The sequence below is a fragment of the Nomia melanderi genome, chromosome 13 (assembly GCF_051020985.1).
Source record: "Nomia melanderi isolate GNS246 chromosome 13, iyNomMela1, whole genome shotgun sequence".
NCBI lineage: Eukaryota > Metazoa > Arthropoda > Insecta > Hymenoptera > Halictidae > Nomia > Nomia melanderi.
In genome coordinates this window covers 11,260,993-11,405,171 of record NC_135011.1, presented here as the reverse complement: position 1 = coordinate 11,405,171, position 144,179 = coordinate 11,260,993, and the positions used below count along the sequence as shown (strand labels likewise).

At 34.4% G+C, this 144,179-nt stretch overlaps 3 protein-coding genes across 5 annotated transcripts; 1 reads left to right on the top strand and 2 right to left on the bottom strand.

Annotated features, from left to right (window-relative positions):
• Positions 1 to 6,083: 6,083 nt before the first annotated feature.
• Positions 6,084 to 8,474, bottom strand: LOC116425595 (uncharacterized). Its single transcript, XM_031973542.2, has 2 exons — positions 8,284 to 8,474; positions 6,084 to 8,207 (listed from the first exon to the last, which is right to left on the bottom strand). The coding sequence occupies exon 2, from the start codon at positions 8,169 to 8,171 to the stop codon at positions 6,837 to 6,839; it is 1,335 nt and encodes a 444-aa protein (XP_031829402.1). The 5' UTR covers positions 8,172 to 8,207; positions 8,284 to 8,474; the 3' UTR covers positions 6,084 to 6,836.
• Positions 8,475 to 68,836: 60,362 nt separating this feature from the next.
• m (zona pellucida domain-containing protein miniature) lies at positions 68,837 to 127,717 on the top strand. The gene is made up of 8 exons (XM_031973554.2): positions 68,837 to 69,797; positions 99,623 to 99,702; positions 118,085 to 118,329; positions 119,566 to 119,759; positions 122,191 to 122,313; positions 122,410 to 122,624; positions 122,901 to 123,284; positions 124,769 to 127,717. The coding sequence occupies exons 2-8, from the start codon at positions 99,661 to 99,663 to the stop codon at positions 125,333 to 125,335; spliced, it is 1,770 nt and encodes a 589-aa protein (XP_031829414.1). The 5' UTR covers positions 68,837 to 69,797; positions 99,623 to 99,660; the 3' UTR covers positions 125,336 to 127,717.
• A 942-nt stretch (positions 127,718 to 128,659) lies between these two features.
• On the bottom strand, positions 128,660 to 143,241 carry dy (transmembrane protein dusky). 3 transcript variants are annotated; one of them, XM_031973576.2, is made up of 4 exons: positions 142,686 to 143,241; positions 139,339 to 139,478; positions 139,172 to 139,256; positions 128,660 to 132,429 (listed from the first exon to the last, which is right to left on the bottom strand). In XM_031973576.2, the coding sequence occupies exons 3-4, from the start codon at positions 139,214 to 139,216 to the stop codon at positions 130,726 to 130,728; spliced, it is 1,749 nt and encodes a 582-aa protein (XP_031829436.1). In that variant the 5' UTR covers positions 139,217 to 139,256; positions 139,339 to 139,478; positions 142,686 to 143,241; the 3' UTR covers positions 128,660 to 130,725. The 3 variants fall into 3 exon arrangements, with proteins under 3 accessions (XP_031829436.1, XP_031829438.1, XP_076229226.1); XM_031973578.2 differs by having other exon boundaries at positions 139,343 to 139,478; XM_076373111.1 differs by lacking the exon at positions 142,686 to 143,241 and adding an exon at positions 142,198 to 142,225.
• Between the last annotated feature and the right edge of the window lie 938 nt (positions 143,242 to 144,179).

The following is a 144,179-nucleotide window of genomic DNA, read 5'->3' as shown; positions in this document are numbered from 1 at the left end:
AGGAGAAACAATTGTTGATCAATATTATATTAATATAATATATATTACACCGTAATTATTATAACAATTTATTTTAGTAATATTATAGTAATAATTAATTTATTATAGTAATTAATATAATTTAATTCCTAAAACAAATATATTATTGATGAACTCAAAGACCGTACTCCGTTGCCTATTTAGAATTGATGACTTATTCTCGAGTATATTTTTTTAATCATTTTCATTCAAAATTTCAAAATCAAAACTACTGACTGTTTGAAGACTCCTAAACAGTATTCAGATATTTGAAAATTATTCAAGACACTGTAAAGTTAGAAAGCAGATACAACTATCCCATTATCATAATGTTTTTTATTACGAAAAAAAATTTGATGTTTATTCTATGCCTACGTTTATACCAAAGGTTAACAATTGATAATAGAAAAATAATATTTAATTTATATTTAAAAAAGAATAACTGATACTTTGTTTTTTGAAATTCAGTTTAAAATTTTCTTTATGAGTCTGACGTGATATTATAGACCAAAGGGTTAACCCCTTAACTATGGAATTTAGTTTCAAAAATCTCTCATGTGATCTCTCGTGTACTCATCAAACGCAGGATGAATACACATGGGGTATATTTTAATGAAAATCCAAAGAAAAATAAAGAAGAATTACAAGTTTATCTGAAAAAATAAAGAATTCATCGTTAAAAGAATTAATATCATTTCAAGGTTTAATATGACGTGTATACTCGTCAAACGCAATTTACTGGTTAAAGACGTATGTACGTATTTTATACTAATAAAAGTAAAATAAAAATCAACTTATAATTCATAATGAATAAAGAAAACTCAAACGAAGCGTTCTATATTTTTAAATACAATTAATGTAGTTTCTCGTCAAGCCCCAACGACAACGCTGATCTTCTCGTTTATTTCATTTTTACCGCAACTACAGGAGCCCGTGATTCGCATTCGGATTTTCCATTTCGGCGCAATTTCCGCGTTGAAAGAAACAATGGACAATCGGTCAAAATAAAACAAATATTAAAAGTCTGGCAGAACAATGTGTCCATTGCGTCGAGCTGAGTCCTACCTATACTCCAATCGCGTGGACCCTGTTATCGATAGGCTGCGCAATTTACGTACCACAGTTATGTTATTAGTTCAGCATAGGGACGATTACGGTCGCTTCGAATTGCCGGCCATAAAACGAACTTCTGCTTTAATGTGACATAACCTCGCAAGCCGGCGGACAGAACTAGCCTGTCACTGTTCGGCAAACGAGCCAAATAGTTTTCTTGATTATCACACGAGAATAATTTTCCTAGAAAGCCACTGCGACGCGTTTATTGTTTTCTGCCCAGATCAGGATACTTTTCAGTGGCTTAGATTGATACATCCAAAGCTATAAACAAGTTTCCTCATTAAACGCCATAGAGTGTTGTGACTAACAGGGAAAACAAAATATGACTACGATGATACATGTTGGTTATGAGGTCTTTTACGAGAAGCATCTTCAATTATTGTTTTAATATTTTGAAACTATTAACAGCATAATAAATAATTCTCACTTTTCGTTTTACTTACTTTTTGACACTATTCACTACCGATTTACTTCACGACCAAAAGGCACCTTTGAAATTGTAACTTAAAATTATTTTCCCAGTTTAATCGTTCTTCCTCAATTGAATGTTGGTCATTTTCTATAGTTTGTTTTATAATCCTTACTGGAAAAGTCAATTCAGAATATACAACGGAAAATTACAGAATGTAATTTTAAGTTACAATTTCAAAGGGTGTCTGTTGACATCTCGATAGAAATGGTGTTAAACGCGATTCATTATTTCTAGTTTTTTAAAAGTACTGGAGAAAGAAGATAACGGCGGTTCGTTAATAATGAATTAAGGAAATAAATGCACGATGTTTGATAATTTGAGGAACTGTTAAGCCAAATTATGCAGGTGCCTATATTTTAGCTGTAATAATCTTTGATGAAAACTTTATCTTCATTCTTAAGTTAATAGTTGTCGATTTGTTGTTAAACGCCTATTCTCAAACTTTAAATGGATGACATCTTTGGCTTGCTTGGATCAATGAAGCCGCGAAATTTTCAGATTGAATCAGAGTGCCAAGTGGGCCAGTCTCCAAAGGATTTATAGGTATTTAAAAAGGCAGGAGGAATTGACAAAAGCGATCTAAACTGTTTGAAGAAAAGTTAACGTTTTTAAACGACTGTGTAACTGTACAATAGTTTATTTAGTATCAACATGTCATTTTTCTTTTTAAGTAGAATAAAATTGTATATAAATCTTTACAAAATGTTTATTTCAAAATGTTAGAATTGACTGATAATATTTCCCAAAAACTATTTAATCGATCAAATTTTTAAATATGATCAGTAAATATTTATTTATAATTTAGAACTACGTTAATATTTGTAAAAAATTTGTCATCGAAGCTTTATTTTCTTATTTTTCAACTATTTCTATTCTAGTTAAGATTATATTCTTAACTACTATAGCACCATAATAAATCTGAAAATCTTCAAATTAACACGTTCAACAGTTCGCCTTTGAGAAGTTTGTTAAACGCATCAAATATTATAGATGTACTTTATAATATCATTAATAACACAAAGGAAACTGCTTCCCGAATGTAATTACCAACCGTGCAGAGTATCCATCGAACGTGCCTCGTCCGCTGCAATGAAAGTCACGATGGAAAGTTACGTTAAATATTAAACAATCGTATCTTGCCAGTATTCGCAGAATTTCTGGCAAGTTTATTACGAGCGGTAATCCCTTTGCCTTTTACGGGCAAATTCGTCCAACGCAGGATAAAGACATCGTTTAAGGCTCCAATCACACAATGGTTTTATACGGAAAATTAACTTTCTTGATGATGAAAATGATTTCGCGTTCAATGAAGCTCCGGACATACGCACGTAGTCGCCTGAAATCCACCGAATGAAATAATTACGTTGAAACATTACAGCAGGCTACGAACGGCACCGCAGAGGCGAACAATTCATGAAAGGAACGCTCTTGGAAATAATAAACAGCAATGTCGGCCGCAGGTTGACGTATTCCCCTCGCTCGCATTACCGCCAACAAAATCTGAAGTGGGGAAGAAAGAAAAACGATGAAACAACACGGCAGTATAAAAAAAAAGTTCGGGGGGAACGAAAGTCCTAGCGAAAGGCTCTTGTGCGTTCGTTTCCGTCGAAAGTGCCACCCTCGTCATCAATTACAACGAGCAAGCGCGCGCACTTCAAACCACGCGTTTTGTAGATGTGCACCTGTTAATGGGGAAAAAGTGACTATTACACGATCTTTCTTTTTATTGGGTATACATCTGACCCTTGATTTACACGGAAATCCGTTGCACGTGGCTTTGTTTCATGCGACTGAAAATAGTGTTGATAAAATCTAGGAAGAAAAAATATTGGAAACAAAAGCTAGTACATATAAGTTTTAGGAATACATATTTATTTTAAATAGCTTAAATAGCTAAAAAAATTAGAAATATACTGGGACGAGAGGAATAGGATCTTGATAAACATTGTCAAATAAGCACTGCCATTTTCGCGACTGGACACTCGGATACATTAACTTCACGCGGATTAAATTATTACTAATATCTAATTAAGTATTAAGTTTAGGACGTATGAAGGTCAACACTTTTATATTCAGAATTGGATACTCTATCAATCTATGGTAAAAAAAAGTAGGTCATTCCATTTAAAAAATCAAGGTGACCTTGAAATCTCTGAAATGCAGCCACCTACAATGTGCTCTCTAATGCCATTTAAATCCCATGTTTCAACGTTTTCATAAACGCGTGAACGTTAAGATCGCGCGTAAAAACCATTGCGTAAATAATGTTCTGATTTACCGCATAAAATGAAACTCACCTACAAAAAGTCCGGGTAAATCAAGGTTCAGATGTAGACTGTGCCCGTTACAAATCTGTTTCGTGCGAGTCCGTTTGAGTGCACGATGAAATTATGACACGACTGTCGACAAATGCATTTACAAAACTTGAATACCGCACGGAATTTGCAGAGTACACGTGCTAATATAGATAACACATATCAAACTTATGTAAAACGCATGTAACATATTGCGCAGAATATTTTATGATAAATGTCTGGGAAATTATATAAAATGTGCGTACTCATGAAATATTAATCATTTTGTGCATACTTTATTATTACTTTGTAATGGTTATTTAAATTAGCGTTTCTTATCTTGGTAAATTAATACTTAAACAAAAAAGAAGTATTACGTGGCATGCTTGTCAACAATATTTTCAAATATTCGTACCAATTTTAGACCATATATTGCAATTAACTATTCGTTAACATAGCAGCCCTTATTATTTCCTCTGTAATATTTTTATTTTGTCCTTTGTTCTTTATTACTTGTTTCGTAACCTAATCTTCGACACGGCAGTCAATTTGTTGAGCATACTAGAAAATGAAGTATGTATTTACAAAATGCATTACACAAAATATGCTCGAAGAAAGATATATTTTCACTATCTCCAATGATATTTTAATCAAGATTTCATTATTTAATCTATTTTTTAAAATCGTATGTAATTGTATAAACATTCCTGAAATAGTAATTGATAGATAATGCTGATGTAATACTTAAATACTTAAAAGTTTATGAAAGAAGTAATAAAAATGTAAATTTTCCATTATCAACACCCACATACTTAGAGGCTAACTATTTCAGTAATAACAAATTCCTATAATGACTGTGTAATAACATAAAGACAGTATATTCATATTTTTCGCACTGGTAAAACTTTTAAAAGAGAATTATCACTTATTTAAATAAACTTGAACGTTTTATATAAAATATATTTAGATTTAAGAGTTAATTTAGTTGGTGATAAAGCATATAAGAATGTTTCAAAATGTGTGGGCATAACTTCAGGAATGAATTCAGTACGCTAATATGAGCAAACAGTTCACGTAAATATTTATTCGGCATGATCTTATTTTCATATTACAACCATTTTTTATCTTTCAGTAATTATCATGACTATTATCTACTTCCTATACTATATAAACACCATGCCATGATTACTTTCAATCAATTTAATACATATTATTCGTAGCAACAGTACGTGTGCCAATTTGCTAATACACTTTGTAATAATTTGAACTGATCATCTAATACATTTCACAATAATTTCAGTGACAATTTACATTGATAATGGCAGATTAAACAAATGCTGATACAGCAACCATGCATTTAATGTACGACCTTGTTGAATGCAAATGTTAGCGAGACATTTATATGCAAAATGTTTTATTATCAACTTTACTGACGGGCTTGATAAAATGAGAAAACGTTGCTAATACCGGCGACGTATTACTTCGATTAATTATAGAAGGAAATAATTTCAAAATATTTGATACGCATGAAGTACTTATAATACAAACAACTAATACGTGAAAAATAACACGACAAAAAGTTCCGGTCGATAAGTATTGGCATTGAAAATCCGATTTTTCAGATCCTAGTGAGTAAAGTGTTAAGTAGCAAGCATTGAGTTGATCCAAAAGTTTTGAAATTTTGAAGAAAGAAGTGTTCTTCATACACGTTATAATTGAAAACAAATGTAATTTGTTTCCAAGAAAAATTTGTTTGTTAATCACGCACAAACCACGTCAAAATTTTTGCATCAACCCAATGTCATACTTGAATTTTTTTCTTATATTAACATACTGAATTTATGCTCACCTGTTTCGAAACTTCCTATATTCTAGAGAGTAAGAGAAAATAAGTCAGAAGTGAACTGTCAACCAATGAGACGATTGCGAAATATCTATTGCTGTGCATTATTATGTTGTTAATACTAATCGGTGTAATTATATAGCAAGGAATATTGTTCAACTGTTTGGAAAGATAGGACTACAGCTATAGAATGGTTTATTATGCTTTTAACTTATCGTAAATACCGAAGATATTTACCCAATTTTATTTATACAATTTTATTACACTTATATGCACGAAGCATATAATAGTATACTCAGACTCTCAAAATGACTTGACGAAATAAATTGACACGCATGTATAATGTCGTTAAGATATTTTACTTCTTAATAACTTTACAATCGACGTATCTATAAAATTGATAACAATGTTTACAAAATTATCCGCAGAAATCCTAATAAAGCTTCATCCCGTAAATCACGTGTAATTTTTTCTGTACACATCACTAACCGAAAGGCTGATTCAGAACCAAATTTGTATACACAAGGCTTCAATGATTCACGTTGTTCTATTATACCATATTAATTCGCTAATACATAATAAAGCTTTTAAGCTTATGTTTATGGAATTTATTGTACATTTTATTTCATTGTCATTAAAAACAACAGCTATCCATTTATATATACCTTTGAAATTGGAACTTTGAAAACAGACAATTAAAATACGCATTCGTATACCTAATTACTTTAATCAAAATTAATATAAACTTTCATGAAATAATGTTGGTGAAATTTGAATTTAGTAAATCCTCTACTACAGGAAAAGAAAATAATTTCAAGACAAATTTCTGACACATTGGTGAAATAAACACTACGATTCAAGCTGTTCTACAGCAAAAAGTCAAGACTCGACGCGACTATTGATTGACCTTGGTACGCGTGGCCTTTCTTGCGAACTCTAGCACGTTTCGGAGACTTTACGACACATCCGCAAATCCAGAAACGAGGCCGGCCTTCTTCCTGGCTCGGTTCCAAAGACCTTTATCATAGATCGTAATGCAGGTACAAACGACGACACTCCAAGTGCATTCTGTATCCCTATTCTTTCCCGGCGGCTAACAATTTGCCGGGTTATCGGGCAAGTGCTCTTTGATTTCTTCTAATATGTCGATAAGACGTGTCTGATAAGCTTTCATGCTGCGGCATTGGCTCAGCACGAGTTCCACCCTCCGGTCACCGTACATCACGTCTTCCATTCCATCCATGCTGCCTGCGAAGTACTTGTCGACCGCTTCCTTCGAGAGCAACATTATTTGCAAGTTCATGATACAATAGATCAACGCCATGTTCCTTAGCTGCTGGCACGATTCAACGAATTCCGCGCGAGGTAAGCACTCCTGCATGTCCAAGCCTTCCGAAGCCAATTCGGATTGCATCGTGTCGCAATATACGTCGACGAAAAAATCGAAGTTCTCCTTTCTAACGACGCGACTAGTGTTCAGATAAAGGCTGAGAATGAAATCCGTCGCTGGAGGGGAATATCGAATGAACTGGTAGTCTATTATGTAGCAACCGATTGGTTTCCCAGTGGAGTCCTTCTTGAACAGAATATTGTTCACCCATATGTCACGATGACATATCAGATTCCTGAACTTGGTCGACGACTCCAACAACTTTGGCATCATCTCGATCCACTTGGAAATGCGTTTCTTCAGCACTGATCGTTGATCCTCGGTGATATCTTCGAGGAAATCAACCAACGCGCAAGCAGCAACAGAGCAAGCGTACCGATACTGCCGTGCCAGTGGATCATTCTCCAGGAAGCCCACTTCCACCAGCACGTGTCCGAAGTAATCCATAATCGTTTGACCAGTACTGCGTCGCAGCTTTTCGTCCAGAATCAAGCACCTCGAGTGAAAAATCGCAAGCGACCTTACCGTCAAAATGCAGTGCTCCACGTCGAATGGTACATACTTGTTCAGTGTCTCGTAACCGGACACTATGGCATTCTCCAGCACTATTATAGTGTTATTCTTACCAAGATAATAGTCCGGTACCCACTTAAGCCCTTTCCCTCTGCCTATCATAGGTATTAGGTCATTGTAAACGGTTATCTCCTTGTTGAACGTGTTATGCTGTATAAGAAAGTTGTACTGCGTAGAGCCGATAGGCGGTGGTGTTTTCGCGAAGAACTTCAGCTCTGTTGATTTGTCGTCGGCTTTCACCGTGACGGTGAGGATGTAGTATGACCCTAAGAAACCATTCGTCTCGGCCAAACTATCCAAACTCCAGTTTAAAACACGGAAGTTATTCGAGTGGAGTTTCCGTTCGACGATCTTATCGATGTCGGAATCGGTGAGAGGCGTGGTTGGTTTATCACCCATGAGACAGCCGTGCGACTCCAAATCGACCGAATGGGGAAGAGCCGAATCCGAGCTGATCGACACCATATCGACGGTCAGCGCAGTCTCTGGATAGCCGGTATCCTGAACGCAAAACGAAATTTATATACACGGTACTCGGTCCGTGCGTGTTGTCTCGCGCTATCGTAAATAAGCGTACCGATATGTCTGAAGTGGCAATCGAGAATGATTCCCCGGCAAACACTGCTTACGCTGTCAACGTCTAGACAGACAAACAGACGTCCAAGACTTAGGCGTAACGTCGGCTACGTAGCCGATAGGGGTGTAACGCAACGGGCGGGAGTTGACGAGTCAATAGAGTATCGACCTCGACAAACATCCCGGTTCTGGTAATTTATACATCCTGTAAATCTGTCAGACATACTTTCTAGATGTGACGAGGAAACGAAGTGCGTGATTTACGATGCTCCACTGACAAAACTAGACCACGATTGCGCGCGTGCGTGCGGAGAAAATTTACTGTCGCGCGTGCGCGCGAGCTACGCGTGCATGCTCGACTTCAGAAAAATGTGGCAACAAGCACCTCGAAGTTTTGCGGTCGAAAACCACGCGCCCGGCCAAACCGCGGAGATATTCCGAACGAACTTCTCTGGCATCGATTGTTTGATTTAGAGCGACCACTTCATTTCCCTGGGAAATGGTTTCTCAATTTTTTTGCGGATACGAGGTAGAGCTTGCGTAATTATGGTTGGATCAAATCGTTTGTGATGTGATCGGAGACTTAATTGCGGAATGACTTTGATGCCGGTGTTAGACCTGGAAATTAAAACTGGAATAATATTAGCCTTTAAAGACGAATGTCGACATTTTGTTTGATCTATTTAATAATTTAATTTGATGAATAAAATTAAAATTAATAATAATAAAATGATTAAACGTAAAGTAATAAAATTATAGGGGTATAAATAAATTTCTAAAAATTAATAAATTATTATTTAAGATTGAAAATAATGAAATTTTTAAATTTTTATAAATGTAAATTATAATTAATAATATAGTAAGTAAATTTAAAAGAGTAAATTTGTTATAGAAATTATTTTTATTTTGATAAAAAAAATTATTTATTACGGGATACGAAGTTAGCAACATATAATTTAGTTATTCGAATAACGACACGTCGATTCATAGCTCTCTTTTTCTTTAGCGTGTATCATTTTGATGCATAATTTACTTCTCTCTATTGAAGGTTTTGAATATTTGAAAAGATCCTTGTCCGCAAGAGGTTAACACATTCACGACTGCTGACATGAATTCGCGTCTTTTCAAATTTTATAACTTTTGAAATATTTTATTCTTCTGATCGTTTCCATTTGCGACTTGTTTAACAGAAAGTTCTTCATTTCAAACAAATTATTACAATTAAAACTAATTATTAAAACTAATATTTCAAAATAAATTTTCCATTTTTTGTCCCTGTTGTGACGTCGGACATGTGCAGCAATTAGCTTGAGATTTTTTTCCATTTTCACCAGCAATGAGTGTTAAAAAAGCGAGAAATTCACTGGTTGCGAATGTGTTAGCACCGGTGTACGGCCAAGACGGTTATATCGAAACCCATATAATACCTAAAACCAAAGAAAATAATGGTATGACGTCATACCGGTATTGTACAATAGTATTAGTTCGTCCCATAAGTTCGTGTCGTTTATTTTTTTACTGTATAAAATAATAGCTTATTCAACATAAAATTCTTATAACTTCACGACCTGTCGCTCTCAAAATCCTTCTGACGACTAAACTGAAGCATAAAGGTTTAGTCTCCGAAGTTCTCGTATTGTTACGAAGACATAACATAAAAACACCGGTATTTTAAATTTAGCGTAGACGCCCCTGGATGTAGTTTGTGGACGTTTCAGAAAACAGTTGTATAATTAAGCTTATATTTGATAGTAACACTTATGTTACTAACTTCTATCTATCAGAAGTTACTTGCAAAATATATTTATTGTTTGAAAATGTCCAACTTGAAAAATATTTAACATTCCCATGGTTTTCGACGAATCTCTTTAGAACCAGGAGTAAACATCTTGAGCCTCATGTTTTTCAGCAATTTCGAACAAAATCAGAACTTTGAGTACTCTTCGAGCAAACATCAAGCAAAATTCTTCTAATAATAGCTACTTTCATGTCACGATTATTTATGTATGATCAAGACTTATGTATGATCACTACTGATAATTCTTATTTATCTCCGCGTTACTTATACAATGTATAGAGTAAGGTATTGGTATTTACACGGTTTTTATCGGAACCTATTTGATATTCCACTCTGCATCCAAAGATCACTTAATTCAAATTCTTTTCAGTTAGCGTCTACCTCTTGCAGCATACAACTTGTAACGATAAAAATAAAGTTTGCTGCTTGTGAATGTCAAGATCAACCCATAAAATTAGTATTTGCAAGCTGTGAATCGAAATTGCTTTATTAGATTACATTTGCATGCAATTTATACGCAAAAAACACTCAGTTTGCATAGATAAATATTTTCAATGGAAAATTTTAAAAAGTAAGCATTATTATAATGTTTGCTCAATAGCAATGGAATCATCCATACCGACAGTTTCATTACACAACCTAATAGATATGCAATATGAGTAATACAATGTTCACTTGTATACATTATAACACTGAAACGTAAATTTTACATACAGTGAGTCACAGCCAAAATCGTACATCACATATACGAATACGTTTCGTCTCGTGAAAAAGTTCAGGAAGGATATGGGGGAAAAAATATCATGAATCTATATTGTAAATGTATCTATATTTATTATGTAGTAGTATTAAAAGGAACAAAGTTGTCTAAATATAAAAAAAACAAAGTTACTATAATTCAGCCTGGAAAACGTCTCACAGCTAAAATCGTACAGTATATATATTTTGTAATATTCCCCAAGGGGAATCCCTGAAAACAAATGAAAATTATGGAACAAATGAAAGATTACATTGTTTAGCGTATTCGCAGTTGTCGTTTAGCGTCGTAAGGTTCGTAGTTGAAAAAAAAGAGAAAGATAGTAATAATGAAGCAGACAACGATAGAAGAGCGACAAATAGTTATAAGAAATTTTCAAAGCGGAAAAAGCTATCGTGAAATTGCGAAGATTATTGGTAGAAGGGCCAGTACTGTTCAGTATATTGTAAAACGATACCAAAACGAAAATAGAATAAGTAATGCGTCAAGAAAAGCTCCAAACAAAAAGTTCAACGCGTACGACGAAAGATAGATAGTACGAAAAATTAAAGAGAATCCGAAGATCAATGCATCTAAACTTACTAATGAAGTAGAAACATATTTAGGGAAAAGTGTAAATCCAGAAACAATAAGAAGAATACTCAGAAAACATAATTTTCACGGTCGTACAGCTCGGAATAAGCCTCTTATAAACGAGAAGAATAGAAGAAAGAGACTAGATTTCGCAAGAGAATATATATACAAAGATTTTGATTTTTGGAAAGAAACTATATTTACGGACGAAAGTAAATTTAACATATTTCATTCAGATGGAAAAATTATGGAGTGGCGTCGACCAAATGAGGAGTTTAAAATACAAAATTTAAACAGTACCGTAAAACATGGAGGGCAATCAGTAATGGTCTGGGGCTGCATGTCCGCTGCCGGAGTGGGTAACTTAGCATTTATCGAAGGTAACATGAATAAATATGATTACATAAATATTTTGAAAAACAATTTGAGGGACAGTGCCGAAAAATTAGGGATTTTGAATTTGTTAAGAATACATACAGTTAAGAAATAACCCTCATCGTCCCGTTTGCATAGTCAAGGAACATTTAGTTTTTACGATAGAGAAAAAGGCCCGGACACATTAAATAAAACCCTAACCATTCGAGACACCATAAAACAAACAAATTCAGACATTTTCAATACACAAAGGACGGCTTAGCTTCACGACACCCTAACGGTACTCCACACTCCTACTGACGATACCTGACTTGACCTGTCCGACTTACCCTACAAGGCGTGACCACAAGACAGCAGATTCAACCCCCAACAACTTCATTGGACGAAAATATTTCCCACTTTTTAACATACACACGAAACAGTACACACCCTCATCTCCACAATTAGTATAAGACACGCTCGATTGTACAAATTATCGAGAGTTCATCAAGACAGCAACATCATAGTATTAAGACAAGTATTTTCAACAACAAAATAAAGGGACACACAGTCCGATAAATCAAGCCAAGCCTTGTTAATTATTCAAAACTTATTCAGTACGCCAGTGCAACCAAGTTACAATAAATATCTGGCCTTACAAACCAGATACATAAAATTAACAATTTCTTTGGTCCATTGACCTACATTACACATTAACAGAATTCGTTTAAGTTTTATAGCGTCAATGATCCCAAACACACATCGCATGTAGCCAAAATGTGGGTACTGTATAATTGCCCTAAAGTACTAAACGCACCTCCACAATCACCTGATTTGAACGTGATAGAGCACGTCTGGAATGAATTAGAGATTAGAATCCGGAAACATACTATTAAAAATAAAAATGATTTAAAAAGGGTATTAATGGAGGAATGGAGAAAAATTGAACCCAGTTTTACTGAAAAATTGGTAAAATCTATGCCAAATAGATTGCGTGCGGTAGAATGTAGTCGTGGGCACCCAACAAAATATTAATTTTTAATTTAAACAAATTGTTGGTCACTTTTCTACAAATGTACGATTTTAGCTGTGAGACGTTTTCCAGGCTGAATTATAGTAACTTTGTTTTTTTTATATTTAGACAACTTTGTTCCTTTTGATACTACTACATAATAAATATAGATACATTTACAATATAGATTCATGATATTTTTTCCCCCATATCCTTCCTGAACTTTTTCACGAGACGAAACGTATTCGTATATGTGATGTACGATTTTGGCTGTGACTCATTGTATACAAGGAAATAAAAGGAAGGAGAGGAAATAATAAAGTAAATAAATGAAAGTAAATAAATGAAAGTAAATAAAGGAAAGTAAATAAACTAATAAAGTAAATAAAGTAAAGTAAATTAAACAATATTTAACAAGTGTATTATGTACTATATAATCACGGATTAAGGTGATTCGTGAAAGTATTTACCTGCTTTCAAGTTGTACGAAAGTAACCACTTTACTACCTATCCCTAGCAAATACTAACTTTCAACCATAAGTACAGCTTCATTTTATTACTTTGTATGCAGAACGTATTCAAATTATGCCATTAACAGTTTCCGTGTCAAGAAAAACGACGGAGCTATTTATTAAACCAAGTAGCTTCTTTTACCTGATGCAACCTGTATACTATTCTTATGGTAAGAGGAAAATATTTCGAATAAACATTATTGAATAATGAAGTTGGCATCACTTGGCCATATCAATTTTATTATAAGTGACGTCTCTTTGGAAATGTGAAAGTCACAATTTCTTTCTTTTAATAGCTCTCTCCACTTTGTACTTATCAATATGCGACTAATACATTCGATACAGAGTCAAATAGGTAAATAAAGATCCAAAACATTAAAGTTGGTAAAGTACGTCGTTGCTTGAACGTTTTTCGAAAATATAATTGTAGGATCTAGAATTATTTAGCGTAGGTTAAAGTATTGTAGGATGAATGGTTTGTTGTGCGTGCGTAAGGGCGACCAGGTCGTATTGCGACGGACCGGCGCCGGGATTTTTGGAAAATAGTGTGACTGCGTTTAGAAAATCTCGAGTGGCTGAAAGAATACTAGGAAGAGTGTCTGGAATTGAGCGACTGGACCGTGAGAAAAGCGTGTACGTGACTGCGTGAATTTTGACTATGGACGAAAAATGCGAGTGAGAAGGGTGCAAGGGTGAGAAAGACAGAGCGAATAGGGGTGTGTGTTAAAAACAAGTGGGAATGCGTGCGTGGGGTACATTTTGGTGAGAAACAGCGGAGAAGAACATTTTTGTGTGTGATAGAGAGTCGTGTGTTGGCCTTCGTGGTACTAAGTTGTATTTTTACGTGTTGTCCATATTGTTTCTTTATCTCATTAAATACATATATATTTATTTCTAATTCTCTTTTTACTGAAGATCCACCTTTTCAATATCTATAATAATAGTAGCCCCACTATAAACTTGGGGCTCGTCAGGGATCACTATATAATGATAATTTTGGTAAATCAATAATGTTAAAAATAATATTATTAAGAAGATATACAAATCTATCGTACTTGTACATGTAAAATCTACACTTTATAATCATGTATAAAAATCAAGAAAACTTACCTCGTTGAAGTGGGGTTCCACAACGATTTTACAAATTTTTTATTTTTATAACATTTGAAATCTCACAAAAACAACTTTTTTTCTTTTGACAATCGAATAGTATTGTATACAACTACTATAACTTTCTGTCACGCATATGATTCCCAGAAAAATCTCGTAATACTCAATCAGGAGCTATATTTTAGAGGAATCTGAAATGCACACATGTGCCAGTGAATAAAAACAATTCTTGTCGTCTAGTTCAAATATGATCCATTTATGAATCGGATTGATAAAAAATAAACGACTATAAATTTTCGCCGGAGTTATTGAAAAATCAGGTTTAGTACTAAAAATTCTATATTGCTCTTAAATTAACGAAGCAATTAAATTCAAAATAATGAAACTTTAACGAAAACATTCAACAGCAATTGCTCTAGAAATTAATAACAGTTATTTTGTAGGACACTTGACCAATTTCATTACTTTTTAATTGAGACATTGTGTTCCACCTTTCATTTGTTTAATAATTCTTGCAATAACCACAATTTTTCACGGAGATGTGCTTCTACTTAAATAATACAAATTTAATAATTATTTAACTATTGGCCTACTTTATTTCGTGAATAACTGAACGCAAAATATTCTTTATACAGTAACAATTTTGTTTATATAAACTTGTATGAACGAAATACAACGTAAATTGTAAAATATAATTATTTATTACTTTCGAAAAAATATGTATATATTTTTGTATTAATATAATATATGTATTGTTTTTATTTATGATAATTTTATAAGTTTTTTATTACTTCAAAGCTCTTTTTATTAAAGAGCGGTTAATTAAAGCACAATCTGTTATTGGAAAAGCTAAAGTTAATCTTCAAGTGCTCAACTCAGTAACTTATTTAGTCCATATTTGCTCTCAGAAAGTTAATTTTTCTTAATTCCTTAAGCTACAAAAATTATGAAACTATTAATTTAAATGATTAGTAAAGTGTACCATAAACCATGCACTTGAAAATTTAATCTAAGTAATAAATTTTAAAAACTCATTTCGTTTAGGAACAAAAGTATTAAGAGAATAATAACGGAAAAATTTTTAGGAAGAAGGGATACAACAAAATTCTAGCACAAAATTACATAAAATAAATGATTCTAGACTAGACAAACTATAAAAGACAAGAACATTTAGAACAAAAACCCAAATCTTATGTAAGTAACATTTTCTTAAAATTAGTAATGTTTATTTTCTTCACTGATAAATTATTATTATTTGATCGAATTACTTATCACTAATTAAATTACCTGTTTGACTTAATCTATTAAGATTTAATTGACCTATTTAATAAAATATCAAATTGTTCGAATTCTTCACATTCTCAAACACAGTTAATTACCAGAATTATGTCATTTCACATTTTAATGTCTGTCAAATGATGAATGTAAGCATCAATTTTATTCTGCCATTAGAAATACCGTCAAAATAAGTGGCATTTAAATACAATTTGTAATCTGTATTCATTGAAATTTCTTCTGACACGACAGAAAATAAGGAATAAAAACGAATAACAAAAAATACCTTAGAAAACTATTTCAATAGTATTTAATCATTTAAGTAAGATCCTATGACAACCATTAAAATTTAAAAAGGAATTTCAAATTTCAAAAACAAGAAGCTATTTCAATGTTATTTACTCGTGTAAGTCAACTTCTACCATAACCATTGAAATTTTAAAAACAATTTAAATCAAATCTGTCGTATAATAATTAAAAACATACAAGCACTTCATATTTGCCATGGAAATAAATAAGAAAGGAAAAATGCTATCAAGTTCAGAATATAATGAATAATAGCTGAACCACAAATTGCCGTAGTTATTAATTAAGAGGAGCCACAATTGCCGGACAATTTTCAACGATCAAACTCGATATTCGTTCGTCCAATAAAATCCAATTTACCAGTGATCGATCGGTTGAATTTCCACGGGGCGGAACGTGGCCGCGTATAACTGTAAGTCAAGAAACGGGGAAGCGTAAAGCGAAAGAGCGCAATGAACGCGTAATCCCTGGGAGAGGGAAGAAAAGCGTTAAAGTCCGCGGGGTGCTATAAAACAATTCCAAAGAAACTTCGAGGCCCTCGTAGCTGGTGAAATTTATTTCCGCTCACCAAGAACGCATCTAACTTCTCGGCCAAGCAACGTATTAATGAGGTCACACTCTACATACCCCCTTCGGCTCCGTTACTTCACGGTACCAAAGATAATTCGATTAACTGTGTTCCGAGGCCACGAACGACGGCGAACTTGTTAATATTACTGGACGTACTAGACGGCGTAATTATTGCCGATAGAGCCCTCCCCGGAACGGTTTCTCACACTTGAGCAAACTTATTTCGAACTTTTAATAATTGGTTAAACGGTTTCCTCCGTATTCTTGGGATATACGAACATCTTATGAAATCTTGGGAAATAGATACCTTTCTGAACGTCTTACAGTGCAGCAAATTGATAAAAATTATTTATCTTCCGATTCGTATAACATTTTGAAGCAGTCAAGTCAGAATTTTGGTACGTATTATATGGGTCACCTTTGTTTTCTAACTGAAGATAGCGTTGATCAGTCATTTAGTTATGTCTGGGTTAGTATTTATTTAATTTTATAACATATTAGTAATGTTTTATTACTATTATTATTATCATTATTGGGAGTATTATTATTAATATTTTATTTCCTAAAAACAAAAGGCAGTCCGTTATTATTAATATTTTATTATTATAATAATAATTATTGTTATAATTATCATGAGTGTTATTATTAACATTTTATTTTCTAGAAACAAAGGTAGTCCGTTATTATCAATATTTTATTATTATAATAACAATTATTGTTATCATTATTATGAGTGTTATTATTAATATGTTATTTTCTAGAAACAAAGGTAGTCCATATAATACATAAGTATCAGAATTCCTAAGTCAAAATTTTCTTCCAGTCTTAACTACGTTTGTAGTTCTTGTTTTATTTTTAATAAATACATCATTAGTTTTCTATTATACTGGTCCTTTTTCAAAACTTTAAGAAACAAGGAAATTGTGTTGAACTTATTAAATAAAAAATTTTGTTTTTCTTGAGACAAAATCCGCTTTCTTTCGTTTTAATTGAAAAATAGAGATTCAGAGGGAAAAAGGCGTCGTTAATATATACAGGATTTTATTAGACTTTCTGCAAGAAAAATTTGAAGTGCAATTAGTACTCGATTTCTCGTGCCCACTGCGAAGAAAAGAGTAACTTTTTTAGAAAAAACGTAATTAAAGTTTCAGTTGACCGACAAGCTGTCTAGATCGTTTCATCTCAAAATGTTACACCGTCGTCGATGCTTTGAAATTCTACATATACGGAGTTTGCTTTATAAGAATTTTAAACTAGCAATTTATGAAAATGTGTCAAAGAGAATTAACGCTTTAACATTTTGAAACGGCTATACTCGGTTGAAATTTTAGGAAAACAGCCAAGTTACCTATATTATTTCAATCGAAATTTTATAACTTCGTAAATTCTTCAAATTTTTACTTCGAATTTGATGTGTAATGTCTTCAGAATATTAAACTATACAAATACGTGAAAAAACCTGTTTCTCAATTTCTAAATAGTTGTGACTCTGTAAACTTCTTTTCAACTTGTTAACTGAAACTTGTTAACATTAACGTTTAAGGTATATACTGTAAAAGAAAAATTTAGTGAACCTGTCAATTGCAAACATTATTGTTTAATAACTTCCTTTTATTTATTTACCTAATAATTTTTTATGAAAAATGTTTCAAGTTAGGGAAAGAAGTTGAACTTTCGTATACTATATTTTCCAACATATTATGTTAATGTAAAAACCATACAAATTTAAAAGTATTTTTTGATTGTAGCCTTTGGACTCTCCAAGAATATTTCTTTGAAACGAACTATACCCACAATATTTTCACGGAACTCCTTCAAATAAATATTCTAACAGTAAACCTTCGAGTAATAGTATAAAACATCACTAATATTTTCAAAAAATCTTAACAATCATTTTTAAATCACTTTCATTAATCGAGTAATAACGATGTCCAAGACGGCGAAGCTATCAGTATGATGAAAGTTCGAATATTCTAGGAAAACTTCACTCAACTATCATTATGTAACGAATTTTCTAGCAGAGACGGCTTTTTAATTGCTCGTTTTGTCACGTAGCAGCAACAGGCCACCGCGACTGACAGTTACCCGGCCGAGCACTCCCTTTTTCCGTGTGGCAGAGAATGAGCCGAAACAGAATTCTGATTAATTGACGTGGTTTTAATTAAACTTTAAATTAACGAGACCAAAAGAAACATTGATTCTGGGACTAGGTGTTACCAGCCGTGACCGTGGACGATTAATTATCAACAATAGAGAAGTCTTACGCAATAAGATGGAAACTAGGAGGTAGGGGTGAATTTATGCTCATAAATTTGCACAAAATCTCCTGTGGTTACCAAGTCGCTTGTAGTTTATCACCTCACAATCTTCTTTCGCCACTCTTGCACCTCAATCTACAATACTAACGTACGTGCAAAAATAATTGGAATTGAAAATAGAAATAATAAAAATTGCTATAACACTAAGAATATGAAGACAAAATTATCATTTCCTGGTAATGAAATACGAAGAATAAAATAATAGGAAATCCAGATATGTAAAATATACAATAGTAAAATCGCTGTGTTTAGATGGTATCAACTGATTAAAAAATCTGAATGATAAGATAAATATCATCGTTGTTTGAATTATTGACCTGGCTTCATCAATGTTCTGATTAAATGTTTTAGTTAAAGAGAAGAATTTTTTAACAATAAGAGTACAGAATAGTGATATAAACTTTCAAAATATTTAGCCTACTGACATTTTACATTTTTTAACAAGGTCCCTTTTTAATTTAAATTTGTATATTTGATAAGTAAATGTTTGAGCAATAATTTATGGTATAGAAATAAAATTCGACATTCATTATATTTAAAAATAGTGCACATTACTAAACTAAATTTCAATGTTATTAAGAAATATACTTTATAAGAACACATAGTAGGAGATAAAAGTCAAAATCCAAGAGGAATGAAAACATTAACTATTTGTATTATTTAGTAAACTTACAATTATAGAAAAAAGTCTCTACATCATAATAATCGATGAATTATTTATTAGTATATATATATCTACTAATATATATATATATATCGAATAAACGTTATTGCAAGATAATATTTAAATAAAATATATATGACTTAAATTAATAATTTTCATCCCATATTTATTGATTTTATTATATTTTTCATTTAAAAATACAGGACACGTAATCAAAGACAAACAGAAATGAAAAATAGTAATCCTACAGAAATTTAATCATATCCGGACGTCTCTATACGTTACATATTATTAATTTACTAGGTGCTCGTACATCGCTTATCACAAGCTCGATTGCATCCGCATAACTGACGATCGGAATTCAAGAAGGGCTCTGCTTTGAAGTATTCATAATACGCTCAAATATTCGTGGAATGTTTAAAATAGCAAACCATTTTATGCAACATCGTGCGGTGCGCTCTCCAGCCACCATACTCGCTTTCATTCAAATATGAATACCAAAACGAAAAATATTCTCATCAAGTACATACGTGACTTTATTAAACTTTATTAATGACCAATTTAAAGGCACTTACTTTTTCAATATTCTCAAAAATAATAACTTCTACTTAGCATCAAAGAGATTTCATGGATATTAAAACAGTTTTTAACAATTTCAAACAAAATAATTAAAATAATTTGCACGAATTTCGTGTGAATTTCATTAAATCAAATATTTTAATTTTTTTCTCTGAACTTTATTAAAAAAATTAGGAAACTTTGTGTGCAAGTAAAGTAACTCAAGCCTAATACATTCCGATCTTTTTTCGTGTCGAATTTCACTTTGAAAGGATGAAACCACTATTTGAAAAAAATGCAAATTTTTCTTTCCTGTGGATTATCTTGAGAACGATAAAAGATAACGTAACAGAAAAGTTTAAAGAAAAAGTACATTGTTCTTTCATGTTTATAAAACTACAAAATATAATGTTTCAAAAGGTTCAAATTTTTCGAAATACCTCCACCACCAACCCTTTTCGATTGATTTCAAAGAGAAATTCGACATGAAAAGAAAATTGTAATGTATTAAACTTAATTTAATCTACTTGCACGCAAAGTTTCCTAATTTTTTTAATTTCCGGGTTCGATAACCTTCCTTGTTAGTCTACTTTCAAAATGAATGGAACATCTAAAAGCTTCAAGAGTATACATTCATTCAATCCTTCAAAAAAATCCCCGAAATTGCTCTAGAAAAGAACCTTAAAAGAAAATCTTTGAGGTCAGAAGTTCTTTCAAGATATGTAAGTGTAAGAAGTGAAGTTCGATGCGCAATCATTTAGGTATTAATCAACGAAGTCGATATACGTATGATACATGTGCTCTAGATTACACAAAGTTTGTAGGATTCGCATCGATACTTTCTGCGAGACCTTTGAGTTCCAGCGATCACCCGATATCCCGCGTGGAACTGGAAGCCAACTTACCACACGGTGCAGTGGAAGTCTGCGTATACCGTGTGTACAAGCTACGTACATGTAGAAATACGTTTGGCCTCTCCGTGGTGTTCCCACCCTGGTATTCGGAAGTAGCAATCCCAGCAGCAGCCACCCCACCATGTTCGGTAAATGGCGGCAGAAACAGAAATGCCACGGAGTACGGTTGACAGCAGGAGTATCTTCGAAGATACCGGATGAAATTGTTCAGTATACGTTTGCAAGTAATATTCCCGGCAATTTTTAAAACCGGAATTACAACGACGAAACGAAATCGCGTACGCGCAATATTATCAACTTAATGGAAAATTTGAAAGATGGTGCAAAAGTTCTGAAAGCAATGAGAAATGAATGAAGAACTTCGGACAGTTTTTAATCGGAATTGGAATCATGGGGATCGCTCCTGCTAGTTGTACTTTAATAAATTAAGATTCAGCGTAACCGAGCTGTGGATTTCGTTCCTTTGGAACACGGATGGAGTAAATAAGGATTGAAAATATGTTAGTGTGATAATATTACTGATGTTTAAGGAAGTGTTAATCTTGTATCTTGTATCTCAGATCTTGAATCTTTTATCTTATACATGTATATTTCATATTTGATTAAAAAGTACTTAAAAAATGAAAGGAATACTTATTCAGTTTTTGTTTTCATTAATAAGTATAAGAAAATAAATGGTTGTCTAAAAATTTTCAGTATGACATAAACGAAATCCACTATTACCTATTCAGTTTTAACAAACAAATGACGTTATATAAATTTAAAATATATACTCATCATTGTAATTTTTATTGATGGTTTTAAATGTTAGACAATAAGAAAATTATTAGAGAACAAGCATTGTATGAAGATAAACGAGAATTGTGTACATTGTTTATTGGTATAATTACTATATTAAATCATAATGTATAAAGAACTATGATGGTGTTATCGAAAATAAAGTATAATCTTCACGTAAAAGTAATTTACGAATTTTAACTTACGTTACTTTTTAGTAGAAGAACATTGCAACAATTTAATTAACATTATCCAATGGAATTTTAAAAATTTGAAATTTTAATTATAATAGCAAAGAAGGGAATACCGAGTTCTCTTAATGAAACTTCAAAACTTCGTGCGAAAGTCAATTTTAATTAGCTATGTTGTAACTTGCATCTGAGCTCATGGCATTTGTATAAACACAATCCTGTTTAGTCGAAAGTCGACAGACGTAACGATGCAGCCCTTGTCTTCAACTTTGTATTTGTTTTAGGTACCACTTGTAATAAAGAAGGAAATGTGAAAGGATTAAACAGATACAGCAAACTGCACAGTTTCTGAAGTAGGAAAACTAAATAGACCGATAAATACAATAATTGTTTACTTCACTAAATATGTATAATAAAATAAAAATAAATGTGATATAATGACGATAAATTTACGTACTTCTAACAATTTGTAACTGCAAGTAACACTCAGTCATTTTATAAAATATTAACTTTACATAAAAATATTAACACATTATAATTATAATTTAAAAGTAATGTAAAATAATAAAATTGTGTGGTAAAAATCATTTTAAAAGTTTATTTATAAATACAGAAAGTTTATTCACTGATAAAAGAATATTAATGTAAAACCATGTAAAACATACGTACAATCATAAAAATTATTAGAAACTTATTAAAAATATTCTATATGTAAACAAAACTTACACCTACGACTAAGTACCTACCTGTTGACGTTAACGTGTGGTAAGTGCTGTCGAAGGCAGATGACAGGCCACTCAACCTTCGCAGGATTCATGAGAGACTTAATAGCTTACTTGCTATCTTAAATAAGGACAAGTGAAACTAAACAGACCTGTCACAGATTAATATACCTATATAAGTAGGTATTTCAATACTTCCAACTATTAGTTGTAGCAAAGATGTATATTTAAGACTTCGATAGCCATATCCCCTAAATTAAAAATTCATTTTCCCGGTGTAAAATAATGTTTGTGAGTACCAATTTACAATACAACTACTTTGACATTAAAAATTTATTAAAAAAAGGGAAGAACTCAAAGCATATTCTGTCTTTGTTTGCTTTAAAGTACAGTATAATTATTGGTAACAGAAGAATAGTGTTTAATTTGAATTTAAAAGAATTAATAAGTAATATTTATAGTCGTTAAATTTTATTTTAAATCCTCGTCTATCTGGCACATTGTTATAAAGCAAGGAGATAAAACAATTGAGTAAAACTTGAGAGTAAGAAGTAGCCCAACGTTGCGTTGCTTTAAAAATAAAAACAATATTCCAAAAGATCTGACCACAACATGGAAAAAACGAGGGTGCTTCTCGATAAACAACTGTATTTGACCACACGGTATTTAAGTGTCTATTAATTGAAAATTACTATTCGCTAACACATATAATCTATTAGATGTCATTAGAAAAATTAAGAAGATTTTACATTAATGATTCAGATTATATTAGAATATATATGTAAATTCTAATATTAACGAAAGTGTCAATGTTTGCAGGTAATCACTTCGAACATTCAGTGATCATCATTAAAACCATTAAATAATTTTAATTTTAAACTTATAGTAAATTTTATTTATTACGTCCCCAAAGTTTCAATAATAAAAGATTATTTTTAAACACAAGGTCATAAATACGTACACTGTACCTGCTCCACTACTTTTCTATTGTTAAACTTCCGTAAACTTTTCTTTGCAATGCAGAGCCTGGTATTGTTACGGAGGAGAATAACATCGTGTCTCTTGTTCAAGTCCGTTTATTAAATAAAACAACTTCAATTTACCGCGAATATGACTCATAGTAATTTATGGAGGAAAACATAAACTTCATGTACAGTTGTCTTATCTAAATTAAAGACGAAATGTGTTTTTACACACCAACAGACATATTTTACAAAACTATATTTTTAAAGGTCCACTTTATTTTACACGAAAACTCCCTTTCTAACCCAATTACTCTTCAAATAGAATGAAAACTATAACAAGACTTGTTTATTCTTTAATCCGTCTTAACCCTAAGAAGATCAGGGGAGGTGTTCATCGAACCCACCACATCAAGTACTTGAATGAAATATCATGTATTCATTAAAAAAAATTCGTAACATTATTTATTGTTAACTATTTATTGTTGTTGGTGCTTTGCTTCAGCAAAGACATTGTTAAACATATTTCAGATGCAATGCTGCTACAAATGTGTATTAGAAGCGACAAATAAAAAAATTGAATTTATTTAATTTAAACCAAAATAATTCTGCATCAGCTCTAAGAGACATGTATGTATCAAGTATTCGAATAATATAATAATGTTTAATGCATATAATTACTTATAGCATTAGATATGTCGAACATAATGAATAAAACAATATTAAAAAGATACTGTATATAAATTTCTCTTTTAATAATGTATGTCATTCCTCTCCTTATATATAAAACTGTATTCTTGAAATACTGATATTTAAGAGATATAATTCCATGAAAAAAAAATTATAATACTCCCAAATGTAATTGTCATCATGATATACATGAAGTCAGCAGTATAAAATTGCTGTAGTAATAATCACCTACTTTTTTGACAGTTAGAATAACATTTTTTATAAAAATATATAGTTTTGTTAATCATGATAAGTTAGTTTAACATATATCATGAAAATAAATGTATTTTTCCTACAAGTTTTTATTTAGGACCTAAACGGTTAATCGCGTAGTTTGGCGGTGTCCCTTGTTAAACACACGGAGAGTTGAACTATTGAATGAATTCCGCAAATACAAACTGCATCCACCATTAAATATTAGATCTCTGCTCTACAAGCCTAATATTTAATCATTCACAGGTGTTAACTCAAGTAAGTTACTTGAGCTTCCTTCCTTATTCTTTCACATACCGACTCCAAGCGTGGTCTTCTTAGAGTTCAGTTTATGAAACATTCGGTGAGCAACAGTATTGATAAGTGAGATATAGCGACATGACATTGATCCACCTTTAGACGAATTCGAGGAACGTGCCGCAAACACAGCAGACTAGAATTCCATGTATGGTAGACTGAGCAGAGCACACCGTGGTCTTTTATGAATCGCCACACCATCCCCGAAAAGGCTGAATCCCCACGAAAAGTTATTCCGTCCATGAGCCATCTTATATTTACTCGATCTATCTCTGGTAGTCGACAAGAACTATCGACCGGCTGGTATCGCCCAAGTAGATACTGTTTCAACTGTATACAATCTTTTACAAGAAAAATAGGAGTATAAATATCAACTCCCTTGCTTGACAAGTGAATTAATTTGTGTATGTAACTCACCTCGGAGAAAGTAATTATGTGATCTATATAACTGAAATGAAATTGTGACTTTCATATTTTTAATTTGTGTAATATATGACAGCAAAATATGGTATGTATTATAAGTTTTAAGTGGATTACTATATAAACTCAGATTTTTATAAAGTAAAAAGTATCAAAGAGAATGTAATTTTATTAATATGGGGATTTATATGTACCCATATGAAATGAAATTACTGTTATGTTGAACTTCGCGCATTTGAAACTTCCATACGTGCACAAATGTAATTGGGGTTAATAATATTCACTGTTCAGTTGTTAATTAATATTGTTAATTGATATTGCTGTTGCAGATAATCATTTGGTTAAATAGAAATTAGACTGGTTAAATAGACTGTTGATATTGTTAATAATTTATTTATTACAATTGAAGTCCACGAAAGCTACCGCAAACAATTAAAAAACTAATGATTTATACTGTGTTCGTAAAAACATTACTATGTTCGAGTTTACTAATATACATTCTGAGGTGCAATTTTTAAAATTCTACTTTCCTTCATATAACGAAATTTTTTATTACATTTTTTCCTGTCGCCATTATCTTCTAATGTTTTACAAAATAAAATATATAGATACGATATAAAAACTATAAACCTCACATTTAACAGTAAAACTACCACATGAGCCAAAACGACCCATTCCTGAATTCTTCTTTTACAATTATTGAAATAATAATAGATCTTTCTCTGAGAAATTTCAACAGAAATTGCTTTAGTAATACGCAAACTAAATTATAAATAATCGAAGGCTCGATAGATGTACTCTTAGAGTTCCTATAAAAAAATTTTGAAAAGTCAACTTGACTGTTTGATAATTTTAGTGTTAAAGTAACTATATAAGTGTAATAACTGTATAAGAAGAACTTTAGTGTTAAAGTAACTATATTTTCATCCCATATAAATTCTAAAACTGAATTACTCAAGATAATCCTTAATCTAAAAATTACAAAGAGAGAATTTTTGTTCAATTATTCGTGCTGCAACCATACAAGAATTTAATAATCATCTTCTTTGTTATCATTTCGCACACTGACCAAATCAATATAATACAAAAACATAATATATGAAAATTATAGGAATGTTTTATCACTCTCAAAAATTAATTTTTATTAATGATACTCCTAATATTAGTGTTACTCATACTGCTATAAACAACATATATAAAACAGAGAACAATATTTTCTATCTATTTTTATTAAGCTAAAGATAAAACTCTAATAAAAGTCTGTTCCAGTGTATATTAAATGTTCTCTTGCACTGTAACTTCGTACAATTTATTACTCTATCCAATTCTTCTTTCACATAAATACATTTTGCTTATAAGTGATGTCTATTAACATCAAACGTTTAATATGCTGAGCTTTTTATATGGTTAATAAATAATCCTTATAAAAATTGTGACAGTATATTTTATTCATTTCTTCATATATTCATTATAGTATTAAAGTGCAGCTATTTGTTTCTAAAATTATTTCGCATGTTCAACATTTTTAGAGTATCAATAATTGCAAAATAAGACAAATCCGTCATTTTGGCAGATGGGGTGGTTCTAATATTAATGAAAGATACGAAACAACATTATAAAATCTTTATAAATTTATAATTTATTAATTTCATCTGTAACTCATCCGTGCTATCAACTATTTTAACAAAAGACATTTAGTCGTTTGTTACAGAAGGGCGAAATGGCTCGACTAACAGACTTTGGTTCGCCGTTCATCCCTGTCGCTGATTAGGTCGATACCGCACCGGCTGTAGAACGCCTGCATTTTGCTCGACCGATTGAATTTCTTCTCAGGAACGTCGACTTGGATCCTGTTCGGCCGACCGTACCAGTGATTAGAAGTCATTGGGACGTTGTGACCTTTGTTCTCCTTCGAGATCTCTGACCAATAAAGGCTTGCTTTCGTGCGATCGCACCGTGGCTTGCCGGGGTCGAAATCCTCCGTACTGTGAAGACGTTCGTACGCCGATTTCGTGCTGTCTTCTTTATTATTGTTAAAATACGACATTGAATGCCGCGGAGCGAACGGTTCCAACTGAAATTAATTTTGTCTCTGAATGTATACTTGGTGATAGAGAGCAGCAATATTTAACCTTTTGCTTGCCTTATGCAATATTTAATTACTACGGTATTAGGTTAAATTAGGTAGATACTATTTTATTTCTCTACATTTTGGTTTTGACGATTTTTGTTAGATAGTTGCTTTTCTATTTGGTTTTATATATTTGAACTTTACATAAGTTACAAGGGCCCATTAAGATTTTGAGATTATAATATTAACTGCAATTCCACTGGAGCTGCTTAGATGTCACAGATGTTGAACTTATTCAACATTTATAGAAAAGTGTTCTGATAATGTATTTTATGCTAATGTGTCGGTAATTCTGTAAAGTTTTGTGAGTTAATCCGCTAAACAAAAAAACTACGTAGTTAATCATTTTAAAAGATTAATAAGTTGTCAGAAAATCTTTTTTATTTCTTCAATAACACGGCAAGAAATCTGAAACGCTTCACTTTGATCCATCGGATAATTCTAATATTAAAAATACCAACCAAATCCACATATCGGATTTGGGGTGAAGAATGATATTGTTCCTGTATATTTTTAGACTATACAGAAAGTAAATAGTAAAATATTATTTGTACATTAGTTGTAGAAGTTATAAAAAGTTTCTCATAGAATGATTTTATATAGTACCAAATAAAATGGTACATATTTTTATAAGGTCGTAAACATGCTTACATGTTTAAACTATTGTCACATACGAATTTGTCAGGCAGTTTTAAGATTTTATTGAAAAATCAATGTTTCCTTTAGGTCTGAAACATAAGCTAAATATACTATGCGATACAGTTGTTTCTCGTATGAAAACCATCAAAGAATCTACGACACCAATTTCGTTTTCAATTGAGAAAATAAAGTTGCGCGAGACGTCATTGATCGTCAACGTCAACGACCGTAATGCCTGTTATAAATGGTTTTATAACAGAAACACTAAGTTGAAACACAATATTCCATTATTCTGTTTTTAAAACAGTTTAAAATGTCTTTTTCTCATAAACAATATACTTTAAATAATATAGTAGGTTCCTGATAATTTCACCATGAAGAAAGATCAGCAAATAGAAATATTTTAAAATAAAATGAAGCATCAGAGAATTCTACATCTCATTTAAATAAAATAAATAAACCAATTTATTATAGTGACATTGATAATTATTGCAAAACTGTAATTAAGTTATAAACTTTCTTTTTATTTTGTGTAACTAATACGTTTAGAACTATATGAAAATGTGATCAAACTATCCTGGACTACTCCTAACAATAACCATAATCGGTAAAATAATCTAATTTATAAAATATTGAATAATAATAAAATATTTAATATATTAATACGTATCTAAGTACGCTCTATTCATCAAAATATTAATGACATGAAAAATGGAAAAAATATAATGTTATATAAACACATTTCATTTTATTTGAGAAAGTTTCTACAAATATCTGCCACAAGTAGTAGCATGTATAGTTGCACAAATAATGTTCAAGTTTAAAAATTTACCTTTTTGCACAAAATAAATCTTCTCCAATGTTGAATACGATGAAAAAAGAGACTTTCAGATTTATATTTAAAATATGAACATTTCTAACGTTCATCAATTCAATATGACAACACGTAAAAGAAGTTAAAATTTATTAACAGTATTATTATTTCCATTATTATTATTAAATAATTTTATTATACTAAAATCTATTAAAAGTCGGAAAGAATTCTATATATTGTAACATATAAACCAAAATATCGGTTCTCACGTAGAAGATTAATCTTTCAATTATTAGAATTTAATAATTCAATATTAAAATCTTAATCAAGAATTACTTACGTGGACCTACACATACATATGTATTAACAAATATTGTTCATGCAAAATTAGTGTTCTAATATTTATGATGAGAAGTGTATGTTGATGTAGCTGGTACAATTAATTAAACTAATAGCAAATTGTAGTAGTATCGAGTGACCAAAATAAGCATGTTTTAAATCATACATTCCCGATTGCTCTGACAGCAGAGAATTGTTTTCTGTATCTCGAAACATTTCCGGTTTCCACAAAAGCGAACTTCCAGAATAGAACGTTGAACGAACGTGCACTAGGCATTAATTATTAACGCCCCGAATTCACCTGAAAGTTTCACTTACCACGGGATATTGCTTAGCAGCCTTCAGAGTGTGCTCCATCCTCGCCATCATCTGGACCCAAGGAGTGATATATTCTGTTTCAAACATTGTGCTATCACTTTTAGACTTATAATTGCAAGTATTTTATAATCACAAGGTTTAACTAAAAATTTCCAAATGCGTAATCTCAAAAAGTATTTTTTTTAAATATGCTGGACCAGAATGAAGTTTGCATATTTTAACATTATCGGTACAGTTTCTGACAAAAAATACCGAAACAAATAAGTGAATTCTATATTAAATCTAAATTATCGAAAATATCAAGCACACCTATTATTAATATACTGAAAATGTTTATAATAACTTTTATTCTTATTGAGTAATTTTAAAAGATTAGAAAACTTGTAAATGAATTAATGAGTTTAATCTAATACTTCAAGCTATTTGTTTATCTTGAGGTATCAAGATTAATATAATAATATTCAAAATAAACAAAAGTCAAAATTGTTGCTACATTCTTTGTTCCATGTAAAGTAAAACATTAATATATCTGTTCCTTCCTTAGACTTTAATGGGCTGTATTATGTTTCTACATACATTATGACAATACGACAAGTAAAAATAATGAAGTATTGGCCAGAGAGTTTCTGTAATAGATTTCCAATCATTTAGTTTTTAATGTACACATTATTACATTTATTATTGGTCTTTAACAACTACCATATCGCGCCATCTTACGAAATGTGGAAGAAGTTCTCCTGAGTTAATGATTAGTTCGACGACATTATGCCATGCGGCGCTGCGTGTATAATACCTTCTAATTTCCGCCGTGAAGAAAACAATTAGCAATAAATTAATTGATTAAAATATCACTTATTATAATTACATTTCCAAGTGGCTGGTAAGTTATAGAACGTTATTCCTGTAACTGTTTTAACTGTTAACAAGTAATTAAATAGCAACGTTAATTTCAGTAATGTATTATTTGATTAGTGCATATTCATCTTCGTCGATTTATGATATTCTATTCCCAAATGCATTTTAAACATCCATACAAAAAGCTTCAAACACCATTAAAGATATTTTTTTCAAAAAAAGCCATTTTTTCATGATGACATTAAAATTAAGTAAGATATAATATGTATTTCTAATGAATATACACATATTGCATAAATATAAAAGAGAACATAAAAAACATCTTATTACAACATATAAAATAAATGTATTATAACAGATAGAATGTAATATGTAAAGCATTAGTATTACAAATTATATATCTATAATATTTAATGGTATAATTATAATATCTTTCAAAATGTTTCGAAGTTATTAATTCTTTAAATTTCTTTCAATAATTGTATAAAATTTGAAATTAAACATTTTTTAATTTTTTCGGCTAATTTCATGTACCCAAAAATTAACCGCACAGTTCATTAAATGTACAAAAACACAATACATAATCAACTAATAATATTACTTTTTTAAATTTTTTGTATAAAATAGAAAACACTTTAAAGATTATTAGATGTCTATTCTTCTATTCACTTAGAAATTAGTTGCTAAAGATTATATTAAGAACTGTAAGTATGAACATTTATTACATTAATTAGAAAGCTATACTAAGTTCTTCAATATTCTGGTTAATGAAAATCTCCTCGAATCCACAAACGAATAGTATTTTGAGGATTTATGAAAATTAATTATAGTGCCCTTTGTCATTCTCCTTTAGCACCATTATCAACGGTTTTCCCATTGTTCAACTTTTACGAAGTTTTCTTCTTTGTAATGTCGGATCTCACGTTATTGAATAGACTAATAACGGTATGCCTATTGTTCAACGTTGTTTTTTATGCTCGATATGTTCAGCTTCTTGTGAATACAATCAGCAATAATTTATGAAGTGATAACAGTTATATAAAAATGCTAATGATAGTTATTTTAAAATGAACACATACCTAAAATAAATTAAATTTAATTATTAATGTAAATTAAAATTTAATAGTTCAAATTGATTGGAAAATAAAACTCTCATATCCTACGTACAATAATAATATAAGTACAATGAACTAATAATCTTACAAATTTAATACACTATTTTTTGCTATTAATAACGCGTAATCATTTTTACAGGCGAATTACGTATTAAATACTTTAAGAAACAATAAAATATTGAAAATAATTAAAATTTTTTTCTAATTTTTTCATGTCTTATTTAAATCGAAAACGCAAATAAAATAAATTATTTTTAGAAAGAAATGTTACATTGAACCTGTAGAACGACATTCCTGCCTGCAAGCATTACAAATTACAACTGAGGGCCTCGTGTCCGGCATTTGTGTAATTTTCATTTACATCGGGTGGCGCTTCGTTGAGTTCGTTACGAGATGCGTGGGGTCAGGACGAGTCTAATCAAACTGAATCGAACACGACATACAGTTAATCGTCTAATCAAATTAGTAGAAACGGACGTCGAGGATTTCAGACCTAACCGCGAATCACGTTTTACATTTTATTGGCGGAACTCGTTTATCCGCTTCAACAACAATTTGCAATCTTCTCTTCTTTACTAACAGTTTTCATAAAAACACGCAAACTGTAGGAATAAAAAGAATCGAACAATAAATTAGCATTTCAATTCATAATTCATAAAAATTGGAAGTACACTTAACGAAGTAGTTTTTGTTTCTTACTGTATAAATTGTAAGGCTCCTGAACTAATCAGTTTGCAAAGATTGTTTCTTATGAATACGTTTATTATTTTACCAAAGAGTATTGAAACTGTACAAAAATCAAAGAAGATATTTTTAAAACTATTATTTCCGTTTTCTCACCGTCCGTTTCAGCTCTGTCCGTTACAAGTAAAATCGTTTCGAAAACAGATTGTAAATGATTATACGCTTATAATTCACGTGTATGTCATAAATAAACTAAAACAAATATCATAAAATTTATAAAAGCTTTGTGCTTATTTTACTGATAAAAGCTATAATATAATATTGTACTTGATTAAATATAACATATAAAATATAACTAAGAAATATATTCTTATAACTATGAAATCTTGTCCTTCAAATGTTGTTTCCACGAAGTAACACGCTAAAAAACAGCCTGTAATAAACTCAACTAAAGGCAAAAGATAATGAAGCAAATTATTGTTCTGTTTTATTCTCTTTCATAATTTATAATCACAAATTACTCCAATCCAATCAGTAGAATATAAGCGATTAACTTTTACTTATGCCCCAAACTTTTGAGCAGCAATACATAAATCTCTCAGACTCTTTTAAAATATTATTCTTATTCTACAATAGAGTACAGAGAATAACTTGATAAGAAAATCTACCTGTTCTTCCTCATTCTACATACAATAGAACAGAATAGAAGGAATAAACTCGATGAAAACAGCCACCACATCACCATCAACAATTCCACCAAATCAATTCCCGCAGAAGTGTTACATAACACTTTCATCCTCCGTACTCCCGATCCAATACGAATTCAACACGACCGAGCATGAAAACAAGCGTCGCATAGTCGCCGGGCGACCTCGAACGTTCCGGACGTATGGGCCACGATCAAAGAGCGGAAAAGCTGTCGGCTGGGCGGAGGAGAGCAGAAACCGTGGCCGGGTCTTTTGCAATTCCGCCCGAAAGGCAAGCCTTCTAATCTCGAGCAAGGGATCTCGCGTCGTAACGAATCGGGAAGAAGCATTTGGCGAACTCGGACGTATTTCTATGTCGGCGAAGAAATCGCGAGCAGGTCGGATATGGTATCGGTGATCCTGTAACTCTTCCCCCGTCTCGGTGGACGACACGGGAACGGTCGGAGCGGTCCGAGCGACATCTGAGAGAAAAAGGGAGATCTTGGCGGATAGAGAGAGATAGTTGTGCTCACGACGAAGAAATCAGATGAGGGAAGAGGACGCGAGTAATCGAAGAAGGGAGGTGGATCATAGATCGAATGCTGGGATGGAAGGAGGCTAGCGAGGTGGTAGGGTAGTAGCGATGCCTGTGGGAAGGGGGTTACGGGAAGTGGGAGGTGGAGGTGGAGAAGGTTAAGGCAATGGGGAGTACAGGGGGCATGTCATACGACACACAGGGCAGAGTTTAATCAGGTTCGACTAGTTAGTTGGCAGGTGCGAGCGTCGCGCGCGCAGGAAGGAGAACCGAGCGGCCTCCAAGAAGCAGCGTGGCTCCTGCGCGCTGCTACTCCTAAGCAAGAAACAGCACGGGTTCCGTAGCCACCGGACGCACAATGCCGCAGACAAGAGGTCAACTTCGTCCCTTGCCCCCTCCTCCCCCTTTCCATTCTATCTACCGACTCTTTATCTCCCGATTCAGAGCTCTCGTACACACATCGACATTCTACACCGTGTTCTCACAATCGTTAAGTGGTTATAATTTTAACCGCTGTCTTCGCGGAGAATTTCTTTTCCGTGCTGCCACCGCTGTCCGTTCTTACCAGGAACACCGTGGCGAGGACTATCGCGATCCTGAAACGATACGGCGATCTACATACATGGTAAAACAGTTTCGCGACATTGCTGTACGTACTCGCCGAGGAATATCCCTCGGACCACTTGCGTTCTTAACGCGTTCGAGACCGGTAACGTAGTCCTACGTCATTTTACGTTCTTTAGGTGAATACTGCTAACTTGGTTCTTCGTTGTTGTAAGAGAAAGAAGATTTTGTTTGTATAAACGATAGTTTTACGACTCGCAAGAAAATGATTACTCAAAATCAAATAGCACATTCGTACGATACATTCATTTCACTCGCACACTTACTAGAACATTCTTTCGACGCCATGCGTTAACTTCAGGTACATTTGGAATATTCTAGATTCATTTCCCATGAACGCAGAAATCAATATTACAGAAAGTCAATTAGTCTAGAATATTCCAATGATTTGGATATTTATTCAAAATACACGTACATGCACATTATTTATTCATACACACACACTGGCTTATCAGTACACCTATTTCCACATTATTTTTATTCGCTTTGAACCCTACATTCTATAAATGTTTATGAGGAGTTAAAACAAATATATATGACTGTTATTCTATTTAAATGTTGATGTGGTAATGAAAGAAAATAGGAAGTAATAGTAAACAATGTTATTTATTGCATTTTATTACTGTTCCCATATAGAAATTTTGTACCTATATCGGCACAAAATAAAAAAAAATATTTATTCTGTGTGAGTTCAAGTTTCCAATCGCGAACGGAATGCAATAGAGGGTTACGAACTTAATCCTACGTTATTTTGAAACCTGTAGCTAAGTATAAATGGAAGTTCTATCACATGTGGTTTATACTCGCACACATTTAAGTATATCAACGTTACATACTTGTGGTAGGTATAATTTTGCAATTCGTATGAAGAAATTGAAATTAATGGTACAGGTATCGTTACTGAAACTTATGAGACAGGATGTTATATTTACGAACTCAGTAGTTTTTTGTGTGATGTAATGTATTTTAATCTTCCAGGCTTTAAATGGTAAAATCTCGGTGGTATGAAAATTATTCCAATGTATGTGCATGTGACTTTAAATTATTCGACGTGTTTTCATAGCAATTACTGGTTGGAACGTTCGTATATTTCAAATTTCTATTATAAATTGGCTGTATTAAAAATCTAATTGAGATTCTTGCAGTATATTTCTCAAACGTTTACATATTCTCCCAAATACGTTAAATGACATTTTTACAGAATTATACCTTTTGAAGTTGAACCGACATACTTTTCCATAAATATTTCTCTAATTAAATTTTTTCCGTATTTTTACTAAACGGTTCGGACTGAAATTTATGCAGAGATCATTTCTTCGTAATTTTTATGAAATTAACAATTTATCGTTCCATTTCACGTTACTTCGCATAACTTTGCCTAAAATACAACGCAATCAAATATTTGAGGCTTTCACGGTTTGGTATTATACGCTCCGCACCGTTGAAGCTTTCGGCCAGCAAACCGCGTTCCAACATTTCAGTAACATTGCAATTAACTTCACGAAGGGGCCAAATGACAAACCAATACCGTTATACGTTGGGTGGCGGTTCACTGTTAGTTTACACTCTTCATGTTCCGGATCAATAACTGTTTGATGGAACAGTGAAAAAATTAAGGAAAGTATGCACCTGTTTAATGGCACAGTAAACAAATTAAGGAAACTATGCATTGGATTGACGATGAGATTTTTTAGAATTATTAAGGTGTTTTATAATTTCAGTGTTTCTTATAATTTTTCAGTTATGTGCTTCTATTTCGGCTATGACTTCTGGCTCATCGTAAAGAAATTTATCACTGAATGATTCATAACAATCATTAATTAAACAAATTCGTTTTATTCGAAATAAGTATTTTTATTAAGTAATAAATATAGCAATTTTTTTGAAGCAGTTATTTAAATTGAAACATAACAACAAAAACAATTAAAACAGGCAAGAAGTGTTTTATCAAATTGTTGATTGTTAAGAGAACAGATTTATTTATGGTTGGTGTGTGTAACAAAAATACTTTTAATGTTATGTTTTCTTTGAATTGTTAGTACAGTCGATACATGTATCTTCTATATAGGGTACATAAAACGATAATAAAATAAATCTCTTTATTTTCTGACAAAGTGTTATTAATACAAGGAATTGATTTATTCAAGAAGCCATTTTAATCATTGCGAAATCTGGTTTCTAGGTTAAGTATTAATTTTCATATTAATAGTAACCAATATATATATTGGTCTCGTGAACATCTGATGTTCAAGTTTCCTAATTACCAAAACAATAGGGACAGAAACACTTCACCATATAAATTGTGGATCTTATTTGTGAATAATAAATTAGCTTTATTTAGAACTTTAGCACAAAAAGGATAACGCATCTTCATTCATTTGCTTGTTGACTTTCTCCATAGATCCGAAGATCTGTTTTCATTTTAATTAATTTCTTACAATTTATTTTATTTACAAAATGGCTATAATTACCAATTCCTACTAAAAATAGAAACCCCAAAGCCAATAATGGACTACTAAGCATCATAGCAATATGAGTGAACCATCCACATCCTCCCCTTTAATTAACTTACCTATGATATTACCGAAATCTTCGGATCATTTTTTTACACCAAAAAATGACAATAATAAAAGTAATGTATTTAGAATTTTTATTTAAGTTGTAATATATTTTATATGATTTTTAATAACAAGGATTATTTTTTATTTATCACTTTTGTACATCATGACTCCATTGAATTGTAACGACATAATCACATTTTATAACCTTTCTATCATAATTCCTCAATGCTTCACATTAATTGAGTAAACTTCCTTATGCATACTCAGAAATTTAAATATGCAAATATTAATATAAAACTGTACAACTACTTTTTGCATATAATTTGCATATAGAATTTTCGATGAAAGTAGTGGATCGATCTTCAATAAGAGTGTTAATTGCGTGTATACGTAATCGTGGAAGTAGCTATATCATATAAAATTTCAGACGTAAGCATCCTTCGGACACTATAATTTAGAAAAATTCAGAAACATAAAAAATGTATAATTTTGATTTTAATTATAATAAACATGATAATATATACCATTAATTACACCTTTTAAAAGTAAGGCGTGAATAACTAAAAATAGTGCAACCAATTATCATTTATAACCCATTTGCATTATTAGCGTATATATACTCAATTTTCCTGGTCACTATCATGTTTTCCATACTTCCTTATGATGCAAATGAGTTAATATGTAAATTCGCAATTACATGTTGTTGATGTTTTATGCATTGTTAACACTTAAGGAACATGTTAATTTCAAGTGTTATCAGATAGAATTATACTTTTAATATAAATATTCATTACCCGTGTCACATTTCGATTAAAGAAACACAAAGTTAATAAATTACAGATCCCTCTTTTTGATCATTCATCCATGTATTGCGAAAGGGGTAGCTCCAGGTAACAGGTTATCCGGGTGTGAAATAATTTGAATAAGGTACTATACACGAAGCATTCCAGGAACGAAGACTAGAGAAAGAAACGACCAAGTGCCAATTCAGGGTACAGATTTGCCTACAGTCACTATTTAAGTAGCATATATATGTAAACGGGATCTATTTTTAACTCGGTGACTCTGTAACTTGGCAGAATCGTAGGAACACACTGCAATGTGAATGAACAGGATTTTTCCTGGAAGACATTGTGACTCCTTATAACCTTGAATTCACATATTTATACAATCATATATTTTTAATTAACTACATTCTCAATGCTTACGATAATATGGAAATAATCTCTGTTACAATTAAAATATATTTGCAATTTGAAATGCAAAATATAAAACATTAATGATTTTTATTGTAGATATTTTTATTACATTATATTTTATATGTATACTATTATTTAAATAAATGTGATCATTCATATAAATAATAGATTTTCATCTGTCATTGTCACTTCCTCTCCAATTTTGTATATTTATTGATATTAATATTCATGTTTACTTTTATTTAAACATACAATTAAAAATAATAGAGCACTCGTAGATATTAAATTATTAATAATTAAAATTGATAAAACAAATTAATATTTAAACACATTGAAAATATATGTAAAATAGTAATGATTGAAACTAAAAAAGTACAAAAATTATGGTATAGTCAATAATTGAATTAAATTTAGCATACAATGGAAAATCTTGATAACTTAGAATAATATAATAATTTGTAAAAATATATAAGTTTTCATATTAAGGATAACAAGAAGAAAATTTAATAAATAATGGAAGCAAAAGTCATGTCACGAAAAAGAAATTTAAAAAATGTACCGTTTGCTCATCAATTTATAAACAAGATACAATCGTATTGCGAAGATGATATATGATCTGACAAATCAAGGTTCGAATTAATGAATTACAAGGAAAAAAAAGTATGGTGTAAATCATCGAACCGCCTGAGTAAACAAAATATTCAATCAACCCTTAAAATATGATGGCAGCTCGATAATGCCTTCAGGCTTTCATAAGAAAGGCGTTGGACATTTGGTTAAAACGGATGGAAGAATGCCAGATATTGACTATGCTAACATCTTAACTAGGAACTTATCGCTATCAGTGGAAAAAAGGTGTTTGGGAATATTTATCTTTCAATAAGATAGCAATCCTAAACACTTTTCAAAAGTTGCATCTTCATTTTTAAACAATAAAATTTAAACAAAATCTGAATACTATTAGAATCCTAATTAATTACCTAATCTATTTAAAATAAGCATATTGTCCCAAATTTCCGCGCAAAAATGTAGACAAGTAATTAAACAAAAATGATACATTCCTGAATATACGTATTACAAAATATGATTAATAGCATCTGCATCAAATATATTATAATTTGTAATCAATATCATGCAGGATATATGAGCCGTTTATTTTGAAAGTGGCTTAAATCCATTTTTCAAAAAAAATCAAGTTAATCCTTATAATAGTTATAATTCTACAGAATCTTTTTATTCTTTAATGAATTTTTATCTGTTCTAAGTAGAATTAAGCCACTTTCAAAATAAACGGTTCATATGTATAACATATTAATACTAATGACATGTCAACACATGTCAAAACATGAAAAATGCAATGATAAAAAAACATACCTAATGAAATCGTCTTTCATCTACCCACACGCTTTATTCATTTCCTTACTTCAAACGCAACGCACATTGCCCATTTTTATGCACGATTTGTTCCATTGCTCCATGCGATGTTTATCGCCACATTTCAAAAAAATTCATTGCGAAATTTATTGCATACCTTCCACATCGCGAATTGATAATATTTGCCATTTAAATTAATATTCCTTCCTCCATCCAGCAGTCCATAACACTGTTGAAAGGTGAGCAAGCAAGCAAGCAACAGAGGGTTACCGGGCGTCCAGTTAACAGGTCGAGACGAACGATCGGGCAAACTAGTCACCTGGCAAAAAGTGTCAAAATCATGCGTGCCGCGTCCAATCGTCTTTCGTGGAACGTGTATCGGGCCGCCGACTATAGAAACGAAATGCAAATAAACCGCTCTTTTACTGTTATTCGGAACATGCCCGGCGTGGCGATTTTTGCCGCGTCTACGCCGGGCTGCGCCTATATTTGCCAAAGACCATCCGTCCTTTTTTCCCACGCGTCGAGGCGTGACCGCTCGCGATCGCATAGACATGGGGACCTCTAGCCTCCTTCGGTAACGAGCGATCGGCGTCGAATCGTCGCGTCGCGTCCCGTCGGCCCGTTCGTGTTAATGGCGACGTGTCTCTCTTGTATACCGTTAAAGGCCTCCCCGATGCCCGGCGTACCTAATTAATGGCGCGTCCGTGGCGCGCGGATATCCAACCGGCAGGTATACCAATACGACGGATTCTGGCATCGGGCATGGGTGACACTGTCATGCCCAACATCCGTCTTACTAGTTGCCAGGCTATTTAAGCCCCCTGCACGCGTTGAAACATGTTGCGGTGCATCCATCGGCTCCTAGGTTTTAGAAAACTAGTGCCAGTTTGTCTCTGCATTGGGAATTTTTCTTAGGTTGTTGACGCCTGTGTGGAAACACGTGTTTCAAGCTGTAGGATTATTTTCTAAGCGCAGTACTATTATCTAATAGTATTGTTATTATTTAATAATACTATTGTATAATAGTGTCATTATTATCTAGTAGTATTATCTAATAGTACTATCTAATAGTATTATTTAATTCCTTATTTTTTAAGATGATTACTCCAGAGAATCAAATTTTCCAATAACAAATTGTTAAAAGAGCCAAACACAAACAAACCTACATTATAAAAATTATCTACGTACAGATTATCCTACTTTTTAATACCTATTTCACCAAATTCGCTCAGGACAAATACAGGCTTTACACACGTTCTTTATCAACTAATGCAGGATTCCCAATTCCTGCATCGATGCCAATTACTTCTGATGCCGAACTACACAGATCGCAGCATGTAGCATTAAGCGTAAGAGTCGATCGAATCACAACATGTTTCGACGTGTGCAGGGGGCTTTACCATCAGCGTTTCAGCTGGCCCCGCGTTGAAGTATAGGCAATACCTATGGAGAAAGATCAGCCGTTGATCGGGACAGCCGGCACGTGCTCTCTGGCATCAGCATTACGCGCGTGTGTAGGTACACAGTATCAACGTATAATTAGCTCGCCGCTATCGCCGATCTAAACTCGTTCCCCGTAATCGAGATATCTTTAGCGGGCACCTTCTACGCAGCGGGGCCAATAAATTCACCGACTCAATCCAGAAATCGCTGGGATCGTGACGGCTACGTTTTACTAGTTTATACCAGCCGGGGACATGGTATTTGCGTTGTCGCGTTCCGACACTCGAGGTGTCTAGGCGACGCACGGCGCGCAGCTCTCGGCGTCGATATGTTTTATGGCGATCGACGTGTCGCGACCGGCGACCAATTTTTCTACGCGTGTGAAACCTATGCCAGCGGATTCTACGTGATCGTGAAAGATGATGAAATGCAAAGGCGACGCTTTTATGGGGCGCTGTACTTGCGAGAGCATTGAATACATGTTTATTTATTGTTCCACTGTGTTTGGGAATGTTTCGCGAACTGCACGCCGACATATGAATAGCGTCGACTTATTTGTACCGATAAGCGGATTGTTCCTCGCAATTATAGTAGAACGTTGTTGTAAGGTTCAAGTCGACTTTCGTGGTGTAATTGGTCCTTCATTGTGAAATTTGGGTGAAGGTCTTGCGAAACATGTTTTTGCACGAATAATCGATGTTAGTAGATTTTTAAATGGTTACTCGCTTTTGGTTTCACTGAATCATTAAATATTTAGAACATATTTTAGAAATTTGTAATAATAATAAAAATACCAGTCTTAAATTTTTTTAAAATTTGATTGAAATATTTCGTAAATTTCCATATATAATAAAATAATAAATTTTATGCTTTTAGTATGTTATGATATTTGCAGAATTGTCCCTGTCACTAGTAAAGCTCTCTTTCATTTACTTATGTTACATGGCTAATCATAATAAAAATATTGATGATGTTACATTAAGCATGATAAAAACCAATCACTAAATTAAGTTGATTCGATATTTTGAATTCATATATATACGTAATATAATATAACGTAACTCTTTTTATAAACCGATATAAATTGACGTAAATCATATTACTTTTTAAGTACGAAAATCCTAGTACACAATTAAGATACATTTCTAAAATTGTTTACATCACAGAGTACATTAATAACTTAACCCCTTAACCATTTGAGTGCCACGGATCTTCGCAAAAACCCACTCGAAAAATGCCAAGCAGCGCGATCGCGCTTCTTTCGTTTCAGTTCAGAAACTGAATTACGCTTTTCTATCGTTACATGAGAAAATTGTAAATAGCGCTATCGTTCCGTTTTTCCATTTCTAAGCAGGTATTTAAGAAAATAAAAATAAATAATTAAAAGAAAGACAAAGTAAAATATTTAATAGGGTCACAAAATATTTTTTTGTTCAAAATATTCTCTTTTACCATCAATACATTTCCCATTGTGTCGCGTCCACACTTTCTAAACTTAAAAATATGAAATTTTACGAAAATAACAAAGAACTGCATTGCAGCGTTAAAAATGGCAGTACTTACGTGCAAGTACTGTATGGACCACCTTTGTTTCCTAACTGAATCGATATTATTTCGATGTGTTCTTGTTTCCATACTTCTATAATCTCTATTTATGGTGTATTCATTGATTGTTTCTTCTTTTTTTGCTTTTATGTTTTCATTATTGGAGACTGTTATGTCTATGAAGTATGTGGCTTTTGTTTCTTTGCTCGTGCATATCATATTTGGTCTGTATGTACTGTTGTGATCCAGTATATTCCTGCTGTTTGGTTCTCCAGTATTGTTTCTGATTTGTATTTGAAGTATGGCGTGGTTTGTGTAATTAGGTTGTGTTTCTGTGCTATTTATTAGTGTATTATGTTTCCTATTGTGTTGTGCCCATGTGTATAATCGGTTTCAGTTAGCAGTTTATATCCACGTGTGATATGGTTTATTGTTTCCAATTGTATACAGCATCCTCTGCAGAGGTGTCTTTCGGTATATAACTCTGCCTTGAATTGCTATAGCAAAACCTTCTATTGTTGGATGTACTTGTCCTCCTATTGGTCAGTTGTATGATTGTCTTTTGTCTATGTGTGACTGTTGTATTATTTGTCGATGTCTTCCATGTATTTGTTTTTGTGTTCATTGTGCTAGGTTTTGTGTTTGATCTGTTTGTTTGTTATATTTCGACTATTGAGACTTGTGCATGATTGAGTGGTGTATATTTTTGGCCTGCTTATTATAATTATTATTAGCATCATCGTCATTATTATTACTATAACAATAGTAATATATTAATTATTATTAATATTTTATTTCTTAAAAATTAATATAGTCTATATAATACGTAAGTACTAAAATGGTAGATTCCCGAAACGTTTGCAGCAACCAATGTATACCCCAATATTTCACTTTTATCGATCGAATTAGAATCGGCAGCATCCATTGTATCGTTGCCGAGCGTAGCCTTAAACCGTTTGACATTGATTCCAGCAAAGTATCCTTGAGGTTCTCCACGGCTCACGTGTGCAACCAGAAGAAAAATCTTAATTGCGCTCCTTGCATTTCTCCAGCGGGTTCCACGTATTTCCATTTATCTCCCGCTGCCGCTAAGCAGCCACTACCTGGAAGAAATTGCTTGCCAGGAAGCTACTGTTGAATGCGAGCGCGTGCCACGATCATGTAGGAGATTAAGAGTCCTTCTCGTAAACGAGATCGGTATTTCGAATCGGCTAGCCGGTATTCGTTCTGCATAACCCTGCACCCCCCCTTCCCGCCCCGCTCATCCCGAGGATCGCAGAAACCGCCGCGGCTTGTTGCCCGTAACCGTTTCCGTCGTAAAGTTGAATTAGCCATTTCGAAGCGGCGGTCTGTTATTGAAGTATGCGAGAATGGAGGACCAAACGGGGAGAAAAGAATGAATTGGCGCTCGCAAACACGTCGTTGTCTGAGTGGTAGCCTATTATTTGTGTAGCTCGCGAGTTAGCTTCGTCCATTACATCGCATTAACAGAGTGGTCTGTTTCTTCTTCGTTTCGCTTCTTCACCCCCTTCCACGAGCTCGCCTACATCGCGGTTTCGATGCGCGCGTTCTCTATTGATAAACTTGTCTCGCGAAAAAATAAGCTTACTTGGGTTTCTTTGAGACCTATTTCATTTATCGATTGCTTCGTGGCTTCCGCCGCTATTTTGATCTCTTCTGACTGAATTGAATTTTTGAACAGGTGCAACGGAACGTGGAACATTGAATAAACATATTTGTAATTGAAAATGTGTATGTGAAAATGATTATACAAATGTAGAAAAAGGATCTGACCTCAATTATGTATAAAATACTGTAGTTTTTGGGTTATATTTTTCTGTGAAGTGTATTTTTGTGGAAACTTCTAAGAATTACAAACAGAGAAATTACTATTATGAAAGCATTTATACACTAGTCTCAACACTAAGTTTACGCGACAATTTGACGCATATTCTATAAACACTATTTAATAAATGTTTATGCCGACTTTGATTGATGCGATTGCACCAGTTAAAGGAACTCTAAAAATCAGGTAACATTGTTTTGAAAAGGAGTTAGACTCTATTTGTATTATTTATTCATATATTTTACATTAATGTATTAACATTCTTATTTTACACTACTTCGAACGTTTATGTTGTTGAAACTTATATAACTTTTAATAGTGATCTGCTTTGACTTTTAAATCAAATTTACTTTAATTAAATTTACTTTTTTCTAAGTTAGTGTATCGGCTAATAATTTTTTATATTATTTATCTCCGAGTATTTTGCTAACCATAATAAAATGTTTATCTTCTCAGTCTCTAAATAATCTTATCATCATCTTATTGATACATTGTATGTATTCGTAATGATTTTAGGAAAATATACCTCATTTGTTTTTCCGTGTCTTATTGCCACCAATATTATCATACTATCCTCAAAAATTCTCCTTTGTATTACAATTTCAGTTTTACACAGATCATGAAAATAATAATTTTGTTCATCCATATTAAAATGTGCCTTACTAAAAAATTACTTATTTTTTCATTCTTACGTCAGTGCACGTTTTTCTGTAATCCTTAATCTCACGTTATTATGTTGATTGCTGTTGTACGATTACTGTTTAATCATAAATATTTCTTTAGTATTTTACGCCTTTTTGAATTATTAAAACTCTCATTATCATTTCGAACGGTTTTAACACTTATGTTTTTATGTGCTGTATTGTTAATATAAAATCTCATGCATGTTTTAAGCAATAGTTTTTTTCTTAAGTTTTATGTAGCGTAAAATATTGTATGTAATACTGTATATAATATCAAAAACTGTAATGTTTTAAGTCTTATTTATTAGGTTTGTTAATTTGAGAATGTTTATTATCAATTTATAATCTCTTCATGTAGTTAATAGTTATTTTATGCCAATGTTTTCTCTTAATATAATTCCCTAATTTTTGTACTTCTAAAAATGAATAGTAGTACATGTGATTATAAATAATTAATTATATCAGTAGAAATTGGTATCGTTTGTAAACATACCGCTTTTCTTAAATTATACAGAATTATTAAAAATTGACAATATTTTTTTTCAAAACGTCACCTAAAACTTGTATAAAATCTCATCTGTATTCATTAATAAATATTTGTATAAATGAAATGTAATGTTCGAATGTATATAAAACTCATATTTCAATAAAAAACCATAAATGTTAAAACATATTTTTCATACATTACATACGTGAAGGTTGTCAGCTTTTATTCCGCGTAAATAAAGCTAAAATTTATCTCTCATTATCCTTATTACGCATATTTTACGACACGATTATACGCTCGAAGTATTTAATGTTTCTTACTTATTCAAATGATGGGAACTGCCAAATATAATCGATTTATCAATACAGAATACAGACATTCAATTATAAAGTAGAAGTTTAAATGCTGCGTAATTCATTCGTCAATCGTTTCCTATATTTCCAATTAATGAAAAATGTATTCACTCCGTAATGAAGGAATCGCGCGGATTACATTAACGATTTTAAATAAATGCGGCAGTATACTGTGAAGTTACGTAAAATAAGAAGCACCTGCCGTGATAACCGAATAAAACGGAGCGGATTGTATCTCTTTTTAACGTGTAATTGCGGAAATAAATAAAATCAAATTGAGCGTAAAATCAAATCAGGCACTTATTCACAGTTTTGTCGCTCTTTTCTGCGGCGTTTCTTCTCGAACTCGTCAAGAAGACGAAAATCCGAGTATCCGGCTTCGCGCTATAATCGTAAATTTCCTAGGCATTACTATGTACCGAAGAGAGTGGGTCAAGAGCAATTCCGCGAATGTAAAAGAACGTTTTAAAAGCGCGAATCGCGTTAATACAGGCCACGGGCATGGACACGCTACGCTCGCAAACGCTTTTTCATATAATTTTAAATCTCGACCGTTGTTCAGACGGGTCTTTCATTCGCTGGATAAAGCCATTAATATTTTTATCAAACATTTCTCCCTTAATTTTCGAAAATCTACACTTGAAACGCCGTGTTAATATTCTGCGAAATAACGGAAGTATAAAGGTTTTAATGAATTATTAACTAAAGAACACAGTTTTAAAAATTTGGAAAGAATATTGGGTATGTTTTATGTAAACCAACTGATTAATATTATATTAATTTTAGCACAGAACCAAAATAATCAGGGGAGTTGGCTGATAAATTGTTTTGAAATATTTCCGAATCTATTTTCTGATTCAATGCAATTTTTGTTATTTTCATATCTAGGGATCACATTATTTCATAAATAAAATCCGCATATAGTGGAAGCTGTTATAGATTTGCCAACAGATTGTAATTTTCCAATGATTTACAATTATTATGTAATATTATTTCTATTATTGTTATTATTGTATATAGTAGTATTATATTATTATTTATAAACGGAAAAATTACAAAATCAAAATTAAGCCCTGTGTTAATGTATAAATAGTTTTATTATTCGTTATTACAAAAATGTTATTCCTAAAACATAAGTTTGATTTGAACATTTGGGGGAATATTGTTTTTTAAGGAGGATTAAAATATTGAAAAAGAAAAATGAATAATCCTTTTTTAAATTTCCTTTTTCTTTAATTTGAAACGAATAAATCATATCATTTTTAGATATTTGGATAAAATGACTGGAAGTTAAACCCGTGGACTTTGAGTGGTTTTTCTTGTAATTATTTCCCTATAATATAAATATTGAAATACATGATGAGTAAGCTACGAATGGTTTGCAAACATACTATGTCAAAATATGTAAATTGTATGCAGAGTACATGCGAAACGCAATACAATATAATATAATACTTGTGCATATTTTACATTATAAATGCGTTTTGATTTAATATCACGTTATTCTATTGCACTTCTCGTAGTTACTGTGAGATTCAATGTGAGTGAAAGTCTTAGTTAACATATACACTTTTTTATACCCTCTTCATATTTATAATAAATATATTTTTATACATTTTGTTGTATATATTACATTAACTGTATACAACAATAATTATTTAACATTTTTTAATGTATTATATACACAATGGTTATAAAACGTATTTGTACATTCTAAAAGAAATTTTCAATACTTTAAACTGTTATAATTTTGTAAAAAAAGGTCGTATAATAATTGTCTTAGACTCATTTTTAAACGAGCAGTTTCTACTCCTACAGTTTTGAAATCGTCATTTTTAACGATATTTTACATTATGTAATAAACAGAAAAGTGAGTATACTTTATATCTGTTGAATTATAAAAATGCATAAGCCTTTAAAAATGATGATCTTAGAGATCGTTGTCTCCTCTTTGAGATTATGGTGAATTTGATCAGGCAAAAATGCCCTGAAACTTATTGAACTTTAAATATACTTAAAATTGACAGAAGCTCGACAAAATCTTAGAATTTCTTGAATCTTCATCGTTTAATCTGAACATTCGTAGAAACTTCTTCCGATGTTACATTCTGTGTAAAACCGTTCATTTCCAAATCAAATTAAAACCAGCACAAAATTTCTATTTAACAAACATCTTGCTCCCTCCAAAAATTATTCAAGATACATTTAACACAAAACTATCGGTCGGGTTAAACTGACCCACTTCGCAATGTTTATTTTTCAAGTACTTAAATTTTGAAGATGTTTTTGCGAAAAATTTTGAATGAAATTAGTGCATTTGTACATATACAAGGCTAACAAATCCTTCGGAACTTAAGAAAGGTATTGTTCCAATTCTTATAAAAAACTGGAAATAAGTCATTCTAATTGCTCAGTAGTATTAGTATTAGTATCAAGTATACATAATTTATACTATAATATCACTTTTCTCAAGAAACATCCGAAAGACTTTCAGAGTGGACCCTCAAACAACTCCCAAACTGAAAACTGTGATTTTCTGTCAAGAACATATTTCTCTGAAACCAAGACCAGTAGAACAGTTCTGCTTACGAAGTTGCGTTCGGGTCGAGGAACTCCACAATAATCAGCCAACGGACATTTCAAATGAAAAAATTCACATTCGACCGTATCCCGTGTTCCCTATAACTCGCCAATTAACGAGAAAACAAATAACCCGTGCACGCACACGGAAGTCCGAAAAATCGCGGCGAATTGTGACGCGGAGTTAGGGTCACGTTACTCGTGGCAATGCGCCCGGTTTACTGCACTTCGTTCTACATACATGCTTGCCAAGTGCACGACACGTATAAAATTCTTCCACGTCCGGTTGTTCCTGATTCCTGATTTCGGTCGCGCGACTACGATCACCGGTGCGTAGAGATCGTAGAATTCTAGATGCGCGCGATGAAAAAGATTATGGCCGCTAACTAATGGGAAGTGTTAAGTAAAATCGTCCGCTCGAAACGAGAGTCGAGCAGTAAAATCAACCGGAGAAAAATCGTTCATTCTCGTACCGCTTTGACCGCCGGTGAATTTATTTTCTCGCGGCACGTTGCGGTACGCGGAACACATTTGCCATTCCACGCCGGTCCATTTTTAGTTATGCGAATCTACGTTATGTAGGGTAGACCGAGGCGAATCGAATCGTTTTCTGTTTGACATTGGAGGACTAAAAATACTTGAACGCTAATGATGAAAAACAGAAAAGAATTTTTGAATCTTCCTTTAGCAAGGACAAACAACAAATGGGAAATATAATGTGGGACGCGACAAATATGGACTGGATTCTTCTGTCGATCCAATTTATCGTGTGATCTGATTCGCCTCGGTCTACCCTATGTATTCTACGCGCGCGTACTAAAGACACGATTTCAAATATTCTGCGCAAAAACTGTTGTTAATTACAATGAAGTATGGCGTGTAATTTAGATATCCTATCTGAATAGGTTGCCAGACCTGAGGGTTGTCTTAATGGCACTAGCTCTTCGAGTGGGTACTACGTTGTGAGAGTTTATTTGTTTGCGGTATTCAGAGGTAATGTTTATTTTTCTGTTTATTGCCTGTAACGATATCAAGTATTTACGTGTATAATAAATATTTATTGCGGTGTTTTGGTAATTGAAGGGTTATATGTTTATATGGAAGGCATTATTTAGTAGGCAACTCTAGTTTACTGTCAATTGACGTATGTATGTAGTAAGTATGTAGCACATCATTCGCTGTGGAAGACTGTGAGGCTTTACTGGAACATTTGTTCACGACACATATAAAACATGATAAACTGATTGAGCTCTGTGAAATTATGATTTTATATTTCATTATTATTTTGATGTTTAAATCTGATACTGTTTTGAGTAAATTATCATCGAAATTAATAGATTTCTGATATTTATTCGTCAAATTTTTGAAAATGAGAGAGTTCGTGTTGGGATTTAATTATGCTAGTGTAATAATAGGGTACGTTATAATACTAAAAATGCTTTCTAAAATATTTGAAATACTTCAACCTTAATATCGAAAAACCTTAAGCTTTAAGTATAAATATGAATTTAATCTTTAATTCTCGTTTATAGCAACTAATACAAAAATGTATTGTTTATTTGTTTTTGCTTATTTAAATATCTCTACGTAGTAATAGTATCAGCTATATAACGAAAATTTCACTGGTTTCAGAATTCACGATATTTTACATGTATAGAGGTCTGTGAGACCCCACGTGCATACTTATATGTAGGTTAAGCATACCATTTATGAAAATAGTAAGCTATTTCTAACAGTTACTGCTTTTGCAATAATTTTTTGATATCTATTTAATGTGTATTTTCACATTTACGTACATCTTCGAATTACTAATTAAGTTATAAAAGTATCCTCGTACAATTTTCTAATTACCTTCTTAATTATAGTTAAACCTAGTCATATAAAATTAATGATTCATATTATAGACGAATAAATAAATGCTTTCAAGTGGAATGTATTAACAAATTGAAGCTACACAATTTATATAGCTGCATCCATAATATAACCAGTAAAGTAATGGTAATAATAATTCATCTTTATTTAATCAAATAACAGTATAAATATTTTTGAATTATAATACTTTGAGAATCTACATATGTATTGTATATATATGTATGTAGGTATAATGAACATACATAGAACAATCAATATAAATACTTTGAAAAACATGTATTAATAATTATCACATATATTATAGTTATTATCACCTTTCATCCGAATAAAATTTTCAAATAATAATGATCGCCACTGACAAATGATAATAATCATTTAGAAAATAGTATAAAATATTTCTTAGTATTCCTTGAAAATCTATTTCTTAATAGTAATTACATAATTCCATTTTAATTATCTTCTAATATAACAATTGTAATAATTATGTGAATAACACTTAGAATGTAATTTTAGTTGACTCATTTAAGTTTATCACAGTTTTTGATGCAGTGGAAAGTTAAGAAAGAGAAAGAAAAAATATAATGGAATTTTCGTATAATTCGAATAATCCATAAAATTATCTTTGGTTTAATTAACCTTCGAACTTTAAGAGATTCGTCATGATCTGAAATGTGTATTGTATGAATAACAGCGAAACCAGCAACCATATTTTCCGCATTTCTCACAACTCTCTGTCGTTTGCGTTCCATGTTGATATTGCCAATTTCTCTAAATTTTTTTCTATGTTTCTAAAATAAACACCGTGATGGTTGATTTCGGTCAGCATATTTTTCCATGCACAAACGTTTTGCTTCCACGGAATTTTCCTCGCACACACCATAAACGAGGATCGTATCTCGCTTTTCACTATTACTAAACGTCATCGTTAGGCATGCTTGCCATGTTCACCGATGATTGCAGTCGTATAATTGTAAATAACTCCTATGGATTTTAGTTAACGTAGCAATAACACCGCTGGCATCTATGCATGTTTATAAACACTTCGCGTTTAGATTCTGAAATCACTTGAACAAGTGTTTCATGAATGTTTCGGTATCAGTAATTCGATACCCCCCATTTATTCATATTGAAAAGTATTTAAAGAAAATTTCGATGATTACTGGCTTTTGAACCCGTACACACTGATAGGTATTTAAATGTATTATTTAAATGCAATAGAAAAATATTTATTGAATGAATGTGCATTCTTGACATTTTTATCTATGTTTTTTATATACCTTGATAATTACGAAAGTATTTTTGGAATGTCAATTATATATCGTTATGAATTGAAGCTGCCATAAAGTTCTTCACCATTAGAAATGTATCGGAGACTTGTCCCACTATTATAGTTTTATTCGCTATAAATAATGACTATCCTTAGAATTACAATCATCGTTCAATAAAAATGTTTGGATTTACAAGCAATCAAAGGAAAATGACACAAATATTTTAGTATCATATCTTTGTTTTAAATAATCGTAGAAAATAAAAATTGCTGTTATATTGAGATTATTGTACGTAGTTCCGAGCACAGCGAGAGATATAGATGTTAAATATGTACAGCAGGATGCGCAGATTGAATCAGTAGTTTCTGTTAGAATGACGAGAGAAAATAAGAAAAAATGTGTTCCGCAAAAAAAATGTGTTCCGATTAAAGCTAGGTAATTAATTTTGCGCTAGTTTTAATTGGGTAATTTTCTTTCCGTAGAAAAAATGTTTTTTATAATAATTACGATTGACAAAATCTTCTGCACATTTTTCAGCCTATATTCCGATTACCTGTATTGTTTTCATTATTAAAATACATTCTTCATTAACACAATTTATTAGTGACGTGTATATCGAATATGACACAGTGAATCTCATTTCCGCACCAAGTGAAGTTATTGCTTAAGAAATTAAGTTAATTATAACATAGAACAAGAAAGCAATTACTAGTATCATTATTAAATAGAAAAAAATTATGTTTTACATTTTTACATTGTATTCTCTATTTTCATCTTATATTGTAATAATAAATAAATTTTCAAACAACAGACAATTAAAAAATATATCATTTTTACATATTTATTAAAGTCTTCATCGTGTTCTATTTTTGGTGGAAGCAGTGTTTTAAGACAATTTACTTAAAACTGAACACTGATACGGTTAAATATAAATGCTTCTAAATTTTTCAACATATAAATATTTTTAAAAATTCGATATCGAACAGATTAACGTTCTATTGTTACTTACAATTAGATAAACGTAGCAAGTCATCCACTCAACAATGTATCAAATGTCAACTCCTTATAAATTGTCTTCATTATTCCAGTACCTTGTCATTTAGTGCTGACATTCTATGCGTAAAACAATCATAGTATCAATTTCCACTGTATATTGATTACTCTTGACACTTTGTTTGATAGCTTTTGTGAAATACATAAGCACTTTCCTGTTATATCAGGTTGCTTAAAAATTATTACAAAATTCAAGAATATTTGAAATATCTTCGTACAAATACATACTCGATTGTTCTGTTCAAGAGACAAGTATAAACAAATTGCAGGTGTTTACCAAAAAAATTGAGTTTCGCTTTTGATTGAAAAATGAGCATAAATTTTAAAGAGTAAACGGATAAACAGCAGTTATCCAAAGGCACGATGATAAAAATAGCATTTTATGTTAATTGGTGCACTGGCGTACTATGCGTCACGCCTCACCAATAACGCGATGTCATTGAAACTCGTATACGTTTCATAATTTTGCATATTATATAAAACCGTTTTGATGGTACATTCTAAACAGCATATAAATTCATAACTACAAAAAACTGATGTTTATACTCCTTATATCAGAAAAGTTGTTTATAAAAACTGAATATGATCGTAATATTTTGACAAAAGAGTAGGATAGTAAAGAACTGGTTGGTACACTGCACGTCTGTCATAATTCTATGCCACTGGTATTTAAAATTATACGTCATATAAGAAAGAATTTATTGGTACTTTGAAATGGCTAACTTAGACGGTTCACAGCGTATGTTCCTCACATTTTGTTTAGGAGTATCAATCTTATCGTGGTTTATGTATTATCGAAAATATGCCCATGCAAAGAATAGTTTATTGGTACTTCAACTGTTACCTTAATAATCAAAATATTTGAGGTTGATGAAACTTCGAATATTATGATATTTTCATATATATATTTCATTTTCAAGGTATAAAATCGAGGTAAAAATGTTCAAACCATGCAGATTCGAAGCAAAAGTTTCAACGCTCTTTTTTATAAGAAATAAAAAGAAGAGTTTTTCAAATATTTTTATTAACTTAATCTATTATACAGTTTCCATTGTTAGCTATTACCCTCTCCGATCAGTCTATAAACTTATTCATTCCATCGTTCTAAAAATATTGTTGTTTCAAAAAGAAAATAAATAAATAAAATAAAGTAAACCACACACAACTCAAAATGTTTACATCAATCCAATAGATGTTTCACATTGTACGCTCGCCGTGTTTCATCTCCCGAGACCAACCCCATCGCAATAAAAAAAAACGAAGTATAACAATCGTAGAAAGAAAAATGCTGATCCCCGAAAATGGCGACGAGGGAAGACCCAAAGAAAGCAAGAGTGATCAGCGAGCAGTGTTTCTCGATGAATTATCGTAAAAGTACGTTCGCCGTGGCTCCGTCGCTCCATGTAAGAACGGAGCCGCGGAGAGTTTATTCCAGTGAGCATCCCGCGATTGCCTTATTCGTTGCGCCGATGGGTGTCTTCTTCCACTTGGCACAAGATTCGCGAGTGTACGACCTTGACATCGTTCGTCCTTGGTCCCGAGGGGAAATTGTGCGAAAGTAATTTTCAACCTGCTCCTCTTTTTTTCTTTCTCTCTCTTTCTCTGTCTCATCGACGGCGTCCATCTAAAAAATGCTTCGATCCGTGCCAATAAACAGCGAGTTCCGTGCTAAAACCGCAGGAGCAACGACGTCACGGTTTCACCGGCCCGCTTAGAAACTGGCTCGAGACGTGATTCTCGACGAGCATAACTGGCCGGCGAATTTATCGGTGTCCGATACGCAGCCGAACGTCCGGAGACCGGTCGCCGGTGAACTCGTGCGCCGAATGGACACATCGGCGTCGGCGTCTCGTCTGGTCTCACGTCAGTCGGTGAATCCGCGACGTGTGCACCCACTTTCGAACTTTTAACCTAAAAACGAAGACTACGGTCGCATGGGGATCACGTAGCCATAGGTAAGTTACCGACGCGATGGCGGGGTCTCGGCCAGAGACGCTCTTCAATCCTGACCCGAAGTTTACTTGTAACCCACGTATCTGTATGTCACCCGAGGCGCAAAGGATATCCACTAGAGCAACCCGCGAGATATACGATATCTACACCCCCGCGTGTTTCCCTCTGGTCGATAGTCTTCGCCGCACCGAAGAAATCCACTCGGCGAGCTTGGAATTGAAAATCGAGCAAGTTTACGCGACGTTGCTTCCAGAGATACGTGATTTACATTCTGACACTCGCGGTCGGACTAATTCCTCGGGATCCTGAGGTGTCTAGCCCCGGGATACTTGATAAGATCATTTGGAACAGTAGACACTCGCCGAGAGTTCTGCGCTCTCTGTAACCAGATAAAACAGAGTAACTCGGTATTCGTATTCAACTGGGACTTTTGGAAATTCAAACATTTTATTGTTGCGTGTGGGTACCTTTCCTCTGATGTTGCTGGGATATTTTTATATTATAACTGGATCGAAGTTACGGTTATAACGATAGGAATCATGTGAAATTGATTGTATTCATTTTTAACTCTGTCGATATGAATATTCGTTGTTTAAAGATTATCGGTTTAATATACAATGGTGGATTGTTCGTATTACAAATGGAAAGGTTTGTGAATGGATTAAAACGAATCGAAAGGGTAGAATGGAAATTTTTTATTATGTTTGGTTTCCTTTTTTTGGATATCGAGGTTGATAATTCGTTAGGGTCATTTACAATTCAATATATATTGGTTATCATACAATTTCTTTAATAATAATTTGTAATTTTTCTAATAATTGTAGACGTTAGCGACATTTTGATACTATCTATTTTCTAAAATTTAATATAAATTAATAAGTGGGATGGTAAAATTAATAAATCGTTAAAAATAATTTATATTATCGTCCTATAGTAATTATCGATGGAAACAGTAATTGAGGAATAACTGTATTAACTACGTAGTCGTACTCAGAACACTGATATTTTATGTACTTTTAAATCAACTAAAATTAAGAAATACATAAATCAGTATTCAATTATTTTATAGTATTTCTTGTAATGTATTTATAATAATCTCAAATTAAAGACAATTTTTCCAAGTCCGATCATTATGTTTCCCTTTTCCATTTTGTCTAGAAAAGTTTCACATTTGTCTACATGAATTATTAAAATCTACTGTTGTAAATTGGAACAGCAAGGAAACATAAAACAATGAGCGTAACGAAATTGTTCATGCTTCTGAAGAATATAATTAACTTTAAACATTCATAAAACAGCAAGCCTAAGATTACTTCTTTTTCCTATTCTAACTATTCATCTTTTGGTAGGCGTTATTGTTAATAAATTATCAAGTAGAAAAAGTACTACTATGATTAAGTATCAAATTAAATTATATACCAACTATTTTAATAATATAAATACTTATTCGTAGAAATCCTATTTTATTTAAAATAGCAGTTTACTTTAAATCTTTGAATAGCAGATATGGAAATAAATAGAAATCACTTACCAATCATTAGTAAAACAATCTTTGATCTCACAATTGTTCTATCGTTTATTATTAACAATGAAACACATCTTACATATTCATAGAACATAATATGTGAATATATAAAATAACAAAAACACTCTGGTAAAAATGTAAGGAATTTTGAATAATCATAAATATTTATTTCATTTATCACATTAGAAAATTCTTTATATTCTAACAATTTTAACAATTATCAGTGCACGACCATCGATCGTAGAAAAGGCAATCTGTTTAAAACTTCAAGTTGTACGTTACGATGAAATATTGTACCGCTCATTTTTCTGCTCCTCCGATAGAGTAAGACAATATACAAAATGATCCTGACTGATCAATTTGATCGAGTCCCCGCCCGCATAGTATAGAACTCAATTTTTTATGCATCGGTAGATGCGTTTTGTTGAACCGCCCGAAGCTTCAATTTCGAGAGATCTATACATATAACTTCCGTGACACAGATGAATGAGTTGCAGTTGACTCTGTATGGTTTTCATATCTGTTAGTATCTGTTCTACATTTATAATATCCCTGAACCGTGACGACAATAATGTCTGTGTAAGTGAAGTGAACTCCACACAAAGGGACATAGAACTATCGCCTTTGCTGATACGCATATGGGCGTTCTGAGATAGAAGATAAAATAATCGATTTCTACCTCACTTTTTCATTCTCCTTACTGCTAACAACTTGACTACAAATTCTCCTTATTACTGTAACAAAACAGACTACAGTAAATGTTTGTCTATCTATCTTGAAATCGTTTGCAAAACATTAATCATATGTTTCCGGAACGTAGTTCTCTGATTTATTATTGACTGGATCAGATTGTATCTGTAGAAATATATTTTATCTACCCTTCGCTATGATTGGAACTGGATCTATGTTAACATAATACAAATTTTTATTTTTTTTGATTAGTTAAAGTAAAAAAAGAACAGTGAAAATCACATCAATTGTTTTCAGTTGCTTGTGGTTTCATTAAATTTGCTTTAAAGGGATGACCCTAGTTTCAACTATAATTAGAAATTGTGAAACGAATTTCAGATACTTTTCTTATGACTACGAAATCGATAGCTACTGCAACTAACAACGACGAGTCATTTGAAATTGTAAACAATTGATTAATTGTGAATATTAATTAGAAAAAATTATAATAAATGTTTGTAACATACAACACTTAATAAACATATTTATTTAGTTCTTTAAAAGAAAAATCCAAAGACTGGAATATAGGAAAAGATTTTGTGTAACATCTTACATTACGATATCTAACCGATTAAATTAAGCTTGACTGCAACTCTCGATTCTATTACTTACATAAATTATATTATCAAAAATTTACAATTCTATTTACCATGTCTTATATGGAGAACACTAGGGTGATCTGAGTATCTATTATAATGCGTAATTTATTACTTATATTCATTAAGTCATTAAATTTACGCTAATGAAAGCGGTAATGCTTAATATATTCCGCGCATTTCACCGTAAATATTTGTGGTAAAGTAAATTCCGTTAGTAACAATTCAATGGACATTAATTAAACAATGAAGATAATGAAATATTTATATATATGAAAATTTATATTAAAATCATTATTAATTTATGTTTATATTGAAAATCATATAAGAGTTATATGTAAATGTATATATGCAAATGTATATTTTAATGAAGCAATTCATAGAAACTGAAATCCAGAATACTATGATATAAAGATTGAAATTATGTAAGACCGTGTGTGAACTTTATTATACAGTTTACAGTAATATAACATTGCATATAGTTCCACCCAATAAATAGTGCAAGGAAGGCTAATGAAGATAAATGATAGCTTCCTTGCATGACTGCAACCCAATGTAATTAAAATTCGTACTTAAAATAAATATTTTCCATGAAAATATGATCAAGTAAGTTAAATACACATTTGCAGATAAGTACATTTAGTCACTTTCTGCTAGTTTCCTCGCGTTCTCGCCACTTCTCCATTTACCGTCTGTATTTGCTTTCGCTCTATCTTTTTTCCACGTCCAATTCATATTACCATCATAAGAAATACAAACATAGAAAAGCAGGGCAATATTATGAAAAGTGAGGGAAATTCTTTTTAAAAATTCTTCGAGCAATAACATTCTAACAAAACTGTAATTGAAATTATGCCAAATTTCCAATTTAAAATACGCTACAGTTTATTCCAAGTAAATCAATTTTACGATAAGAATGAATAATTTTGCTTTTAAATCACATTCCAATTAATATTTCCAATTAGTAATACTGATTCCTAAAGATATTATCAACTACACTAATTTGCTATTACTTAGTACATACTATATACTTGCAATAACTTGATAGAAATACCAGTTCAAGATCTTGTTAGACAATGCTAGATCCTATCCATATCACGTCGATAATAACTTCTCTATCACCTTTTATGATATGTTAGTCATGAAATGCTTCAAGATACATTAGTAATTACTATCGAATCAGGATGCTTTACTTAACGTTGCTTATACCAGAATTCCAAAGGACATAAACTTATATTCAATAATCTATATGCAGATGTTAACTACACTGAGCGATGCAATAAAAGCCATCAATGCATGTACTGTCGGATAGACTTTTTATGGCAGGCACTCATAAATCATCCGGATTCTTCCGAATACCTTAGATTATTCAGGAATATGGAAATTAAGAATCGGTTTAGAGTGCAAGAAACGTTATGGACTTCCTGCAGTGTATTTTCTCCGAGTAATAGTTCGAACAATAGCTCATCGTACATTTCTTGCGCGCATAGAAAGTGTCAAAAGAAATTCTGGTAGCAGTAGTCGAGCACGAAAATAGGAAAAACGTTCTGACAGCTCTATGTCGCCTTTAATCATACTAATAATTAGAAATATAAAATATTTTTATAATTCTATTATATTATAATTTATTAATTTTTATAATATTATCATATTATAACTTATATATTTTTACTATTTGCAAATTTATATATTTTCATAGATTTCAATTTGTTATGAGTTTGTTCTTTCTAGTTTTTTGAAAATATTTCGGCTATTGTAAAGAGTAAAGGTCGATGAAGAATCATAAAGGCATTGTCAAGTTATATTGCTATTAAGTAAGAGTTTATTAACTTTCTTTAGGTACTCTTTCAAGGTATAGGATGCTTTTTACCACAATAATGATATCTCAACTACGTTCTTTTATTGCAAATTGTATGGGTAAGTATGTTTTCGAGATTTATAGATAGTCGCCATAGGTTATGAAACCAGTTTGTATGGAGTCAATATATTGCACGCATAATCAAGAAGGCACTATTTCTTATGAACAGACTACAAAAGTTTATGTAGATATGAAGTCTCGAGGTATGTCTAGTATGTGCAACATACATGCAATAATATACAACAAATATATCTATGGAAAGTATGGAGTATTGTAAGAATTCTTATGGTTCTTAATACGTACACTCTTTAAAACATTGCCTACTAACATTGATTGTTACATTAGAATTAAATATTTCATCCTCATCTTTTTACTTTTTATTGTGAAATATACAGTAAATTTTAATATATAATAATATACAATAATTTTAAAATATTTTAATATTTTAATATTATACAAAATATTAAATATAGAAATTAATTCAATGTTTTTTTAATATAATTTTATTGTCTATTATAAAAAATCATACACGTCTCAACACGTAAAAAACTCACCACTATTTTCAACGAAATAAACGTTCTCTGCTTTGAATATCCACCGTTCAAATCCACTGTAATTGCATTTGTACAATAATATACATGTTTATACTCGTACGATAACCAAATACCTATTATTAATCCACCTTTAAAGTAAAAATTGAAACTCTCACAATGCTGCAGAAATATTTATATTTAAAGAGAATATTTATTGCTTCAATAAAAACGTAAATACCTCATATATTTTAAAAACCCTCTACACACCAAACAGATTTTTAACAAAATCTCACTTCACTTGAACTCTTCTAGCAACTTCCAGACAAATTTCCATAAATACCCGCAGTTTACTTCTAAATATTGGGTTCATGCAAAAATTGTCAAGTTTTTTGTACGTAATTAACCAACGTTTGACGAGTATACACGTCATCGTAAAACTTGAATTATACTAATTCTTTCAACGATGAATTCTTTACTTTTACAGATGAACGTATAATTCTTCTTCATTTCACTGTAGTTTTTTGTTAGAATATATCCTAGATGCATTCGTCCTGCGTTCGACGAGTATATACTTTATTTTGTTATTTTACTGCGCGCAGAACCAGAAATTTTGGAAACTAAATTCCGCAGTTTACAGGTTAATAAGAAATATCTTTTCTTACATATATTCAACAAATATCATCTGTTTTGAACCTAGCATAACATATACGGTAAAAGCACCAATAGTTGACCGATTAAGAAAACCTTTCTACATCCTTAATGGTAAACGCTTGTTTCTTTATTAAATAAGAAGACTCTATGCGTGAAAATGCAGTTTGAACTTCTTACATTATGTAACGAAGCAAACTTCTTTGAAATAGTTTTATTATCCAAATGTTATCGACATTTTTTAAAATTCAACACGTGTCAAGAGCTGGCCCATTCATTAAAATGAGGAAACTAGTAATTGACTATATGTTAGTTAGTAGTTGACCACTAGAAAACCAAAAACACTAGAAATGATTACTTTAATACCGTTTATTTGCAACGACTATGAGAAATTACAAGTAAAAGAACAAATACAAACAAAAAGAAGTTAATTCCATGTTGGAAATTGGAGGCATACAACTAATGTCAACAAAATAAATTGTTAATTCTTACAATAAACATTTTAATTCAAGTAAAAGTGTTCCAGAGTTGGGTCAGTAGATACTGTAACATATCCATCACGTCTTTATCGAAAGATTATTACTTTTGAAAACCTTATTTTTTACGTTTTCTTGAAAAATGGTCAACTATTGATACCAAGTCACTTTCTGGTGCCTATACTTTATAAAGACACTTCTTTCTTCGTTTTTACTTAGCGTTGATTTATCCAGCGAACGGTTGAGAACTCTTTTTACTTTTGCCGAAAAAAACGTGAAAACTTTTACATCAGCCCAATAATACTCGAAACCCGTGTAACGAAACGTGGCTATTGGAATTGGCTCGGATTCCTGAGTGGATACGTATCGAACTCGATCCCATCCCTAATGGTAACACGATCGCGCCACTACGACACGGGCGAATCTAATGGTTTAAATGGAGCGGACGCGGTTTGTTGGAACGGACAGGCGTAAACATGCGAGGCAGTTTGCAAGTAAGTCGCTCATTACCGTGAAGTCATTAGCGTACGCAACGTGACACCGTTTAAACGACGATTGCGGCGCGACTACGGGCGCCTTTTTTGCCGATTCATTGATATGCGGCCGGCGACTTAAGAGGATTCATCGGTACAAGGGAACAAGACAATGGCCAGCGGCGTCTGTGGCCCTGTTCCACGACGCCTGCCCGAAAATGCGCCTCACGTGCGACCAAACGTGCTCCCCGACTACCGACACGTCCGAAGGATCAACGGGGAAGGATCGATCGCGGCTTGTCGCCAGAGAACACATCGCCGTGAGAACTTTTCCGAAAAGTGCAGGGAACGAACGGACACTCGGAGACGCCATTCCTTTTATTTCAGGAATGTTTGGTCGAATTGATTTGTTGACCACCTCATTACTCGATTTCCGCTCGGTGATCAGTGATACTGCTAGGCGATCACTCGATGCTAGGTTAGGCTGAGGAATCCGATCGATCAGTTTTCATTTCTTCTCGCTCAAGTCTCTGTTCGTTTTATCTCTTAGTTCCTGATATTCTCGATGTAATTGAGCAGCTGTGGCGATCTACCATATTTTAATCGATTGTTGATTTTATGAATTGAACGATCGTCGTGAGCAATTCTTCACTTTGACTGGTTAACTGCGTTTTACGAGAATATACGTCATCTTAACATTAAACGTACTGCGACCGCTAAATGACCGGTTTTAAAATTTGATTGAAAATTTTGTATTTTCTTCCATCCATTTAACTTTCTTATATTGTCCGATTAATTAATTTAGCAGTTTTTATCTTTTCTTTTGTTTAAGTTTCTATTACAAAGATTGTTCGTCTTATTTGTTTACCTCTATTTTATAACTAATTATTTAGCTGGTTAGAGTGGAAATAGTTACATATAAAGTGCTGATACGTTTACTGTTAAAGCTTGAAATGATACTAATTATTCCAACGATGAATTCTTCATTTTTTCAGATGAACTAAGAGTACACACTGCATTTTTTTATTTTATTACGCGCAAAACGAGAGATTTTTCAAACTAAATTTCACAGTTAACAGGTTAATAAAATCCATCATGGAAATCAGACATAATGTTAAACAGTTCGTTTAATACGAATCATAATTGGCATAATAGCCATTATGGTAACACATTTACCATAATTGGGGACTATTCGTCGATACGGTGACATCTAACCAATCAAACTATAAAACTGTAAAATAGGAAGACATTTCTTGCGCTTATGCGGTTCTGCTAGACATTAACCTTTTGCGGTCGAATGCAGCCGTAATGGCAACTTCGAGTTATGATAGTTAAAATCGAAATCTACAAATGAATAATTTAATTGCTCAAATAACAATAAATTGAAAAATAGTTATCTTCTTTTTTAATACCTGAGACTTAAATGTATAATTTAGTTCTTTCTGGAAAGTGTTTTTACAAGTTTGAAAATGCCTCGTCCAGGTTAAACATTCCGGAACAATAGTTTTATTGCTAATTTTTCTCAATGGCCAGGTATGTTTCTGTTGAATGGGTACGAGAAAAGATTTCACAATAATGTTAAATGTTAATTCTCGTGATTAACCACACGTTTTAGGACAGAAAATATGAGAATTCTCGTAATCTGTCCGCAATGTGTTATGTCATCTCCCAACTGTACTGCGTCCTTCAGAGAATATTCGGTAATACACCGAAACTTGGTTCATGAATTCTATTATTCTTAGTAAAATGTGTTTGGTCGAACAAATGAAATGTTTGACGTAATTGTTATTTAATTATTGGAATTGGAATATGTTTTCATTAACAATAAATGTATTTGCCACACTTTATATATATTTCTATCGTGACGTTATGAAATAAAGGTCACATTTTTCCGAAAGAAATACGAGAAATTATTATTTAAATGTAGGAAACAGCGCACAAAATAACTTTTAGATAATAAGAAAAAGAAATTATGTATTTTAACTGTTTTTTAATGTAAGCAGAAAGAAACAGGTATATTTTTTCATTTTGGAGCTATCGGTCATTTGGCTGAGTGTGGTACGTAAATACAATAGCAATTGTAATTTGTAAATAAGATATTGATATTAAAATGGACATGCTGTTTTTTACAAAGCAAAGGATACTGGAATTGCTCAACGAATGGTGAAAATGATCAATCATTTCGAAGTATTGAGGAAACCTTTTGTGAACTCTAACATTACCTTCTTTGTTTATACTATTAGAAATATCCAATACTTTGTCATACTTTTTAATATTTTATGATGTTTATATGGAGAAGAATACTATGTTAATTCATAACAAGAAAAAACGGAAAGAATGTTTATTAGTTTTGATATTATAAATGTCGTTAAATCATCTACTCAATTTTTTTTATGTATATGAATTGATATTTTCATTATGTGCAAATATTTCCTTTTAAATAAGTTTTTTATAATTTTGATGATGTAATTATTATGTACTTAATGTAATTTATTTCACATAAAACTATAAAAATTAATTTTTAAGTCTTTAAAGAATTGTGTTACCCATATTTGATCATTATTTAGGTATTTAAAGCATTAAAACATCTGAAAACAAATTGTTCGCACATTCCTATGTTATACATGTAAATTTTTCCTTCTTACATTGAATACATCAAAATAATAAAATAAAAAGTGCTGCGACAGTTATATATACAATTATAACAAAATGTTCCATTTTTCTTAGTTCATGAAATTTTAGCGAAATTATTCAATTTTTTAATTATATGATTAAACAAGTATATTATATAACATAAAATACTCGCTACTATAGTATAAAAAAGATTTTAGACCATACGCAACAGGAAATGTACGCGATGGTCACCTTTAAAACTGGATTGTTACACTATCTATCGCATCAATAGCAAATTAGAACAAATTGTAAACATATGTGATATTACTATCGAGTTTTTTTCAAAAATTACAAGTATCCTTCAGTTGCAAATATCAACTCCGTAATTTTCGTACAGGATGTTACCAGCACTTCTATTTGTAATTTATGAAACCATATTATACTACTTAAAAAATGGCTAACGTCGAAACAGGATTAAAATCAACGCCACCAAATGTGCACATATTATTTCCATCGTACAAAATGATATCTTCGTCATCGTCCAAACTGAAAGTGAACAACACTGTCGTACCCACAATGAGCTTCAGTAAAATACTTGGGAGAAGTAAAACATATTTTATGTACTGGTTAATATCCAGGAAGCCTAAGCCCAGTAAAAATAAGAAGACGTTCATATTTAATCTGTAATATGAACGTATGGAATTCAACTGTAGGGAACGGCAGTTAAGACACATATTCAAGAAATGGAAAGTTTACGAGCAAAAATTCTTTGCACAAATATACATGCACTTTGGTACGTTGGAAATGATAATGCCAACGAAATATTAAACATTTTTACGAGAAGAAATGGTACGTACGATTCACGAATGTGCACAAGATCAAAATGGCATTTTAGGTGAATAAACAATAAACATTTCAATTAGAATAACCAAAATACTGTAGCGTCGACATTAGATTTATTAAAAATGTAAACATCATCATATAAATGTCTGTATTTTTTATTATAAAAGAATTTTTGAAAACAATTCTGCATTATTTTAAATATACTTCAAAGGAGAGTTCGTGGATAAAAAGTAATGTAAAAAATGTTCTATACCATTTATATTGAGAATAGAAAAAGTTTTATTTAAAAATACTGAACAACATACATTAGTAGGTATATACTGGTGAATAAAATTAACGTCAAATCACACGAAATAATAGACAGTCCTTTTAACACTTCCTCTTTCGTTTTAATTAATAATAAAGAATAAAAATTGTTAATTTATTACAGTAATACTAGTTCTAAAAGCTTTGATATATTAATTAAATCATCGACTGAGCTAGTGGTTTCTAAACAAAATGTGAGAAGTGATTAAGAAACTATATTTCAAAAAGAACATGTTTAAACTTTTACAAACAATTTTATGGCAAGTATTGAAGAATTTTTATCGTTACTTTTATTATTGAAATAAGTTCTCAATAGTTTTTTTCACCCACAGTTAGAAATTTCCACCAGATACCGATTAGTCTTGAAAGTTCATTTTATGCAGTGAGTCTGGAATACTTCGACCATGGAGAGAAATCTCTCGCTAATATTGATATTTTAAGGCAAATTGGCGCATAAGAGAATTCTATACCTCAACTAAATAAAACAAGTAAATCAGTCTATCACAAATCTTACTGCGACAATTATTACAAGACTGTAATTAAATTATAAGTTACATTTAAAACTTTACACAAAATTTGTCTAACTATTCCACACATGCCGTAATTTTTCTTGCATCTTTAAAAATAAATATAATACATTATTAATTGATAAATTAAAATTTGAAAATATTTGCCATAGCTGCATACAAATACTCAATTGTTTTATTCAACAGAGTAATAAAATCATAGTGAATTAAAAGATCTTCGAAATATAAATATAAATTTTAAGTATAAATTATTAATAAATATAACGATAGAAAACTCAATTTATAACATCTAGTGCACTGATGTGATACATATCCACAAGTCGTTAACAACATCAAATACTTTAAATCTGTCGTTAAATCTGTTTCGTAATTTCACATTTAATACAAAATCGTTTTTACAATATATTCTCAGCATTATAAAAAGCAAGAAATATTTTTAAAAATTCGATCTTCCGCGATGCTTCAGATCAGAAGATTCCTCAAACCCGTTAACCCATTTGCATCGCTAAGCGGAATATTTCGCAAAAGATGACTGCTCCGTATCACGGGACGTGAAATAATTCACGAAGATGAATCAATCAGTATCTCCCCAACGAAATATTCCACAATTTTTATAATACTTTGTTATATTTATTAATCTATATCATACCTTCCTTTCCAAACTTTACCATAATAAATTATCGATAAAGAACACTAGTAACCGTTTAACCAGTTAACTATAGAATTAGTGTCAATACTTTCTCATTGTGCACGCAATAAAGTCAAGCAATGAAGTATATACTCGTTAAACACAGTGCAAATGTACCCATAATATATTCCAACGAAAAACTAAAGCAAAACGAAGAATAATTACACGTGTATCTAACAAAATAACTAATTCATCGTTGAAAATATTAGTATAATTTCGAGTTTTAAGATGACGTGTCGTGAAACATAGTTGACTGGTTAAACTGGAATATATTACAAATAACTCAACATTTCAATTACGAATGATCATACATGCTTCGATTCCCAGTGCCACGCATCCATCGCGAGATCCACAACTACCTAGACGGGACAGATCACACAATTGCAGTCATGATGCAAATAGATTGCTCAAGAATAATAATAAAAATAACGCGAATAACAGTAATAACAGTAATAACGATAATAATACTAATTCGAGGCAATACGGGTGGCGGAGTAGATCTAGATCGATGGAAATTCGAGGCGTCGATAGTAGACGGAAGGCGCGCGATCACGCGATACGCGTTCAGGACACCTCGGCGTACGCGAGGTACTCCTGGAGACAACGGTGACTAGGTAGCAAAGAGAGAAGAACTGCCTTTTAGGGCAGTTAAGCGCACGACGACGACGCCTCGGTTGATCCTCGTCTCGTCTTGTCTCGCCTGGCCTCGCCTCGGATCGGATCGGATCGCCCATCGCGCTCCGCCCCGCCTCGCGTCGCGTCTTCTCGCATCTTCTCACGTAAACGAACGCTTGTGCCGACGGTCCCGCGACCCCGATCCTTCTCAGAACGCGCTAGAGACTGCATCGGGTTTTTAGCGCGATCTTGAAAACGGAAAATGTTTCTTTTTTCGTCGACCTGCTGCCCGTACTCGCCCATCAGCAGCGGCAGCGGCAGCAGCAGCAGCAGGGACGTCCTAGCGGCCGGCTCTTCTCTCGCGCGCGCGGCCGAGTCACCGGTGCTCCGGCCACAGGGGTGAGCATGTATACCCGGCTGACCTATTCGAGCCGCGTGTCATGAATATTTATCGACGACCCGTGACTGAATAACATTCGAAATTAATTTCGATATCGCACCGGCGACATTTTTACGCAACCGTGAGAATGTGTCACGGTGAACAGTTAGCCGAGGAGAGCTACGCGGAAATCAGGGAAGAAGGGAATGATCGATGGCGGACGTCATTCAGATGTTGAACAAACCCGGAATACGATGCGCGGAGAATAAGGAATGCCACAATTGGAGGAATGAGAATGTACCGGGGGTACACGACAGATATCGATAGGGGAAAAGGGAGACCGGTGCGCGGCTCGGCCGGAGGAAAAACGAGGAACGATGAAACTTCGAGGTGGCGGGCTTCTCCGCGACGTTAGTTAGCGAACGCTCCGCCGGGGAGAGAAAAACCAAGGAGGTCGGATATCATTGTCAATCAGATAGTAAAATTGCAAATGAGTGATAGCCGTTGCGAAGCGCAGCGCGCGGCCGTGCACGGGGGGGATGAGGGATCATCCGATCGGCGACATCGGATCGCGGATGATATGCCACCGCGAATAGTCATCGGGACTTCTCCGAGCGTGGAACGCAACAAGGAAAGGGCCACATCGCTGATCGTTCGGAAGATATCGGTCTTCCCGGAGCTGCCCTAGTCGAAGAAAGAGGAAAGGCACGGACGAGAGGAAGAAAAAGGGTGAGGCATGTACGTATAAGACTACGGGAGAAGACGAAGAGGAGAAAGAAGAGAAGGGTAGAGGCGGAGGAGGAAGAGGATGAGGTGGCACGATAGTGGCAAAGACGAGAAGGATGGGAGGTGGAAAACGCGGTCCGGCTACGAAATGGCCGGGCACCGACGAGGCCAACGATCGAGAATGACCACCCGACGTCTCCCTAAATAATGACAAACTCGATACCCTAATTCCTGGCATTCTTCCTCGCGCTTTGCATCATTCGAAATCCGCGTACCTCGAATACAAGCTAACCGTCCTCGTAGTCCACATCCGATCGCATCAGATTATCGACACGTTTCTACGACCTGCCGGGACGTCAGATTAATAACGCCAGAGCTATGCTCTCGGATGATAATCATCCGAAAGGGGTTACGCGAAAAGTAGCCGGCCAAGCGGGGCGTGCGTACGTCGGTCGACTCGCGTGTCGCGATCGGTCAATTATCGAGGGATTCGGAGAATCCAAACGGCTACATCGGTGACAGTTGCGGTGGTGGCGATGTAGTTTTCGGGAAATGTGTCGAAGCCCACCGACCCGCGATGCGGTGTCGTTGCCCTCTTCTCTTCGGTCTGCTCGGTGCTGGTTGCACAGCCTGCCGCCGCTGCCGCCGCCGCCGCTGCCGCCGTCGTCGTCGTCGTCGTTCTACTCTGACCGTCTCGCTCTCTGTCTCATCCCTCTCACTCTTTCTCTCTCGCCGAGCTTCGTCCCTCTCGCTACACCGTAATCTGCTCTCTTTCTTTGGCTCGCTTCCTCTCTTTCTCTCTCATCCACTCCCTCCCTCTCTCTCACTCCGCCGCTCTCACTCCCTCTCACTCTCTGCCTCGCAAATGCGTACACACCGGCGAGAGCCGCCACCGCCGCCGCCGCCGCCGCCGCTGCTACGAGTAGGTTATCCCTGTCCCCTCCGCGAAACCATCCTCTTATTCCCACTCCTCCTTCGGAGCACCTGTCGTGCCAGGGAGTTCGGCGCGTTAGGGGCGTTCGCCGGAGGTAAGTAGACGGCAGGTTATCAGTCCGCAGAACATCTTCGTCGCGAACGGAACAGTAAACCAGTGTGGTTGCTCATTCTTTCGTGGTGAAGAGACGGAGAGAAAGAGAGATAGAGATAGAGGCAGAGACAGAGAGGAAGAGGAAAAAAAGGGAAAGAAGGACGAAGGAGACAGTGACAGTGGAGGAGAGGACAAATTGAACGTAATACGTTATAGACCTTTCGGCGGGTATTATTCGCCGGTACCGCTCTCCGTCACCGATACCCTTGCTAGGATCGAAGGTTCGATCAGCGCTCCTTTGAATCGTGCGAACCCGCGATCTTCTTTTTCGCGCGGCAGCGACTCGCTGGAACAGAGTCCACAAGATCTTTCCCACGAGAAATCGACTACGATCCTGTGATCGTCCTTCCATTGAGTGACCATTAAACGGGTCCCGGCGGATAATCACGAGCCACCGATTCAAATCGGCCGGCCCAGTTTCGCGGCAACGAAATCCATCGATCATCGATCGCCGCTGTCGCGCGACGATCGAATGTAAAACGCCGTCTTCACGGTCGACCCGCCGCCGTCGTCGGTGAATTTGTGTTAAAGTGACGAATCCCTGGCCGCGTCCTGGAACGTTCGTCTCGGAAGAGGAACGCGCGAGAACGATCGTCTCCCCGATAAACGGTGCTCCGCCGATCGGCACGGTGATTTAAACGCGGCACGTCCAACGATCGGTGCGAGCTAAGCCGCAGGAGGCGAGAGAATCGAGGAAGGTACACAGAGCGAGAGCGAGAGAGAGATAGAGAGAAAGAGGGAGAGAGAAAGGGAGTGAAAGAAGCATTCCGAAGGGGTTGAAACGCGAAAGGAAGGAAGGCGGAGCTGATAAGGCGATAACGCGGCTGCCGGGATGCGGCACGAGGAGCCGCTAAGCTGCAGCTAACACGTGGCGACTCCGCACGCACTTCCCGATCGCTAGGTGAGCCTTATTCCTCCTTAAGGGAGCTCATTATCCGTGACTCTTTCAACCGTGATCTTCTCGCCGAACTAAAGTACCTGTTAATTAAATTCACGCCGCACGATTCCTATCGAATCGCGCGAGAGTGTGTTCTGCAATTTAACACCGCGATAAACCGTGTAAACCGGTTAACAACATTCTCGCTCGCCTGTTCCCTTGCTTTCTTGTTTTTCGCGAAATATATGAAATTACCGTTGGGTACTGTTACGTACGGTCCGACTCCTCGCGGGGTCAAGACTGATTGATTCGCGGATGAGAAGTTCCGGTCGGCTTAGTTATCTCGTTTAACGATGGAGGTCCCATTGAAACCGATCGTGAGCCACGGCTTACGACAGTTCATGCAAAACCGGGCCGACGATTCGGCTGTCGATGTTAACGCGCGCGTAGATAGAGCGAACCCCGACGAAACAGCCAGGCGGATAAGGTTCTCGTACGAGGAAATCGGGTGGGGAGGGAATGTGGTCGGTCGGCAGGCAAGGAGGCCTCACCAAATTTTCGTGCCGCTGTTCTGGGCGCAATGTGCCTCGAATCTCCACGTGCTTCGAAATCGTCCCTCTTTCTCTATCCCCTATCCTCCCCTCTGGCTCTTGCTCACGCGCTGTCTTCGTCGATCGCGGGCACAGAGGCTCCGTTCCCGCGGGTCCTCTCTTCCACTTCTCTTTCTCTTGTTCTTCCTCTCTCTTTCTGTATCCTCATCTCTCTCTCTCTTTCTTCCTCTCTTTCTCTCTTTGTCTCTCTCTCTCTCTTTCTCTCTTTCTCTCTTTGTCTCTCTCTCTCTCTCTCTCTTTCTCTCTCTCTTTCTCTCTCTCTCTCTTTGTCTCTCTCTCTCTCTCTCTCTTTCTCTCTCTCTTTCTCTCTCTCTCTCTTTGTCTCTCTCTTTCTCTCTCTCTCTTTCTCTCTCTCTCTTTCTCTCTCTCTCTTTCTCTCTCTCTCTTTCTCTCTCTCTCTTTCTCTCTCTCTCTCTCTCTCTCTCTCTCTCTCTCTCTCTCTCTCTCTCTCTCTCTCTCTCTCTCTCTCTCTCTCTCTATCTCTCCCTCTCTCTCTCTACTCTGACTCTCCTCTTTCTGTCTGTCCCGGGTCTCTTTCCTTCCCGTCGGCTTCTCTTTCTCTTATTCTTCATCGGAGCTGAGTGGAGCACCCAACCGCTCCGCGGTGCCCTGAGACGCCGAAGAGTTAGCACGCGCATTCCGGTTAGCGGTCCGACGAACGCTTAACCGTTGCTGTTCGTCCCTACTCGACATTGCTGGTATCGTATCGCTCGCCGCGCTGTCATTCAGCCGACTCTCCTCGCCGCATTTGGCGACGGGGTACTCGAACGCGATGAAGGTCGGAAACGAACGAAGGGGCCCAGCCGATTAAGATTGCGTGATGCATCCAGGAAGCTGACGGAATCGCGTGAATCTTCCCCTGGCCACCGTGTATCGAGACGGGCTCGAGACGGATTGAGTCACTTTGAATATATGACGTAAGCCGCCGCCGATCGGTTTGAATGGTACTCGAAACCAGAAATTCTTGATTCCCAGAGTTTATTGAGCAAATCCCGTCATCGCGGTGAGAACAAATATTTCCTTGGACACCGCCGATGACGGTAGAACGATTTATGAAACCGTCAATTGGCAACCGGATGATACGTTTGTCGATACGCTATGAAAGCTTGTAGATTCATTTATTTTTATCGTGTCGCTTTCATTGCGCAGTCATTGAACGTAAATATTGTTTATCGTATTGTTTATGTGATATTGCGTGGAAGCGAGTTTTAAAACCGGCTCTCTTGTCCATAAAGAGTTGAGGATCTTGAGGGACGACTTTGCGTATGTGTAGATGTACGATGCATCGATGGGGAACTAATGTTCGTTTTTGGACGCAATAAGATAGACTAAATGGTTAGATGAGTTAAACGCCATAGTAGGATGTATTCGGTTCTTGAAATGAGCAAATTTGTAAATAATTGGAAAGGCTATAAAAGAAATGTGGGTTAAGACGTATTTATTAATTTATATGACCGACGCTATTTCTCATTAACTCGGTAATCCTTTTTTTAATAACACGATTTAGCACAATTTGGTGTTATCACGGATGTGATACACACAGTAAAGCACATTTATATTGTACATGGTATTAGAATGTATATTAATATTCTGGTCGTTAAGTAATACGATTTTTATTTACACATTTAGAAATGAAACAGATAGTTCGAAGATAATATTCATCGGATTGCTCGTAATCTGTCGAAAACTATTAAATCTAATAATATATTTTATACGAATTCATTTTGTAATGACTGTATAAATTAATATGCATTATTTATTCATTTTATATTAAATTGAAGAAATTTATATCATTTTTCAATTTTTTGTCTATTCTATATCTTTTTCATAAATTATATAAACGAGTTATTGATGATGATGTAAGTTAATTGTTTCTAAATTGTTTAGCACTACAAATTGACATTTAAGATTAATTAAATCAATAAGGTCAATAAGGGTTTATTTATCTTTTTAGTTTTGACCACGTAACGTGCTACCATAAATTAATCAAACCGTTAATTCCAATTAATTGTAATCTCCTACAGCTTCTCCACGATGAAACTAAAATTCAACAGCTAAAACGATTCCATTCAAAGATTTCTAAATCAATCCAATAACTCACAATACAAGAAACTCTTACGCTATCTTCGATTCTCCGAAGCTCACGAAATTTGCCAAGATCTTCCACAACTGAGAAACATCGAATAAAATAACCTTTTCTATCTAGGAAATTCGAATCCTCGTCGATCCCAAGATATCTCGTTGAACAGTGTTAAACGATATCTCGTCTCGCAATCGCGATTCTCACGTGCGTTGAAGACCGGCGCAACGCTGCGACGAGCGACTCTCGATGCACTCGGCCTGGAAAGGTTGCTGTTTTAAATGCGCATACGATTTTGTTGCGCGAAATACGCGATGCGACGGTTCCTGAAACGTTCTCCCCTACAGCCACAGCAGTCCATTAAACGATGAAACTTTTGTCGCGGTTTCAGTATGACCCGCAGCAAAATTGTCGCGAACGGAGCCGAATTCTTTTCGACTTCCGTTCGACACGTTTTACGATGTAAACGGAGCTATTATGCGAACCCGCGGAGAGAGGTGGACCGATTCAAGTACTACCGATACATACGTGTCCCGGGTCCGAATATACGCGCGCGCGCGAGCGCACGAGCAAAAGAAGCCCCGGTACACCTGGCTACACCTGCACGCCGCGCGGAGCCGCACCGCCTCGAGAATTCGTTTCGGAGATCCGCTGAGTCATTGATTTCGTAGCATCTCGAGCCCATTTCCGAGAGGCTTTCGAGCCGTCCGCGGTAACCATATTAAATATTTATGTACTTTATTTGCGGGAACGTGTCCAATTATGTACAATGAAGGAAACGAGGAGCATTAAGGATATTCTACTTCTGAATAATGGGCCGTTTCCGGGATTTTATGAATGAAAAACTGTTCTCGGATTGCCTCGGAATTCGTCGCGGCTATTCATTGACTATTAGAAGGTACTTAAAAGTTTGCTCGCGTTATTAAAGAACGTAGGCCTGCCGGTTTTATGCGTTCGCGGCAAAAAAATCCGCCGGAGAGTTGAAATCTTAATAATGTTCGTCGGCGTCCCATCTTTTTTTTTCGCCTCGGACGGGGTCTTATTTTCATCTAATGAAACTAAGAACGTCATTAATGGCTTTTTTTCGATCGAATCCTGTAATTAAGGATGCGAACTCGCGTCTTGCTGTTCGTTTCGTAAATCAATTATCGACGTGTAATTTTGTAAACGCGTCCGCTGTTGCAAGGTGTGCGTGCGTTTCATTGTTACATTGATACCGATTTGTTATTGATACATATTGAGATGGAAATCGTTTCACTCTTTTTTTTTTGATAATATAAGTAGTCGATGTTTAGTGCCTGTTTCATTTTGGTCTTCGGGGTACTGCATTAATGTATGCTTGGGAATTATATGGTGTACGAGGTTTTTGTTTACGCTATTAATAACCAACAAATATTACTGGAATCCTGAGTCGAATAATTATTTTAGATGCTCGAACAGGACTTTATTCATTAAAAACAGCTTATATGGCTGTTGGCATGAGAAAGCTTGTAGGAGACGTCTAATTATAAATTTGTTCCTTTAAAAGATTACAGGTCCATTGATGTGTAGTTATGATCTTCAAAGATCGTTAATAAAATGAATTTTAGTGAACCATTATATAGTATTGGAATTGAAAACAAAGCTGTATAGAGCAAATGTTTTATTAGCTGACAGACAGTAGGTATAAGATATTTCAATTATGACAACACATTGCTCGTTGATGGAGAAAAACTTTCATATTCGAACGTTGTTTCAACAGTTTTTGACTAGATTAAATTAATTGATTTTCATGATTAATAATTACCAATTTTCATATATTTCTTTCCCACTGTGATATTCAGCTATCACGCATTGTTTTAGTAAATTAAGCTATTATTAAAAGCAGTAAATTAAGTTCAGGTAAATTAAGCGCTTCCTTCTCAAATGAAGGCAGCAGCAAAAACAATATCCGGCTATGCAACTCAAACATTATCGAAAGTAGTTAATCAGTAATCTATTAGTGTACTCGACTAACGTTATCGTGTAATTACTTACAAAAGTTAGTCAAGCAAAAGAAATATAATAGTATGTCTTGTTTATCATCGATTAGCTTCTCAACTACTCAATTTGATTGAGAAAGTAGTTAAAATACGATTACCATAAAAATTCCGACGAAATGTATCTATCGTCATTTGTATGCCAATCTTTATTTCGAAAGAGGAATCGATGTCCTGCGTCATGGCGTATTAACATCTGAAACGTTTGATGGGATTCGTCCTTCGACGCACGGTCAGGATATTATCTTCCTAAAAAAAGGAATCTAACACCCAACGGTGGTCCCGAGACGATTCAATGTAAAATCGCGATAGGAGTCCCATAAAAAATGACCGTAACCGAATGAGCTTCACTTATAAATGACGTCCAGGCTTAAGATATCATTGTAAGCCTTATAACGTTTTCGCAAAAATCGTAAATCACGTCGATCGCTTAGACAACGCCTATTAAAATCTCGCTGACTGTCTAATGATTCATAGGAATCTATTCGAGGAAAGTGGTCCTTCTTCTCTAAGAGAGTCTTTGAGGCTAGAAAAAAATCGAACTTTTTATGTTTATTTTGATGAGTTACTGTTATAAATATAACCTCAAAATATTTTCATATAATTGGTGGAATTGTATAAATTGTAGACTTTTAAAAGACTTAGTTGGCAACGTGTAGGTACATAGCATGATAGTGAATTAGATGTATAAATTAAATCTTTTTATCATTATTTTTCTTCACACTTATATTTTGAGCATTGTTAGTGCAAATAATTTAATTTATTTTGGTAATGAGCACTGATTAATTTAATTTCTGAAACTAAACGACCGTTTATTTAAAATTGTGTACAAAATTGTGTTAAATATTCTTGAATTTAATAAAACATCATAATCACTAAAAAAATCATTAAATCGGTTTATAACGAATTGACAATTCGTAAATTGTTGGAACCATAACTTAGGGTAAACTTTTTTGACAGCAGTGGACACTATGCTTCATATAATTGCAACAGTTATATATTAGTGACCTTAAAACAAATAAAAGGTACACGTGTATAGATTTTAATCCATAAGAAGAATTATCTCCAAAAAAAATTTGTCATTTAAAAAATGTCTCAAATGCAGTTTCTTCTGTTCCAAGCTGGTAGTAATTTAGTACACTTAGTTTCTCTTTATATAGTCATGTGTAGGGAATATGAAAGTCACTACTATTTTCTTCAAGTGTAATCATGCAATCTTTTTTGCGCTAATCGACGCAACAAGTCATTCTCTACAAGAAAACGTTAACCTATCCACATCGTAAACTCATCAAAGCAGACAAAATTTAAGATATTTGTTAAATAACGAATAGTTTCCAAATTAATTTTATCTATAAATTAAAATTAGACACCCTGTATGAAGATTAGTTTAAAAACGCACGTCTAGACCAAAAGGTCTCCTTAATGTCATTTTCTACGAGAAAGTGTTAATCTATCAATTCGGAAACTAATTGCATGTGTAAATTAAAATGGGATACCCTATATGATGGTTAGTTTAAAAAAGCACGTCTAGACCAGAAGGTCCCCTTAAAAGCTCGAGGACGTTTTTGCCGGTGGCAGCAGCTTACAATGGCCGCGTAACCGCTTCCTGGAGCTTACCTGCGGCGGGCATTCTTCTTTTAAAATTTGCATCGAAATAAGTCGCCGAACGTCCGTTTGCAATCGCCGCTCCATCGTTGGCGGGCAAAAGGAGTATGCTAACGGTTTTCGAACAGGTGTCATCTCTTTTTTCCGCGCTTCATGAAATATTCACCAGGCATACGATTACGTTAGTAGCAAGCACTAATACGTGCGTTGTATAGGGGCATTCAACCTCTTGGCCGCGACATTGGAATCACGCCCGACATAACTTTACATTTATTTGCCGGTGATGTTTCCCGGGGAATTAACCCCTTGTGCTGAAACCAGGCCCCCCGGACACTGTGAGATACTCCTCAAACGTATTAACATATCGCGTGCTAAGAGAATTCCAGGAAAAATTCCGCGGCTCGGGGCGGTGATATAAATTTTTGAAAAATAGCTTGCGTTTGTGTATATAAATTAGAGTAGCCTGGTGAATTCTTTGTGAATATTTGTACGTATACGTGAGATTCTAGGAAAAAGAGGGACCAGTTAGATTCGAACCTACTAACCAGTTTTAACGACCCCTTTAACTTTTCTTAGTCACTTGAGTATGGAATAAATTATTATTCAACGAATGGTACACCGTATATTGCTATTTATTGAATAAGTTGTATTCATGGTATATGCGTGCAATAAAATTTAAGTTGTTAACTGTGAAATTTAGTTTAAAAAATCTCTCGTTTTGCGCGCAATAAAATTAAGAAACGAAGTGTGTACTTGCCAAACGCAGTGAACTGGTTAAAGAATGTTTAGCAAAACGCAAAATTTATTGTGTCTAAACATATATAACGTTCGAATACTTTTGTTGCTGACTGCATGTCATTTGTTATGTAACAGTGGAAATATTTGTTATATTTATTTTATGTTGACGTTAGAATGTAAAATTTGTATGATATTGTTAGTGAAACGATTCATGTGCAACCTACTTTGATAAAGACAGTAAACTATGCATTCTTTAAATAGGTGAATTCCAGTTTTAATTAATTTACAACTACTTATATCCTCAGTATGTATGATAATACGCTTGATATTCGAGCTATGTACTGAATATTTCCAGTGTCACATATGTTGTAATACATATTACGTATTCAGTGGTATATAAAAAATATAGCTCAGAAGGAAACATTTTTGTAATTCGTACACGAATAATACGGTACAGCATATGTTAAACAATTAGATCTATATTTTTTGTACAAATACTCAAACTGTGGATGTTCGTGCATATTCAGATTTGCAGAAAAAAATTTTGGAAATTCAAATGAAACTAACATTTCTTTATTTATTTATGAATTTTAATACATTGCAGATACATTATAAAGACAGAATATTTCGATAATTTCATTCATCTCAAACATCTCTACTTCATTTAACAACTTACGTTCGGAAACTGTATAATTATAGGAATAATAACATGGTGGCAATAGCTTCCATATTGGTGGAAACTTAAAGAAGTTTTTGGGGCAACTTTCTGTGTCGAGAAATTGAAAATAATTAATACGTCTTGGAATGTTCAAGAGATAAATTTTATGCAAGTTACTTTTGTAACAATACCACACGTGAAATTAATATTAATTGCGAGTAACTTAACAGACTTGATAATACAATGGATAATATCACAAGTGGCATACTTACACATATGAGCACAGGAACAAGGTGTTGTTCTTTGTCTGACTGTGTGGATAGGACGTACACGTTAATAAGTTTCGAAAGAGGTACACAATTGATTTTACCGTTGATAATTTTGAACAAGAAAGGTTATGTCCGGCATCCTTGTATATGCAAATGCGGCCACTGTAAGATTGAGACATCCGTGATACAATTACGATTCAGTATTTTTGATCGTGTTCTCACGCAATGTTTTAAGGAGGAATACTACTTGATTATAATACGTTGATTTCAAACAAGTGTACATTTATGTACGATTCAACTCTCAGAAAAATATTTAGTGTGTACTTTTTGTTGATTATTATTCATATCTACAAGATGAAAACAATTTGCAGCATTAAAGATGAAAAGTATTCTTGTCAGAATATTTCGAAAACTATTTGGTCTGAGATAATGTCACTAGTAAACAAATTAATATTTTGAAAAGCTGTTAATATAACTAAATTTTGTATTAAAAAATTCAATTAAAATTGGCATATTACATTTAAGTAATGTTGTTTATAAATAGAATGGGGTACTGTAAATAAAACTCAATTTTACTTAATTAATTGAAATGAAGTAAATAACTGTCTGATTTCTGATATAGGAAGATCAATTTAACCACGTGTAAAATTAAATTAAACGAATGGATTTTATTTCTTAATTTACATAAATATTATACAATCTAGTTTATATAATCGTAGATACATGTCCAAAATAAGTTCAAGAATATTCAGTTGTATAAATGAAACAACTTTATCGAAAAATTGCCTCATCTTTCTCGGTTAACAAACTGACGACACATACCGTGATAACCGGTTTGACTTTCGTTTAGTCAGATGCTAATCTGGATATTTACTTAATTTCTTGGTAAACTAACTTTTAAGTGTCGCCAATTTTAACTTTTCCACTTTTAACTATTTTCATTGCAAATCTTAATTTTATAATTAAGAACGAATAGTTTTAGTAGAAAAGTATCTGGACAGTGTTCAATGTTATCTGGAATTCCGATAGAGCAGTGCATTTCCGGTACATCCGCAAACATTGCCCGTTGAGCTAATTGTACAACGATGCATGCTTAGTTACCGCTATTATCTTATCTTATTTAATTAATTCCGTCGTAAACGACAACTCCTCAACGACCTAGATAGTGTAATTACTTAGAAATGTTCTTAAAGTGGAGATTCGAATTCGAATTTGCATTTAACCATTTGAGTTGGAATTTAAATGACAACTTTGAGAGTCATGTGCTTTTATTCGATTGATGCAAAACCTTTCACGTCTTTTGTACGTGGTTAACGAGAAACATTTTTTCTTCGAAACAAATAACATCTGTTATAAACAACTATTGTAACGTGTATGAAGGACACTTCTTTCTTTGTTTTTATCTAGTTTTGATTTAGCCATTGTACAATTGAGCTATTAAACTAAATTTAAAAACTAAAAGGTCAAAACTTTTGCTCAACCCAATATTCAATTCTGCAATATTTATTGTTGGTTAATAACAATCTTGTGCACTGTCGTATGCACTTGTACATTTATATGTAATAATGTATACTGTTTTTGCATACACTGTTTTTTTATAGACAAGGTTTGACGGACTAGGTTTTTGACTTTTTCCATTTTTGTTCTATTTAAAAATAATTATTATAGATTACAAGAATTTATACAATATTAAAGATATTAATAGTAAAAAAACGTCATTTTGACAATGTACACTTGTCAACATGAATTTCTTATTGTAAAATTATTATTTTCAACTGCACATTTACGACAGTCAGATGGAAAGTCAAAGTTTTATATAATAATATAATCTTCAGTTTTTGTTGTAAACGAAGTTAGTTCTGATACCTTATAAATTTTGATTGTGGCTGGCTATATTGTCTGTCTAGTGCTTTTTATTTCTACTTGCAGTAGGCATCGATAACGTTAGAATATTATCTGCTTCTCGGACGCATCTCGCTCTTTTTTAAATATCGCTTTATATTACATTGTCACAAAATAAATAATAAGTTCTTTTTAATAACTACATTATTTTCATTTAAAATAGTAAATAACATCGTCTTAATTTTTAGAGCTACTCATAAAAAGTTTATGTGCGAGTCAAATGTCACTCAATTTATATTTTGATCATAGAAATTATAAATTTCAAGTACTACCATCAATATATAATCATATTTATATTTCTACATTTGTAAAGTTTCAAATGTATGTACTGAAATGCATGAAAATTAATTTTTTTCGAATTGTTGTAGTTACAGTGTTAAGAAGATTAGGTCAATTATATGAACATTCTCAAGTGTAACATCATTCATAATCATTTACATATAATATTGAAATACTACTACGTACAGAAGGGTCTCGGTCAATGCGAATAATAAATTTCAGAAATTGAACGTATTATTCAAATTCGCAGTAACCGAATATCTGAAATACTGGAATTGTTTCTAATTTTAAAAAAGTATACAAATAACATTTTTAAATATACCTTTTCATATATATTTCATTAATTTATACGAAACTAAGCATGTTTATTATCTTACAAAATATTTGAATAGTACAGACTGCACTTTCTTTTGTTTCTTCATATTTTCAGACATATCGAGAAAACATGTCTGACGAACCTCACAGTAACTTAACTTTCTCTCGGATTAAATGCAAGTAGTAATATTTCATAATTTGCACTAAATCGCGTATCACATTATCTGAATTCGTATTAATTCAAACCACCCGTATTTAATTTAGTAATTAAATATGATTTATTATCGATCGTCATAAATTACCAAATTATTACACTAACAACATAAAAGTATTCTATAAGTTAACTGTTTACTGTACAAGAAAAACAATACATCATAATAGTGAGCACAAAATTAATTTCAATTGAGGCAATCACGGCGTGGAAATTACGTATCATAAAATGTTACTTACCGTCATTCTGAAACACTAAATAATTTCTATAGTCAAGCCCAATTTCAGTTTGATGGACAAAAATCATATGGAAAAAGAAACCCAAAACATATAACGACATTAATTTCTCTTTATGAGAATAATTTCTCTTCATTTTATTTAGTTATTACGCCGATTGCTGTCGAAGAGTAAGCAATTTTGAGTCCATATTGACGTAGTACCGCAAACAGATAAATGTATTGCCTCAGATTAACTCTCGAAGAACCAAAACTGTCTGAGTCACGTTGAACTGCGAATGATCGGTGCGGTGAATTTCACTACCTTCTGATTACTCTGAGTGCACGCTGTGACAACGGGAATATCGATTATCAATTGCCGATTTCCGCGAACCGTGCAGCTCATATAGTAACTCATAAATTTATTCAAACGTTTTCGATGCACTGTGAAACTTATGTATGAACAAATATATGAGTAATTTATTTATTATGCCCTGTAAAAATTATTTCTATAATTTCGTTTCATTGTCAATAATTCAATTATCTAAATTGCACAATATTTATATTCTTCTCTTAAGAAACAGATTAATATATTCTGGTGTAAATTCATTAATTTTCAAATATACAATGCACTTTTTCTTATTTTCTTTTGTAATGGTTTAAGTCTATTATTTTTTAAACAAGTTTCTAGACTGTAATATATTTATTTTCATACTTTGAATATAACACGATGTTACGTGTATAAGTAGAATAGTAATTGATAATATACTTGTGCTAATTCTTTCTTTCTCGTTTTCCATAAATAATAAAAAGGACTCATTTAGTTCTCTTGAAGGAAGCACGTAAGATGTTTTTGTAAAGCTGTATGCTCGTTAAAGTAAACAAGATTTATTTTTCTCAGAAACATCAGATGATAAAGATCTTGTCCAGTAAACGGTACATACCTACTTTTTGGGTGACCCAATAAATACATATATACAAACATACACTACCAACTAAAAGTATGCATTCATTCGGTTAATATTTACATTTTGTAATGCGATAACTGATGGCAATTACAATGATCGATGATTTAATTTTTTGTCCATCTTGTTAAATTCAAGATACGTTATATGTTTGATTGATATATTTAATTGCAGCGACCTTTTCATTATTAAAACTACAAAACATGACCAAATTGATTTTTTAATTCACAGATAAAACAATTTTTAAGGCAGATAATTATTTAGAAATTCTAGAGAAATAAAATTTTTTATCATTTTTATGATTGCGTTCTGTATCTCAAGTCCAGTGCCAGAGTATCAAGGTACAATAATTTCACACGTCAATTAAGTAAATAATTTGACGTGTCAATAAAGTATTAATCCTACTACCAAGCAAGGTAGCAATTTCTGTTTTAATTGGAAATGGTCCCCGTTAATCGGGGTCAAAGATCTTCCAAAAATTGAAGATAAAATAAACAAGGCCAGATGCAAAAAATTGTATAATGTACGGTACTTTCAGAATCTCTTTTAATTTAATTGGACAGTACACCAAGACAACGATCTCAAACATTTTCGAAGATTCTGCACAGTATACGTGAGAGAAGCAGAAAGAAAAAGAACTGAAATATACGACTTGGCCTCCGCCGCCGCCAACCCTATCTCCCATAGAGCTTTTATCAAAGGAGCTTGATCAAATGTACGAGGACATTGTTCTTAACACATTCGACTCGGTACTTTTCGGTAGTTCACGTCGGGCTGAACACGTTAATCGAAACACCACTTTCGACAAATAAATATCAAATACCAGAAAAGGTTGGTGTAGCTTTTTAAATCAAAATTTAAATACACAGAATATTTTTGTAGAATAATTTTATTTTATATTATACCAACGTAAACATAACTTGCTGCTAATATCAATTTCATTCATTAACATTTTAGCTACTATACACCACTATAGTGGCTTTCGTGTATATCATCTTTTTGATGACTTACAGCGACTCAATTCGTTTACTATCATAAATAGCTGTGTATAATAGCATTATAGTATAATCTAACCTATATTTATGGTACATGGACCGCATCAAACTTTGCCGTAAAAAGATACAACTTCAAGGCTAGTCGCTCCGTAGCTAAGAGGTTAAACTACGTAGTGAAATATCGATTGAAATCGGAGCACAATTCATTGCTACCAAGAAAACCGCACGAACTTTTTCCAGCGGCTAATCCTAATTTCGAAACACTAAACACAGAAACAATAGAGAGATAACCCCACAGAGCGACTAAAATAACAAAAACTAACCAATCCACAGGAGATTACATCGACGAAACCGGCAATTAAGCAATTACACGCGCAAAATATTTACAGAGTATAATTCGCTCGGCACAGCGCGCGTGTTCGCTGCGAATATTCAATGAAACACTCAGGGAAACATGAAACCAAAATGATTTTCACGCGCGTTTTATTAAACGCTCGTAAAATCGTGTGTTACATGCTCGCGCAGTGGTGATTCCATACTTTCAGGCTGCAGTGTATATCGCGAGCGTTATCGCATTCTGGTTCGGTGACAGTGGCGGCGGCGGCGGCGGTGCAGCCTATAATACTTTACGCATCGGGCATCGCAAATACTGGTTAGGGCCGTAATCGGAGCGGGGTTACGCGTTGCGGGTGCGTGTGCGTACACACGCGGTCGCGTATCATTTACAGCGGACTATCGGTCCGAAGGAGCAAGCAGGAGAGTCAGCGAATGCGCTGCCGCACTTGAAAACCGGTATCGTCGTAGATTCGTGCCATTATCCATTAACCACCGCGGTATTACGTTCATTTGACACGCTATCCGCACTTGCAACCGGCACACTGAAACAATTCCGCCGACGACGCTAGGGGGCAGGGGCTGCACGTGTGCGTACCGTCACGCGTATACGATCCTGGCTCGTTACCAGACACACTCCACGCTCGCCGAGGATTCTCATTAATTTCTAACGAAGATGCCGGATGAAAAAAATCCACGTGACTTCGCGCGGAAACGGAGCAACGCGGTTACCGCGTTAACCCAGTTTCCTCCTAGCGCTGTTCAGCGTTCCCGTAGCCAGGCCGAACGAGGATAATGACGATCCGCGACAGCTGTCGGTTTTGCGGTGAACGATTGGGGCCTCGACACGCCGAGCTGCTCCTAGAGTTCCTTGGACCGTGCCACTCTGAATTTCAATAGATTTCACGCGTATCGAGTCCAGCGAAGTCTGATCCTCGATCCGCGCACGACAAGGAACATCGGCGCGTCTGATCACCCCTCGAGGAACTGTTAACGTTGCTCCAACGAACACACCGCTGACGGAATGCGATCGACAGTGATCGGAGCGGCGCGATCAACTTCTGCTTATCACATTAACGCGTCCCAGATGCGCGGATGCTTTCCATCCGCGTGTACTGGATGGAGATGGTAGCCTACATCATCGGCATTATAATACAGGCTCGGTCGTAAATTCTTCGCACAATGAACCTACTTCTTCATACACATGTCGGCGATCTCACCGCGGATCAAATTGATTTCTATGGATTAATAGGGGACGCCGCGCCGCGCCGCCACCATCACCGACGCCGCGCCGCGATCCTCTGGAACACCTGACGGAGTGGCAGTAACGGGTTCCTTGAATAGCCGCGACTTTCTACACATGGTGTCCACGCGTCGGTTATATAGTTTGCCGGGGCTTTAGAATGAAACTCGTTGATCGGAACGCGGCGCATCGGCGCGCTTTCCATTCACGATGCTCTCTTATCGGACGGCTTGGCGTGGCGAGCCCGTGCGCGTGAATATACGTGCAGGTAAATGGACACACAACCGCGGTTGCATTCACACGGTCGAACGAACGCAGCACCACGCCGAGCGTAATACGCGGCTGCCACGCAGACTTCATCCGAGAGGATCGGTACGCGAGATGGACATACCGCACGCGATAATTGCTCATCGTCGCGCAGCACAGCGCCGCGCGAGCCGGCCTGTTGGCCCCTGCGAGCCGGCTACGATCACTGGGTCACATTAACCGTTAATGTTAACATAACCGATCCCGATCGCGGTGAATGGATCGTAAAGTCAATTACGCGCTCGGTTACGGCTCGCGCGAATCTCCCGCTCGTGCTACGGTCACGTTCGTTTCGTTCTCCGTATTCTCCACGATTTACCGAGCAATAAATTCTTGCGCAACTCGCGGAGGCAACAGCTTGCGGCCACGACACATAGACCGAAGGTCAGTCCGGTTAGGGTATTAGGTGATTCGGCTCGTTCGTCGGACGGAATTAATGGTCTATTCCTGTCGACTTAACGTATTTTTTGATAGCGGTGTCTGTGCGCGGCTTTTTTTGCAACTTTTTTTTATCGGTGGCTTGAGATAGACGCCGGTAACGATTATTGTGTTGTGATTGTACGGTTCACTTCGGAACGGTACTTTCAGTTTTAGATGGCTTCTACTAAAAGCGGAGCGGTACGGAGGTCGTATAATTAAATTTTTTGGCGGTTCCGTCGTAGCTGAATTTTAGACGGAGATCGACGTTAGGGTAGTAATTATCTATTACGGTATTCATGATTTGAGAGTTCTGGTTGTCTTGTACGGAAATGTATGTCGTGTTGAATACTACTCTGATCGATAGTTCATTCATTCACTATTACTTACCTGTGAATGAAATCTATGCTTGGAACTGGTTTCAGTGATAAAGTTATATGAAAATTTGGTATCATATGTAAATAATTGCTTTAAAATGTGTCGACGTAAATAATTGAAATATGAAACTATTGAAATAACTTAATATATTTAATTGAAGATAGAATTATTAATACGCTTCCTTGTAACGTTTTTATTCATTCATTCTAAATTATAAATAGTTTCTCATAATTCTAAACGCGAAGTACTTACGTGATCTTCAAATGTACTAACTTTTCTAGTTCTATTTTACATATTTTATTAGATTTTAAGGTACCAAGGCAATTAAAAAGAACTGTTTTTTCTCCATTTTCGTAATCAAATAATCTGAAACGCGTGAACTTATTTTATATCGGATGATATAATATATTTTCTAAAAATAATGGTTTACTTATAGCTATTAGCATAAATTAATTCAAATATAAAACAAAATAAAAATTGACTTAATTGAAATAAAATACAAAATTCTTGACAAACATATTTGTTATTTAAATATAGTTAAAATAGTTATTATACTTCAAATTTTAAGCCTGTGGAACATTTTCTACCTTATGAAAAGTACAGGAAAATGGTTAAGAAAGTTGAAGGAACATGACAAAATTCCTTGTGTCTTTAAATTTCTTTCTACATTTCATTAAATTTATCTGTGAATTTCTATCTTCCGTGAATTGGAACATAAGAATGTGTGTCAGTAAAGGAATTTACTATTCGATAATGATGGGAGATATCGAGGAAGTGAGAACATGTGTATACACGACAATTTAAGCACACAAGAAAATATTGCGGCAAAGCAAAACAGTGGAGGCAATAGAACGACGGAGTATGAAGAAACGTAACCTCGTAAATAGAAAATAGAAAAGCAAAACGATTAGATTAGTAAAATGTAGGAAAATGCATAAACATAAAATGGGCTAGGAGAGTGATGTTTGAAGTAATAGAATAGCAAGATGCGAAAAAGAAGCTGAATAAGAACAAAAAGTATTCGTTGCTATAATAACAATGAAACAACACAACATTTTAAGTAGTAAACTAGTAAACAAATTCGAACCATTTCATTTATATTTAATGAAATATTCGATATTTACCACTTTTGTACATCTAATACACTAGATTTAAAACGCTTAAAGTTTAAATCACAAAAGATTCCCGAAAGATGAAATGGACCAAAGAAAATTATTCGAGCGAGCATCTAATCTTGTAATTACTACGAACGGTTTCTAATCGTAAACATCGAATTTATTATATTTCCTTTTGAATAGCACAGTAATAAAATTATCCACGTATTAATAATTCATGGCCTCGGTATTTACTACACGTGTGAATCATTCCTTTGAATTCGATTTACAATCGAAATTTCAGCAGTTTAATTGAAGGAAGAAATTTATGCGAATAGTGTTCTCATTTTTACTAATTGGTGGCTTGCGTGGAGGAAAATATTTTCATTAATACGCAATCATAGTTAATTGTTCGTATCATCAAATCGAAACGATCCTTGCTCCTAGAACAAGTTTGTTTCGAACCGTTGGTATATCTAATGGCCAGCGATCAAAATCTCCGAGATTTAACGCAACGATAGTTTTAGAATAAGTTACCGTTGACTCTGGTGACACTTACAAATTATGGAGAGACGCGAAAATTAACGACTGCTGCCCGAAGCCGACATCGTCGACTGCGGGAGATCTACGAATATTTCTATGACGATATACATATGTTCATCGTGCGTTCCAAAAGTGATTTGCTCACAACAAGTCCCCAAGAAATTGCCAGAGTACGCATAACATTTACCGGAGAAGCCATAATCGTGATTTATGGTTGTAATCCGAGAGTTTTTATTAATCGTCAAATAAATTATTAATAGTTTCTGCTTGTGATCCGAGGCCGAGCTAAAATGCAGAGAGATGAAACGGAAATTAATTAGAGAGCATAATCTTTCTTCAACGTGTAAACTTACGCGTCTATGAACCGATTAAAAAATAATTAAAGATATTTGGTAGGTTGTTTTACATTAGATTTTATCATATCTTGGATTATTATTAATTTTATTATTACGATTTTGTTCTCGTTAGTATATAACTTATAGCGTAATCTCCGGTTGCAGACGATAAATTAGTGTTAATATACGTTCTGATAATTAAACTGTCTGTTTACTTATTAACAGTAGCAGGTAATGATAATATATATTCTATCACCTTTTCCAATTACAATGTTCTATATCAGAGACATAAAAATTATTCCTATTTATCATAACGTTTTGCAAAACATTATACCATTATTTTTGAGATTCAGTAACAAAAAAATTTTTTAGAGTTAAAATGTATAGTCATTTTATTCACCTTCGAATAAAATATTTTCAAATTAAAAAAATATAATTCTATTCAGGAGAATCTATTGTATCATTTCCTGAAAAAAATATTTACATGACATACACAGTATAAGCAAATAACTATATATTGTTTATAAAACTAAATTTTCCCAAGTAATGAAGAGAAAAAAGTTTTCAGATTCATAGTCACTGTACAGAAATCTACGAACCGTTGATTAGGTATTGAAAAGTTCAAGTTTATTAAACAACCATGGTACATAATGCTATACGACGCCTAAAATCAATGTAATTCAATAATTTCTAAATTATTAGCAATGAAACAGAAAGGAACGAGAAAAGTGTCCAGTTTTTCGGAAAAGTTTTTCGGTAGGTAGAGCAAGCCGATAAAGTCGTTGCTTTACGACGTCTTAACGTACTGGGTATTAATGGACGTCGCATTAAAAACAGCATGAAGCGGCTCCACGTCGTAACTAACGCGATCAAGAGATTTCCAGTGCGTGCCGTCCGCGATTATTCGCGGAGACAAATCACGCGCGGACACGTGCATGCGCTCGTCCGGTTTTGTTGGCGGATGTTAGGATCGATGAAACAGAAATCGTCTGGGAAACAACATAGTCGGTAACCCATGAAAGGATGCCACGGGGAAATTATTAGCGTGGGATCTATTGCCGGTCCCAGAAAGTGGCAAGTAGGAGACACCGTTACAACGATACGCGCAGTCCAACTGGGCCCTTTGAAGCATTCTAGCTTCGAAACATCCCAAGAATGTCTTACTTGCCTACCTTTCAGTCTCCACGGAAATCGCCGCGCGTACTTACTTACGTGCACCGTCATGCACGCAAGATATGTTTCACCGGTCTCGTGTTCGGTGTTCTCGATTTTTCAGCCTCGAAGCGAATAATCATGGCATTCTGTGGGAATTCTGACAGACGAAAACCCGCTCATCCAAAGTAATCGAAAGATCGATGGTATCCTTTAGTTAACACGTTGACTGACACAGAACCTTATTCGTTTTACAGAATATTATTCATTTTTCTGTAGCAAAGATAAATTACATAAGAACTAATGGAAACTTAGGTGTTGTATGGTTTACCTCTGTTTTTAAGATACAGAATTTTTTAAAATAAAAATTATATTTATATTATTTATAGAAAGTTATATAAACACTTTTTATTTTAAAAAATGAAATGAGCGAGACACCTATTGCGCATCATTTTTACGAGTATGTTTTGGTTTATCTTAAAAATGAAGGATCTAATTCAGAACCTAACTACACTATACGACAGAGCAGATCCTTTAACGAAAGATCGATGGCATTCGATTATTATCGGAAGATCAATGGTACTCTTCGGTTAACACGTTGACTGCTACGAGAATCCTGATCGTTTTATAGAATATTATTCATTCTCCTATAGCAAAGTTGGATGACATTAGAAATAATGATACTTACGTATTATACAAACTGCCTTTATCTTTAAGGTATGAAATATTAACCCCTTGCCCTATGATTTATTTCTGAACTATGATACATGTAACTTATCGTTAATGGTTTATTGGGAAAAGAAAACATTTTGATGCTTATCCTATATCTTGCTTATTCTATACGTTTACTTCAAAGGTTAACGATTGATAATAGAAGAATAATATTTGATTTATATGTAGAAAAATAATAACACTTGCATTTTTAAAATTCAGTTTAAAATTTTTGTCTACAATCTGATACGATATTGTAAGTCAAGGGGTTAGTAATAATAATAATAGATTATACGAATAATGTGTTGTAATATTAAATAAATGCTCTGTATTCAATTCTGACGTCTAATTAAAAAATGAACATAAAGATCGGCAGTTTTATTATAAATTGAATGGAATAAATAATAAAAGCATTTTATACGCTTAGTAGTATGTACATCTACATTTTCTATAAATTATAACCATTATTAACCATTTTAATATTTTTATATTGATATTTGTTATACATTGATACTAAACATAATCATGGAACCCATAATTACCAAATTACTATCCCTCAATATCTGCTTCGTGTAAGATTTTGTAATAATTGAAAGTAACATGAACCACAAATAGGTAAACGTTGAACAGCGAAGAATGAAAGGCTCGAGTTTCTCATGTTACGAGTAAGACACGACAAAACCTTGTTACGAATTATAATGCGCGAGAAACACGAGAATAACAGTTATGCGGTAATAATAGTCACGGTAATAACGACAATAGGATTAATAATGATTAGCATTCAAGACAGAATAATGCAAAAGCATATGATAGTAATTTGTGTACACATGGCTACCAGATACAGAACTTAATGAGTATTTCAATTAATACAGGTTATAATATTACAAGAATAGTCTATATGTCAATCAATTCTGTGGTTAATTCACTGCAAAGAAAGACGTAAATGAGACATATGTATGTATATAGGTCATTCTGTTCTTACGCATTCACTATAATTAGTCAATTAAGGTTTCGTGATCGCACGAGAAGGCGCATCAAATCGTGTAAAGTGTTACAATTACCGTGAGATAGATTTTTAATTTCGCTAAAGCCTTGAAAAGTTTTAAATATAATTTACGTGTTGTATTCTTAAGAATTATACAAACGAATTCATACAAATTTTATTATCTTAATTACACAGTACAATATAAATATTTTTATAATTGCAAATTGTTATTAAAAACTAAAAATTGTTTGTAATAAATGTGTTAAACTTAGTATAAGAATAAATTTTAATTAAAAGTAATTTGAAAAGCTGCACGATATAACAAATTCTTTAATAAATAATAATAACCCCTTGGCATACAATATCGAGACAGACTCGTGAGAAAGTTCTCAAACGCAAGTTACAAAAACGAAACGGTACTCAATTATTTCGAGTTCAAGTTAAATACTATTTTTCTATTATTAATTTTTATCTTCTGAAGTAAAGATACGTACAGACGAATTGGAAAATTTTTCTTTGTTTTTTGGTAAATTATTAAGAACAATGTTATCACAGAGCAAAGGGGCTAATATCCTTCTAATTTTTGTGGATTTATGAATATGTGTATAACATATTGGCCACAAAATTCAAAAAACTATATAGAATGCTGCAGAAAATTTCTTAATTTGTACGGCCTCAATTAACCGAGTCGCTATTTTTCGCATTCTCGACTACCCAAAGTCTTGGTTATCCGCAAACTCAATGATTCGAATTTTTAAATTCCACCTCAGAGTATGTACTATCAAATCTTACAAACGAGCTTCGAAGAATTTCTTCTCGAGTTTCCATTCACCTGGTCTGACGAGAGCCCAATTAAATCGGGTAATCGAGCTTCTACTGTATATGTAGGTTCAGCAACTAGTAACTTCTAAAGCGTTTTATAAACGATTTTTAATGTAAGTAGTATTTAAAACGTTTCCTATTACAATCAACACAAATATGCTTTATTATCCTTCATCCATGAATACCTGAGTAATTACTAGTTTCTGAATCTGTACCTATACTTTAATCATCTTTTCCTACCTGTATTCGATACTTTTTCGACCTACAAAATTGAATGTTATACATTACACTAAAAGACTGATGCTAATATTCACATCTCAATACAAAAGCAAAATAATAAGGAACAAATAATTATACTGTATGACTCTTTAATACCACAATTTTTATTTAAAACATTCGTTCAAATAATAAACAGTTAGCAAGTAATTGAAGGTATTAGAATAAAGAATTTCTGCTATAGATTATATACCACATATTATACCTTTACAAGATCACAAGTTAACTCGTGTTTGAAATGCAGGGCAATATATGTATAATATTACAAAAGCAAAATATTCAAAGTTATATAAAAGGTATGTCCACGGTTTCATTTAAATTCATTATCTATAAATGAAGTATGTTGAAGTTTATTTAGATTGTTTCGCGTTCATATTTAATTATAACCGGTAACATTAAATAGCTTCTGCGTAAAACTGCCGGTCAACAATGTATTAAGCTCAAACAATCTTAAATTTGTGCTTCAAATAGAAAGCACCATTCAAGAACAACTTTTCCACTTAACTGCATAAAATTCTGTCTCAATAACAAACAATTCACAGTTTCACAAACTGTTTTTCGTCGCAAATTGCAGACGCAGTTTTTACCTTTCTACCTGAATCTTCGTTCGACTCCCATTCGCGTGATTTTACGGTGCGCTCGTGCCTATTAGGTTTACCCTGGCTGATGGTTCCGGTAGGATAAGCACGGTACGATAGTTCTTCACCGACGGCCACGAGTCATTAACCAATCAGTGGTAATTGTTTGGCATTCGCTAATGTAAATTCAGATCGAAAGCCGGCGGAGGCGTGGTTCACTACAGGCGTCGCGACTGTGTTAATTAGATATGCCCCGCAAACAGAGCATTCGTAGTATCCCGTCATCATGGTACAAACCGCACACGTAGAGTCGTGGGCTTAACTGACGTTCATCGCTCGAAATCCGCAATCATTTATGCGTACAAGATACAGACTCAACTTTAATTAATTCCCGTAACTGTATGCTGTCCTGATTACCATCGTAGGCATGTGCCTTTATTTCGTGGTGACAAATGTTTACAATATTTCAGTAAGGTAATTTACTAAATCAAAATCTTAATCTCTTCTTCTCTTAATTATGTATTTAGCATCATTAAATTGTAAACTTTTGGGTATGTTCATAGATTTTTAAGTTAATTTAAAGAAAATTGAGTAGACATTTATTATATTTCTTTTTTTATCAGGATTTATTTTAAATATTGTGGTACAATTTGTCGTTAAAAATGGTATTTCAGTATTTGGTTAATCTATATGTATTATTAAATATGTCGATATCCGTGGCGTCATTAATAATTACTCAAAGCAGCTGCATTGGACAAGACAATCAATTATCATTCTGATAAATAAAATAATTTTCGGTGAGTTGGTATAATCTATTTGATATAGGAAAATTGTTTTATACGGGGACTTGTCAAGTTCGTCGAAAACAATTTTATTAGAAATGAATTATAAGAATTTCGTTCTTGTAGACAGGATTGATTATAGGAAATTACTTATAGGAAATATCATCTTCAACCTAATTAAACTTTACTTAATCCCTAAAAAATGGATAAACTTATTCTTAAACAATATACTGTAAGGACCTTGTTTAAAACTGTTTATTTATTATTTTTATAAAGAACAAGCTATTTTATGTAGAATTATCAATTTCTATGTGACTTTTAAATTTCCTTTTTTAAAAACAATGTTACTTTTTTACCATTTTAAAGTTGACTTATTTATCAGTTTAATTAAAATTCAAATAACTAAAAAGATCTCGCTCGATGTTGCTTTAACCCATATTTAAAAATGCACGTACCATGAGCAAAATATATAAAATGCCCAAAAAGTAAATACACACTTAAAGAAACACGTGTACAGGATACATTTATTAAATTTTAACAATCATTCTCCGCGCATGGGATTTCACGGAATTGTATAATCGAATCAAAATTTAATGACTTTTATCTCATTGACTTCTGTCAGGACTTCTTAACGGTTGGCTTTATGATACACACATTTGGTACACCGTTACCTTCGAATTCAAGGCAGCGAGCAGAATCGATTAGTCAAATTTGTTTATGATCGTGAAAGTTCGGTGCTCACGTGTGTCCCGTAGCGGCTCTACCAGCTGTCCATTGCACTGGATTCAAGTATCATAAACTCGCGTCGAAGCGAATGTAGTGGCCTTGCCAGGTGCGCAGACAGTAGACCCAAATTCCCGGCACCCTGTACACACCCCCGGATATTTTACTTTTAAATTTCTTGCGATCACAAACAATTAAGTTAAAGATCTGTTAATATCATCAACATTCTTTGAATATTTATGCATGTTCAATCTATAGGCCATTATGGTCCTCGTTTAGGAATCACGCTTATTTAACACATCCCTTTTGTTTTGATATTTTTCATGTTTTCTAACGTACATTGTGCATGTAAGTATTATAGCGTTTCGTTTGATAACAAAGCTCATGTATTTCATATTTTAAGTTTGATTTAAATGGATTAAATTCATTATAATTCCAAGTTCCAAGTAGATAAATAATATACAATATTTTAACTCCTGCCCTGTGATTTCTTTTCTAATTGCGTTCAACAGAGATATTTTATTGTTCATAGTTCATTAGAAAAAGAGGGAAATTCTATACTTATTCTACGTCTAGGTTTCCTCAGAATTATTGCACCTAATAATAGAAAAATAATATTCAATTCGGACTTTGAAATTCTATTTGAAATCTTTACCACGAGTCTGACACGATATTGTAAGACAAAAGATTAATAATTAGTTACTGTATTATATAAACTTTTACTTAAATACGTAAAAAAAGTTTTCGGAAACCTCGTTTCTAAATACATAGCAAACATTCAATTATTGATATTAGCATCTAACATACTTTTAATGTTTACTTTTATCAATAGCGAATATATTTATTATAAAATAATAATACAAATAGAATTAACCTTAAATATGTTTTTGTCCTTTTTCTAATCAAATAAATAAACAAAATATATTTCTCAATAGATACAGTAAAATGTTTCAAAGTTGGCTGACTAAAACAAATTGCATAAACTCGCGTTTACACAAATAATCATAAAACTGAACAATCCAATTAAAACACTGCAAAATTCCAACTACACAGAAACGACATTTCACATGTGTCAACCTAATAAATGTGGATCTGCACGAAGATCTGTTAAACGTTAGTTTCCGATTCCGCACTCCGAGCATTTAACGGAGCCATAACGTCGATTGAAAGAACACCCTACTAAAAAGGCAATCAAAACAACCTTTGCAACAACGTAACCTGGTAATCGGAAATCAAAAAGAACTCCTGTATCGTTCATACGGTTAATGGATCGTACTGAAAGCCGACGAACAAGAAGACGAGAAAAAACTCGAGGAAGTCGAGGTTGCGGTCAGTTCGTTTGGATCGGTGATCGTGTTTCTAAAGAATACAGTCCACTGAATTCTCGGAGTTTGACAAAAACATTGCCCCGGCTAGGATTAAATACTGCCAAAAAAATTGTAATACACGAGAACTTCATTTTGCCTGTAACAAAGAGGAAGGAAATAAGATGTGATAGATTATCAGGTATACTACCTGAAAACCCTTTCTACTATGAAAATAAAAAAAAAATTGAATTCTAGAACTTCTTTAATGCTAAATGTATTGTATCTGTCAATTTGACGATATTAAATTTCGTAAAAGTTTATGTTGGTTTTGATTGATGCAACGATAGTGATATGTATTTTAATACTCTGCTTTCAGAGCTGTCATTGCCAAGAGCTGTGTGGGTAAACATTTATTTTTCTAAGAACAATACAATAAATATGTGAAGCTAGTGTTAGAAAATTATTAAATGTATTAATCCTTAACGGTTGATAATTTTCTATTAACTCTGTGCCAACAAGCCTGTCTTAAACTTCTAACATTTCTTTTCATAAAAAACTAAATTAGGTACCGAAATCTTAAATACTAAAAGTAAAAAGCCACAGGTCAGTCTCTCGTTAGTTGAATAATTATATTATAAATTTACAGTTTTTTGTTTTAGATATCGAAGCTCGAAGTTGCCGTTATGGCGACATTCGACCGGAGATGGTTAATATTTACTTTGGAAAATTCATTCAGGTGTATTTCAAAAATATTTAATATCTTTTTCAGAAGGGTTTTATATATATAAAATTAAAATATCAAAAAGATTTTCTATCTAAAAGAAAACCTGATAAGCCACAAAATTAATATTTTGTAAATATTGACTTAATTATAATACTAACGATGAAAGGATCTCTACTGAAATATACAAAATTCAAATAATTTAAGTGATCAGTCCTTGAGATCTCGTATCGAAAGAATTATAAGAATGTTATTTTGGGAAAAACACGTTTAATACTAAGTATCTACAACTAATCAACTATTGCCGAGACATGCGTGCTTCCTTGTACTCGTAAAGAACGTTTTAAAATGTACTAGTTCTTCTCCTAATAATTCTTGCCTCCTTTCTTGATTATTCCTGTTTTCTTTCTTGGCACTTATTGTTCTTTTAGCGTTTAGTTCGGCGATAAAACTTGAAACAATTGGTCCAATTACTAGTTCTATTGTTTCGAGTATTTTAAGCGTAGCGAAATATCCTCCATTACAAATTGCAATTAGCGAATAATTAACAATTTCAATAGTTTTAACACCGTAATATAAATTTCTTGATGCAAAGTACCGTAATAGGTCATTGACACTTTCATTATAATTTTGTGTACTCATGCTTAAAGATTGTTCCAAATGTTAACTACTGATAAATTTTTACAAATTAGCGTAATAATTTCTTGTTCTTTTTTTGTTACATATCCTTTATAAGTTTCTTGTCACTTTTCAAAATAATTTGTATTATTTATTGTCTTTTCCCACATTTCAAACTCTTCAAAGTATTTTAATCTTGCAATGGTCTCTATAAAATAATAGAATAAAATATTCCTTGTATTTCCTGAGTAACATTATTACCAAGAACAACAAAAATAACTCGATTTCTTCTAAAATTAATTTCCAAAAGTTTCCTCTTTCTCTTCATTTACAACAAATATATAAACAAGTTAAACACACATAAATTACTTACTAAAATAAACAGGTAATACAAGCAACATTCTACACAGAATCCTGTACCTCCGTGAATTTCCTGAATTCACGTAAATCCTTAAAAAACCGTAAAAACGTCGAAAATTTCAAGTCGCCATAAAGGGGATTAAACAGACGTCCACATAAAGCTAGACAAGACTACGCATAAAAGACCGTTCATAGTTCATCGTTAAACGATCAATGGGAATCATCAACTCGAATACCGAATAGAGATGAAAGCAGAATAAATCGCTCAAAGCAATCGCGTCGTCGCGTCAATCCGATCATTACGAAAACAAGGTTGTAAGCGGATTGCTGTCAACCGACAGATCGACCGACCGATTCGGTTAATCCGTCGAAAGATCAAACGTTGTGAATCGAAGAAACTGCGAACATTGGCATCGTGAACCACGCTAGAAGCGATTCCGCGAGGCGATTATTAAAGCGTAATACCGCGATGCTCGCGATAGTCGTAAAACTAATCGTGAATTCATAAACAGCTGTGGCCCATTAGACGCTGACCGATTGATCTTCACCGCCGAATGCGCGTCTGTCGAAGGACCTATCAGCTTAAGTAACTAATAAATACTTAACCGCGAAACGAGCCGTAGCTTTATGAATGGTTACAGGGAACAGGTTTCAATCCAGCCGCGCGATCGTTGCTTTATTTTTATCCGGTTTATCGTTTTACATCCCCCGTTAACGCTGACTATCAATTGCTCGTGATTCATTTTCCTGTATTACGAAATTGAAACTCCGAATCGATCAGCGCAACGGCCAACCGAGCATTCCTGTTACTCGGATACTAGTTCAATGTAGTACGATTGCTTTCGCATATTCGTCGGCGTGTAATAAGATGCGAGCAAAAGCAAACGTTCGGTCTCCCGTGTAATTATACATTCCTATCGTTCGTTTATTCGTGCCTGGTGCCCGATACGGATCGTTGGACCAGATATTGTTGCATCGGTTTACCGGTCTCGATCGTCGCTCGCTGATTTATTCTACGTGAAAATATTGTTACAAAGACGCCTAGAGATACTAGGAACCGAACGGACCAGTAGACCGCTTATCGGTCCATTAGCAACTGCGTTTCGAATATGTTTCAATCAACAAAGTGTCGTTGGCAAGTAGGTTATACTATAAAATGAGTTGCTCGTAATTTTCTCTTCCTTTATAAGGGAAGTCTTGTAATGTAAATCTGCTGTTCCTCGTCAAATGAGGACAACGATCAACGCTCTATGTATCTCGCGAGATAAGTCGACGTAATAGCTGGATGATAATCATCGGTGGGTCAATGATAATCATGGATAGGAATAGCCAGTGCGAAATATGCATGATGGTTGTTGCTCGAAGGTCATTTATCTTATTTATTATATATTGGTTGTCTTGTTTGTTTTTGCGGTTATGTTGTACACGATTTAATAGATTTATTGAAGCTATAAATCATTCTAAACTAATAATAGCATGCGGAAGGACTGCATACGGAGTGCAACGTGTTAAATACAATGAATTGGAGATTTACTACGGAGATGGTTATCACTGAGTGGTATAAGCATATATGAGATGATTGGATATTGATAAGCGCAAAAAGTTCGACGATGAACAATGTTGTAGCAGAAGATTTCATTTGGGCTTTGCAAGTGGCACTCAGTAATTAGATAATGACTGAGTTTCTGAGTGTTTTATATAAAATTTAAGTTGAATATAAGTATGTTTGTCGTGATCATTTTATACTCAACTTTTCTTAAGCCTCTATAGACCCGTGTGGCTTTGAAGTTACACATTAATAAGTTGTTAATGTTAATTGTAAAATTGTTAATTAGTTAAATTGATTTATTTAATTTTGTACAGCAAAATGACGAATGAAATTAAATAATAGATTTAAATTTGTATACACGCAGGCGTAAACGTTCAACGGCATTGAAACTTCAAAATTACAAAATATATTCGTTTTAATAAAATTATTAAGACTATTGAATAAATTGTTCGTTTGTATGCATAGGATGATATTTGTTAATGTCATACTGCATAAATTTTGTTATAGTCACGAAAAAAGATTCAGCCCATACAGGGCTATTATTTTCTGTTTTGGAAATAAGTTTTTTATTTAAATCTCTAGAAATTTCGAAGGATCTCCGATAATAAATATACATTTAATTATTTAATATAGACATTTTTCATTAGCTTTGATCTCATTTATTATTTAACAATTGAAATTTATAAAAATTATCCTGGAAGTTTCGAAGCATTAAACATTATAACGTATAAAATTTTATAGTTATTAGATTATGTCTTAAATTACGAAATTTTTAATTGGTTTTCTTACTTCAAAGTAAATTGAAAAATAGGAGATCAATATAAAGAATTTAATGATTTTTAAAAAATCACAACCACGTATAATATTTAACATAATTATTAGAAATGGCTGAAATTATTTCATCGATTAATTCAATCCAAGTTAACTGCAAATGCTCCGATAATAACAAATAATTAGACTATGGATGTTCATGGACATATAAATGTTTTATAAATGTAACTTACAATATATTACTATAATTTTGTCATATTATTAACCATAATTTGACAACTCTTATATACTGAATAATTTCACAATTAAATTATATACTGGAAAAGATACATCACATAATTCTGTAAAAACCCCTTACTGACCTTGAATATGTGCACTCTTCAAAACATTACTAACTTTGAATAACATTTCATAATTAACATTGTTTAATGAAACCAGCCCATCCTTTATCTTCACTTTTCCATTGCGTATTTCATTGCGTGTCAATCGCTTTCACTACCGCTATAACAGCCAATAGTAGATAGCCAGTTGCCCATATAAGTACACAAATCATACAAGATAAAACATATATTTAAAAAATATTCTAACAATATAAAACATGTTGCTGTCCCTGTCATTTAATAATTTTTTCCAAAACTGCACATTTGTACGTACATTCGTAGCCCGATAATAATCTCGATCGTTCATATTTAACCGATCTCGAGCGCGACCGTCGAGTATCCTGATTCCACGGAATGGATCGGGCACGCGTACACTCGAAACCCCATAACCATGATTTCTCTCAGCAAATCAATTTTGCGCTGAGACCTCCTTGGGATTCGAACCGCGACCTGGCGGACGGTGTTCAGTTAATTTGCTCGCTAGACCATGCTGGTCGGATAAATTAAAATAGATCCGGCTGCGAAGTTCCTGCCAGCAGCTCAGCCGGCTTCTATACACTTAGACAATTCGAACGGATTCTAACGTCGAACGTTTGTCTTTCCAGAGAAGCGTATCTCATCGTGAGAGGCTGGGACCTCCAGGATGCCAGGGGTGTGGAGGTTGCTACGTATGATGATCTATATGGTGAGTGATAAGGCAGTTACCGAACGCAGCGCAACAGTTAGAATAAGCCCAGGAACATACAGGCGTTTTAACTTCTCTTAAATATTGAAATATGCCAAACACATGTTACACTATGCAAAGATGCCTAAAAAATATATACAGTGTATTAATTTTAATTCGAGCACCCTTAATTATTTCCACTTTTATTGAAACTAAAAGAAAATTGACTAAATCTATGTACTACGTACATACTATAATAATAGTATCTAATAGTATGTATTATAATAATAGTATGTAATAGTATGTACTATAATAATAGTATGTAATAGTATGTAACATAGGATGTACATGGTTTTAAGGCGATGGTGATAAGATGATGATAAAAAAATCCTATTTAAACATTCTGTTTATTCAATTTTTTCTTACTTTCAATAATAGTGGAAATAATTCAAGTGCTGGAATTAAAATTAACACATTTACCTCGAATTATGTTTCTATGTGTAATCATAGACTGTAATAACAATGTTTACAGAAATGCTATTGAAATGCATTCTTTTGTTACGTGTCTAGTTTTTTGGCTTCAGATGCTAATTATAGATAACTGTCAATAAATAATCTGCTAAACAATTTACTTACTAACATTGATTTATTTCAGTGTTATTAATTAGCTGTGTACCATCGGTTACTTTTTGCCTTACAATTTATTTAGACTCAAATATTACGCAGTTTAATTTCGTAGCAACTTTATGGACATAATCATTATAAAGAAAGCTGAAGCATTACTGGTTCAACGAAATTTATTTATGAAAATAACAAAATTATTTTGGTTACGATACGGCAGATTTATAAAACAATTTACAAAGTCAAGGTACGCACGAAGACCACGCGTGAGCGAGGCTCGTCATTTTCATTCAAGAGGTTAATCATCTTTTTATTTTATATGTTGCAATATAATTTATTATATACCACTATAATCTTTCCTATATTATTATTCGTAACATGCTGACTCTTATCTATGAAACGATTTTGCAATTAATTTATTTGCTGAAAAGGAACGTTTTACATCATATAACAATGTAAGAACTCCTATTAACACGTTGACCACCTCGAGAATTTAAAATGTTTCGTATTTATCATATCATAACAAACGTAAATGGTATTAAAATTAATTAGCAATGATTTGATATCATAGCTCTGAAGTTACATTATTATTTAGCTATCTATGTGACTAAATAATTTGTTATGACATCAATTTTCGTCTTGTAATTTTTTTCAAGTAATTTGGACGCTTCATCACTGACCACCGCGGCGGTCAACGTATTAATCTTCAGTGTATGCACTCTTCAAAGAATTATCAATTTTGGATAACATTTTATAATTAATTGTATCTTATGTTCTACACGTCACGTGTTTTCCACTGAAATGAAATCTTTACCGAATGGGCGTTTTACGAGCGTTTCATAGGTTGCGTGTTACACGTCGTAAAATTCAATTTATTGTTAGTAAAAATGGGTAACAGTAGAACGTCGATCGTCAGAATACCCGTTATCGAAATATGCAGTCCATAATCAAAAACGTAGAAAAGTAGTGATCGTAGAATTGAAATTATTATTATGTATTGTAACAATTACCATTGTCCGTCTAGCAGAATTCCCGTGCATGACGAGCAGTTGAGAATAGAGTGAATTATGCTAGAGCATTGGGAACAAGAGATAAGTGCTTGAGCTAATGTACTGTTTGAATATTCGAAAATATAGTAAGATTGAATCGTATTGAAACGGTGCAGACGTGCGTGAATCATCAAACAATTCATCTCTTTCATTGGAAAGATGTACCACACACGTCGAAATGTTTTTGCTCCAAAATTGTCAATGACGTCTCATACACATTGATAGTCTTGTTGCATTACACATACGTTCTATATTCTTTTCAAATGTACCTCTCTATACAACATCATTGATAAACAAAATTAGACTACATATCTGCCTAAAATAGATAAAAACAAAATTCTTCGTGCAAAACTTTGTCAAACTGAATTCATTTCCAATACAAGAGGTTAAGACCAAGAGTTCAGCAAAGAAATTAAGCCTGAGTTATAAAAAATTAATATGAGGAAGCAACAAAACATATCAAAGAAGCAAAAAACTTTCATTGCTGATTTTCTCAAACATGTTAACCTTTCCCAATTACAAATTGAGAAATGTGGCTGTTTCAAGGCAAATAGTGTAAAGGATGATACCAATAAGCTAATGATACCATGGAAAGTGTAGTGCTTAAAATGGTGACCCTAATTTTTTGATGAGAAACTGTGCAATGAGTCCATGTATCAAGACTATGTAACAATGTTTATATTTTGGAACAATATTACTTGTTTCATCATATATTTGCACATTCGGTTCTTCTTGTTCAATTATCCAAAAAATGGATTATTAGAACAGATTTGTCTCCTTATCATTTCAGATAATGGATGTTTTACGCGTTGTGCAGTTTAACATACAGGGCTTCCCTGTCCTGTAATGTTAAAAATAAGAAAAAAGTAATTAAATTATTGTCTTGTATTACAATTCTACGCATTAATACAATTTATTTTTCAAAAGTTGTAATCCATCATTATAACCCAACAATAGCTATATAAATTCTACTTCTACGAGACTTTACGATTTAATAGATTGAAATATATATTACAATAATGTAATTATATTAAGAAATCTACATTAACCACATATTATTATCTCAATAAAGATTGCAATTGCTTAAATAAAACAGGAAAGAAAACCAGGAAAAAGTGAAATCCTCGATATGGTCCGCGCTTATATAATCAGTTGCATTGAAATACAACAGTTCTTACTTCAGTCGACGTGTAACACGCCGCATGTAAAACGTCCGTGTAGTGCTGGCCTAACTATCCGGCCTCGGACCAACCACTAAAATGTTATGAGCCTGAAGTGATTTGAAGCGGGGTGGACAACTATTGTGGCCACCGCGCCGGTGTACCAACCCCTACTATAATGTAGACAGGCAGACAGCGATACGAGCGAGGATAGACCCACATGGAAAATGTAATTCAATATTCACCTAACGGTTAGCCTATATAAAGCCTGCATGGGAAACGTCTATATAGAAATTTTAATTACGATTCCAGTGAATGCATATCAGACGCGAAACAAATAAAACCAGTCGAACTTCCTGGCCACCATGTCCATGCTCAAAGAGAAATACTAGATTTCCAATATGCCCACACCGTGCAACGTTCATTTTCGAGTATTTCACAATTGCTCTGTTAACTTCATTCAATGATGGAAATGACTACTTTCTGTATTTTTTATTAATTTCCTAACGTAAATATTCATGTTTTAATGATTGTATTAATGATAGATATTATTGTGTATTAACAAACATAAATAAAGAGAGAAATATGGAAAATATAAGAAAGTAGAAGAATTTGAAGTATTAGTAATCTTTTATGAGAGTACTGTTATTTTACTACGCACTTTGCATTGACAAAAATATACTAAGGTGTCGTTTAATAATAAGAATATAAAACAGTATTTATATTATTAAACGATACAGAGACTATTGGAAAACAAAATAAAGGAAAAATCAGATAAAATATAAAGTATACAGCATGAACATTGAATACTACAAATAATAAAAAAAAAAATAATACTTTGATTAGTCCAGAAAAATCGACCGTTAAATTAATAGATGTTAAAAGAAAAATCTAATTACTTCAAATACTCCAAGAATATTAAAAAAAAATTATCACGGACGAGTAATTCGAAAAAAACATTTATTAAGAAGTAAAAATAAATAAAAATAGAATCAAACTTTTTAAGAAGTAGGTATATAAATTAAAATATTTCAATGATTTTAATACGGCAATATACTTTAGCCAATAATATTATTTAATTTTTGTATAGACGAGAAAATAAATAAATATTAAATTTACGAAGTTTATAGTCCAATAATGTTATGTAAATTCTGCCGCTGCTTTAAATAAGTATGACCATTTGAATATTATAATCCCAGAATAAATAAATCTGAAACGATTACATCTGCCACATAAATTGTCAAGATTTTTTCATTTCACGCAAATTATACACCGCAAAGTGCAAACGTCCTTTACGATCATCACAATGCAGACATTCCCATATTTATCGGGTAATTCGAATAAAATTTATGCACGTCGAAAACAGTTCATATAATCGCCGGAAGCGACAATTAAATTATTAAATCCAACGAGAATCTGTCAGCCAACATGCACGACTGGAACGCCAGAACGCAAATCCGTAGCCATTACACGACCCATTCACACAGCTCACCGCGGGTTCAGTCTCTTATCTCGCAGGCCCTTCCTTTTGTTGGCCAATTAAGCCGTAGATCGTGCAGAGATTCGGCCACCAATTCCGATAATGGGCTATAATTTCAAGTATGTTTGCTGACGCCGCGGCACACATGGATCCCTTAATTAAAGGCTAACGGGCTTAGGAGTCAAACTCTAATAAGTAAAGGTACCGTTCAGAACGAGAAATCACGAGAGAAGGAACAGAGACAGCCTCTGTTAGTTGTCGTGCGGATAGATGGGGACGCCATGTTGCATCGGGACGTTGCTCGTCTCTGAAACAGCTCCCAGCGAGAAATTCGTCATAGTTCGATGACAATGCGATGACGCAGCAGGAGACGCAGCAACTTACAAGCGGATATTGCCTACTCTAGGTACCGTTACGCGTGTCTTATGACCTTCTTTTCATCTCCTCCCCTCTGCACCTGCTTCCTCTGAAAGTTATTCAGGACCCCTGCACACAACCTATTGCCCCCACGACGTTATTGCGACTACGGAGTGAGACCTCTTATTGCGGTCTCGCGCAGGAAACGCGTCGCCCCTCGCGTGCTCGCTCCTTACGAATTTATGCACTTCCGCGTCCATATTGTTCGTGCTGCCGGATTTGTTGTTCGTCCCAGGAAGAATCATACCCTTACCCAACCCACTTCTTTCAACGTATCGTGTTTCGAGCCTTTACGCTCGTACGGGATAATTGAACGGCAGGATAATTGTTTTTTCTGTTGGGTTTACAACTGACTTTATTGACAGCACTATTTTATTTATTTATTTTGTACTTTTATGTGGCCACATTAGCAGCAGAGGCATTAGTGACCACCGACAGTTGTATGCATTATTGCTTATTGAATAATGATACAGTAATTATATTGAGTCGTCCCATAAGTTCGTACCATAGTGTGTTAATACTTCTCACGTTACGTTTTGTAATCATGATACGAGTTTGAACTGCCTCTGTGTATCCAGTAAAAAGTACTCGAGAGCAACAGATCGTAATGTTGGGAACATTTTATATTTAATACTATATTTATTTTATATGGTAGAAAAATAAACGGCACGAATTTATGGAACGAACTAATACTAATAATTAGAATATAGTTGACAATGTATACAAATAGTACTTATAGAAAACAAACTAGTCGTACATTAAGTGCACAATTCATAAAATTTCCAGTTAAAATGAATCCAGTAAATCTGTTTGATTGAAAAACCTTAACGCGTTATGTATACTGACAGAATCAGTAAGGTTAGTCCTCGTGTCTAATTTAATGTCACAGCTAAGTCTTCCAGGAAAGAAATTAGGGCAATCTATTAAAATGGACAACACTATTGTGATAACTCTCAGTAATGTTTTTACTTCGTTAGAAGTGGGTAACTGTTCCCAAGTTTTACATAAATGATTAACTCATAGGTTTTGCACGTTTACAGTGCACTAAATCAAAAAGAAAATGAAGACGCAGTGTGAGCGTTAAAAAAGTTTACAGAAGATGTAAAGAAGAAGGTGGCAAATTACATTTAACATTTTATTTTTCAATATATGTTCTATTTAAGTTAAATAGTAATAACTCACAAAATAAATCTCAACAAGTTTACGTACATGTCAGTTAATTATAAATATAGTACCTACTGTGTTTACGAATAATAACCATTGTTCGGAAACTTTTTGGATACTTCCTATATATACGGACTTTTTATTTGATGAGCGCATTAATCACCAAAACAAGATTTATTTGATATTAAGTTATATTTTACGATAATATAAATGATAATAAAAAAGGTAAACTCACTATAAATAAAAATTTCAATTAATACCCGCGATTTGTTAATTTAAGTATACTCGTTGACTTCTTAACTAAATATGTAGAATTTTTACTGAAACCTTCATATTTTCTGCAGACTCAATGGATATAGTACGTTTCATTAACAACATAGCTAATAGAATGTTATTAGACAGGTGATAGAATTACATATTTTATTTTAAAATCTAGATTTGAATGATTAATATTACTTAGTATTATTTAATACTATATGAATAATTAATATTATTTAACATCACACGAGACCCATACTAAAACCCTGTTTAAATATGCTACAGCTTTATACATACAAATCACTTTAATATTAGTAAACCCAAATAATACATAAAGCGCACAAAATAATTTGTAAACAATAAGTAAACAATAAGTAAGTAAGTGAAACGAGCTAATATAATTGCAAGAAGCATGTGTGTTGTACTGACAGAAACGTCAAGTGATTTTTAACGTGGAGGATCGATGGCGGTAGCTCATGTCTCTCGGGAGTGCCTATTCTATTTCCGCAATGGAAAATAAAATCTGTGTTGTAGCTTTCTTTGATGGTTTTCATGTGGAAAAAGACTGCTTCATCGCATATTGTAGTTACATTTTATCTCAGACGCTTGCTTTCCAATATAAACAGAAGAAATATCTGGAAAAATGAAATATGACGGATATCGTTTTTTTTAAACATCAATTACACATCTTTATATGTTTATAATGTCATAAAAATATATAAACAGTTCAAAAATCAATCAGTAAGCCATATTTTCGTTTTAAACATTTAAAGAATGTTTTCAGTACTAAAACTTCCGACTAATAATGCAATTATGTTATCACTTTCATACTTAAAATTTAATTTCGTAGATAATGCCCCAATTGTTTTATCAGTTCAAAATTTCAGCGATAAAAACTCTCTTAAACTACGTAGATCGAAAACGTGACTTCCCTATACAATTAACACTAGAACTACCGTAGTCTTCAAAATGACGGGTTTTAGTATTTTTATTCTGCAATAATTGATTATCGAATATTAGATTATTATTGATTATAAATATTGAGTAATTAATATCCGAAATAATTTTGAGAATAAATAGTAACAAATATCCGAAGAAATCGAAAAATAAATATATTTTTGCAATCTTTGTAACGATTAGAGATTAGCTTTAATAAATGCTTGGTTGTTCTAGTGTTAACGTTCAAATAATACATGAAATTCGAAATTTGATTTCTTTCACAATTATACCGAAAAACTCGATAAAAATCACCCAGTGACAATTATAAATTACAATTTGTATTTAATAGCGTAACTTCAAATTCAAAGTAAGCGAATATCCGTTTCCTTCTTATTTTATCTCTCCGATATCGGTAGGAAAACACTACCAGCATAAACGTTTATGAAAGTTTTGTCCGATAATGTTATTTCAAATTTCTACAAATGAGTCTATCTACAGAAGTGGAATCCACAAATTACCATCATGCTGGGAAGAGGTTTTTAGTGACTGTGGAAATGATATTGTTCAGTAAATATTTATAAATGAAAATAAAATAAATATTAATATTAAAAATGTAAGAATTTTCGAAATATTATCGTATGCTTTCTATAAAAATCGAGAACATCCTTGATGATCTTCATTGAAAGTACACAATATGCAATTGATCAATATTTAACAAAACACATCTTTCCATATTTCGACGGTTCAGAAACATTCTCCATTTTTATAGAAACCATATGATAACATTTCAAAAATTCTTACAATGTATTAGGTTGATACAAAATTTTTGAAGTTGTTTTGCAAGAAATGAAAAGAAGTGTTCTCAAGTGTTCGCTGGATAAACCAGAAATATGTAAAAACTAAGAAAGAGGTGTCCTTTATACGCGTTATAATACTTTGCAAACAGTTGTTATTTGTTTCTAAGAAAAAAATTTGTTCATTAACGACGTACAAGAAACGTCAACATTTTTGCGGCGACCCAATATTACTTTCTTTCAATTCAAAAACGGAGAGAACTTTCCAGCAGACCTAATAGTAATGCGCAACTTCGAAAGGAAAAGAAGACGAAAATTTGAAATATGAGCAACCGGCGAAGTCTTTATTGGTATCCACTCGATAGTACGTGACACAAAGAAATAGAAGCTCTTGAGCAGAAGACGAGCGCACAAGCGGACACAGTGGAAGCTATTTCCGCGTGTCACGAAGAGTACAATCGGGCACAGAGACGGGCATTAGTATTCGAATGCCAGAGGAGCCGCGATGGGAAACTCACCTACCAGCGTGCCTCACGTTCGAGTAACTCGGAATACTGATACATTCGCCGTTGTAACGAACTGCTGCGAAATCGTAAAGCTTATACCCCGCGAATTGCTCGAGTCTGGCGTATGTAATATTAACTATCGTTTACCATTCGTTTCACATCCGAAAGCATAAGCGTATTGCCTTGCTTTTATAGGCGGCGGAACTAAAATAACGACTGCAGCGATTTCACGAATGCCCTGCATTGTGCGTTCAAGTTTCTTGATTTAAATCGTGCTACTGTGTGTATTCAATCAAATGTTTCGCGGCAAGTAAACTAGTAATTACAAAAAGAAATTTAACAGACGAAATCCAGGCGATTTCAGTAATTTGCACTAGAACTACCGAGCGTTTAATACGATTAATATGTGATCCTTATAAAAATTGTGACAATAGATTTTTTTTCGATTCCTTCATATACTTCTTATAGTAGTCGAGTGAAATCATTTATTTTTTAAATCATTTCGGATATTTAACACTTTTAAGATATCAATATCAATAATATCAATAATATTGATATCTTAAAAGTGTTGATAAGATATCAATAGTTGCGAAAAAGGAACACTGATACTCGCCATTTTGACACATGCGGTAGTTCTAGTGTTAATGATTAAAATTAATTTATTATTATTATATGATGTAAAAAATTATTGATTCATTGCGAAATTTAATGTCGTGCCATGTAATTTAATTTTGTCCAAGATGTATCAAAATAGGAGACGTACAACTGAGTAGAATATAATTTTATAACAAGCAAAGATAATGCTTCTACAGGACTTCGTTTTTTAAACATTTGAAAGAAATTTATTCACCAAAATTAATGAATAGGAATTGGTTAACTCGTTTCTACAGTAATTGCCATTTATAACCTTTAAGATTACCAATATATGGAAACTCGATACATTTTCAAACTCAATTTTCTCGAAAATGAGGTTTCAGAAGAGAAAGTTACATAATACGTATAAAACATTATTCTGATTATACTACCTGTGATAAAACAACTCTGCGATTATTTATAAAACAAATAAAATTTGCTCAAGTTAATATTCTATTGCCACTATTATATTCTTACTTTATTTGCGTTTATGTGTTTGTATCATTATAACTATACGACATAATAACAGCTCGGTTTCAAGTAGGTATCATTACTCGATGATAGGTTTTATGCATTTACAGCAAATATGATTACGATAATCACAGTGGAATGAGTAGTTTAGCACGAAACACACTTTAAACCTCTTAAGTCTTTCACAGTTTGGCGCGGTGAAGTTTCAAACAAACCGTCAGGCATCAAATGGTTTAGTACGTAATGCCTCCGACAAGCCGTCTCCTTACATATGTAAATATTGACTTGTGCCTTTAGCAATAAATACAGAAATCGCATAAATAGGAATATTAAGATATATGATTGAATCTGTGATAAATTTTTATATAAATGAAATAAATTTATAATGCAATATTCTACTTTCTTTTTACATCATTGTGTTGTATCTTCTGAAAAATTTTAAAAAGCTTAAAGTTAGTACTATTTTGTTTGCCACGTCTTTTTGCAGGATACGTTTCTGCTTCCTTGCGAATTTTATTACTAAACGTGATTGCACTTGCATATAGCATAGTGAATCTGATAGCTGCCATAGTGAATTTTGCAAAATAGGAGCGTAAGAAGGAAAAAATATTTACATTTTTTTAAAATATTTATTAGACTTAAAAGATGAAAGAAATTTTCCTTCGCCCGATTCATTGTAGAATAGGCTAATAGAAAATAATAATAAAATGCAACGAGCGTCATAATAAAGTCATCCTCAGCGTTAAATATCTTCACCAATATACGCTCAATAGTTATACGCAAATTCTACAAACAGCTAAACATTGTTCCTTACAGTATAAAAAAGGACGAATCTAATACATAACATCATATTACTACACAACACCTAAGAAAAAAACATAAGGACAAGAACCAAATAGAATCCAAACGGACAAAATATTATTTTCACCATCCATCAATGAATAGCCACTGGCATCGCAACAACCGCCCCAATCAGCAACAAACAAAAACGTTCCTAAATCGAGGATGCTGATAACGATAACAGAATACATAAACACTGATTTGCCTACAAGCTTCGTTTAGTATCGGGAACCGTTGTCCGGCGACTCGTCGATCCTCGATACCGAACACGAAGGCATGAATCGAGTCGTGGCAAGACGATGCCCGAGGAAAAACAAGGCCCGCTCCGCGACAGCACGTACCTAGACGCACACACGCGGCCGCGCCGGCCCGGTGCGTATGTCAGGTGCGTAATCATTTCTAATGAAACGTTGTCATTTAACAGTGCGATTGTAAGAGCGCAGAAACTTGTTTTCACTTGCGCGAAAAACGGCGACCGTTAATGCAGCGGTAAAGACGCCTCTCCCGTTACAGCATTGCGCGAGCACCGCGTACACGCGGGGAACACCTTCCTTCGGCGACGCGCTCGCTAGCGAGCTAACGCGTACGTGTCGCGGATTTTCTGCGGCTCGGCCCGACCATTCTTCGTGCGAGTACGCGGGTTCGAGGTAATACGCCCAAAGACGTACCGAGGAATGCACGCAGAGCAGAGACATTTCTAGAAATACTCAGGACAAACACGCCTAATCTCCCACGGCCTGCGCGGCCCCGGCTCCGCCATCATCCGAGCTTCTGGGCTACTCCACAGCCGTGTATCAGCGGTGACGCTGCGCCGCGCCAGAAAAAAACCCTGAGTGCCACCGTAACGAGAATGTTACACGGACTTCGAAATTCCGGCGTTTCTAGGAATCCCTCGCGCCTTCGGGGCCGCTGTCACGTAGGTGTGACTTCTGGCAGCCAACAGTTACGCTGTCCGGTTCACGGGTTTTTATTTCGACGATCGTGTACGTCATTCTTGTGGAATTTGATGCGTGAACTCTTGGGCTACCGGACATTTCTTTGTTTCACTTTGGGAGAAAATTAACACTGAAACTACTGGACCAGTGGAAATTATCGATTTCGAGATGTTTATTTTAGAATTATTGAAATGATAACGATGCTTTTGTGACAAGTTTCGAAATAAATTCCTGTGTTTGTAGAAATGCAATAATAACAGACGCTTCAAATTTCGAGAAATGTACTAATTTTTATAACGAATTGTATGTAGCCCACTCTTATTGCTCGGTAGTTCTAGTGCTAACCCTTTGCACTGAGATTTATTTGTCAATTAAGATTGATGCAACTACTTCGTCGTTAATCATTTATTGTAGAAAGAAACAAATAATAATAATGCGTAATTCTATTTCATGAAAATTGTGTATATTTACGTCTGTTAAATTCTGTTTAAAATTTTTGCCACGAGTCTGGCACGTTATTAAAAGTCAAAGGGTTAAGTTGAAAGGAGTAACCGGTGTAGATTGTAACAAAACGCTTAAATGATAGAATAATCCTCACTTCTATATCGGACTACTAATTTATTTCGTAAAATAGACATCAGACTATTATTGATACGGCCAAAGATGTAACGCAAAAGGCTTGTGTATTTAATTGAAATTTTGTTTTTCTTCATATTTCTTGTTATTCAGAAATTTAACTTTTAACAAGGAATCAGGCAATTTTGAAAATGATTTCTACATTAACCATGAATGATGCGCAAACGTTTTTAGAGAAAATGATTGTGCTAACTTTTCAAAATAAGTCAAATTATAATTTTGTAATATTATAAACAATGAAATATGTTTGAATAATCTTTAAAGGGAACGAGACAATACGCAATAATAGTTTCAAATAATTTTTATTTTATTTTGAGTACCAAGAATCTGAGACAAATTCAAATTTTATATTACACGATAGAGAAGACCTTTTTGAAAGGAAACACTTTTATAAAAATTATACTTTATACTTTAATACAAATTTCCTTTATTTTTTTTAATTTAAGAAAACAAAATCTTTTTATGTAACGCGAAGAAGTTCTAGCAGTGGTTCTTCTGATTTAGGAGAATTTATGAAATTATTTTCTATATCTAGGTTTAATTAACTTTTATATTTAACATATAATAAATGTTTATTTTTTAAAAATGCACTTTTACTTCAAAATTAGGTTTCTCAAAAATAGGAAGCGATGGAAAAGAATTGTCAATTTTGAGTTCGGCGTATAAAGCTTTACAAAAGTCACACAATAAATGTTAGAACAAGTGAAAAAAATATTTGTTAAACCGTGTTATTACCCGATGTCACGCGCACGTAATTTTTATATTTCCAGACCCATGCCAAATTATAATACTGTTAATAATGAAATTTGTAACACTATCTTTCATCCAGAATATTCCCTAATAATGGAATTAAATGAATATTATACATCATAGATCATACATGTAAATAGATACATTCTGAAAGTAAAATTTTATATAAAACTTTTCTTATCTCTTATTATCTCACATTGAACAGCTTCGTTCCTTTCTAAAACGCATAACCAAATACTTAAATTTTTATCCACACATTGCAAATAACAGTTCAGCGTAAAATTTTTTATACGATACCCTTTTGTATGTTTTTCTTAATTTTTGTTTGCATATTTCTTATAACATACGTACTCTTCTTAATTTCAATATAAAATTTTAAACTGTTCACACAATTCAAAAACGTAAATATAACAATTTACCGAGAATAATCAATATAGAGGGTTCTGACATAAAGTAATATAAAAAAATATAAATATCAATACAAAGAAACAACAATATTCGTATTTCATAAACACTATTGTCAATTTCAGAAATTCGTTTAAATCACTCTGTTACCCATAGAAAGTAGTGGAAATTCTTTTTCTATTTTTTCTGAAGTTAAATTTTTTCTAAAAAAAAATATCCTATACACATTTGCAACAGACGACTGAAAATACCTCAACATTCAAAGTTTATTTCAACACATCGAAAAAAACGTCCACAAAACTAAAGTGACATTTCTATTAAGCACCGGAAAAAGTTCGTATAAGTTCTTAAATCAAAATTTAAACACGAAGAACGTTTGTGTAAAATAATTATATTTCTTTAATGCCAACAGCATAAACATAACTTGTTGCTAATGCCAATTTCATTCATTAAACTAGTGAAATACTGACTGAAATCGTATCGCAATTCATCGCTAACTAGAAAACCTCTCGAGCTTTTTCCAATACCTAATACAATCTTCTTCGAGAAAACTAATCGCGTAATTACTTAGGAGATATGGTTACCATAAGTGTAACGAGGCAGTTATAGTCCCTACTTGAAAATGAAAGTACGTGAAACTGCGGATACCACCAATAGCGTGTCATCATTGAGAATTATTGTCAGAAAATACAACGTGAAAACGTCTTACGTTCAGAGATTTTGTAGCTGTTATTTACATGATTTGCATCTCGTTTGTTTTTTGCTCATCTGCAATGAACCGCTTGAAAGACCGTGATTTTTTTTGTCGGATCGTAACGTGCACGTTGGACGGCTTGCGCCACGGCGCACGACTCATCCGGAATGATCTACATGGTAGTGGCGGCTTGTAGTGGGTGTATACACGATAATAACTTTGAGATTCACGACAGGGAACCTCCTATGCATTGAACGGTACGTGTAATGAACGATACCTCATCTATTACAGCACTTGTCAAGTATCTCTCATGGCGTGCTTAAGATGTCTTGTATCTTTTGGGAAATAAGTACAAAATGCGGGGATCAGGTTCGTGCAATGAAATAGAGACAGACAAATTGCATTCAATACGACATATCATTTTATTCGTTTTGTGATAGCTGTGACTTTCAGGGACTGTAATTAATTTGTATGTAATCGAACCAGTAATTAAGTTAATTTGAATTTTACTGTATTGACTACTTATTACAAATGACATATCATTTTCTACTGGTTTTGTATCATATGAATCATCGCATATAAGATGTCTCAAATGTAATAGATAATAGAATAGAATAGATTTCTCAAACCCAGTTTGTATTTTTATAATCAATTTGTAAAAATCTTCTCCTTAGAATGTTTTAACACTAAAACTACCAAGCAATTAGAGTGACTTATTTCCAGTCTTTTATAAAAATTAAAACAATATGCTTTTCAAGATTCGAAGGGTCTCCTAGCCTTGTATCTGTACAAATGCACGAATGTAATGTAAAATCTCTCTGAAAAATGTCTTCGCAATTTTAATATTTGTAAAATAAAATTCTGAAGTAGGTCAATTTGACCTATCTGGTAGTTTTAGTGTTAAGAGATTACTTAGAATTAACTATTGAGAGAATATTTAGAATAATTAAGAATAGAATAGTTAATAGTTGATAGTTAATCTTAACCTCTAATAAACAAGAAACAACAAAATTTCAGTAAGAAATAAACCATATTCTGAACTTTTCAGACTACAAAAGAACATCGTATGCTACAATAATACAAAGAACTAATCACTGTTATTAAAACTGTATTACAAGTTTACCTTAGTTTCACGTAACGTGCAATTAAATGTGCTACCCGGTAATTATCCAACGTACGTTATTTTCTTAAATATCAATAATTTGCATAATAATACCTGCATGCCTATATGCCCGTTGAAAATATTTGGTCAAAATATACAAGCTGGTAATTCTATGTTCTCATAATGATTTCATCGAACGTAAAGGCGGAGAATGTTATACGGTACAAATGCCTTAGATTCAAAGATTTTATAATCAGGATACTTTTCCTCTATGAACATAGTCTTGATTATCAGAGCGTTACTAACCTCGTAAAATTTTTATAACGATTATACAGATCTAGGTAACTATACCGAAGCCTCCGCCATCCTGTTACATTATCAGATTCGTTTAACACCGGCACGCTATACCGTAAAACTTAGATTGTATCCTCTAAGACCAAGCCGACTATAAACGTGCTTTAATCTTTCGCAATCTCATTCGTCTTAAAGGTTCTATCAAGCTTCACAGTCTATCGATTTATCAAAAAAGATATTAAGATACAGCTATGTAAATTGCATATTACGTTCCGCATTATCTAAATTCTTTATGCAAATAGTGTACCGAGAATCAAGATAAATGGAAATGGCAATATAAAACTTGTTCCTTAATTCAAAAGTAATATTTTACTACTCTAAAATCCAATATCTTTCATTTTATATAAACTCCTTTTGCATCGAACTGTGAGAAATGTTCTAAAATTATAGGTACGTGTGTAAAGTGTATGATAACCATGTTTGGAAATTTAAATACTTAGTAGTTTATATTTTATATAGTACTGAGATTATACACATTCTGTAGATATATATTAGGATGATGTAAACGTTTTGACGTTTTTAATTTTCAGATTTAGTTTAGTAGCTCAACTGTTCATTGACTAAACCAAAATTAAGCAAAGATTAAGAAAGAAGTGTTCTTTATACATGTTGGAATAATTTGAAAACAGATGTTATTTCTTCGAAGAAAATATTTTTTTGTTAATCACGTAAAAAAACGTCAAGACTTTTGCATCAGCTCAATATACATGTATACACATCACCTGAACTTCTATATTTTGGAAGCATGATTTTATTTGAATACTATTTTTACATTTGGAGTTTATTTACAACAGTATTTTTTCTTTCTATATATTTCACATTTATTCAGACATATTAATTCACAAAAAAAAGTTACGAATACTCATATCTAAAGTTGATATATCAATCATTTCAGATCTGTGCGATTATTTTCATTAATTTTTTCCATCTTGCAGCAACTTTATCTGAATTTTATCGTGCATGTCTATAAAACCTCAGAACAACATCTCATTAAAAATGAAACAAGCATAACATTAATAAACATGTTTATGACCAACATTTAAAAGCATACATATAAAATTCAATTATAAACATCTTTCTAGGATGATCTGATTCCATTGCATACCTACAAATTTATAATTTAATTGCACTCATTTCGACCATCCTTTTTTGCAAGGAACAATAAACAATTAAAACACAGAAACATCTTTTACTGCTGATATACATACGTACTTTTTATTTCATGTACACCTGACCGTTTAATGTAGAGATATATACATGAAATCTTAAATCTCTAAAGTTTCATAATCTAAAATTTCATTAATTTAAATGTTTCCGAATTCCTATTATATATCATTCTCGAAGCCAGTTAATTGTTATAATCACGTAAAAAGATCAACCAAAACGAGCAAGGAAATGTCTACATAAGAAGATACTCCGCATATTTCTCATTCTTCATTAATGTATTCTACATGTAGTTCCCGAACCATCAATTTACTAGGTCAGTCGCATAGCGATATCCATCCATCTCACGATTTCACGCTCGATAGTTTAATGAAATCACGAGGGATACAGTATTCCCAGCAGATACAGACATAAACTGCGAAGAATTTCTAAACTCGCAATAAATTTCGGCAAAATGATCTGACGACCGTTAACGATCACTGTATGTGGCACATGATTTATGCCACTACTTTTGGATGATCTGCTGAATGATATTCTCGAACTCTGTTTTGTATTCCGGTAACTAACGACTGTTGTTTGTAAATTTTTTACGCTGAATACGAATTTGAAAATTATTTTACTCTATTACTTGTAGTTTTTAAAAAGTTCAAATTTGATAAAACGAAATTTTCAGATGCAAAAACTTTTGGTGTTTTAAATACATACCTTATAAAAATGTTTTTCAAAAAGTTATTATTTCAAAGGTTAAGATTTCATTTTCAATATTAAATTTCTCGAAAACTAAGGTTAATCGAAACGAGCAATTTTCAAATTCATATTTAATTCGTATTAATTACTGTCTATCCTCAGCCTTTTTCTCTCAAGCCAATATATGGTCGATTCACGTATCACTTTACATGTTTTTGGCTATAAAATATTCCACAAGTACAAAAGGGTATCCACTAACTCTGGACTATCAGTAAAAAATAATTACAAATCAAAAAAATTCAAAAACGTTATATTGTAGTTAACAGACAGACTTTTCGTTTACTTTGCCAATTCTTTTGCATACCTATACAAACCTTTGACACCTTTTGCATGTGGTTAAGAAAAAATTGTTTTCTTTGGCAGAAATTACATCTGTTTTCAAACAACGAAACCTTTTCAGTCAACATACTCCAATATTAATGAAGCTTATGTGAGACATAGTTCTTAAGAAAATGTTCCACGCATATTTTTTCTTATCGGCCAACATCCACTCTGAATGAGTGAAAATACTCCTCAAAGTAGAGGGTTGAAAATATATTTTTTACAATATCTCTGCAACCAAAGGTCGCAGAAAAGAAATCTGAATTGTTTATTTAGAGGCGAATAATTTAAAAAGAAAATTTCTTTTCCATACCTCCTAGTTGCAGAAATATTATAAAAAGTAGTTTCATCCCCCAACTGTGTTTTCAGCTCTTCAAAGTGAATGCTGGTAGATAAGAAAAAATACGTGTCAAATAGTTTCTTGAGAACTATGTCTCACATAAGTTTTATCAAAATCCGCATGCACTGGTTGAAATGGTTCCCTTGTTAGCACATTGTTGACCGGTCACAAGTTAACTCGTTTGCACCTGACTTAGCCATTTCGAATGTTGAAACGCAGGGCAAAATATTCAAAGTTATATAAAAGATATGTCCAAAGTTTCATTTCAATTCACTATATATAAATAAAGTATAATGAAGTTTATTTAGATTGTTTCATTTTCATTTAACTACGAAGTAATAACTGGTAATATGGGATAGTTTCTGCGTAAAATTGCCTGTCAACAATGTGTTAGTTGTGGTTTAACCAGCGAACAGTTAATAGTTCTTCTTTTTATGTCTTATAAAAAACGTGAAAACTTAGGTCAACCCAATAACTCCGTATACTATAGGTTAAGAACTGGTTTATTGAATACTGAATAGAAGATAATCGTGGGTGTTCAATAATCACGAAACGAGAGTCACAACGAAAAGGCTAGGTATTGTTGAATTCAAACTAAAAATGTATATTCATTGAATGTGCAGGTGGTTGGCTTGCAGAGGGTCGGTAGCAGCAGCGACATTTGGCCGCTGGAGAGGCCAGAGGGAATGCCAGCCATACAATCCCTCGAAGTGATGTGCGGAAAGGATCACATGGATGTGCATCTCTCGTTTTCCCAACCCTTTGAGGGCATAGTTTCATCCAAGGGCCAGCACGCTGATCCGCGATGCGTCTACGTTCCGCCTTCGACCGGGCAGACTTTCTTCTCCTTTCGAATAGCCTACGCTAGGTAAGATCGTGGGATTCCCCATTGATTCGCCGGACCGTATCTATCTAAGGAAACATCTTTATGGGTAGGCTCTGTGCAGCTTGACTCGCTGAAAGGATTTAAAGCGCGTGGAACCACTAATGGCTGATTGCGCCTCTCTATTTATCGTACCTTTCAAATCATTCTTAACTTATGATCTTAGATGTGCGATTAGGTAAAGGGTCGAGCTTCGATGAAAGTTTGACAAGTAATAATTAACATCAAAACTACCAAGCATTTAATATGATTAATATATAACCCTATAAAAATTTTAAAAATAAATTATTTTCAGTTTTTTCAGCTATTTGTTATAGTATTCGAGTGAAACTATTTATTTTCGAAACCATTTTAAATATTCTATGTTGTTAAGTTATCAATAATTGTGAAACAAGAAAACCGAAACCAGTCATTTTAGTTGGTTCAGAAGTTCTACGATTATAAACTCCTAATTTATGATCTTGGATGTGTAATTAGATAAAGAATCGAGCCTCGATAAAAGTTTGATGAATAATAATTAATCACTATGAAATATGTTCTTCATACAAATTAACCCCTTGCCTTATAATGACCAGTGAGACTCGTGGTTGAGGTTTCTAGGTTAATTTAAGAAAAATCCATGTTCCTTGTTGCACGTGGATCGAAGCGAAAGGCTGTTTTGCTGGTTTTAATATGTCATCTTCAGAGTTAATGTATATTTCTATTAATGTGTATTTATAAATTGCATCTATTGGTCGAAACATAAAGTATCTATTTATACGAATTATAAGTATTTTAAAATTAATTGGAATTGAGAAGTATTGTTGAACATTCTTAAAAATTTAAAACATTTAAGTTGCAATGTAAAGATTCTATTATTGTCTACAAAATATTCAAGTTATGTAAAGAAACTTCAATTCGAACAATATATGGAATATTAGTTTTGTTTATCTTTGGTGTGATTACTTTTTTAATAGCTTACTGTGCAGAATTTGATTAAAAAACTATATATTAAATGATATAATAAACTCTACTATATATTAAAATTTTTATTAATTTACAGAAAAGCTACCTCTGATTTGTAACTCATTTACTAATTCTAAATCTAACACGTGAATGTATTATAATAAAATAAGAACAATATAATACTATAAAATAAAAATTTGTAATGTGTCAATTTTATTTATGTTATACATTTGTAACAATAAGCTGATCTAAACACTAAACTCCGTTTACTCGTAGATGTGGTACCAAACCAGACATGCACGGGCAGTTTTACGAGAATACCGTTGTTGTGCAGTATGACAAAGATTTGTTGGAAGTCTGGGACGAAGCCAAGCGATTACGATGCGAATGGTTCAACGATTACGAGAAGACTGCCTCAAAACCGCCAATGGTCATCGCGGATCTTGATGTAATTCAATTGGACTTCAGAGGTATGACTTCTCATCTCTTTACTATTTATCTTGAATATATCCTATTCAATAATTAAACAATTTTTCTATATGCAAACTAGTCTACTACACGTAACAGTATTTTATGAGCAAGAATCAAAGTAAAATAAAGAATAGCTATATGATAGTTGATTAAAGACTGACGATATTACGATTATAGTTTTGTTTTCAAGCTTTTTGAGATATGACGGTACGCCAATAACGACACGCGTCAGGCAGATCAGTACAGGCATTGAAAAACACACCATGCAAGAGACAAAGACAGAGATCTAGCTCACGCGTTACTATTAGTAAATTTTAATCGTTAGCAATTTAACGATTTTCTAATTTTTCTATAGCAACTCCAACAATGCATCTATTGAGATTTTAATTGATTTATAATTCATAATTATAATATACCCAAGCTTCGTCTCATTCATTTTTTCATTAAAAATTAATAAATCAATGATAATGCGATACGATATAAATACAATTATAGTTGAACAAAATTTGTTAAAATTAGAAGCAATTAGAGACAAATGATGGCAATGTTTATAATTTCTTGTAGTTTTAACTATGCAGAAAAGGAATAGAATCTTTTATTGTACTAAAATAATTTTAACTGTAACCATGACGAAGGATAATACTTATAAATGTGTATTTGAGAGAAGAATCAAATTAAACACATTGCATACCAATCTCTTTTTTCCCACAACATAAACATTTCAGAAAATAGAATGAAATCAAAGAGTTTAAGGATTCATTATTACCCAGTGTGAATTCATCAAGCCATCATTCCAACAATTCATCAGACGTCAGCTCTTCCTAAATTGGTTTAATGATTTCCAGCACCTTGTCAATTAGCGGTGATTTTCCAAGCGTAAAGCTTGTATCAGCTTCCACTGTATACTGATTACCCCTGAAGGTTGGTTTTGTAGCTTGTCTTGCGTGTAAAAATGTGACTGCTTTAGTAAAACGAATAATAAAGCTCTCTCATTTTTATAATTTTACAAATTATATCACTTTGAGAGTACGCGCATTAACATTTGCCACTTCTTCTTCAAATGTTTCTCTTCCTTCATTTATCGCAAACTTAGCAAACAATCTATAAATAGATTCTGATTCATTGTGCACATTTTGGGAAATCGAATAATTAACTTTTCTTCGCACGGTGAGCTCACCAATGTGTTACTGCATGCCGTTTCTGCTCGAAAATCTCTGACACGTTAACCCGACAGAAAACGTGCAAAAGAGGATATAGTGAACATTGGATATTGCAACACTCATCAGGACCGAAAAATTGCAATTATGAAAATGTCGAGTCGATTCGACCCCAAAAAACGAAGATTATAGCATGCGTAACGCAGAAAAGAATAACGCGAGTGAAGGGAAAAGAAAGACTGGGAGTCGAAGCGTTTGACAACATTAAGGCTCGCGATGAGGTTAAGACTTTCAACTCAAAAATCAAACCATTTTATTTTCTAGTTTTGATGAATGAAACTTTCACCATCATGTTCGTTATATTTTTCTTTTGTTCATGTTCTTTTGTGACCAAAATGACACGAATTACAATAGAATCACGATCGTAACTGACGTCCTGAATTCAAAAACAACACACGCCTATTTTTCTACATTATATATATGAGTAATTGATGTAACTGTTGCCAACTTGCTCAGGCCTATTTAATAATAAATGTCGATTGATTGACTTGTGTTGTTTTAAAATTCATGGCATCAATTGCTTGTATAATAAGCGATTGTATAATAATGATAATAACTTGTATAATAATATTCGACTGAAGTTTCGAATGCACAAAAGAACTACGAATAGGAAAGAAAGAGACGTTGAAATCGTCGACAACAATCGGATCACGTTGTACTGCCGGGGATGAACAATGTTGCAATCATGAGAAGGTCCTCGACATCGCGACTGTTCACTATACACGTTTTTTAAGTCGTCGCGATAGAAAGACGCCTGTATATATTACGCGTAATCGAGTACCCTTTATTAAGGTGTTAAGTTTCACGTATAAATCAAGCTTCCAACACGCGGTCGTAAATATTTCGTAACTGGTATTGTACGTCGAGTGACACACATTAAAGCAATCGCAAGGTGGTTGGAGTTGAATGAACGCTGCGGCGGTTTACGTCAGCCACATTTTGCCGTGTACAAGTCTACGGACACGTAGCGGATAGGAGAAACGATGATCCCCCGGCGCAAAGAGTTTAATACGTGGTAAATGATGGTACCGTACACGGTAACTCGTGCACTCGTGGTTGACCACAGGTGGAACCGCAGCCGCGCCACTTAATTTCAATTTATGCAACACGTATAAATTGCACCTGGCACGCCGTGCCTAGAAAGCGACCGCTGCCCGGCCCTCCTACCTTTAGAGCGCAAATACGAGACCGTGCTATTCTATCGATATTGCAGGCGACAACGTGGATTGTTGGATGGAAATTCAACACGGCAAGGGACCATGGGCGCCACCCGTTTCCGGAATAGTACCATTGGGCTCCACGCTCACCCTGGTCGTCGCTATTAACGATTACCGAGGTAACGAGCGGCACACCTTCGCGACACTGGCTCTGCTTGACGATCGATCAAGGAAGCCGCGGCCACTAACTAAGCTTTCGCGTTAACTCGTTCCAGGGGAATTCGACATGCGTGTCAAGTCGTGCGTGGCCTCGGACGGCGGCGGACACACGATACAGCTCAGCGACGAATTCGGATGTGTGCTCAGGCCGAAGATGATCAGCCGATTCCTGAAAGCTCGGGGCTCCGACGACCGAGCGACGGTCATCACTTACGCCTTCTTTCACGCGTTCAAGTTTCCGGACGCGTTGAGCGTGCACATCAAGTGCAAGGTAAACAGCGTCGGTAATGCAGAACGAATGATATAAGTCACACGGAGGAGGGATGTAGGGTTAGATGTAGAAGAATTTTATTACGGGCGCGTGACGCGTTAGCTTCTCGAACGTTTGCTGTTAAACATCTTGACACAATGATTTAGTCAGTTCGTTTGCTCGGCGGATAATGAAAGGGAGTTAGAGTACTCTGTGGTTATGCTAATTCGTGTTTGAATGGAAAAACGATGACTAGGGGAACCGGAGAGACGTTAAGCTATTTTGATCAATGTCAAGGTGGAGATCTGTCGTCATGGCTGTTTGGATCATTGTCAACTCAGTGGGTCTGTTGGCCATTACATTCAAGAGCGGAAGGATCAGATACGACCGCAATACCCTCAAACCACAGCACCGCCCACCATTCATGATGACGACAATAACAGCGCCGAGAAGGACAACGAAAACATAGGAGGTGGAGTCGAGCAGCCTGATGGCTCCCTTTACGATGATATCATTCAAGATGGTGACGAGATGACCTCTATAGGGGGTCACTTCTTGGGGGTCGAGAAGTCAGTTCCAAAGGCACAAGCACAGACGAGCAACCGGGTACCGGCACCGGTGGTCGAGACGCCGGACGAGGAGATCCATCCAGATGACGATGACCTCTCGAGACCATTCTTAGTAAATATACTTCAAGCAAATATTTTTTTAACGATTTATAAATATACGTTTATTAGACGATACATTCGTGGCTACTAATTTTATCGAGTTATTTGTTTAGTATCTAGATGCATGAAAATTACTTAAATTAGCGATTCAGAGTTTGAATGTGAATTTTTGTTCATTACATAAATGCTTACATCACCTACCTATTTTAAATACGTGTAAAGGAAAACGAAATTTTCTGCATATCTATTCACATCTTGCAAAATATGAATTTATTATAGTGTATTTCAATTTGAAATTGATTACTCTATATTTATTTTATTACTGAACCTCTTAGAATGTTTAAAGTTAATTATTTGTACATGGTTAGTTTTGTATACTCTGCGCTGGCAGAAGACAGAATTTAAATGGAAGTCGACGTGGAAACACATCTTTTCTTTTATAGGATTGAACGTTTCTTGTACTTTCGAAAATCAGATTATGTAAAATTACTTAACTTTTCTTACCATCTCTAGGTCGCCAGTACTCTGGAAATTGCATTCTACGCGATAAAGCCACTTTTGTACCGTCTAATTAATAAGAAATTTCATATTGTTGTTCCTTAATTTGGGAAGACTAAAACACTGAACTTTGTATTCTGTAGCCTTTGTCTTAGCTGCAATTCTCATTTGCTAAGGGAATATAGCCCTTAATCTTTCTTCCTTGCCAATTTAAAGTTTGGTTGTTCCAGCTATTTTCTCATGTACTTAATTTTATAAGCTACAAGCATTGTCAACATAATTTCCTGACATTCCGAATTACGACATTTAAGACAAAATGTCCTTTCTAATAATTTCGCTCTTAGTCATTATTTTTCAATTTGCAACAAAATGTGCATACATTGAATAATGATTATTACTAGTAAAAACAGTATTAAAAAAGAATTCTTCCATTCCGCTGTTTGGGATACAATTTTACCCTTAGCTTTCTATATTAAGAAAAATAGAAGTTATTTATAAAAGAAATGTATTTCCTACTTACTATTCCTCGTTTTTTATTACGCTCAAAGTTAAGTTGAACTTCATACATTGAAATTGCAAAAAAATAAAATTTTGGTTCTTCTATTTAGAATTTTAGTACGACCGAAATAAAATGTAGACTTTATTAAATCTACTTCTGATTTTTAACCGCAATATCTTTTTTATTAGTTTCCAAAGTCAAGCAAGGAGGAAGGTTAGAATATATATTTCGCGAAAACCAAGGATTGTATATTTTAATTAAAAGAGGATGTCAATTTATAATTTATATCCAAAAATCAATTTTCATTTTTCTTCATCTCATTTTCAATACCAATTTACTATTCATCGCTAAGACCACACTTAACCAATAAAAATAATACACAAAACACATAGCAAAAGACCTTTCTTGCCGGTATGTCCTTCCGAAGATCACTTCTTATGCAATTATATGAAATACTGTACGTGTCCCGCGTTCCTAAAATGCGACCATTCAATTTCCAGGACCCACCAAGAGTGACGCGGTACGAGAGCGATCAAGAACAGTTCCCACATGGACCGCGCAATCTCGAAGGGGACAACGTCGCGGTGCCAGTGACACCTCTCTCGTCTCCGAACGGCAGACGAAAGAGGTCGGTCGTGGTGTCCGATAGGAAGATCCGCAGCGCTGATGTCGGTGTGAGCGGTTTATACGAGGTGATCTCCGAGGCGGATCTGGCCTTCAGCCCGGACACTCACGCGGAAGCGGTAACGGTCTTCCAAGGCAGAATACGCGAGGAGGTGGTTTATGGAATCTGCCTTCCTATGCCCGGCTTCAGCGCGTTGTTCATCGTGGTAGCGCTGTCCGCGGTAATTTCCGCACTGGTCGCCGGGGCGATGCTTCATCGGCTGCAGGCGCAACGCGAGGCGGTCGACAGCAGAAAGAACAATAGAGCAGTGCACACGACCAACGGTTGGCTACCATACGGCTTGCTACGCGTGCGATGCACGACGAGACCGGCTCACCCGGAACAGATCCAACCAAAACAAACGAATCCAGTCGCCGCGAGTCCCTCGGTCGAAAGAGGTTGACCGTCGTCCACGTGACTATTGTGCTGTTAACGGTAGGCGTTCGCTCGCCCCTCGAAGGACAATGTGCAATAATATGCTGTACAAATTACTTTAAGTGCGTAAAGATCGCGCGCGCGAGAGTTCTCTCACGGACTGTTGTCCCGAGATTATCCTTCGGTGTTTTTCCTTTTAGAAAGAGAAAGAGGAAGAGAGTGAGTGTGTGAGCGAGGCTCGGAGAAAATGGGAGGGAGAGAAAGTCGAACAGTGTGCTTGGAACTGAACTCCTTTCTAGAAACTAATTATTTTAATAGGTGTTTTTCAATGAGGGTGTATTCTTCTTTGTTTTTTTCTCTTTAACGGATTCAAAAACAGAAACATTGCAAATGATTTCGTTTTTGGGAAGCAACTGTTTGGTATTGGGTAAGTAAGCGGTATACTTTTCGGAGGATATTTGTTACGTGGGTGGAATCAATGAAATTCGCGAGAAGAGGGATCGAATGGGACAGTGCGACAGCCGAAGCTGTGAATATTGTAAAAACTCTATATCGATGAGATTGCGAATGATATTTGTTAGAAATTGTGTTTCTTCGTTCGATGGGACGTCGATCGGATCGAAGATGGCGGAGGCGGAGCGACGCTGATTTCAACGGACGCGTCGCTTTCCTTAGAGAATTCAAGAACGGAAAGAAACGCATCGACGGCGCACTTTGAATTTGTAGAATATAACGTAACGTGCATGCAATTACGAAAGAGGTCTAAGCGGTACACCTGGAAAATGAGATTTCTTACTTTCTATATATAGAATATACTGGGAGACATGTATCCGTTAGATCACTTTCGTAATCGCCGGCATATACATATGTAAACTATTGCGATTTACGAGATTCTATTTTCTGTATGTAAGTCATCTATATATCTTATAGATTTATACATATTTAATTATTGATTTACTAGGGATGCTGCTATGGATACACACTTATAGCCTCACAAGTTAGAAGAGACGGAGAACTTTAGCGTCGGCCACTCTTCCGCGAAGTGTCTACGACAGCCTCGAACGATTCGAATTAGGCTATCGATATTCTCGGTAATAGTAATTCTTATAACTGCTATGTACGGGAATAAATGAAAAAAATATATAAGTTACTGTAAGATTATGGAAAACTTTATGGAAATGCTTTGAAATCGCACGACATTTGCGGATCTTTTCTAACTTGACGAGCTATAACGGTTACAATCGAAAATAAATAAAATTAGACATTAGTACAAACGAATATTGTAATTTATATTTAACAAATTTTGATACGAAACGCTCTTTAAGCGGCAGATTTTAATATTTATTATCGGAAGGGAAGTTGATTCTAATAAACTAATAACACTTGTCGTTCAACTGTACACTAACTTCGAGTTATTTTTGCGTAGTCGTTGACTTCGACGGTCGGCAAACGAGAAATCACTTAACACCCGATACTACGTCCACGATCATATGTTTCATTTTATTAGAACTACAACATTAAACGCATTACTAAACACTCCGTTTGTACTACAATCGGTGAACAGTCATGCCAAAATTGTAAAGCATTCAGATCTTTTCTCGACATTCGTGTTAACCACATTTCAACAACCACATCGAAGTAACAGCACCTCTAGAACTAGCCCCAAAGAGGCTGAAAGTAATAATACCTAATCGAGCATAGGAAAGAAATCGTAAATAATTAAAGTAAGTGAACTTGAAGAATGTTGCTGAGGAGCTCAAATCTCTTTTATTTCCAATAATGTATATCTCTACGTTAAGGTAACGCAAGAACTCGATATATTTTAGTAGATACCTCGATGCATTTTAACCTTCCGTTGACACGTTACAATAATTACAGTAGTTGTTAGCGATTTACACGTTCCGAAGAAAGAACCAGGTTTCTTTTGTCCTTGAATTATTTCGAAGATCATGTAATATATTATACTTTATCCCTTTCGTTCGATAGTCTTCTTTCTCCCGCCAGTGCCAACCGAAGGTTAGTGGTCAAAGTCGATTCGAAGACCGATTTCCCCTCATGGGCCTTTCACGTTGAGCGACTAGAGCGTAGAAATAATTATTTAAGAATCCCCGACGCGCGACACACGTTGAAGACGTTCGCATTATTACCATGGACGGGATGATAGTCGCTGACCTTGAAACACCACATATACGTAATTATACATATAAGTAAGAAACGTATATTTGAAGGATATTATCGCAGGAAGGGTTTATCACTTCGAAGTGCTGTTACAAACGTGAAATAAAAAAAGGGGGAGGAACTGTTTTATACAGAAGACCTGAACTTCCTCGGATTCCCTTTTTTTATGTTCTGTTTCGTTTTTACAATAAACAAAAATACTCGTCGCACGTCTTCTTCCGAATGAAACGAAAGAGATGTGTCGATCGGCGCGATGCGGTGGGTCGGGCAGATGTTAATTTACTTGGACCCTGATCCCGAACCTTTCCCACGACGCCGGAACAATTTAAGCGCGTCGAAAGATTTCTTAGATATGTATGAATATATGTGTACACGTGTCAGCAAGAGAAAAATTGTCGTAAGGCTGGGGAGGTGGAGCAAATTTTCGAAATTGAGGGCGTCGGCCTTCAATGACGAGCGCGACGATGCGTAGCATTGAGTCGGTGCTGCTTCGAGCGATAGAAACAAAAGGTTAAGTCGATTGTTCATCGAAAAAGTTCTGTTTTTATTTAACGTAAATCAATGATTAATGCCAATAAATGTATTTACAGCACCTTAACCGATTTCCACAGACTCGACGTTTACTTTCTTCCTGCATTATTCCTAAAATGCGAAGGCTCGGATGGATTTCACTCGAATCTTCTAATTGTTATCATTCTTTTTTGGCTAATCGACGATATTTTGAATATTCCTATAACAAAAAGTGACAAACATAATCGTAGACTTACTTGTCGTAGAAATGATCAGACGTTAACGTTTTTATAAAAAGAACATTTCCAGGATGAGAAATAATTTATGAAGTTTTATGTGCCTACTTGCTTAAGTTAATATATAATATTATATTATAAAACGTTATATGCCATTACAAGCTACTGACTATTGGTTTACACATCTGACCATAATTTCTCGCTTTCCTTCTTTTCATATACTCGATTCGTTCACATTCGTTATACCGTGTGAGTGTATTTTTTCACTGTATGATCATGCAACGCGTTATCGTGCAATTCTTTTCGATTGTGATTGCAAATGTTCTTATACAGTTTAGAAATGGCCAGGCTAAACATATATAACTCCTTTTATAATCTCATGATACTTACGCGATTACAAATCGGCAAGATACATACATCGCATAAAGCGACGGAATTTCAAACATTCTAAACAACAAATAAATAACAATACGACGATAATATTGTCAACAATATTTATAAAAGAACGTGTCTCTTCAAATAAAAATATAGACTATTATCTCGCAACATTTCAGCCTTAGTCGTAACCGAGTTACATATTGTCCATATGTAACGGGTACAAATTAAAAAAAAAAGAAAAGAGAAACAAAACACGTATAGTATACCCAAATACCATATTGTCCCGTAATAATTGTAACAAGGAAGTTGTGAGCGCAGTGTTTGATTATCATTGACTAAATTTCTTTTTCAGAGCGACCGCGCGCAGTCGCCTGCGCGAATGTTTGAGCTTAAGTTTTACCATGACGAAGCACAAATCCATATTGTTTTATCGTTCTGGCCGAACAGATGCGACACACGTAGCAGAGAGTATCCTATTTACTTTGTTACGAACTATACTCTATCTGGTACGTGCTGGTGTACAGAATCGTGCTTGCGACATTCTGTAGCCTCTAGAAATACCTGGAATGCAGCGACCAGGAAGACTGGTTTGCGCAAAAATTCAATGAGTGCGACTTAACAGTGTAGTTGGATTTCGATGGTCCGAGAATGAAAACGAAACACGAACCCGATCACCAAAGTTCCTTTCTATATTGCTACTAATCGGAATCTGGCAACCTTTATTGAGCAATATTTTATCGAAGTTTGATCTTTTATTCCATTTACTTCCGGCATAAATGATCTAACATCCAACGCCAGCCACGGTTCATCATTCATATTTGTTTCGACGAATAACACTATCCAACGAATTCTACTCCTTTTTATGTATTTCAATATTCAGTAGACGATTCTTGTAGATTGTTGATGCGTGAGTACGAATCGCCCTCAGTTTTTGAGAAATTTAATTTGAGAGGAAAATTTTGAGATTATAAAATTGTGCTTCAACGATGCAATGTAAAGCTTTCTGTCTAAAAATAACTTTATGAACTCTTCCCAATAAAACGGTGTATTTTTTGTACGAAATATATATAATAGAAGATGTCTAGTAATGTAATGATACAATACTTTTCCACTCGGAAACATCAACATCTAGGTTTTATGCCTAACTGTAATGCTCGCACATATTGCTGCAATTTAATGTCAGGAATAAGTAGTTTCTATTGATGTGAATCAAGAAAAAAACAGTTTTAGACGTGTAAATCTCATTTCTATAATTAAGGAATTTATATAATAAATAATAAATAGTTCATTTATAAATAATAATAAATAATTTATGAAGAAATTTAACAATGAAACGTGCTAAAACGACGACATTTATAAAACAATTGCATAGCATGGAAATATTAAGTGATCCTTGGTGTCATGGATCACAAATGAAGAATTTTCTTTTTTCAATCTTTTTTACGTTTTCTGTCCAAAATAGTGCGCTTTATCGTACGGAATATTTAGATTTTATCTCAGCCCTACAGTTTTTAAAATGAATTACAAATTTCTAAAAAAATCAATACTTAACGAGTGTTGTACACATAGAACCACTTTCTTCAAGAAACTTCTCTATAAATTATGTACTACCATTTTGAAAAGTATTACAAACATATTGTTGATATTATCAATCACTTTATACATTATTTTTAGAAAAAAACATTTAATTCATGGCATCCAAAAAATCTTCCGAACAAATAAAATACGAGCCACCTACGATATTCATATAAAAATATAAAAATCATGCTATTATTCTACCACAGATTTACCTCCACTCAATAACGCAATTAACACAATCACTACCAAACAAACTTCTCAAATTAAAAACTCAATTTCCCTTCAAACTTAAATCTTCCAAAAACTGAGCTCCTTGGAGTAACTTCATTTTCAAATCTGCTCTTTAAATAAAAACCTACAAGAATCGCCCAGTGAACATTGCAAATCCAAATCCACGTTGGACAGCGAAATCGAACGCTACGAAACTCATCAAACCAGTCTCGCATAAGACACTTGATAAATTAAAAAATATTCCGCGTGCAAGCGTCGCAAATCGACAACGTGTCTCTTTTAGGCTGTTCACGACCGTCCGCCGGGTCTATGAATAGAAACACGTCCTCGTCGACTTTTTCGGTGCGTTTTGTTCGCCGGTGTAATATGTCGCAACCTTTCTAGCTTTTCCTGAGAACGGTCTTAACCGTAGACAAAGGTAAGTCGAGAGTATACACGAGGAAAGTAACACGGCGAGGAGTATTATGAGGGTGATAGCGAACCCTGGTGTAGTCATGCAAATCATCGCCGAGCTCGCGGTGTTCTCGTTGCGTACAGGGAACACCATGGTAGGCCCATTGGATTCTCCATTGTTTGACTCGTCGATGGAGAACGTTAAATCGCCGGTGGAAACCACGCGGATTATTCGATTGACGCCGACCGCCTTCTGAGGTGTGGGCACTATTTCTCGAGATTTCCTCCGCCTTTCATCTCGCGGACGTCCAGCGGCGGCCTGCAAATACGCCTCCAATGGAAGCGGGATAGGTGGCGGGATGCCGTAGCTGGAATCAGGGTGGCCATTAGACGAAGAATGATGATGGTTCTCCAACAAACCCTGGGACTCCAATAGCAAAGGTGACTCGGAGCATTGTTCAGGGCACTGGTATCGGCATATCTGTATAGTGCACTGGAAGTGCACCTCCATCGAGTCGGGGAATTTGAACGCCTGGAAGTGAGCGTAGGAGAGTACCGATGCAGATGCGCCGAAGTTCTTGATCTTGGTGAACCGTGACATCAGCTTGGGCCGTGTGATGCAACCCCTCTGGTCCACCAGTTGTATCGGCGCCCGCTTCCCGTCGTGGGCCATGCAGTTTCTCACGAGCATATCGAATTTGGAGTCGTCATCCTTTATCGCTAGCACCATCGTCATTGTCTGGCCGATCTTGACCAGCCCAGAGACCTCGGACGCCCATGGCCCCTTGCCGACCTGTATTTGCATCCAACAGCCCACGTTGTCGCCGGCGAAGTCGGCGCGCACCACGTCCAGCATGTCGACGGGGAACGGACGGAACGTAACGGATTTCTCGTACAGATCGTGCCAAGTGCACCGCAGCTTGCGCGCCTGGTCCCAAACTTCTTGAACTTGCGGATCGTATTGCACCACGATTATATTCTCGAAATACGTTCCTGACCCGGATTCCGCGCCGTACCCGTATAAACCGTTCTCAGTGTTCCCAGCTGTGCCACATGCATGAATACTAATCTCGAAGTTCACCGACGTACGCCCTAAACCCGCTGGCAAGTGTACGCAGTTTACGTTACTGTAGTGGCCCTTGCTGAACACTATACCGTAGAACGGCTTGTCGAAACCGAGATAAACTTTCATCAGATTCTTCTCACACTTCACGTCCAGGGAGATGATCTTCGGCATGTCCGGCGTGGGTGCCGGCCACGGCTCCACGCCAACCGCTGAGCTGATGCCGCCGCCTGTCGTGTAAATCTTGTCGATGGCCTCCGATGGCGCCTTCGAGGGTGGCAGAGGTGGCGGTGGCCCGTGATAGGCGACGTTATGGTGCGGCCGCGGGTGGGGAAGTCCTAAACTGCCTCTGCTGGGCGGCATCGGTAAGGGATGTCCTCTGAGACCACCCGGTTTGTAATGATTGCTGCCTGCATCTTTTTCCCCTAACGACTCTAACGCCAACTGATCGGGCGTGTTGATGTCATTATCCTGACGGTTCAAAGCCGAGTTGTCGTTTCGGTTGTCCTCCCCTGGAATCGCTTCCACTACCTCCACATCCTCCGCCCGAGCCAGCTGTGAACAGAAATCGAAGAGTTTGCTGTGAAGAAAGTTACGTGGCCATGTAGATGGCGGAATATTTTGTAGACCATCGATCGGGCTGACAGGGATAAACAGCGAGAAAGTGTGAAAGTAGATTGACGCTGTCAGCCGGGCATAATTTACAGACACGTGAGTTCTTTTAAGAATGGACCGCCTTTATTCGAGACGAGCCCACGACCGCAATCATCGCATGCCCGTGGATACCGCGCTCCCCTAAATTATCATGTAACGATCCGTGAATTCACTCCGTACGATCGCAACGAAAAAATTACCATAAACTCGACGTGTTAACGACAGGACATGTCACACACAGACAGCGTGAAATTCTTGTGTTAAACTGCATCGTGTTTGTGGTTTGCATTCTGTGAACGCGAATTTTACGGACGATCGTTTTCACCGAAATTTAGGTATTGTACATATAGTTATTGTATCTATGTTGTCAAATTTAGATATCGTTCGATTATGTATTAAGTAATTCACAAAGACCGTCTTGGACTTGGGATTATCATAAAGTATGATTGAACATAAGTTGAATGTATGGAGAGTTTAATATCGTATACATTTGGATGAATCGTGCTCCATTTCAGATTTCATTTACATAAGAATGTTTATATTCTAATAATATTATGAATACTCAAAAATATCTAAGCAGTGTTTAAAACATTGACTTGCTATTAATGTTAGTAGTGACTATCTGATACTCTACCAAGAACTTAAATCTAATCTTTCATATTAATTTCATATTAATTTCGTGTACCCTAGTACTGAATGTAACGACCGATCAATCATAAATGAATTAAAACTAAAAGATTTATTATTTACTTTCAATGAGGTAGAAAAGCAACTGGTCTTCAAACAAATAGGGACTCAAACATTAATGCGGAAATTTATCTTACCACTATGCCCGCAGAACATTCGTTGAAATTGAATAGATATCAGATATAACTGTTTCCTGCTAGCATCAGTCGAGAAGAAAACAATTGTAAAAGTAAAAATCCTTCTTTCATTACAAATGTTTTATAAATAGTAAATATAACAAAAAAGCACGCTAATAAAATTACACGAATTAATCTTTTACGTTAAAATACAAAATGCTAAGTGATCCTTTCTGTTGATAATTATTGGCAGTAGCTTGGGCTGCACAGAAACATTTTATCATCTTAATTGAAAACAAAATCCATATTGTAGCTTATTTTATAATTTTTGTATAAAAAGAATCTGGTATATCGCGTAGTGTAGTTAAAACTCACTGCGGCCTTTAATTATTTACAAAAAAATATAAAATATTTTAATTATTATGCATTTATTATGTTATGAAAACATACATATGTACCGTTAATTTTTAAAGTAGACTAAGTCATATATTTTTAGTTTCGAAATAAAATTTAAAGATTTGCGTTTGAATAGATTAAAACATATTTTCATAATATGCAACAAAATATTTCAAAAAGTATTTAGTCTTGAAAAATGAGAATTTATTACGATTGTGTAATGTAACTTATAAGAAAATATGATATAGTAACATAGTATTACATATAGTAATTACTATTTTATGTTGATAAGGCCTGTAAAACCATTTTATGTAAGCAAAAATGGTTAAAGTTAAAAATTTAACTCTTTATATCATGTTGACTCCGTTAAAAGGACACTGATCATATAAACCGTAACTCTACTATTTCTGTTAAGGAAGTATTCCGATTATAACATGTCGTTGTCCGACCATAGGACCTCGAAACTTCAAACGCGATATTTCAGAAACTATCGCACTGATCGAGCTCAAATTTTAATAGTATTCAATCATGTCAAAATATATTTTTTTATAATATATTAAAACGACAAAAATTTCAATATACTTCTTTCTTTTTGGTATTTGCGATAGTCACATTTATACTGTTTGATAATCAATTGAATGTTTTTGTCCATGATAAGCAAAATAGCTCAAATCATGGCAACCAGCAAACTACATTTTTCATACTCAACTTTGAGACCTTTCATGGTAGCCAGTTGTTTTGTATTATTCAATGAAAAATTTATAATCATCCTTCAGTTATACGCAAAAATTTGGCGGTATAAAGCTTATGCTAATAAGTTTTACCCAATTTTTATAAATTGTTCGTTAAAATCAGTAAACAAACACCGTCGCATTAAAATATCCCCTAATATTTCAGTTCTCAGTGGCATCGCCTTGAGACCACGTATTTCAATATTAGCGAAATACGAATCAGTGAATTAGTCGCAAAGCCACCAGTATAAAATCGATATAGTAATAACTAGCTATCTTTTTGACAGTTAAAATCGCATTTTTTGAGAAAAAATATTTACTATTATTGGTAAATTAGTTAATATATTATGACAATAAATGTTTGTTTTCCAAAATTTTTTATTCAGGACCTAAAGGATTAAAGGAACACGCATAACCTGCATCACAGACACCAGACAATAGATAAATTCAAAGTGTCAAGTTTAATTTGTATCTCCGTTACAACTTAAACACGCGAATACATAAACATATACAATTTTTCTCCTCAAAACAAAACTTCGAGTGACCAATACCTCAGACACTCTGATAGATTGCATCAAAAAACGAGTACAAAGGGTCAACTTTTTATTTCCAAAATGAAACCTCTCAAAACCTAAAGGCATCATATAATGCAGCTTCCAAATTCGTGCTGGATACAAGAAACTTCGCGAAAGTCGCCTCAATGGATACCGCAGCCCGAAATCCGTGTTGGACAGTGTAATCGATTTTTTCACGTCCCTAATGTGAGAAGACGCCGGGGCAACAAGAATGGCGATAGAGGGCCACCGATTGCCACAAGAAAGAGATGCAATTTTTCATCCGTGGACGCGGACCAAAGATCCGCTCGGAGCGCTATCTCCAGCCGTACGCATTCCTGATGGCCAATATGGGAGACAACAGTGTCCGACCAACAAACCCGTTCTGACTGTTCGACGAATGACGGGTTCGGAGAGCCGAGAAGGGGCGACCAAACGACGGAATAGGAGCATCGGGCCTGTTCACCAGCCTAGTGGCTGATTGCGTCACGCGTGACCCTGGGGCATAACGGACCACCCGTGTCTTTAGCCGCAGGTCAATCGGTCAGCTCAACGCTTCAGATACACGGTTCGGTTTTCCGTCCCTACCCTCCGACGTCGGCTTATCTCCGCCGCGGCTTTCCAGCCTACGCGTTCCATAATTCGACGAAAGCTTACTGGGTCACCTGTGAACGAACTCGTGATGGATTTCGATGACGGCGGTTGCGCGACCGACTGTAAAAGACGTTGTCCGTCCTTCGAGAGAAACCGCACCGACGCGACACACAGAGCGGCTCGCCGGTTTGCATATTACATATCTTGTTCTCGTTTCCATCCGGGAGGCGCACGCAGAATCAAACCGCTGCCGGACGATTTCCGTCGGGAAACGTAATCGCTTAATCGTCCCGGGTAACGATAATAACGTTGTCTCTGCGCTTGTAACAGTAATGACGTAATTAATTTTCCGTTACGACGTGTCCGAAGATTAATATCGCGTTGAAAACAGCATTCAGCAAAAAGGGGGAAATTATAGTAAGCTGGAAGAGTAATAATTATCCGCCGCTCCGAGCGGACTCGTATCTCGAGGAGCTTCTATCATCTTAGAAGGTATTTCATTCATCCTATCTCCTCCATTCACCTGTTCGAGCCTCCGCAAGAACTATCGCGCCTCGTACTCCGCCGTCTGGAAGTCTTATACCGATTGCCGTTAAATATTTTTATGAGAGTCGAATGAATCGTTATCTTTTTGAGTGATAATTGTAATGCGATTTGCAGTTTAAAGTATTTTGCGGTTGTTACTCGAGGCGGGAACGAAAGTAAGAATATTGTGTTATTTTCGGGCAATGGATAAGAAGAATTGCTGTAACGCTGTGTGTAACATTATTTCAATTTTGATAAATGTGCAGAAAATACTTGCAGTAATTGATAATATCGGTGAAATCAGTAAAATTAAAATAAATATGAAAGGAGAATAATTATTAACTTTTATCGTTCAATCAAATGAATGATGATTGTACGTTTCACTTTTTACAAAATACCATTATTTCTAGAAAAAAAAGATAATAAGGTTTCGTTATTTATATTTATATTCAAGAAACCTTTGAATCAACAAGGCTTTCACTTTAATTGAAAGAAAGAAAATAGAAATAACGATTAAAATGATTAACATATTGTAAAGGAAATCTAATATCCATTCGTCAATTTTTTGTTTAATAAAAAGATTAAGAATGCGGTTAAAAAATAAGGAAATGATCTCAATAAACTAAGGATAAAGAAATGTTAAATGTAATTTAAGATACAGGTAGAACGTTATTACAAACACAAATGATGGTAATCGTTTAGAGAAAAAGTGCTTCACTCCTGCAAAAAAATAAACAAACTGCTATAAACAATTGCTTCTACAAATTTAATTAAAAATATTTTAGTTACTGCTTAAATCAGCCCAAACATCGTATTAACACCTGTTACGAAAAATTGATTACAATTCAATATTTCATTGCAGATATTATTTCTTTAAGAAAACAAAAATTCTCCTACCATAACAATTTTCCGATGCCAACGCCGAAAACGTTAAACAAACGTCGAAAGACCGTTATCCTAAAATCACGTAAACAAGCCGTTTATTTAAAGAGTAGCGTAAGTCCATTTAAAACGAAAAACAAGAAGAGACTGTTAAAAACTAAAAACCCAAAAGATAATTGCAATTATTATAACCATTAACTTGATTATAAAACAGACTCAAGCCCCGTTCAAAGTAAACGATACATACAGTAGAGCATCCGCCGAGGCACGAGGAATTCCGAAAAAGTGGGGCCGCAAAATAAAATTGAAGAAAAGAGGAACGAAATCGATCAAACAGCCTCTGCCGGTGACATAAATATTTTAAGTGCCTCGGTGGTCCCGAAGAATGAACGCCGTTCAAAAAGGAAGAAAGGAAAAAAGTAAGGAAAGAATTAAAGTCGGGTCGGTCCCCAAGAATCCAGGATGGGAAGGTAGGATCAGGGAACCGGTAGTTTAATGTGCAATTTTTGCGCGCAATCTTGTAAGACCGATTCGTGGTGAAGGCCCGACGGTAAAACGTTACTTCGTAGTAGACGTGGATGAGCCGGATCGAAACGCCGCGCACCATTTCAAGACATCGACCGGGCCTCGAGTCGCCCTTAGCTCTGGGTCAGAGCACTGGGTAACGGCATTGCAGGCTATGTACCCACCGTGAATCTGGGTTATAATGTAGTAATTACCCACGCAGACATACCGACCTACCCCCCTTGAAACGTCGCCGCGCGTTCTTCTTTACTTCCCGGCGGTTTTTGACCATCCATTCAACAACTCGCGCACTTGGCGTTGCTTTACCACGTAAACGCGCCGTTTTATTGGGTCGACTAAAAAGTACGCGACGTTTCCTGCGCCGGGTCTGTTTATTATCCCATTTTTTATTATCCTAAAAGAAAGCATCTCGTTCGCTGGCACACGGCCCTTCAAAAACGTTTCGTGCCCGTCCCCTATGACAGTTAAATGTCGTTTTTTTATTACCTACAGGAAATGTAAATGGGAGAGCCCGCGCGCGGCTTGCCAAGAAAAATGTGAAAGCAGAATTTCGGAAACGAATTTACGCAAGAATATGTCAACGAGATTTTTAAAGGGTGGGGTATAAAAATTTCGTGTAACTGCGATAATGAAATTGTTTGAAAATTAAGCGACACTGTAAATCTAAATGACAATTACAGTTTCGGGAACAGTAGATACTAATTTTTATTTGTGCCTGGATTGCGTGCATTAAAACGACACAGATGTTTTGTAGGATTTAATGTGCAATGAAGTTTATCGAGATATAATGAGTTTATTATTGATTTTTTATGTTTTATCAGGTTTTATTTGGTTTAGTTTTGATTAGTTTCTAATGTTTTGACTAATAATTCACGAAGCTGAGTAAAACTGAAAAATGTATTTTAAGTATTGTTTAAACTATTAATTGCTGCATAATTCAATTAAAATTATTTTAAATAGAATAGGAACTTTCAGCAAATAAACTATCTTTATTTCCCTCACCTGATGTATAAAATGAAATATTTCAATATCATATTTCATACATTAAAAGTATTTTTAAAAAATGAATTGAGAAACGAGATGCTATTTTAAAGCAAGATATTATAATATTTGACAAAACAAATTTATATTTACTTTATTTTACCCATTTATAACAGGATTTACAACAGGATTTTATATAATATAAATAATGCATGCTAAATTTAAACTGCATGGGATTTGTTGGAATAAAGAATTAAATGTAGTCAATTCATATTCGCCATATAAAAATTTTTAATATCCTTTGTATGTCTCAATTGTCAACAAAATAATTTTCAAATTATTAATTGAAAATAAAATTTGCTAGCACTCCTATTTGTATCGTTAAAATTTTAATAACCTTAAATATCGCAAATATTCTGAACATAACATCTTTCTTTTCAAATATTTCAAATTTTGAAAAAGCTCGAATAATCAAAATGTTCTTGTTACTCTCAATTATTATTCAATATAACTAGTACGAATGCGTATAAATCTTTCGTCATTCCTCGCAGAAATAATTTTTACAGCTTTAAACAAGTTTACATCATACGTTACATAAAAAGCGACTGTCATAATAAATTCCCTTATTATTTTCAAATTAAAAACAACTTACCCCCTGCAGTAGGAGACAGGCAAAGATGAAGATTCTCCAACGCATACCGTATTAGTGTCCACGGTGGAGCACTGTAAATGTGCGGCTGAAAAAAATTGACAAAATCCCATTCAGAAAAATATCAACTCAGCCCAACTGGTATTTAAAATCAACAAGTGTAAACGTACCTACGATTATAATCTCGCGTGCTCAATAGACGATCGCTTCAACACGGCAAAGTGTATTTCAGCAATTGAAGCAAACACGTGGCGATATAATTATCCACTATTTTCTTCAGCAAAAAGACTGATGATTGATCGATCGAGATCTGTAATTTAAATACAAAAAGAAAAACAAACATTAACTTACAAACTGCGAAGAAGAACTACGAAACTCGAGACGTGCGTATTTTTGGATATTTTCAAGGAACAAGTACAAGTGAAACGTAACAATTACTTATTAGTAGCAAACAGCGAACATTGAACGAACGAACCAGTCCATCATTGAATGCCTCGCTCGTGTTTAATCGTCAATTATCAGACACGCTCGCCTCGTGCGACCACTAGGCCACCTGTCCCAAATTCCTGCCGAATGTCCGGGTTTTCGCTCCGTTACCTCGTTGTACTCATGACACCCGACTTCCACGATCGACATCTATAGGTATGAACTGAATTCGTCGAACCGATATCGTGTGCCAAAAAGTCGCAAATATTTTTCCACACTTCGCTATCGATCATGAATTCTTTATCGCGATTGGCAACAACAAAAAAAAATGGGAACAAGGTTTCGCTATCGAAATGGAAGCTTTACTTTCTCTAAAAAGAATCAGTACTCGAACAAGCACGTTCGATGCGATTAATCCGATGGAATGGTTTCCACGAGCGACCAACGCTGTCTTCGCTATTTGAAAAACGACGAAGACGCAACGAGGCAACACGACTCATCGGTATTATGCAGGTTCAAGGTGCACGCGGTGCACGAATGTAGGCAAGTAGGTTTCCGTCTATCGGGTCTCGACGTCCGTACCGAATCCACTTACACGGATCCGACGCTGGGATCGACCCCACCAATAGATTTTCGTTCGGTTCTAGATCGGACAATGGACGATACGTGCGACAAATCACCGATTTGGGATTTGAGTGGCTGTTTGTCTGCCGTTTCGATGGCGGCGCGCTGGGAATTTCTAAAAGGCCACGAACAAGCCATTCGAGGTCCCCGTTGACCTCTGCAGGCGCCGGGATTCGATCGATCATCGTTCTACCCTATTTCGTTTCTAGGATGTATGATGCTTCGACTATTATAAGAATGGCAATGATTACGATAGAAATTAGTCGCGGCGTGATCGAGCGCTAATAAAATATCGTTACTTTCTACCGTCATGGGTAATACGAAAGTTCACGCGGCCCGACGTAATTAATGCATTCAGCTGAGACCGCGTGCGTGAATATTGAGCGGTAGGTAATTACGATCTCCCGGTGATCTATACCAAATTCCGTTAGCGCAGCAGAGTCACGGCCGCTTGTTTATTACCGGCATACGTTAGTTATTATTCCGCTTCGCGATTCATGCCAGAATAGACTGCGACACCTGTTCTTTCGTCCGCCACGGGGCCGTGGCTGAATAAAAATCACTGCCGGCTGTTTACACGTCCGTTGTTCCATGCTAACCATGAATCGGGCACGCCGAAGATGTGGCGTGGTGCCAAATACATATAACGGTTCTACCGGTGTGGTAATTCCGAAGTCAGGCATTCGCATAATGAGTACGTACCTAATAGTAACCTATATTGAAGGAAGTAAAAAATCTCGTCTCGTTCCCCTTTCCGCCGAACGATGACACTTTCGACAATAGGAGTCGAGGAATTTTTTTTCATTTTTGTGCTGAACAATCGTGTCATTTAGAGTTACGATTATGGATTTCATTGAACACATTTTTCCGTGTAACTGTTTCCTGATCGGCAACAGTAATATTAATGGATAAAGTGTGCTAATTCTAGAGACTATGACGATTGAAAAAGATATAGAAAATTAAAAATAAAAACGGTAAAAGATATTTTATGAGCGATTTATCAATGTGAGAACAGGAATAATTGATGATGTGAATATTTTCTAAAATTAAATACACGTACAATGCAAATGATTTTGCAAAGTGAAGCTAACAAGCTATGTTGTTTCATAATCATTTTACGACAAAGTAAAACATAAGTGTTATCTAAAACCTGATCGTACAAAATCTTAATCAATATATGACTTAATCCAATTTAATATAAAACAAGACAAAAAGTTTCCATCGTACAATATTCATAAAAATATGGGAGGTTACAGTGTTCGATCATTGTAAATCCTTGCATGTAAATCTGCTAATAATCTCGACATGTAATTATCGTGAAAACGATCCCATCAGTGCGGAAAATACGTTAGCAATTACTAATGATATGCTGAACGCACGTGCGATATATGATACGCACATAATCCACATTACTCTATCGTCTGTAACCTAACGACCGCATGGTAATCGAGCGTAACGAAACAAATTGACAACTTGATGACAACTCGATGCACTTTCGATGTAGAGGTGTCGCATTGCTGATCGATCGTGCGAGATACCCCACCGGTACTCAATGAAAATCGCCTACCGTTAACGCCGGCTGCCGATTTACTATCCTCTTTCCCTGCGCGTTCGATTTCACGTCTGCCATCATTCGCGATTCGCATAGCCCCTTTAAGACAATCACCTCCATCGTATCCATTGGCTACATCAATAAATACGCGTCAACGTAGAAAATTATATTGTCAAGGATGATCCATCACTCAAAAGTCCCAACGTTAACGACTCTATCACGCGTGCATGACCGACGATTATACTCGTTAATTTTCATTCGTTCTATCGGAAGAAAAGAAATTTTATTCCGACTCGACGGGAGAAATCGTGTGAAAAGACGTTCGAAACTAGCTCCGTGAAAATGGCATAATCTGGTAATTTTCGCGTGTGTAACGTGCGATTAATGAGAGAAAAAAAATGGATACAAATCGAACCGCAAAACGTACGTATACGTGTATGCATCGTCGATTTCCGAGGTGACTCCGCGAGATTAGTCCCATCCGGCGAGCAGCCGCCAACTGTTGCGGCGATATACATTCGATAGAATGAAAGCGGTCACCACGTGGTCGGCTATAATGCGGTGCATATCCTACGGCGCGTCATATAATTTCTCCGGTCGAGACTGCAGCTTCTGTCATTAGCAACGCATTAGAGGTACAAATGACGACAATTCCGCTGTAAATAATAGTTTAATCAATGGCCATGGCGATAATTGAATCACACCGTGCCGCGCTATAATTACAACGATTAATCCAAACATATAATAAGCGCATCCGGAGAATCTCGCAAACGATCACTTGTCCAATCCGGGAACGACACTGCGCGAATCGGCGGGGCTAATTGGACCGGACTACTATGCATCGCGTGCCATCTGGCATTTGCAAAAACGAACAGTTCGTCTAAGTACATAACTATCAAGTGTGAAGTGCCTTACGTCTTTTTACCAGCTTGGAAATCTGGTCGTCTGGAACGAGCGCTCCTGTCTCTTTTTACGAATCCCTTGTGACGGACGCACGACGAGGAGAAAAGGAGAACGGATTCGAACACCGCACTGATCGACGCACCATGTGCCGAGAAATCTCCGCGTGGCCGCGCGGTCGGAGGCACTCTAAAGCACAGTCAGTCGGATTCGCAACAGATTTCAGCCGTGGAAACGGGGACAAAATCGGCGAACGTGTGAGGAGGTATGACCCGAGACGTTTGCAAGCCACTCGCCGCAAATGATTCCGTGCGCTCTTACGAACGCGTCGTTAAGTGTCGTCGGAGGCTTCCCGCGCGACTGATCTCTCGCCACGTATTTACCGCGATGCGTCGCGATATCTGTCGCGGCAGCTAGAAAGACGCGTTGCGGCGTGGCTGCGGCCCGATGGTGCACGCGAGAACTCAAGGAGTCGGAATGGGGTACACCTGTTCGATATAGAGAGTATACTATAAACGTGGCGGCCCGCCCCCTGACCCAGACACATGGTACAGTTATATAGGTCCCTCACAGGCCGGAGGATATCTCTTGTCGTTCGGCCCGTACTCTTGACGACCACGACCATGACTCGTGGACGTGGTCGCGGTCGTGCTCCTATTCGTCGTTCTGGTCCTTCCCGGTGTCCCTGTTGCTCTGTCTGTCTCCGTATGCACGCGACACGTTAGATACATGATGCCGTCCCATCGTTAGCACGCGTCCTTCCCTATATCTGCTACAACTTTGGCCCACAAAACCGTTCCTACGCAAGGGTGAAATTTGTTTAACCCTTCGCGGTCCCAAGTAATCTTGGTTTCCCATTTCGAAACTTGGATTACGCTTAATCCAACACTAGGTTTACGGAACGCGTCACTTTGATGCTTATTGAATTTTATAAACATTAATTGATAAACATTTATGTCGGTTTTAATCGATGCAATTCCACAAATTTGTATTCTATAATCTATTTTTAAATCCCTAATTTTCAAGATCTAAAAGAACGAACTTTAATTTTTCTAAGAACAATAACATAAACCGTACAATAAACGTCCGTTAACTTACTGTTAGGCAAATGTACTTTGACACGACATTTCGGTAATTTATTTGAAGAGATTTGGTGAATACTGAAACTATTCTTATACATGATGTAATTAACATATTAAGAATAATTACAACAAAAATTTGTAAAATATGTAACGATTTGTAATTAAAAAATAATGATATTCAGTTTTAGCGATTGAACTACTCATCTTGTATCATGATTAAACTACCTCACTGCTGAGATATCGTTCGATTTTCTTTAATTTTAGATATCTTCATGTAAAATAAACGTTCCCTTATAGATTGTAATAAAAATATATCAGTATCTACAATAGTTTTATTGTATTAAGTAAAAAATATAACATTTTAATGACACAGGATTTTTCATCTCTATATGACCACCATTTTGTTGAATAATATTTTTCTTTGCTT

Coding starts and splice junctions, on each gene's coding strand:
- LOC116425595 (XM_031973542.2), bottom strand. CDS start 8,171: ATGGTGTCGATCAGCTCGGATTCGGCTCTTCCCCATTCGGTCGATTTG.
- m (XM_031973554.2), top strand. CDS start 99,661: ATGCCAGGGGTGTGGAGGTTGCTACGTATGATGATCTATATG. Junction 99,703..118,084: donor TACGTATGATGATCTATATG/GTGAGTGATAAG, acceptor TTGAATGTGCAG/GTGGTTGGCTTGCAGAGGGT. Junction 122,625..122,900: donor GCGTGCACATCAAGTGCAAG/GTAAACAGCGTC, acceptor ATCAATGTCAAG/GTGGAGATCTGTCGTCATGG.
- dy (XM_031973576.2), bottom strand. CDS start 139,216: ATGCGTTGGAGAATCTTCATCTTTGCCTGTCTCCTACTGCAGGGG. Junction 132,430..139,171: donor CCTGTCTCCTACTGCAGGGG/GTAAGTTGTTTT, acceptor TTCTGTTCACAG/CTGGCTCGGGCGGAGGATGT.